Raw genomic sequence first — 119665 nt, 5'->3', positions numbered from 1 at the left:
CATCCAACAGCCGCCAACCAATGCTCCACCTCCTTTCAACGACTTCGGTCAAGAAGATCTGACCCTGCTGCCCACTGCATCCTTCTCCGCACCAAGCCGCAGCCAACCCCAGACCAAGAACACCAGACTGTCCCTTTAGCAAGAGGTCATCGTCGCCGCAACCCCAAGCCAGGTTGGCGTCTCAATTCGCGGCCGCCATCAACAGAAATCGAGATCCCACCCCAGGCCACCGATCGGAACTCCAGTCCGCAACCTGTCCACCACTGGCCACCAGATCGTCCTGCTTAGTCAACACCAAGTAACGAGACCCCAGAACCATCACCAATCCAGGTTGCCCAGGAACACATCGCGCGACCTAGGAGCACCATCGTTGTTGCCAAGGCACCTGACCCCGAACAAAAAATAAGAAACAAAATTTTGAGACGCCGACAACGAAAAGCCCCGTCGCCTTCAATCTCCCGATGACCATATGAGAGGGAAAAACCATCTCTTCCGGCCCAATTTGCAAAACCGCCGCCAGGAGGCCACGACCTCCACCTACCTCTTAGAGAGAGCATAGAGAGTAACCTAAGCATTTTTCTCTAAAAAAAATCTCATTTTAGAATTAAGACCCCATTAATTATGTATCAAACTTTAACTTCTTTTTTTTTTAAATAATCAAACTTTACTTTTCAGTACTGAATTGTTCATAAAAATTTAAAATATTTAATTTTCAATGTTTACGAGAAAATTGAAAATTACTTGAAGAAGTTCAAGTTTTATTGTGTGATTTTTATATTTTTTGAAGCAGTTTTTTTTTTTTTTCACTTACACTTTGTAATTAAGTAGCCCGTGCCGTGATGCGACTCAAACCAATTTTGAGTTTTTCATTTGCAACAACGTAGTTTAACTAACAACTAGAGTTTGTATTAAGGTTATTGTAATTAGGTCACAGATGATGTGACTCGAACTAGTTCGAATTTTACATTTGTGATAAATAGATTTAAGTGGTTTTTGCACCTAAAATTTGTGTCGAGGTTGTTGTAATCAAGTCACTCATGATGTGACTTGAACTAGTTTGAGTTTTCCACTTGCGACAATATGGTTTGAGAAATAACACAGATTGTCTTTATGTTGAATGAATATGATCAGAAAGTTTATAGTTGAGTGGAACTCATTCCATCTTCGCCAATTGGGTAGAGTTTTATTGAGAGTGCTTACTTTTATATTCTATTATGCACATCATTTTTCTTGGCCGAAGATTCAAATAATAGCTTTTTAACTATTGAAAGTTTTTGGTGTCAAGAAAAATTGCAAGAGAACATTTTGATGATAGTATCATAATAGACAACTCAACGTGAAGACAATGCATCCAAAGTTTTTCAAGGCCTAATTAATATAACCAATATTTGCATAAGCATAACAATAAAACTGACCACTATAAAAGAATGACATTAGAAACTTGGTTCGTAAAACGTTTATGAGCACTAAAAAAAGCTTTATATTTTCTCATTACGCTATCAATAAAAATCTTAGAATCATTTGATCAAAAAAAATAAAAAATCTTAGAATCACTTCCTCTGCACCCTCACAAGAGATCAATAAATGACTTCCAAACTCGTAACATAGGGTCATTACTAGGTCTTTATTGCTCAAAAGAATTACACAATTTACCAAAAATAAAATAAAATTTGTAGACTGAGTTTGTGGTTGATCGTGTTTGTGGGTTGATCATGTTATTTGAGCTCAAACGCAACAAATTGGGTAAGCAAATCTCAGAGTTCTATCCAAGTTCATAGCTATGGTTTGCTTGAACATGGTCCCGTTGAATACTTGAATGAGGGGCTCTAAACACAAGATCGTAAGAGATTGACAGCCCAGCTTCCCCGACTCACACTGCTCTGTGCCCAAACCCTCAAATTAAAACTGTAGTCACATTCTAAGGTATCAGCCAAAAATCTAAACGTCAGATTGGATGGTTTGTGGTCCATCGCTACAATAGCCTTGGCTTTACATTTCTGGAGAGGCCACCTGAGCAATTTGGATTAGTTGATAATGCCAGTCGGTAGTCTCATATCTAGCTAGGATAGTTTGGTTCTGTTCCATTGTTATTGACAATTAATATTATTTTCAAAACATTTCTATCGTCCATTTCATTTTTGTTCTTTTCAAAACGTGGAACACATTCGTAAGAATGATACACACACACACACACACACATATATATATATATATTTGAAGGGTCATAAGAATGATATTTAGAATTAACAAATTTGACACACATTTTTGACATCTTAACTTAGTGAATGAGTCTATTCAGAAAGAAAAAAAAAACTTAGTGAATTTTTTTTTGTCGAGAGGGGCTAGTGCAGTTGCCCTCAAGCCTTGATTAATGAAGCTGCAAAATACAAGGGGAGGAATGTAAAACCTGAACCCTAGATTACAATAAGCATAAAGAGAACATCCTGAAATAATACCAAGAGTCTCCACAAAATATATATATTCTAACAAACACCAATTAGCAAAGAGTGCATGAATGACTACTCTATTTGCTTTGACATAGCGGTGACATACCGAAAAGATAACTTTATCACGGAGAAGCATAATTACAAATAATACAGCTTTCCCATTTGAAATTTGAGAAATTAAGCTCAAAACTCATTTGAGATAAATCCGGCTGCACTTCGTTTCATCCTACCACTAGGAGGGTGCGTCCATTTAGCAAACAACTCGTTGCCTTACTAGGCCAGACAAGGCACACAGAGTGTGCATACCGGGATAACACCCACGTTGCCCTACCATTATCTTATTACCGGCAAGAAGCCACAAATTACTACAAGTAAAAATAATAAAGCATAAAATAAAAGTAAAAGCAACATGGGCCCAAAGCCAAACCTCAGGCCCAAACACCATCAAGCCCAAGCCCAAGTTGTAGACTGCATAGGCCACGAAACCACCGTCCCGATTGCACCTTGCTCGCCGTCCCACCACAGCAGACATCTGCTATGAGCTGGGCGATCACAGGTCAGTCGTGCCTGCCCTCCATGCCTTTAACATCTCCAGCACGAGAGTAAGACGCTCCTCCCCATCCCAGATTAGATCGACTAAACCAGATTGGAATCTTCCGATCCGATCCGGTCACACCAAATTTCGTCCTCGCCTTCGGCCCACCAGGTTGGCGCTCCAATCTAGGCCAGCGCGACAGCAGCCCCGCCCCACAGCCTTCCCCGACGCAACCTCCAAGCAATCTAGACAATGAAGCCGTCTCCACACAACCCTAACTCTGACCGAGCTTACTCCGGGACCACTTCTCACTAGACACGAGGTCCTCTCTGGCCCGTCCGACGATGACGCTGCGAGGGCGTGTCGTCAGACAGGGTATAATTCTCACTGTATAGCCTATGCGAGTGCGCGGCGCGTTCTTTTTGACTTGTATGTTTATTCTCAAAGTTTTTTAATCTTTTAAAGTCTTTTCCGTCAAATTTAAAACTTAGCGAATTAGTCCTACTAACTTGCTCAAAGAAAACCCGATCCAAATTGGCTTGAATCCAATAAAGCCTGCATCCAAAGCCGAAACTTAATTAGTTAATTGGGGGAGGCATTGGACTTCTAAAACAATTGATAACCTAACCAAATCCAATCAAGCCATGAGCTCAAAACCCAAAACTAAGTCTCGATCTTAGATTTCATTAATTTAAGTCGAAAGTGTAAATAAAAGGTTGGAAACACCGTTATTTCAAATGAGTTTTGAGCTTAATTGATCAAATTTCATTTCTTTTTATAAAATGAATGAGGTTTTTAGTTACAGTATTTGGTGATTGGGCTAGCCCATCCAAACCCGGCCCATTTACATCTCACTTGAAAAGGTCTTTCCTTCATTCCATTTTGATTTGGCCCCCACCACATGAAATATTATCCTAGTTTATTTTTGAGGTACATAGATCGTGTAGTTATTATTGGTCTAATTTTTATAATTTGCTTTTGATCATGTAATGGCGACCAAGTTGGCAAACCCACACACACCAAATTACGGTATCAGCGATCTATACCTCAACTTTTCTCTGACCCCAAAAAATATAGGTATAAAAGATTCAGGCGCCAGCGAATTGTAAGCGCAAATCAGATTGTCATGTCGTAAAACGTAATTCTATATTTTTGTCGGAAATCATATTTAATTACTTTTCAAATTTTCACCTTTATTGTTTCATAGAATTACAAGGTTACCCCTAAAGGAAGGGCGAATTTAATTGGCTCGGATACGGTTCACGTACCCAAAATTCAAAATGGTAAACCCAAATTGGTTCCCAATCTTTTATGGATAGCAAAGATTTATATAAGGATAGCCATCTTAGATAAGATTAGGGTTGCAAAATTTTCCATCAAGGAGTTTTGGCAATTTGGTGTCTGAGTGTATCAATTTAATAGGATTGTGCATATTAGTTATGAAAAAAATAGACAGAATAGTGATTACAAGTCCCACCAACCACAAAACAAATGAAGTATGATGTTCGAACTTATCTGAATTAAAAAATACGAACTCTATAAACACGTGTCTTTCCAAAAGTATAAAAGAGAGATCATTTTTCTTTACGAGGTCATCTTCTTTATCAAGAAGAGTATATTATCATTCGACGCAAAATGTTTCTATTTTCTGGTACGGCACTGCACATGTCTGACGCTCCACAATCCTCAAATCGCCCACACATTGCCTGACCTAAGAAATCCCCTTCCATTCTTCTCTAAATCTCCTGACATACGACAAAAAATTTACATCCGAGGTCTAAAATCTTCAAACAAAAACTTACAAGGAGCTCAAATAACATACATTTTCAATCTGTCGTCCAGGATGCTTAAATGGAAAGTGGAGTCAAAAGGAGATGAAAAAGGCAGTCGAAAATGCAAGGGCGTTTCGGTAAATAAGGGGAACTACCTGGCCGAAATGCTTGGTATTTTTTTCATTTTCGCTGGGGCTTAAATACCTCACTCTCAACATTGTCGGATTTAGAGCCGAAAGCCACTGTTTGTGGAGGTCACGAAAGAGCCCTCCTCTCTCTCTCTCTCTCTCTTTTTCAAAAGGACCCCAGAGCTGACCAGAGCAGTAAAAAAGAAGCTGAAAACTATTTTCTAGAGAGAGAGACTCTCACACCAACTCAAGCAGCTAAAAAAAAAAATCAGCCAGAGAAGCCTGTTGCTTAGCTTTTTCCGTATATAAGCTTCCATACCTCAATTTCGTAGCAGAGAAAAATTCCAAAAGAAATTAAAAACTTGTTCGGTTGCTTTTATCGTCTTCTTCCTCCAGCTCGAAATTCAAATTTCGGTTTCTCCGGTGGAAGCTCCTCCGGAGCTCACCGGTCGGTTTGCTCTCCGATCTGACTCGGTCGCGTATCGGATGAGCTAGCGGAGGCGATCGCCGAGCAAAATCGATATGGTAAATTTGGAAGAGAGGTTTTTGTTTTAGATGCTTTCTTTGATTTATTTGATTGTATTAGTTTTGCTCGGATTTAGTTTTTGATTGCGAAAATTTGAAGAGATTAGGATGTTTGATATGTATGATTTTTTGGTTAATTTTAAGTCTCTAGCTATAATTATGTTGCAATGGTAATACATGAGGATTTTAGTTTCTTGTTTTTCAAATTTGGTTTGTATGCGGTATATTTGGTAGCGCTGAATTCAGTGAATATGAATAGGTAGGTATTACGGTGAGAAGAAGAACGAATGAACGGATTTAAGTATTGATTTAGATGCTAGTGCTGAAGCCTGAAGCATTGTACGTGGTGAAAACAATAAAGTTTTAATGGACGACTCACTAATTCGATTGCATTTACGGGGTTAGTTATGTGATTTGTTGGAGTAGATGTCACATACTGAATAATGTTCTTATCACAAATTATACCTAGGGTAGCAACATAAAGTCTGAAATTGATGAAGACTGTGGAGATTGTATTTTTGATAGGCTTTGTTAATTAAGAAGGATTTTTAATTTTGGTTGCTCATTGCCATGGCAATTTCTATGCATGATGTTGTTTGTTAGAATGTAGCCTTTGCCATGAGTGTGCATAGAACCCCACCGATATGTTTCTGTCTTTTGACAATTTTTATAGGCATATAGTACATTTAATCAATTCTACTTCTCAAGACGCTTGCTAAAATTTGCAATGAAATGCTTTGGATAGCTCTTTTCTAAACAATAGGCTGATTATGTACTAACTTATATCGGGTTGGCTCTTGATATTAATTCCTTTTCAGTTTTCATCCTCTTGTTTTAACTTCTTTTTTTTTTAAATTTTAAATATTGCATCTATGCTGTTCTATGAACTTTGCTTTAGTATGATAGAGACTGGTTGTTGCTAAATGCTTCATTCATTTTAGATAATCCAAATAATTTGGTGATCCTGTTAATTGATATTGCTTGCTTTTTATATTTGTATGCTAATGTGTGAATATTTGAATCTTGTGTTTCAGTAATTTGTGCATTGTGACAATTATATTTTCTTGTAGTTTGATTTAACTGTTTCCAATTTTGATGTGGTTGTGTTTTCAGGCTCCGCCAGTTAACATTATTGTAGGCTCTCACGTCTGGGTTGAAGATCCAAAGGAGGCATGGGTTGGTGGAGAAGTGTCCCGAATTAATGGTGAAGAAGTTCACGTCCAAACCAAAAATGGGAAAACAGTGAGTCATACGTAATGCAATATCTGTTTCAACTTTGTATTTAGTGATGGGAGAATAAAATTTTGTTGATTAGAAACTTCAGTTGCTCCAATGTAGAGCTTTTCATGTGATTAAGATATTATCTGCTTTGAACTTATATCAACATTCATTTAGTAATTTAAAGTGGAAACTTGATGTTTAACTGTTTAAGTAATCCTGAATTTCATTGTACATATGATCACTTTGAACTCTGAGGTCTTGTAACTTTTACTAACTGTAAATCTGATTGCAGGTTGTTACAAATATCTCAAAAGTTTTTCCTGAAGATACTGAAGCTCCTCCTGGTGGTGTAGATGACATGACAAAGCTCTCATATTTGCATGAGCCAGGAGTTCTGCATAATTTGGCTGCCAGATATGAACTTAATGAAATTTATGTAAGATACACACATTTCTCCTTTTTCCTGCGTTGAAGAAATTTTCTATAGTAGAAGTTTTTATTTGCTTATTCATTGTATATCTTTCCAGACATATACTGGCAATATATTGATTGCAGTAAACCCATTTCAAAGATTACCACATATGTATGACACACATATGATGGAACAATATAAAGGAGCTGGATTTGGGGAGTTAAGTCCTCATGTTTTTGCAATTGCGGACGTTGCATACAGGTACTTAAATATGTCTTGTTAAATGTGATATATATTTTCTCGATTCACCCACCACGCTTTCTCCTGGTCATCTTCTTACTACTTCAGTATTGTATAACAGAGCAATGATCAACGAGGGAAAGAGCAATTCAATTCTGGTCAGTGGGGAGAGTGGTGCTGGTAAGACAGAGACAACAAAGATGCTTATGCGATATCTTGCATACCTTGGAGGGCGATCTGGTGTAGAAGGACGGACAGTTGAACAGCAAGTTCTAGAAGTATGATGAAACTATATTCTTTCCTCGGCCTATAGTTAAAATTTAATATTCTTTCTCAATATATTTCTTTAAAATTTAGAATAGTTTACAGTCCAATTCAGTTTAAGATGTTTACCGTTACCTGAATGGTTTTTTCTGGTTGATTGTTTACAGTCCAATCCGGTTCTTGAAGCTTTTGGCAATGCCAAAACTGTCAGAAATAACAACTCTAGGTGAGTATTTGTTAACTCTGGGATTGTTGTGCAAATTTTTAAATGAATTATGGAATACATTCAATATGAAATGAAAGAAAGTAATAGGATACACGCTCAACAGTCTGGAAATGTTTGCTAATCCTAATAAAGAAAAGAGTTGAGGCTGCTTTTCTCTAGTTGTGGGAACTCTGGGTCTTCAGTACCCGCCATTATGATTTATTGTAATCTGTAGAAAATATCACGAACAGGAAGTTGGTGTACATTTTTCATTTCTCAATCTCTGTTCTGTTTATACAATGCAGTCGTTTTGGTAAATTTGTGGAGATCCAGTTCGACAAGAGTGGGAGGATCTCTGGGGCAGCTATACGAACTTATTTGCTTGAAAGGTCTCGTGTTTGCCAAATTTCAGATCCTGAAAGAAATTATCACTGCTTTTACCTTCTTTGTTCTGCACCACCTGAGGTATGTATAATCTGTTCTGCACCACCTGAATCATATGTTATGCTGCCTGTACCCACGATGGTAAGCTATAATATACTTTGATTCTTTTAACTTTTCAGGATAGAGAGAAATTTAAGTTGGGAAACCCTAAAGATTACCATTACTTGAATCAATCTAGTTGCTATGTGCTTGATGGAATAGATGATGGTGAAGAATATGCTGCAACGCGAAGGGCTATGGATGTAGTTGGGATCAGTGACGAAGAGCAGGTTGGTGTTTCCAGAAGTTCTACAATATAGTTTGTATGTGGTGTTACATTCAGTTCGATAATAAGAGTTTTTTTTTTTAAATTTATTAATTTATAATTATTCTTTTCAGGATGCGATTTTTATGGTGGTAGCTGCAATTCTGCATCTTGGAAATGTTGAATTTGCAAAAGGAGAGGATATTGATTCTTCTGTCATTAAGGATGAGAAGTCTAGATTCCATCTTAGTACGACAGCTGAGCTGCTTAAGTATGCTCTATTTGACCTTTACTGTGTTGGATGCATTTCCAATAATATGACTGTTAATGCCAAACTTCATTTGTGCTTTATTGTAGGTGTGATCCCAAGAGCTTGGAAGATGCTCTGATTAAACGTGTAATGGTGACACCAGAAGAGGTCATCACGAGGACTCTTGACCCGGTGTCTGCATTGGCTAGCAGAGATGCCTTGGCTAAAACTATTTATTCACGTTTGTTTGACTGGTAATGTGACTTCTTTACCACTGTCTGTATGTACTTGTGTCCATGCATATGCAGCCTATCCACATTACTATTGTAATATTATAGAATATAGTATAGACTTGAAGCCTATCCACATTTATTCCAACCAGTTCTAATATAGTTTTCCTTAATCTATACAGGCTTGTGGAGAAGATTAACTTCTCAATTGGTCAAGATCCAAACTCAAAATCATTAATTGGAGTTCTTGATATTTATGGGTTTGAGAGCTTTAAGTTCAATAGGTAAAATGTCAGCTTTAGATATTCTCTTTTGCATTGTAAGATGTGGGCTTGTAGTTGACATGGTTTCTTTTGAATAGTTTTGAGCAGTTTTGTATCAACTTTACAAATGAGAAGCTGCAACAACATTTCAATCAGGTTGGTAACTTTTGGCACAGGTCTCTCTTACTCTTTAATACAAATACTTGGTCAGTTGTAATCAAACTCTTTTGCAATTGCATCCTGCAGCATGTCTTTAAGATGGAACAGGAAGAATACACGAAAGAAGAAATCAATTGGAGCTACATTGAGTTTGTTGATAACCAAGATGTGCTGGATTTGATTGAAAAGGTGATATATTGTTGGTTGCTGTAACCTTTTTCTAACTATCCAACATGGCTAAGATGTTCTACATGATTACAAACTCATAATGTTTATTTTCTTTAAATGACAGAAAACACAATTTCTAGTTATTTCCTATTTATATTAACTGGAGTAGTTTTAATTTTTCAGAAACCTGGAGGAGTAATTTCCCTCTTGGATGAAGCCTGGTATGTGGCTAATATTTTACTCCTGCATTTTCTACCCCCTAATATGTTTGATGTCTTTGCAAGATATTACTCGCTTTAGCTTTGGATGTATACTGCTATCCTCTATTTTACAATGCGTTGTTCGCGAACTCTTCTACTCATGCTTGCATATTTATATTCTTCCTTTTGGTTGGACTCATGTTGGTTCATTGCTTGGCACAGTATGTTTCCTAAATCCACACATGAGACGTTCGCTCAGAAGTTATACCAGACATTCAAAAACAACAAGCGGTTTATCAAACCTAAGCTTTCTCGAACTAGTTTTACCATCTCTCACTACGCAGGAGAGGTATAGATGTTTGGACCATTACACATGCCCTGTTACTCTGTAACATTCTTGTAATCTATAATTTTGTACTAACAGATCGCCATTTTATTTCAGGTGACTTATCTAGCTGATCAGTTCATTGATAAAAACAAAGATTATGTGGTGGCAGAACACCAGGATCTATTGACAGCCTCCAAATGCCCTTTTGTGGCAGGGCTATTTCCTCCACTTCCAGAGGAATCATCCAAGTCTTCAAAATTTTCATCCATTGGATCACGCTTCAAGGTGTCACTCAGATTTTTTTATGAGCTCTTTAAATTGGATTAAACATATGTAACTAACTTATTTTGCTGAGTTTTAGTCTCCATATGGTTGGTTCCATTTTTCAATATCAAGAAAAATAAAGTTATGGAACAACAGCTGAGTTTCTTTTTTCTCAAAAATGCAGTTACAACTTCAATCTTTGATGGAGACCTTGAACTCAACGGAACCTCACTATATCAGATGTGTGAAGCCAAACAATGTCCTCAAGCCTGCTATTTTTGAGAACTTCAACATAATACAACAATTACGTTGTGGTGTGAGTATGAGCTGCCCATACATTTATCTTGTGCTTCATTCATGCTGTATTATCTTCGAAAAATTATCATTTGGAATCCTGTTATGTGGGTAGCTTTATATAAGTCATTAATATATGTTACAGGGTGTTCTTGAGGCGATTAGGATCAGCTGTGCTGGATATCCTACCAGACGTACATTTTATGAGTTTCTTAACCGCTTTGGGGTTCTTGCTCCTGATGTTTTGGAAGGAAAGTAAGTATTTATTTTTGACTTCACTATTTCTTATGCTTTATAAAATATGGGCACTGATTCTTCTTGTGGGATAGTATGCATATATATATATATATATATATATCAGAAGAATTACTAACTGTTTTAAACTTTTTCTTAAACAGCTCTGACGACAAAGTTGCATGTCAAATGATCCTTGATAAGATGGGATTGACTGGTTATCAGGTGATTCAAATTGCCATGTATATATCATCTTGATGATGTTACTTATCTATGGCTGTTGGAATAGTGTGGCCCTTATATACCTTATGTTTTTTTATACATGAGCTTATCTGTTGTTTGTTAGCTCTTAAGGTGAGGCCATCAGTGCACCAACCCCAACTGTGGCTCTCTCATGAATTTTATCTAAACCTGACTGTCCATACCTATTGCTATCGCTAATAGCTATCTGTCATTTCTTTGTGTTTCCTTTTGCATACTGCTAAACCCTATTCTATAGATGCTGCTTAAGTTGTGTCGTTTGAAGTTTCCAAGTGTATTTTACTTGGACTGTCACAATTTGCCAAACATTTTTTCAATGTTGTTGTTTTCTAATTTTATTTTTTCAAACATGCCTTGGCAGATAGGCAAGACAAAGGTCTTCCTAAGAGCTGGTCAGATGGCCGAGTTGGATGCTAGAAGAGCAGAGGTACTTGGAAATGCAGCGAGAACCATACAGAGGCAAATTCGTACCCATATGGCACGCAAGGAGTTCATTGCAATACGTAAAGCTGCTATTCAATTGCAATCCTATGTGCGAGGTATCTTCTTAAATTCCACTTAAATAGTGCTTCCTTGATACCTTTTGCTTTTAATTGAATGGCATTTATTTTGCTGTGGAACAAAGCCAATTATTAGTCGACATTGTGAGGATGTTGAACTTTAAATCATGAAACTCTAATATTTATTAATGGGAATGATCATTGGGATATGATAATGAGTAAAATGGGGTATAATAATTTAAAAGTATCATAAAGCTATTATTTCATACCAAATGAAACTTTCTCAATCACACTGAATTCCGGAAAGTAGATGAGATATCCCTTGCGCTGGAATGTATGCTATTCTATTAATTGATTCTTATGTCCTCCAGATTATAACTGTATTCTTGGTATGTAGGTATTTCTTCACGTGAAATATTTGAGCAGCTGCGGCAAGAAGCAGCAGCTGTCAAGATACAGAAAGGTTTGCGGAGATACATTGCGAGGAAATCCTACTTGACAGTTCGGTCGTCTGCAATCACATTACAGACAGGGTTGAGAGCAATGACTGCTCGAAATGAGTTCAGATTCAGAAAGCAAACTAAGGCTGCAATTCTTGTCCAGGTCCTATTTTCATTCAACTCCTGATTGAGTTGTCTTAAAATTTAGAAAAGAAAGTTTGGGAACTTTTAGATGAATGTTGCTAATTTAGTTTGCATGGTGACAGCAAGATCAATAATGCTTCTTTTCATGTAAGTTGTTCAAGAGAAATAATGTCAAGCGTTCATTTTGTTGGTTGCTTGCAGGCTCATTTGCGTTGCCACATAGCATATTCATATTATAGGAGTCTCCAGAAGGCTGCAATAGTTACGCAGTGTGGGTGGAGGTGTAGGGTTGCCCGGAGAGAGCTCCGAAATCTCAAAATGGTTTGGAATCAGACTCCTTGATGTAATTTTGTTTTTGTAGGAAGATATAATAGTTTTGTAATTCCACTAACTATTTAAATTGATTTAGGCTGCAAGAGAAACAGGGGCCCTGAAGGAAGCTAAAGACAAATTAGAAAAGCGTGTGGAAGAACTTACATATCGTGTGCAACTTGAGAAGCGATTAAGGGTAATTCTATTTTTAAACTTAATACAGTGTGTCCTAGGAGGGAAAGTGAAAACAATCTTAGTTGCACTGTAAATTAATTTATGTTGAGTTGAAATGCAGACTGATTTGGAAGAGGAAAAAGCCCAAGAAGCTGCTAAGTTGCAAGAAGCTTTGCATGCAATGCGAATACAACTGGAAGAAGCAAATGCAAGAGCAATTAGAGAACGAGAAGCAGCTCAGAAGGCAATTGAAGATGCTCCTCCTGTCGTTCAGGAGACTCCTGTATTAATTCAAGACACTGAAAAGATTGATTCATTATCAGCTGAGGTGGAGAATTTGAAGGTGTGCACTATAACTTGGATTTGCTCGTTCTCTGTCAATGAAATATCTTCTTCTCTGAGTTCTACCAGTTTGTCATAGTAGCACTTGTAAAGTTTTAACAAGAATACTAATGCATTTTTCAACTAAGCCAGATAAATAATGATAGATCTCAGTGATTTCTCTATTTAGTAGAGGTCATGTCTCTAATGCTGACATAAGAGACAACTAGATTTACCCAATTGGTTGTGCGGGTTTTGGGTTAGGAGTTATGACCCAAATGTCAGGTGGGTGAGCTCAGGCTCAACTATTTCGTACTGAGCTGGGAATGTTCCCAGCCTTAGCACTGATCAACAGTCTTAGTTGGGGTTGGTCGTAGCCTTAAAATTGCTATCAATGTTTGTATGACCTGTGGAGCACATAATTGATGATTTACCTTAAAACTGAGCTCATGGGTATGCTGACTTGATGGGGCGTTCCAAATGTACAGACCATGCTACTGTCAGAAGGACAGGCAGCCGAAGAGGCCAGGAAGGCTTATAATGATGCTGAAGCTAAAAGTGCAGAGTTGGCCAGACAACTTGACGATGCTGGCAGAAAAGTTGATCAACTTCAGGAATCTGTACAGAGGTTCGTCAACACTTTCTATGGAAGCCAGAGGCAGTTAGCTCATGCCTGACTGACTCGAGATTTACTTTCTCTCTCACTCTCAGTCTCTTTTTTGCTGTGCAAGTCATGTTCACTCAGTTGATTGTTTTCCATAATTCAGGCTAGAGGAGAAACTTTCCAGCACAGAGGCGGAGAATCAAGTACTTCGTCAACAAGCACTGACCATGTCACCGAAAGCTGTGTCTTCAAGACCAAAGACGGTGATTATTCAGGTATCTATTGTATTCAGGATCCTCACTCATTGTTCTTTCATTTGCATTGTCATGTAAGCTCATGGATGGGTGTTTCTTGAACTTTGCAGAGAACACCAGAGAATGGGAATATTCTAAATGGAGAGTCCAAGGTCACATCCGTAAGTGAATGCCTTTGCTTCTATAAATGAAAACAAACTTTTAGGGGATGGTTGATTTTCTTTTTACTTGTATTGCTTATTGTTTGATATATGCTTCAGGATATGACTCTTTCCGTATCAAATGCACGTGAGGCTGAGTCAGAGGAAAAACCGCAAAAATCTCTCAATGAAAAGCAGCAGGTAAGGGGCTATTTCGTGCTCTCTTATCTTAGTTTTCACTTCCCCTTTCTAATATGTTAGCACATATCTACTTTCTATTTTCAGGAGAACCAGGAGTTGCTGATCAAGTGCATATCACAAGATTTGGGTTTTTTCGGGGGCAGACCAATTGCTGCTTGTGTCATATACAAATGTCTTCTTCACTGGAGGTCATTTGAAGTGGAAAGGACTGGCATTTTTGACCGTGTAATTCAAACAATAGCTTCAGCTATAGAGGTAAGTAGCTTTAGTGGTTTTAAGAGATCCAAGCCTGATACTTGGCCACAGTTTCTTAATCTCATCAGTTAGAACACATGTTGAATACTCTTTACAAATAATTGTGCTTGTAAAATTTCCTCATTACAGGTTCAGGACAATAATGACACATTAGCCTATTGGTTATCTAATACCTCAACTTTATTGTTGCTACTCCAACACACACTTAAAGCAAGTGGAGCAGCTAGCTTGACACCACAACGGCGGAGAACATCATCAGCCTCTCTTTTTGGAAGGATGTCTCAGGTTCGAGGCAGTTAAACATTTGTGCACCTTTAATATTCTGTTGGATCATATCATTTCTTATCCTACTTTTCACCCCACTATTCATTGTTACCCTCAATCTTAGGGTTTACGGGCCTCTCCACAAAGTGCGGGACTCTCATTTCTTAATGGTCGAGGAGGACTTGGTAGGCTGGATGACTTACGGCAAGTTGAGGCCAAGTACCCTGCGTTATTGTTTAAGCAGCAGCTGACTGCTTTCCTTGAGAAGATATATGGAATGATGAGAGACAACTTAAAGAAAGAGATCTCACCATTACTCGGATTATGTATCCAGGTGGGTTAGCTTAATATTTTGTGGAACTGCTACAGTTGGCTTTAATGTAAATAAAAAGAGAAAGAAGCCATCATATCTTATAAGTTTCTAACAAGAAATTCTAAATATCCCTTTGTGGTAATCTATAGCATCCATATCTATAAAATTGTAAATTTAAGAAACTGTGTTTACAATAAACCGAAAGAAGTCTTGCTAACAATAAAGAAATTGACAACTCTGTCCTTGCCCTGAAATAGTTTGTAATTCTTACACGCACATCATGTGTGGCACACACATAAAGACTTTGGATAACCAGTGTGTCAGAGTTGTGGATAGATCCTCATTATGAACTTGGACAGCAAGAAATTTACCTTTGTTTCTTTTTTCATACAATGCAGGCACCGCGGACATCACGGGCTAGTTTAGTGAAAGGACGGGCCCAAGCTAATGCCGTTGCTCAGCAAGCTTTAATTGCTCACTGGCAAAGCATTGTGAAAAGCTTAGACAATTACTTGAAGATAATGAAAGCAAATTATGTGAGTTTTATAGTTCCCGTAGATGTTGAAATTAGTGATTAGTAAAGTACTCTCTTATATTATTTGGCTTTTATGCAGGTGCCTCCCTTCTTGGTCCGCAAGGTGTTCACTCAGATATTCTCCTTCATCAATGTTCAGTTATTCAATAGGTAGATCCAATCAGTCCTCTCTCTGTCGCTCTCTGTCTCTCTCTAAGATATATATATATATATATATATATATATATATATATCATCCTTCTGTCGTGCTTTTAATCAGTTTTCTGTAACAGTGGTCACTTTCTCTATATCTTACATGGCTTCTATTCAATTATGTTTTGCAGTCTTCTTTTGCGGCGGGAGTGTTGTTCATTCAGTAATGGGGAGTTTGTAAAAGCCGGATTAGCTGAGTTGGAACAGTGGTGCTATGGGGCAAGTGAGGAAGTAAGAGCCATGCAGCATTCCTATGAATGACTTTTTGTGCTGCATTCTTATATCTTGGGCTCTAAGCTTCAATTATATTCAGCATTCTTGTGTCTTAGACTCTTACCTGAAATATTTTGTCTACAGTATGCAGGCTCAGCTTGGGATGAGTTGAAGCATATCAGGCAGGCCGTTGGATTCCTGGTAAAATTCATGGCCATAATCTTTTAATTGCAATAACTGGTTATTATTAGTATTGCAGAATTAGCTGACTTGTTACGTTTCTTCACCATTCAGGTCATACATCAAAAGCCGAAGAAGACCTTGAACGAAATAACCAAAGAACTCTGTCCTGTGCTTAGCATACAGCAGTTGTACAGGATCAGTACGATGTACTGGGATGACAAATATGGCACACATAGTGTGTCTTCAGATGTAAGTTCAAAAGGCGCTAGATTTAATAATCTATGCTATCCATTATATAGTGTTTAGTTTGTTACCTTTGTCCTTGGATTTTGGTTTTCCAGACCCTGTTTCTCTTCTTAAAAACATTTTAAATAAACTCTTCTGGATTATACAGGTTATATCAAGCATGAGAGTCATGATGACCGAGGATTCCAACAATGCTGTAAGCAGCTCTTTCCTACTAGACGACGACTCAAGGTAATAATCCATGTTTCTGAATCACAGTGGGATTGATAGCTCAATTTTTTTTCCCCTTCTGTTGCTTATGTTTTATGAATTTTAAATCCAGCATACCATTCTCGGTGGACGATATCTCTAAGACAATGCAACAAGTAGATATAACCGACATTGAACCTCCACCGTTGATCCGTGAACACTCAGGATTTGGGTTCTTACTTCCCCGCTCAGAGTGATGTTGATGGTCATAGTCTCTGATGTTCAAATCAGTCCTCATCGTTATATCCGAGATGCAGAAGTACATCAATTGATGTGCTGAAACCTGTGCATACAGTCTCATCGTTTGTACTCATCCATGTGAATAGTGCTTGTTTTATCAGCTCATGGCTTCTATCTTGGTTTGATGGATGGCCGGGCGAGTTCATTCTTTTCCCTCAAGTTTTATCAACAGGAGGGCATTTGTTAGTTAGTCATATCACAATTTATGTGATGTTGGTGCCCAGTAGCTTCTTGTTTTTCGGGTTTAAGGGAAGGTCGTCTACTGGTTTTTGAGTGAAAGCATTTTGTTAGGGGTCGTTATTTTGTGGTTGTGGGAACAATTTGTAATTAAGTGGTGTAATATTCTTTTTTTCTTTATTCTAAAAGTAGATGGAACCTCATGTATAACAACAATACAGGTTATATATTTATTGGACTTTGTTTTATATGTTTTCTCTTGCATCAACTTGGGCTTCCCATTTCGGGCTTAGTTGATAAAGGTTTTGGATTGAGCTCGTTGAGATCTGATCTCACTTTTCGTTTGCAATGTTATATAGAACCTACTGTGAACTTTACCCCCCCCCGGTGGGACTGTCTAATCCATTGTCCTTAATATTGGCAAGAGTTGTTCTTCCTGGATGTAATAAGACTTTACCCCTATGAACTCGAAAGATTTAGGTCAATCTGAATCTGATTGACAAGAGATTTAAAAAAGAAAAAAAATAGAGGATCATGTGATATTAGTATTTTAATAACAGTTAATTTGACATTACACTTATCACCGAACCTGAAGAAATTGGTGCCATCACAACAGAGAATCCACCGCATGTCCCTTGATTTGTCATAAATTTGCCCAAAATTTATTTCCTCTACCCTATCCAAAGGGTTAAAAACTAGGGATTTAGGCTGGCATTGAAACTGTCCCATTTGTACTCCAGCCTATGTACCGAATTTATGCCACCGGCCATGCACAACAACTTTGGACCCCCTTGAGCAAAAACTACTCTGTCCATTCGCTTTGTATTCAAGTGCTTGATTGGTGCAGCAATGGGGCCTGCTAGGCTTACTTAAATTGCCAAAAAGGATGCTTATGGTAGCTGGATTTGATGTGCTTCTCTTTTTGTTCCTAAATGCACTTTGGGGGTAAAACCACATTTCAAAAACTTTAGTTGATTCAATGCTAGTATCAATTAGCTTGATCAGTACCGGAGATGGTTAAGGCTCGTCCCGAAAGATATCTCCTTAACTTGTTGAGTACTCTACACTCCTTAAATTGCCTAATAGGGCTCATACCATTCTTGAATTTTAGTTGTTGCAATCATTTCTTTTGTTGGTCTGAGTTGCAATCATTTCCTGTACTGGATTCTGTTTCATCAGTGACTTCTCTTTTACTTTAAACCACCCCAGTTCCCCACCTAGCTTGCCCCATTTTCTTTAAATTTGACATAAAGCAAATGATCCCATCCTCACAGCTCATTTGGTCTCATAGAGCAAATGCAAACAAGAACAGGTAAAATTAAAGCACCATGAGATTTCAGAGACCTACTCTGCTCATACATGCTTCTCTAATCAAATAGGTCAATTTCATAACTCAAGAACATACCTTGTACAATACCAGCATCAACAATACATGCGAAATCTGAAATCCAAACTCCATATTTCGACAATGACCTCCGAGACGTGAGGAAAAAAAATAAGATCACACCCGGAAACCCATTGCCCCAAAGTAATATGATTATACACACTCATTACTCATATCCATATCATCAGACCAAGAATCCAAACGGTGGTGCTCCAAAAGATGAACAAAAAAACACAATCAGAGCCCTAGTTTGCTTGCCTTCCCATGTTTAATGTTTTCTTTAATTACCACCATACTCTCTGTACCATACTGTAATGTGTTAACTTGACTGTAAATCTGTGTATGCAACCCAGTAAAAAAGGGTAAAAATTAATCAGTACTGCGGTAATTTCGATCATTTCATCGTCTTTTCCCTGAGTGAGTTCATCTTCTCGAGCCTCCACTCATCTCTAAGCCTCGCAATGAAGTTGTCAGCTTTCGCGTTAACATCAGGGCTGGGGCAGAACACCGACGGCGACCCGCGACCAGCTCCATCTCCACCGTCGGCTATCTTCACTGTCGATGACTGTGACTCTCCCTTGCCACCTGGCATTGCATCATCTTCCTCCTCCGGTTCAGGGGACCCACACCGTGAGCTCTGGGAGCTCCGTATCTTAACAAAGTCTCCCTTCACGAAAAACTTCAGCTCCGGCATTTTGAACGGCGGCGGCGGCGGAATCGGAATCAGCGGGCTCTGGCAGCCGCTGTTCACATTGTCCTCGTAGGAGGTGCTTGGTTTTGTCGGCAATGGTGGCCGGCGCCGGGAGTGTGCTGCGGGTGGTGGACGCGGCGGGGTTGTCGGTGCCGGTGGCGGATTAGAGCTCCGGGTTCGATGTTTTCGTGCTGAAACTGTCGGCGGCGGCGGCGGCGGAGGTGGTGGTGGTGCTGTGGTTGAGACCGAATGTACCTTTTTAGTTTTGCTTCCCTTCTTGAATAAATTATGAAAAACAGAAGAAGGCGGTGGCGGAGGCGGAGGCGGCGGCGGTTGCTGTTGTTCCGGCGGAGGTTCCGGAGTGGCAGTATCGTAAATGTTGTTTCTTGTAGTCTTCTGCCTCCTCTTTCTCTTTCTCTGATTGGACAGAACTGAATTCCATACCATCGCTATCTCCTTCTTCACGTTACTCTTCCTCCGTTCAAGCCTCCCGTGCTTCTGGTCCGATCTAACCCGCATTGGCGACGGCGGAGCTACTGGCCGCGGAGGCGGTGGAGGCGGAGGTGTCGGTGGTGGCGTAGATCGAACTTCCTCGACTTTCACATCTTCCACTTTACGTCGGCCAACAGTCTCATACGTCCTTTGTTTCTCATGACGCGGCGGAGGAGGAGGAGGTGGTGGGGGCGATGGTGCCGGAGGCTTTGGAGCAGGTGAAGAAGATTGAAGTACGAAAGTATCCACCGGAATCTCCTTAACATCATCGGAGCTGCTCTCTCTGTGGTGTCGGTGAGTTCTATAATTGCTTATTTCGAAGTCATCAAAGAAACGAAACTGACACTTACTTTGATCATCATCTACAGTTTGCCACAGAGACTCAGCTTGCCTCAGATCCGGGTACGAGCTTCTCCTCCTCAACCGGCCCCCGCCGACGTTTTCCGGGGTCCTAACCGGAGTGTCATACATCTTGGACGTTCTCTCCGAGTATCCAAACCATTGCTGCTGCGGAATAAGAAGTGCTGGTTCTGGTTGTGGAGATGAGGTGGTTCTGTTAATGGCCGAACCAAGTAAAGGGTCGGAAGCATTGTGAATATGGACGTGATCGTCGTCGGGATCAGGCAAGCCGTCGTCGTTTTTTCTAGCGAAAACGCCGCAGAGAATAGCGAAGATGACGAGGAAGACGTTGAGGGAGTCCCAGCTTCTCTTGACGGAGACGGTGGGCTGGAGGAGTTGGGAGGTGAGGGATAGAAGTGGAGGGATGGTGTAGATGAGGAAGAGTAAGATGATGGTGGGGAGGAGGATGATGAGAACCGGCAGAGAGAGGAGCGGAGAGGATGATTGGTGACGGCGAGGCATGGTGGTTGTGGTGGGTCTATCAGTGGTGGTGTGGTTGCATTTGTATAAAGGTTTTGAGTTGGGTAGGGTTTTGCTTGTGGAGAAAGAGTATAAGAAAAAACTTAGCCGGGAAAGGAGTTGGCTTTTTAGGAAGACAGAGATACTGTGCAAGACTTGAAATGAAATAATATTAGGGTCTGGCTTATACGTTTGTTGTTTCTTGTTATTAAATTTCGTAACCTCTCTCTAGCAACAAAGCTTGTAACATCGATCACAAGTTAATGTCATTACAACTTGATCTGTGATTTCATTTAAGTACTCAATTTCTCAAATATTTGGTCATCTTTCACTGGGGTTTGCATATTACATTGAAAAACACGAAAACAGTTTCGTTACGACTTAAACTTGATATATACTTCGGTTTCAGTATAGTTTTGAGTTTTTTGAAAGACTCACGATATAATCGACTAATTCTCTTCTTCTTCGTAAACTAGCCAGTTGGGCGAGTGTAGTGGCTAGCTAGATGCACCTTGCACCCAATCATCGTTATCTTCTTTCGTCATCATTAAATGCTAGCTTGATTCTAAATATTAAATTAGCGATCAATCAATTATCATTAAAGATGTCGGTCGTAATTTCTCAATTCTTCTAATCGAGCAAGTCATTTTGATAGGCAATTCCAGCCAAAACACCGACTTATTCACACCAATCAGATATTCAAGATAAATCTATCTTACAAGAAACTGTTGAAAAAATACAATTTCAATTGGGGTGTGAATCATGTGGTTATGTCATTTACTTAAGAATGAAACATATGGATATTATAATCAAAACTCAATCATGCACTATGCATTAATACAAATAAAAGGGTTTGGTTTTATTATATAGTTGATTGTTGAGTGTAATCTCTCACCAAAGTGTTTCCTAATAAACAATAATGCAATGCCAAAATAGAAACTCTTTTGAAAACCTTCAAGTATATACGAGTCTTTTATCCAAATAATGATCCCCAAAAGATACGTACATATATATATATATATATGTATGTATGTATATGAACTCGTTTTAAAGTTTTTTTTAAGGCAAGCAACTCATATTGCTTATTGCACGTGTAGTCCTATACGCCAGAGAAGCCCTCAACCATTTCATCTTCTTCTCCTTCTCCATTATTTGAATGATTGGACTTTGGAGCGTGGTTGCAATCATTGATTTCTATATTCTTTACCATAAAACACCAACAATGTGCCTTCTTTATCATATATATTATTGCTTTACTGTGTCACACTCTGTCAAAACCGGCATGTTTAAAAAGACCCCAAACCCCTTCTTTATCATATATATTATTGCTTTACTATGTATTGTTAGTATCCAATGGGTTTACTGTTGATAATGCAGCTCCTTTTCTTTCTTTACACAAAGATAAATCCAAGTTCGTGTTTTCAGCTTAAATTTTTTAGGTTAGTAGTTGTTTAACATTTGAAGTGTGTTGATTATCCGTCTCTAGAGTTGAGGGGAACATTTGTTGCAAATATTTCTGAAACTGTTGGGTTCAGATTGCAAAGGGGGCTTTGAACGGCATGTTCAAAGAGTAACTTTTGAAATGTGATGAATGCCAGCCCAGAACCATTAATGTTTGGTCTGTGGAAATAAAACTTGGAAAAGCTCCAATCGTGACAACTAATAATAGTACTTAATAAATATCACAGAGGGAGAAGCACCAAGCCATGTCTGTGGGAAAAGCTATAATTTGAATCCTAGTGCTTTTAGCTTATCCAAGTCCCACGCTTGTCCTTAAGGCTACAAATTCAAATAGTGATACTGCTGTAGATGAAAGAGATCGAGAGAGGTCCCATGGCTGCAAGTAGCAGCAGCACTCTCTGTGTAGTGATAGATAGGTGGTTCCAAGATGCACGTCCGACCCACTAATGAAACGTAAGATTTTTTTGACCCAACAGCACATCCGACCTACACAATACTATTCCATGTCGATGGTTAGAGACTGAACTTTTAGTCTGTCATTGGTTTCAACATTGTGTGTGATTGAAATTTTCCGGTGTAGGGACTCTGGCTTTTTGTCGCAGACAGGTTGAGAAAGATAGGACATCCCACAAAGACCAAGTGTCGTACAAAGGGTAGCGTCCAATTTAGCAGACCCTTCTCTTTCACTTTTTCTTTTGTATTTGTCAATTAACACATGAATTGCATTGTTAATTTGTTGCAAAGTGCAACAATTGCAAGATTTTAAGTAGTTAGTAACCAATCCTTTACTTGCTGCCTTGCTGGGATGGCCATCGAATAAATTGAAGATTCATGGCAAATCCTTTCCTTGCTGCCTTGCTGGGATTAATTGCGAGACATTTTTTTTGTTAATCATCTTTTAACCTATCTACCTATTTACGTATTTTACCTAAAAGAAAAATATTAAAATAAATTTTCTTTTTAGATATATTATAATTAAACAATTGAAAAAGGAATATTGACTAAAAGACCGTTCATTACCATTTCCTAATAGGAAAGGGGTAAACCAAAGAATTAGGAAGAGGTAACCAATAGGACTTAAATTCAAGTAGGAGATAGGAAATTCCTAATCCGTGTTGGAGGAGGATTCTGTAACCAGGTGGGAATAGGAACGCAAAACAAAACCCTTTATATACATCACCTATCGCCACCATCACTTCCATCCCAATTTCAACACCAAATTTGGCATCTGCTCTCACCTCAACCTTTTGAATTCTCAAAGGGTCATTCGAAAATGGGCAGGATGATGAGAGGTAACTACAACCGTTCTTCTTCTGGCCCTTCAAACTGCGTCAGGAGAACAAGTTCTGCTTCTTCGAACTTCAAGGCATCTAGACAAAAGGTTGCTCCACCAAGAAAAAGAGACGTTCTCTCCGCTCCCATGCAAGATATTCACAGGATCGACACTCAAACACTTAGAAAAAAGCTCCAGGACACAGAAACACCAGGGTCAATAAAGCGCGAGATTAAACGCGAAATAGAAACTAGACAACATGATCAAGATGATGCTGCGACTGCTGTGATTGTGGAAAACACACCTCAAGTAGCAGCTCAACCTGCAAAAGCCTCTCCTTGGTTAATTGACAAGTTGTATGACAAACGTGGACCGGTGCGAGCCAAGGCGTTGGCCGGAGTAATTGCACTGCTAAACCAAGAGTTGGATCATGAAGACTTGAAAAAGAATTATGTTGTAGAGCTTCTCTACCGATGCTTGTGCGGTGTAAAGAAGGGTTCCACCAAAGAGGTTCAGTATTCATTGAAAGTTATCGGCTTGCTCTCAATCATCGTCGATTGTCAAGACAAGATGTCTGAAATTTACAGGGAGTTTCTTGCTGTATCTTCCACCAGTGCTTGTCTAAAGAAGGCTGGAACCAACACAACAAAGATGTTGGAATGTTTGGGAGTTGTTACCTTTTTCGGTGGAATTAATGCAGAGGAGACTCAAGCTGGAATGAAGGTTATTTGGGACTTCATGATGAATTTCAAATCGGAATCCGGTAGTGATGATGTAAATAACCGAAAGAAGCATTCTTCGGAGATCCTAGTTGCTGCAATATATTCTTGGCTGTTTCTTCTTACTAGCATGGAAAAAGGGGGATTGAACTATTGGACAGGGGCAATTTCCTTCTTCATGAACCTGTTGGACAACAATGATGACATAGTTCATGCGGCAGCATGTGAAGCACTAGCATTGATTTTCGAGATTGATAGCCTTGACAAATTCTGGAATGGAGCAAATGATTCAAGCTTGCCATATTCGCAGTTGAGAAAAACACTCAGGGAGATGATTTTGAAGAAATTGAGCAGTCTAAACATGAACTCACATGTTGTGAAGTATTTCAAGACTCTTCATTTCCCGGGAAAACGTATACCTCTTTGTGAAAAAGAACTGGTATTACCGTCATGGTATCGGCTGATTCAATTCAATTATTTGAGGAGTCTGCTAGGGAATGAGTTTGAAAACTACATGGCCAAGGAAAACAAACTCCAGAACTTTTTTGAGTTCGACCCTTATAGAAACAACAATGTGGGTGAAGAACAACTATATGAGTCTACGATCGTAAAGAATCAAAAGAACACGGCAAAAAATTCCATGCCAGAAGGAAGAGATCCACAAACACTGACAGCAAAACAAAGGAAGGAAGAGAAAGTTCGGAGAACTTCTTTGCGGAACAAAGAACAGACAAAACTAAGGAACAAAGACAGGGAAATGTCGGAGGAATTGAAGTGGTTGGATGGAGACAAAATTAATTTTTCTCTTTTGTTCACCGAAATTTAGTTCCATCCTTTGTTTACTGTGTCTGTACATTAATGAATCCATGGTAATTGATGATATCTTTCTCCTATATATCCTTTAACTTCATGCTTTCCTTTTTTCGTGTAAGAACATTTGAATCTATAGCTAGCCAATATGGCTTTTACTGTATGCAAGTTAGTTAATATTGCAAAAAGACCATAGTAGAAGACTTTCCTTAATTGATATTGTAAACCGTTAGGCTTTTACTGTATGCAAGTTAGTTAATATTGCAAAAAGACCATAGTAGAAGACTTTCCTTAATTGATATTGTAAACCGTTACAACAAATTAGATTTTAGGCCATGCAGTTTGGGTTCGAGCTAGAATGGAATAGTGATGAACTATATAGCAAGAACCCTCTGATTTAGAAATTAGAATGATCTGATATATACTTCGAGAAATTCACTCACCCACAATTTTTTTAACATAAGATATCAAAACAAGCCAACAAAATATAAGGGATAAGAGTTTGTTCTTTGTAAAAATGGCTGCTAACAAGACTCTTTAAATCCAACTATAATTTGATTGTAACCGGTCTGAAAAACAAAATCTCCTCAATATGAATTAAGAATCCACGTAGAACTGAATGTTTTCAACAATATTTCGTACATTCTATTAATCAATAAGAAAATATTTTTGAAGATGAAAAAAAATCATGATCTTATATATATATATTTTTTTGTTCCCTTATTCCTCTCTTCTCAGCTGTTTCTTTTTCTTTTTCTTTTGCTTTACTTCTTGAGTTCTTCTCGTTTGCAAGGTGGGCGACAACTCATTCAATTTTACTCACTTTTTTATATAAATTTTACTTATATATACTAAGTTATATAATATAGTTTTAAATCTATAGATTAGTAATTTTGGATCCGGCTCCTCTAAAGTGAGGAGGTCGTGAATTTATATCAATTTCATAAAATCTTGACCCTCTGTCTAATCTAAAGGTCCTGACAATTGACACATCACTATTCCACCAAGTTTTAATTTTTCATCTAAACCCTAGTTAACTTGCTGTTAACTCTAGAAAAAAAAAAGAATTGGGATTTCTCGTCAACGTTTCTCTCTGCGTCAAGTTCTTCTTTGTGCTTCCTTTTCTATTTCTCTTTTGCTACCATGGTTGTGCATTAACCATGGAACTGTTCTCGCACTTCTGTTAATTAATAAATTCATAAAGAAATAATCCTATGCTATTTATTCTGTTTTCATAATCACAAATCTGATGATGTACGTTGTACAAAGGATTAGGGCTTTTGAAAATGTTGATTTGAAGTGGAATTCCATTAATACAGACATCTAAAGATACCTAAACCATGATCGAAGACCAAAATGCACACTGAACTTGCTTTTGTTGTTTTTTGTGTTGGAAGAGAAGGGACTTTTTTTTCCTGATGGAGTTAATATATCCCAATTTAGTATTGCATCGATCTTGATGAATTTTAAGAACTCTTGAACTCAATTCCATGATTAATTTTTTTGAACTCACATAGCAGATTCTTAATTGCGATGTTGAAGATGAGTTCATTAATATTGATGATGCATGATCAAGCTGATCAACAATTTTCTAATTCTCAGGTCCATGAAAGATGAGCATAGGATTATGAAAATAGAATCTGGTAATCCGATTTCTCTATTACCCAAACCATAAACAATCTGATAATTTGATTCGTAATTATGAAAATAGAATGAATAACATAGGATTGATTCTTGATGAATTTATTAATTAACACAAGTGCAAAGAAGTCATTCCATGGTTAGTACGCAACCATGTAAGTAAATGGAAATATGAAAGGAAGAACGAAGAGAGAACTTGATGAGAAATCCCAATTTTTTTTTCTAGAGTTACCAGCAAGTTAACTGAGGTTTAGATGAAAAATAAAAAATTAGTGGAATAGTGATGTGTCAATTATTAGGACCCTTAGATTAGATAGAAAGTCAAGATTTTATGAAATTGACTTAAATTTACAACCTCCTCACTTTAGAGGAGCCAGATCCAGTAATTTTAGTGTGTTTTTTTTTTTTTTTTTTAAAGTTTTGATCCTCATAGATAAAAATTTTGGCTATGCTACTGAGTGAGTGTTCAAGTCTATGGTTTGGAATGGAAAGACCTAAACCAAAAGGACATATGCTTTTGCACTTCAATTGTATCCTGCGATAGAATGTGCGAAAACATGCTTACTAGTTCGTTGCAAGTTTCGGTAGTGTTGTTATCCTTTTGTTTTTGTTTATATTTTAGGTATTTGGGAAATTGACAGAAAATATCGATAGATATCAACAACTCTTCGCAAGGAAATTCAGGTGGAATTAGCAAGCTCTTTTGAATGTGTTTGTTTAACCAAGGATCAAATAAATATGCAGTTAATCGAATTGATAAGTTGTCAATTTGATAAATCTTCGTTACTGTACAATATTTATAAGACGAAATTATGCTTACTACCCTGTATTTTCAAGGGTTTATCAGTTCAGTCTCTGCACTTATAATTTAATCAGAAAAGTCCTTGCACTCTCTAATTTCATTAAATATATCCAATCCATCACCACTCCGTCGATTTTTGGGGAAAATTTCCAAACTACTCATCTACATTCACAACACTGACGCGTCGGCAGATTGTCTAGCAATAGCTAGTTTGGGAATTTTCTATGTGAGAAGGTCTCACGTCAGCATTTTAACAGCGAAAATTGTCGGTAGGTACATGCACCTTTTGCATACATGTTGTATTAACTGTGGAAAAAGAAAAGGAGTTTAGCTGACCCTTGAGAGCTCTAGTTTATTGCAATTCACTGTATCTTCTGGTTTCCTTAATGCAATCTTCCCTTCTTAATTTTGGGGACCAATTTGCAATTTGCTCTTGATTTGTTGAACTTTTACGTACTTGACTCTTATAATCTAATCAGTATGATGAAACCAAATTATATGGCATGTGCCCAAATTTTAGGTTAATATGCATGTTAGTTGTTGCCTCTGGTAAAGAGAGCAGGAAGTGCATGCTGCTGATGCAGTAGTACAACACAGTCACACACCATGGGTGTAGCTAGCAACAAACCATGTACTAGCAAGCAACTCACACTAAGAACATGTGATTCATCTATTTATTCGTAATCTTGAACCCTTCTACATAAGACCATTTAGAGTAGCCTAATTCCATCTCAATCATCATTCATTCACACTCTCATCTCTCTAGTTTAATGAGCAGGTAAGTTCTGAAGTTTCTCTTCTTTCCCCATGTAGTTCTCAAGCCATGTAGTTTCCATCTTGAGAACTACATGGGAAAAGAAGAGAAAATGAGATCTTTTTTCAGTTTAATCCTACGGTAATGTACTTATCTACCACCAATATATCAGTTTTTGTATCTTTATGCTTGAAGGAAGAGATCCATATAGAAGTCCTCCAAACTCTTTCTTTCTTTCTTTCTCCACAAGGAAGAAAAACAACAAAAGAAAGAAAGAGAGAGTTTGGACGAGATCTATTTTGGACAAGGCTAAGACTTAAGACTCAGCCAAGTGCATTGGCTGTTGTTCGAGGAATTGAACTGTGTTCAAGGCTCAATGTTGATCAATCATAGCACTCAATTTCTCTGGCAACATCAGATGCATTTGTCCCGACTCATGTTTCACTTTTCTTATGGTATTATAAGGCTATTAGTCACTGATAAGCACTCACCATGAATGGGAAAAGGTTAGTATTTACAGTATGGCCGGAAAAGGGACTTTTAGTAGGGCAGGGTAGTTTGAACATCCTAACTTTTGGCTTCAGAACATCACCTCAGTTAGTCTCTGGTCCTCTTTGTTCATTAACATCATATTGACTCTCTGGAGTTCCAGCTATAGTGAAGCCATAGTGTACTGTATAACCTAGCTAGTTAACATTGCCAAAAAAAAACCATACATATTGCACATTACAACACATACAAGAAGGCTTTCCTTCTTCGTTACTTCTTTTGCTACAATTAAAGAAACTAATCAATGTCATATGATGCAACTATAGCTGTTTGACTTAGGCTGGCCTGCGAGTATGAGGCATCTCCTAGATTCCCCAGGTCTTTAAATCCATAATGTTCTTATTCAGGTAAGCTAAGTTCTTCTCAGTGAGTCTGCATATCCTCCAGCAGCCTAAAATGAAGAATGTTGTCTAAAGTTACCTTCCCCCACCCACAGCTCACCCAACTAACTCGAGGAGGTGGTTATTCCGCCTCATGAAGTGGAATATGAAATTCAAAGAAAATAACCATCATATACTACACCATATGCACCTCATGAAGTGGAATATGAAATTCAAAGAAAATAACCATCATATACTACACCATATGCTATGAACTGCATTTGACTCTATGCTTAAACTTGACCATAATTTTATTACCCATGTGAACCACATGCCTAACCATATTAGCCTTCTTTGTTCATTAAGATCAAACTGAACTCTCTGGAGTTCCAGCTACAGTCGATATGGCTTATACCATATACAAGTTAGTTAATATTGCACATCACAACACATAGTAGAAACTTTCCTTTTAAATACTTGAATTACCTCATGGAACAAAAAGGATGAATGCCACACATTGCTGATGAATCAGAGTCATGATAGAATCAGATTATGAACAAAAAGAAGATAAAGGAAATAAATGAAAGAAAAGAAACGTGCAATTTGACTAATATTGATATTGTAAATCGTCGCAACATTTCCTCATACTATATTCATAGCTGTCCTTGACAATGAAATATCATATTCCTAGCTGTTTCATCACTATGGAATTACGAGTCTATGCCTCTCCCTCAATATGGCTCCACAATCCAACTTCAATTATACCCAAAAGGTTGCTAGCTACTTAGCTAGAGCTACCAAGTACTACTATAAGAATATACTAGTTCATATATAGACTGCAATTAGCCAAATCAGAGCTGAGCTAACTACCCAAATCTATTAGTCTTTACGAGCTAAGAGCCTGAGAGTAATACCGTTATGCACTTTCAGCCTCCACATTGCGAGCAAAATCCATGGCGTCAGCTAGGGTTTTGGGCCGAAACGACTCCACCTTCCGCCGTATCTCCTCCTTCAATCCACCAACAAAATGCCTCGTCAACTCCTCATCGCTCCACTCCGGCGACGGATCCCCACCTCCGGCAGCCAGCCTCAGAAACTCCACCTCATACTCCTTCACCGACCTCTTCTGCTCCAAATTACACACGGCGGCGATGAGCGTCTCCGGCCAGAAAAACCTCAGAAACTCGTGCCGGAAAATCGACCACGGCGCACTCGCCGGGTACCGAGACTCGTACCAGCACATCCAGGGGCTCGCGTCGCAGCGCAAGCGAGTCGAGGCGATCTTGACTCGGTCGGCGGCGGGGATGTCGAGGTAGGCGAAGTGGCGCTCGGTGGCGGTGAGCCAGTCGACGGCGTTCTCGTTGCCGGCGCGGCCGTGGAAGACAGGGAGGTTTTCGAGGGCGATGAGCTTGTGGAGATGAGACTGTGAGGTCTGGAGCTCGGTTTGCTTGGTGGAGATGGAGAGTGTAGAGATCTGAAGCTCATGGATCTGAGATTCCAATTGCTCTATGGAGCTCTTCGATTTTGCTTCACCGGAATTGGAATTGGAATTGGAATTGGAATTGGAATTTGAAATGGAATTGGAATTGGAATCCAGGCAGCTCTTCACTTCTGGTATGGTGGAAATGGAGGGAGTCTTCTTTCTTCTTCCCATTTTGACGACGGAGCCCTAGGATTTAAGGGACAGTGAGATTTGGGGGTGGTTTTATAGGGGCAGTTTTCCCGCAATTTTGAGAAATTTCTGGGAAGAGTCCTTTATTTTGAATGGTTTTCTTTTTAGTCCCCTAACTTTTTGGTTTTTATTCTGGCGTCGCTGCCAAAAAGTTAGGAAGAACTTTTTAGTTTAACTTTCTGGGTTTTTTTTTCCGATGGTTTGAGCTTCAAATGATGAAAGTGTTTTATTGTGTCATTGTATTTGTATGAAGTGAGTACATGGGGAATAGTTGATCCACGTCAACCTTTAAATAATGGGCTTGTTTTAGAAAGCTATCTCTAGCTTAACTTAAACTAGAATGAGTAATGTATTCAACTAAATGAAATAACTCGGCCTAATTTCAGTCTTAAACAAAAAACTCTTGTTCATGTAAATGTTTAAACGTTGAACTCATACCTAGTTCTAAAAATCATGTTCTAAGAATGATAAGCTTATGGTAAAAGAAAAAAAAGTAATAAATAATAATTAAAAAAAAAACCTCTAATACTCTAGTTTTGCCTAAAATGTGAACTATAGCACACGATTTTTGGTCAAAATCGCATATTCTTATTTTCATACCAAAATTTTTTCACTCTCAATTACTTATTTTAAAAACATGTCTCAAACTGACAGAACTACAAAATTATTTTTTCTGATTTTTCAAAGTCAAAAAAGAATAAAATTCATATAAAAAAGTAGTAGTTCGAGGTTTTGGTGTTCCGTCAATTGTAACACATTCTAAAAATCATTCTCTACAACCAATATCATAGTTAGTAAAAAACGGGATGTGTATAGTACTTGAAAAATACGTACGTGTATTATTCAGACATTTTATCAAATAGTTCGTTGAAAAATTAGGGAAAATATTTTTAATTAATTAAATAATTAAAAATATTCATTTATATTCATTTTTGTTGAATAATATGTGTAAAATACAGAAAAAATGTAAAAATCATATATAGTACTTGTATAATACTTTTGGCTTCAAAAGTATGAGAAATTTAACGAGTCCCTTTTAAAAATACAAAGTACGGAAGTATTTTTGAAAAAAACGTAAGTACGTGTTTTATTCAAGTATAATATGAAATTAACGTGTGAGGTTAGAGTTTAGAGTCACTTTTCGGTCTTATATCCATATCTCGACCGTTCAGTTTTTGGTTATTAATGTATAGATCATCTTTACAAAGTTTCAGCTAAATTGATGATCTTTAAGATATCTAACTTACTTAAACAAATGGACGAACTGAATTTGTCCACCATGAACCCTACTAGCTTTAAGGCATTGACGACCATCAATTTGTCTAAAATTTTGCAAAGATGATCTATACACTAGTACCTAAAAGCTGAACGGTTGAGATGTGGATATGAGACTGAAAAGTAACCATAAACTCCAACCTCACACGTTAATTTCAAAGTGAGGCCTCACTATAGATAGGAGATATATATATATATATATATATATATATATATATATGCATGACCTGGAGCACTTATGGTAAAATATAAAAAATAAAAAAATCCGCAAAAATCCTTTTATGGTAAAAACTTACAAAGCTTGGGCTTTGGTTTGGATGTTTAGAGAACTATCCTGGACTTCTATTGGGCCGAAATGGGTCATTTATTCAGCTAAAAATGAAATGGCGCGGCCTACTTTGGTTCCCTTTTTAAATCCGAAACAAAAAAACCCTAGTTTCCTGTAAATGCCTTTCAGCCTTAAACCCCAGACAGATCACCTCCCTGGTCGTCGTTGAGCTTCTCTCTCTCTCTCTCTCTCTCTATTTCTGGGTCTGTAAATTTACACACGCAGAACCAGAAATGGTGTGGTTTCAATGCGAGGACTGTGGAGACAATCTCAAGAAACCCAAGTTGCCTCACCACTTCAACACCTGCTCTGCTCGCAAGGTCTCACTAAATTTTGATCTTTCAACTTTTCGTTCTGATTCTTACGCATTCATATTGGGTTAGTAAGTAACTCTGTTCGTTTTGATTTTTACAGCTTTCGTGTATCGATTGTGGTGAGATGTTTGGGAGAGAAACTGTTCAGGGTCACACACAGTGTATTACTGAAGCGGTGAGTCTCTTATGCTCTGCCTATGTTTTTAAGTTTTTATTGGTTGATTTTGGATTTGGTGATCATTTTTATGAATTGGGTTACTGAAAAGCCTGGTATTACTTGATGAATTGGGTTCCCTATTTACCAAGTACAATGCTACTAAGGTTATGCAATGGCATTGGAACAGTAAGTATTGGGTACCGTTGTTGTTCCAATTGTCGTTTTATATTGATTATATGGTTTGGTTTATAGCATTTATTTTGGTGTTGGTTTCAGGAAAAATATGGTCCGAAGGGACAAGCCAAAGCTGTGAATGGTGGGGGAGCCAAGGCCAACAAGGATTCTAAGCAGCAAGCCGATTTTGATATAACTGTTGGGTTATCTGAGCGCCCGCCGTGGTTTTGTAGGTATATTCACTCTCTGGTTTCATTGGTAATTTTTCGTATGCATGCTTGTTTAGGCGTAGAATCTCTTGGTTAATTTTTGGTTGCATTCATGGTGATGTTGCCCATTGTGAGCAATGGTGCAAACTGCTAAATTAGTTTGTTTTGAATAAATGCCATCATCTGTATGGAAGAGTGGCCAAATTATGTTATACTAATATAGGATAATGAACGATATATAATTTCGCTGGTTCTGCTTGGAGTTTTTCATGATTGGGATCTGATCTGTGTTTTGCAGTCTTTGCAATACGAATGCGACCAGTAGGCAGACACTGATGCTCCATGCTGAAGGAAAGAAGCACAGGGGAAAGGCTCGAGCTATTCATGCTGCCAAGCAAAAGGCTATGCAGCCACAAGAATCTGCTCCAGATACAAAACCCCAACCTGAGGAAACTCCAAAAGGAATAGAAGAATCTAGATTGCAAGATGCATCAGGAGTTGATACTGTCCATAAAATTTCTGAAGCAGAGAATGGAAATTTGCTGTCAAAAAAAAAGAGAAAACTAGAAGAGTCCAAGAATGATGAATCAAGAAAAAAGACTAAGGATACTACATCAGGGGAAGTAGGCAATGAGAAAGTGATTCAGAATGGGAAAGCAGAAGCAAATGGAAAAGAGACCAAGTTGAAGAAAGATACAGAAGACTCCGAGAAAAAAATTAAGTGGAAGAAGTTGATTACATCAACATTAAAATCGGTTAGTATTCTGATAATATAAATCTCACTAATTGTTGCAATGCTTTGTTGGCACACATTTCAAGAACATAGAGAAAAAGAAAATAATACGGCACCATTTAGGATATGAACTTCGTTGGCATGAGAAATTTTTTCATTCTGCAGGATGGAAACCATGATAAAAGAATACAGCTGTTTTGTTTTTATATAATGACTTCCCATCTGTATTATATGATTGCCAGTTTTTAAGTGTATACTTAATTGACATTTTACATTGAATGGTGCAGAAAGATGGAGTTCTGAAGATGAGAAAACTGAAGAAACTTGTTCTGAATGCTATTGCGGAATCTGGCATAACAGAAGATGAAGGAAAACTGAGTACCACCTTTGAGGATAAGGTTAGGCAACTAATCTCTGTTCATTTTATTGACTTCACCTTTAAAGTATTTTTTATGATACTTTTTTTGTTTGGTAACAGATCAATTCAAGCTCCAGATTTAGAGTTGAGAACAAGTATGTTCACTTGGTGGCCAAGGATTAAACTACAGTTGGTAGCAGAGTAACTGAGAGTTCTAGCATGATGTTGCATTGCTCACCTTCATCTATCACCATTCAAATTCAAAATTAAATCCAGATGGTCGGCTGGTCCTCTTGTTGTATGCAGAGTTAGGGAGTCTAGGATTTGGAGGAGCTTATTTTATCCGGGACATTTTTATCTGTTCTAGTGTTCAACACGTTTTCAGAAGAAATGTCTCGTGTCATTTTTGTATTTTCTCAGATTCAGACATTGTGACGATTGTCTCATAACAGAAGTTACAGAATATCCATTCTTAACTGCCCCTTTTTGGTTGTATTTTCTCTTAGGTAATGAAGGTTTCTTGTTAAACTTCATTTTTGGTTAGGCCTCTGAAAATGTTTATTTTAAAGATTAAGTTGCTGTCTGCTAATGACTTGAAACTAGTTTAAGATGCTGGTTGCGGCCGGGTGGCACTGGGTTACTTGCAAGGTAGAATTGCATCAACAGCAATATGATCATATTCCAACAGCATCATGAAGTTAGGTTTATCATCAGCCTTGATGCAAGGCATAGTATAAACATGAGATGTGCTCATCATCGTAACCTAACATACATAAAAAACTTTCGACAGATTTTGGTTGGTAATATGTGGTGTGGCCCTGCTTTTGGTACTGATAACAGCTACCATATGAACTATAGTTTTGTCGGATTATGAGTCTTCTTGGTCGATAGGACCATTTTCTTGTCTCATGGTGTACCGGAGATTTGGTAGCTCCATTAGGAAGTTATGTTCAGGCCTTTTGGTTTGACTCTTGTTATAAGTGACCTATTAGTGGCTCCAGATTGTATCGTTCATACCACTTGTAACATCTTCCGTATGAATGCACTCATTTGATCAAAAAATGGCTGCAAGCCCAGAGGCCAGAAGTATCGGTATGCATAACAACAGTGCGCTGTAAAATGAAGCATTGGAAATGAGTTTAAGGATGGTACATATTCAGCAGAACCAACTCAATTCATCGATAAACACACAGTTAACAAAAGGCCAGGTCTCAACATTCCACAGCTCTGTATTACAACTATAAAACTATGTGTTAATTACAATGTTTATAAACATAAATTTTCTCTTCATCCACTTGATAAAACAAAAACAAATATGAATAGGGTTGATCCTTTAAGCTTGTAGGACGTCTGAACAATTGCCAAGTATCAGACTGTACTTTTCACCTGTTTCTTTCCTTCCTTTCTACTGCAAATGTTTTAGCCTCCATGTCTATACACTCCTTTCCGATCCAACAATGCTTTCTTCATGCTTGCAAAGAAGTCAGAAGACACTTTGAATTGGATTACCCAAGGCTAGATTATCAGAAACAGTACTATGACCACCAACACAACAGAACAAACCAGTGCCTGCAAACAAATTGCATAGTTATGATAATTATGTCAAGGGTTAAAATGTAAATATCTACATATAGAAAGAGGGAGAGAGAGAGAGAATTACACAAATTGCAGAGGCTGCTAGTCCAGCTCGCTCCCTAGGATCTTTGCGATAGTAGTTTCCAAAGTAGAGAACTGTGGCATAGTACCACATCAATGGGAAGACAAAGCCTAAAAGAAATCTGCAACGCAAATAAGAATGAGAAAGGGAGAAAAAAAAAATATATAAAAAAAAAAGAGAGGGAAAAGGAATTAAAGATACTCACGAAAACCATCCTATCCCACAGCCAAAGCATGGAAGCTGTTTCTCATATATTCCTGATGGAAAGTCCTCTGCATCTTTAATAAGCGTATATCTTCCTTTTTCAGGATCCGCATCTGTTGCTTGCCCTACCATGACCATAATACCTCTCACTTGTCTGGATAAACACTTGATAATAAAAGATCCAGTTTCTATAAAGATGTTGTGTGTGTGTGTGTATTTGAAATCAAATCAGATTCTTGAGCATTGTTTAGTTCCAACTGGCTGCATGTCTAATAATTGGGATAGCACAAACATCAATTATAGCATGCCAACAATTACATTGAAATCCAAACATAGACATCTGTATCCCTCTATTAGTGTGAACAACTTAATTATGCTCTTAACATGTACAAGGATACAATATAAAACTAAAATGTCCTTTCTTGGTAGTCGCAATTTGTCAAGACTCAAGAGATAGAGAGAGATAAACACCAAAGTCCAAATTCCAGTCGTAACTGATTTTTGTCATTTGCCCCTAAAAGACTCCATACAAGATCTATAGATATACCTTTAAATACTGAATAATGTCGAGCTGATGGTCTCAAAAGCTGCTTTTCAGAGGATGATTTCACTAACTCAACGTCATTTCTCAAATCTTCTGACGAACCCTCTGCAACACCAATAAATTCTGTATCAGAGTTAGTTCACAGATGAACCTATGAGACTCATTATGTTAATTTAAATATTATATAGTGATGTGTAAGCCCAAGTAATGAAAAGAAGTTTGAGTACTTTGATCCATATCTGCTAGAGCAGATGAACTTGAAGAGTCAAAAGTCCCGACTTTTGTTGCCACACCTCAATATACCTGTTCCACAAAAATTATATTCAGAAACCCTTTTGCTCATGATATATGAGAAAACATTCATCTTTACCAAACTTGCAAATCTACCAGAAACAACAAACGAAAATTTTCAAGCTTAAACTATCAATTTGCAATTCTTTACGGCTCAACAAGCCCTCCACTTACTATGTCAGAAACTACTCAGAATCAAATTCATTCACAACAAATTAAAGCATACTGCAGAGAAACCCCGTAGCATTGCTATGCTCCAGCCGAGGAAGAAATTAACACGAAAAGCCAATCTTAGTTCTTGGTTCCTCAAAAAGTTGATTAATCCATATATCAAAAAATTAAAAAAAGATCAATCCAATTAATTCTTAGGTCCTCAAAAAGTTTCATTCTTTAAGTTCTACACCACAATTCCAAATCAAACCACAACTCACAGCATTTTCAGCACAATCCCAATTGAGTTCATAAATCATTCAAAAGTATAACATGCAAAACCACAGCAAGACAAATTCTTGAATACCCATCAAGAATCAACAAAAACCTTTCCAAAAGCACCAATCTTTATTCACATTCCACGAATCCCAGAACATAAAAACCAGATATCCAAACAAAGAAATCAAGAACACTAACGATCACAGCCAAAACAAATGGAAGAGAAGGAGGAGCTTTACCTGTGATTTGAAAATTGTAATGGGTTTTCTACACAGATCAAAGTAGATGACACAAAGGAAGAATCTTTGGGTATATGAAAGGGTCTTGTACATGTCAAGCAAGGCTTCCTTCAACATTAAACCACTGAGAGCTGAAGCAAATTGACTCCCTCCTTTGTCTCTGTCCCTTATTTTATGAGAAAAAGAAATTAAAGGAAATAAATAAATATATATGAATTTATGACATGTTTATCTTGGTATTTTTGTATTAACTTTGCTTTAATTATTGGGTAGGTGTTAAAATTATTTGCAGAAATGGTAGGTGGAGGAATCATCGAATATGATTGGTTGATGGATCGAAAAGACAACTAAGCCCTTGCTTTGACTCTGGTTTTTCTGCCGAGCTGTGGATTCTTATTGGTGAGGGACTCAGCCGCCTTGTGCCGGCAATGACTGGGTAGAATTCGGTAGATCCATTTTTTTTTAAGGTGTTTGTACTTTTTTTTTTAGAACAAGGTGTTTGTACTTTTGGGAATTATAATCAATATATAAAATTATATCCGTAACCTTCATCATGCGGAAAACAATCCTAAATAGATAGTTTTTTAAAGACCGCGTTAGTAGTAAGTGATTTTGACGTAATATTTTAGTTTGACACTAAACCAACTTTTATTGCTGTATTTCAGATTATCTCAAAATTGACTAAATGCATATGGATAGCTACAGCCTTTGGTATATAAATATTCAAACAGATACATATCAACAAATCCGTTGTAGTCTAGTTGGTCAGGATATTCGGCTCTCACCCGAAAGACCCGGGTTCAAGTCCCGGCAACGGAAACTTTTTTCATTTTTGTTAAAGAATTTTGGCATTTTTCTTTTTCTGTTTGGATTGAAGATTTTGGGTAAATTAATTTGAATAAAATGATTGAAGAGTCTTATCAGTATCAGGGATCCACCTATGAATCCATGATTGAATAAATGTTGGTTTTCATTGGATTAATTTGTTTCTAAGTTATGAATAACAACTCTTTTTCTCTCTTTTCTTTTTCTTATTTTATTCTTATGGTAATAGCTGTTTTTAAGACATTTCAACCACTCTATATATGCTTTATCCCTACCACTTAACATATATAAAATAAGAATGCATTACTGCATTAGTAGTAAACTTGAATCAATGGGAAAAGTAGGGTGCCAATTTGGGTAACAGTGGTTGGCATGGCCTGGTTTTGGTTTTGGTTTTGGTTTTGGTTGGTGTTGCATGTAATTGACTCCTCTTAACCTTTACCTGACTTTTTGATTGATCAACAAATTCATGCAATTTCCTTAAAGCTCTTAACTGCAAAACTTTCTCATCTTAAAGCAAGGCTTGTTTAATCCTCCAAGTTACTTTACTTGCAAGGTAGCTTAAGCTTTTCCTAGTCATCTCCTCTTCATATTTGAAGCTTGCAACTTGATTGTCGGGGATCTAGTCTAGAGGATCAAGTTGTGTAAACATAGCACTTTAAAGTCAACTAAGATATAGATGATATGTAAGGGTAAACTTGATTGTTCACCAAAATTGTAATTATTGTGTCCATGCAGATTTTACAGTTAGAGGTATTCATAATGTAGAACATCATTTCTAATTCATCAATGTAAAGTAAAAAATATGAATAATGCAGATCTTCATTATTATTAAAACAATCTGGTTATTTGATAAAGTTAAATGATTAAATGATATCAATTCCGGCTCACCTAAATATCAGTTTTCAGTAATTACGAAAGATAAATAAACATCAACCGTTAAATTCACTTGTCTCTTAAAATTCCTCAAAATCTATCTCTAAAATCAGAGTAGACCAGCATGAACCTAATTACTGTCCATAGGTTTTAATCTAGAATTCTGCAGTGGGGCACTGAAAATCTACATCGGGCCAAGTACGATTGTAGAGCAAGCAAATGAGGCCCATATATATTTGCTGGTCATCTTGCTCACGACTCCATAACCAGGTCTCTCTAGAACGCCACGTTCAAGACTAAATCTTACTACTTTGTTCCAGACACAGTCGGTCAATCACAGACAAACACACACCCACTGCGACACAGAGCCACGTATCCCAATCCCACCTATATATATTCCAACTACGTTGTCTTTTCCCTTTTATATATTCTCTGCCCGATCTTTTTGTCTCTCTGGTGTGGTCTTTCTCAGGTGAGTTTGGGAGCTTCACGAAACTTTGAAGATGGGGGAAGAAGGGGGTTCTGTACGCGTGTCAGACAGTAACGTTGTTGATCATACTCACAACGATGATCTGAGCCGTCAACTGGACATATACCCTCTCAGTTGCTACTACTTTGGATCCAAGGAAGCCATTCCTTTCAAGGATGAGACTTTAGCTGATCGTGTTCAGAGATTGAACTCCAAGTAACTTATTTTCTTTCTTTTTTTCTCAATTGGGTTCCTTCTATTTTCACTTACTTTTACCTGTTTTGCTTCTAAATGTTAACTTTTTCTGTTCTTGTGTGATTGTTTATATGGTAGCTATGCTGCTTATGGATTGAGGACTTGTGTAGAAGCAGTTATTTTGGTTGGTTCTCTGTCATCATTCAATCTTTCTTTTTTATTTTATTTATTTATTGCTAACTTTTCTATTACGAGGAACGAATTCATTCAATCTTGTGTAGATATTCTAATGGGATTAGACACCACCAACTTGTGTTTGGATTTCCATGAATAGTAATTTCTTGAATGGTAGGTACTTGTTTATGAAACTGTCTTTTAACTCAGGTCGAGTTATTCAAACATCCTCATATACTACTCTTGCAAGTAAGAAATTGCATCTTTAAGCTTCCTGGAGGTCGCTTAAGACCTGGTGAATTAGGTACAGTCATCTGCTTGTAGAACTTGGCGAAGTTACTTTCAAAATGGCTTCTTTTATAAATCGGGATTTCTTTTAACTCTCAGAGATTGATGGCTTGAAAAGAAAACTGTCGAGGAAGCTTTGTGTCAATGCTGATGCTGATGGGATTGCTTGGGAGGTACAGTACAATGTGTTGAAAATTAGGTTAATGATCATGTGAAATTCCATTGAAAGGTTGTTAATTATTACGAATTGCTTCAATGTTTAGGTGGGGGAATGCCTTGATGTATGGTGGAGGCCTGAATTCGAAACATTGCCTTGTCGAGACTTGCCGTCTACAGATAAAAACCCAAAGGTAGCTAATCTGGTCTTTGTGTCAGTAATGCGAAAGAAATCATACAATATTCATTCACCTTAGATTCTTTAGGTGTTAGGGTAATAGGTACACTTCCAACTGCTATAAGCTAATATGGTAAAAAAAAATGTGATTACTCTGCCCCAACTGGGTTTCCAAGAAGCATAAATCCTTATTTTTGTGCAATTGTGCAGGAGTGCACGAAACTCTTTCTTGTAAAGTTGCCAGAAAGTCGCAAGTTCATTGTACCCAAAAACCTAAAATTGCTGGCTATTCCGTTGTGCCAGATCAACAAAAATCGTGAGGTAATTCATGAACTTCATAATTGTGCGGTATTTGTTTATGAGTGATGTAGTAATGAAGATTGAATCAGTCTAGTGGTAACTGTTTGTGATTGTTTCATGCTTGTAGACGTATGGACCTATTATCTCTGGTGTTCCAGAGCTGCTATCAGATTTCACCTTCAACATTATAGAAGCTTGAGATCATATCGATTACTATTACAGAGTGTGCAGTGTGGTTTGTAGCAATAACAGGGCATCTAATTCTCTGGGAATTTTGACGTTGGTTTGCATAATGTATATATTTTAGGCTTTTTCGTTTACAGAACAGTGATGTAAACAACAATGTGACTGTAGTTTTGAAGACAGCAATATACATTATGCTTCTTCTGTTTGGGGTGAATTTTCCTGGTCGCTGTATTGCAGCAACCCTTTCTCTCTCCAACTAAAAGTATTTTTGAATCTTGTTAAACAACTCGAATAGATTATTCTCAAAATCATTAAAAGAAAAGCTGTAGTATGAAGTTAATCCAATAACAAAATGAGGCCATGTTCTTCTGTAGAGATCAAACATGTTTCAAAGCAACTCAGCAGTACAACTGTGCAACACTGCAACCTAAACTTCCTCATACAAGCCACTACAATCGGTTCTCTTGAAGGATTGGAAGAGAAGAACAGGGCATCCCCTATAACCATTCTGAATTTTCAAAATGGAAATAGAAGAACATGACCTGGGATTCAGGCTTGCTTAAGTCGATAGCTCTGCTTTTCCTCATCATAAACACCCTTTCCAATGGCACTCTGTCCGGGTGCTTTTGTGATGCAGTTTTCCTTCATCAAGTCCCTGACTTTCTCAACTTCATCCCACCGGCCTTCTTCTGCGTAAATATTGGATAACAACACGTAATTCCCAGAATTCCACGGTTCAACATCAATAAGCTCTTTAGCTGCAAGTTCCGCAAGCTTTACTTCACCGTGAGTAGAGCAAGCACCAAGCAGTGCACCCCATAAGGCAGCATTTGGTTTCATAGGCATGCTCTTGATCAAGTCATGAGCCTCCTTCAGACATCCACTTCTGCCAAGAACATCAACCATGCATCCATAATGCTCTAGTTTAGGCTCAATTCGGTGAGTTTCAGTCATTGAAGCAAACAAATCCCTTCCCTTTTCAACCAAGCCAGCATGCGCACAGCATGTTAATGCCCCAACAAACGTGGCATCGTTTGGTTTCTCATCTGTGTTCATCATCTCCTCGAACAAGTTGATCCCAATTTCACCTCTCCCATTAAAAGCATACCCCGAAATCAAAGAGTTCCAGGAAACAACATTCTTCTGCGCCATTCGGTCAAAAACACTAGACGCAGCATCCAAATCTCCACATTTACAGTAAAAACTCACAAGCGAGTTCCCCACAGATACAACTTCTTGCAGAAGTCCTTTAGAATCTGCATAAGAGTGTATCCATTTCCCAACATCAACATCCCCTAACCGAGCGCAGGCAGGCAAAACCGACACCACAGTAGCCTCGTCCGGTTCAAAACTCTGCTCCCTCATCTCATTAAAAACCCCCAAAGCTTCACTGTCCCTCCCACACTGCGCTAAGCACGAAATTATCGAGTTCCAAGAAACAACATTCCTCTCACCCATCTGCCTAAACAAACACAACCCAGTATCGACATTACCACTCTTGCAAAACCCACGAATCATCAAATTCCAAAAAATCACATCTCTCTGAGACATTTCATCGAACACGTGCTGTGCATCCCTCATCCTCCCACAAGTCACATACAGCTCAATAATCCCAACCCGAATCGAACCAAACCACTCAAACCCCGTTCTCAAAACCTCTCCATGCACACACCGGCCCAAACTAGAATGACAAATGTTGGAGCAGGACTTGAGCAGAGGCGCAAAGGTGTACTCGTCGGGCCAAACGCCGCGTCGTTTCATATCGGAGAAAATGTGGAGGGATTTTTCGAAGGGGTGGCAGAGGGAGAAGCCCTTGATCATGGCGTTGAAGAGGAGGATGTTGGGGCTGTGGGTGTGTTGAAAGATGAGATTGGCGTAGTGCATTTTGTTGAGGGAGTAGCAGACGGAGACGAAGTGGGAGATGAGCTGGTTGAGTTGGTCGAGGCCGTGGCGGAGGAGGTGGGCGTGGATTTGGCGGAGTTGGGTTCGGGTTTTGGGGCCGTGGAGGAGCCGGAGCACCCTCCGTTCGGCCTCACGGCAAGGGTTGATCATATGGTGGTTAAAAATTTGAAACCAGAAAATGGAGCGTTGGCGGGAATAGGTTGGGTTATGAACATTATCATATTTCTTTTGGTTTGCAGCCTATGACATAGGGGCTAATGTGTTCCATGAAATGTCATGTAAAAGTGTAATTGTTTCGTTTCTGTTGGACAGTATTATCAATACATATTTTATGATTATTTTTTAGCGTTAATAAAACTAAGAAATACTTTTAGGCTTAAAGTTTGGAACAACATTGGGGACCAAAAACTCATCCAGCAATCCGCCAAAGTTTTTTTTTTAAAAGAGGATCAAAGGATTTCACTCCTACTCTGATAGTGACTCGAACCTATCACTTCGTCATTAGGTAGTGGGTGCTCTAACCACTGAGCTAACACCACTTCATCGGCCAAAGTGTTATACATTGGGCATACGACTTATGTGTCTCTAAAATGTGTTATAATTGAGAACACCATTACTGACAAATTCATCGATAAATGTGTCATTATAAATTATAACTACTTTTGATGACAACTTATTCATCAGTGAAAGAGATATTATATATTTGTTTGGCTCCAATTTTGTTGTAGCTGGTCAACAGTCTCTTTTCGGTGCGGGCGTGCCAGCACCGTTCGGGTGCGGTCGTTGGGGGTGTCCCTTGACCTGACTTCTTACCAACCTTGTCGTGGGGGTGAGGACTTTATCTTGTGTTGCGAAATCACCAGGAAGTAGAGAGAACTTGCCAAAGCGTGACTTTAGCTTAGCTGGTTTGCGAGGGCGTTACCCTTGCTTGGCTGGTTCCGTAACCGTTGTGGTCGCGGTATTACAGTCGGCTCCCGAGGAGACTAGGACCGAAGAACATTGACAGAAGGTTTGGTGGTACTGACAGTTGGCTCTTGAGAAGACTAGGACTGGAGTGTGATCACCGGTAAGAGAAGGAGAGGAGTTGCTCTTAGAGAGGGGGTTGCTTTAGAGAGGCTTGGATAATCTTAGAGATTGTTGTTGAATTGTGTTCTGAATTGTTACTTGTTGTAGCCTCTATATATAGGCTACCAAGCCATAGTGATTGGCCTTAAACAAATCATGATGGGTTAGGTTTGAGCACTTAAACACCAATGGAATTGTTAGGTTTAAGCACTCAAACACTAATGGAATTTGTTAGGTTTGAGTCACTTTTTGCTCCTTTATTCCTTCAGTTATATCTCTACCAAGAAATCAGAATATGCCTTCGACTTCTTCATATCAAATGATCCATAATGAGTGCAGATCATTGTGGTGAAATTTCAGAGCTTAATTCCACGTGGTTGGGCCGGAAACGCTGCTGGACTCCTTACAGGTCCAGTTTTCCAGTTTTGCTTCTGCAGAAATTGGACTGATTGTTTGAAGGCTTTCCACTCAAAACTAGCTCTGGCACTCTTCATAAGAAATTATCCTTAGGATGTGTAAAATTAATATGGAGAGTTTTAGCTCATTTAGATTTCGTTTGGTTAGTCTGCCACCCTTCCTTCTTTGTTTAGCTCGGTTTCTCCTAGCCGAAGTAGGAAAATGTGCTAAAGTTGACTTTTCATTTCCATGCTTCCATCATTTCATTTTCTTGCAGCTCGCATAATCTTCCATAATTCTGCAAGTAGGCTTTATTTAGCCTCTAAATAATATATTTTAAACTTGTCGACAATATATATAGCTTCAGCCACTGATATTAGCTCAATTTCTCCAAGACATGCCTTGTCAGGCCAAAATGCTCATTTTTGGTTCAAACATTGCCCCCCAGACCTCGAAGTCGAAGTTAAAGGTCTTCGTCTTGACTGAAGAGGTCTTGAATCAGCACTACTCTTATAATGTTGTTGCTCCAAAGCCACTTTTATTGGCTTGACTGAAATTACTTGACTGATTCCATATAGGCCTCTAAATAGGCCATAAAGCTTGAATGACAGAATCTGAATTGCCTGTGTCATGAAATGACGCTTTCTTTGCCAACTTTATTGCCCCCCCCCCCCCATGTATTTGATATCTGGTATACAATGAATTGGCGAAACTTGGGCAGGTTATAGGAGATCAAAACTTTAGCGTGCTCCCCATGCGAAGGAGACTGCTTGTGATCGCGAATGAGGATCCTTATCTTCCTTGGTGGTAGTTTCGCCATGTGTATAGCAGCAAGTATCTGCCTTGTTCGCTAGCTCTCTGTTGAGAATGTGACTGCTGTAGAAGAAGCCCAACTCGATCTTTGGCTTTGTCTGAAGAAATGGGCAGCAAACTGGCCCGTATCAGAGAACGGGCCACTTAGGCCGAAGCTGGTGCCATTGCGGTGAAACTCCGCGTGGAGGAACTTTGCTTGAAATTGAGCTTCATGGGCCAATCTCTGTAGGCCTCCTCGAAAACCGTTCAGTCTCCTCACGTGCTACTAATCCTCTAATAATAGCTACCTCCTCAAAAACCGCTCTGTCTCCTCACATGCTACTAGTCCCTTTTTCCTGTGATTTGGAATCACTAATCTCAATTTACGTACATCAGTTTGACTCTTTAACCATCCATCCAAGGGTGGGGATTTCCCTGAAGTCCCTATAAATAGTTGTATTTTGGGCAGGGAATGCTCACAACAAATCTTCTGAAACATTCAAGAAATGGCCTTTCAATCCTTGCTTCTCTTTCTCCTTCTTCACAAATCTTCCCCTCATGAAATGACCCTTAGCCTCTAAATTTTAGGCATTATGGCGTAATCTCAAGCCTAGGTTAGGCCTTATGGCGTAATCTCAGGCAACCCCTAGTTTCGGCTTTCTGGAAATCTGGATGAAAAATGCCAGGCTTCAGATTGGTTTAGAAACGCGAGGGGGCTCCGAGTGTGGGATCCACGATCATGCGAGATCATCTTTGTTAGAATCCCACACGCGGAGCGAAAGGGGAAAGGGAGGAAGGCCACTTTGTGGTTTGTCTTTCCTTCTCTGTTTCCTTCCTTCAGGACCCGGCCCTTGTTGTGCCCTCCAGATGGAAGGGGCTTTGGTTCTCACCTCCTTCTCCCCCTTTCTCTTCTTGATAGAAACCCTGGAGGGATGAGAAGGGATGGACTCTTTGAAGGAATGGGTTCAAGCTATAGAATGGTTGTTCCTATACTTCACATCTAACTAATGGTGGTTACCAAGGCTAAAGGGGGTGCAGAGACTCAAGCCGATATTCGGTTTCTTCACTCTCTGCCCCTCCCCGAGATAATGGCGTGGCTCAACCCGACGTTGGGTTTCTTAGCAGCTTCCTTGTAAAGGGGGCGCAGGGGCTCCGTTACTCATCTTTTTCCTTCCTTGAAGTCTGCCCCTCCTTGAGATAATGGCGCGGCTCAACCCGACGTTGGATTCCAAAGCTACTTCCAAGTGAAGAAAGATTCAGAAGATATCCGAAGATTCCTTTTTTGTATTTTAGCCACTTTTGGCTTTGTAATGTATGTACTGCTTTTGGCCACAAAGCCACTTTATGAATACAATAATATTTTCTTATCCTGATATTCAAATATCTGTGAGGAGCCAATAATTGTGTCTTGCAATGCCCCAAATATAGGCCCCCATAGTTGTATATTGAAAATAATATGAACTTTTAAAATATGCTCCGCGTCAAAAAGAGCCTCGCGGTGAGGGTTTTTGAGAAAATATTTATTTTTTGGATCCACTTGCTGGCTCCAACTCAAAACTCTTGGTTTTATCTTCTTAATGAGTCTTTAACTTCGTATTAACTAGCTGTTGAAAACTCCACCGTGAGAAGATAATATTGAAAATGGAACAGTTACCTCCTTGAAAACCGTTCGGTTCCCCCACGCGCCAATAATCCCTTCTTTTTCGAGATTTAGGGCATTAATCACTCGTTGAAAAACAACGGTCGTGAAAAAATAATCTCGTGAATAGAATAGTTACCTCCTCGAAAACCGTTCGGTTCCCCCACGCGCTAATAATCCCTTTTTAATTACTCAATATCACCACTCTTCAATTCTCGCATTCTCTCAACCCATCACCAATGGAACCACAAACCCAGCAACCAATTGAGGATGGAGGAAGCAACAAAGCAACCGGGAGTAGTGCTAACAGGCTTTGCAGGCAGAGCAGTACCAAGTGGACTCCCGCTACAGATCAGATAAGAATCCTCAAGGAGCTTTACTACAACAAGGGAGTTAGGTCCCCGAATGCAGAGCAGGTTCAGAGGATCTGTCTCCAGCTGAAATGGTACAGAAAGATAGAGGGCAAGAACGCCTTTTACTGGTTCGTGAACCACAGGGCTTGGGAGAAGCAGACTCACTTCAGATGTTCATGTGCCCATGCAAAGATCAGGGCTTGTTGGTAATGGTAATGGTACCAATTGGAAACCTGCGGATCAGTATATTAACTTCGAATCTTCTGCATCTGCTTCTGCTTCTTCAGCTTGTGTGATGATTGGTTTTAACGGGCAGATAGGGGACTATGGTGGTTATGGATCTATGAACATGGAGATTGAAACCCTTCCTCTGTTCCCCATGCACGGTGAGGACATCTTTAGTAACATGAAGACTACTTCTGAGGGAGGTGGCGGCTACAGCTACTACTCCGGTGGATGGGGCGCTACAACGGTGGCTCTCACATTTCCCTTGAGATCAGCCTCAACTCCTATGGCTCGACCCTATTTTCCCACAAAAGTGTTTTCTCTGCGAGAGAATAGACAAAGCTATAAAAAAATTTCCGGAGCCGCTGGCTCGGCTTAGTATAGTGTAGTGTTGCCCCCCTAGCGTTGCTAGGCGTAGCAAAGAAACGATTATGGGCCTAAAAAACAGGCCTTCATGAATGGGCTTCGCAAGTGTAGAAACACTAGACTTTCCCCCATGTCTGATGCGAAGAAACTGGCTAATAAATTAATCCCTCAGTGTTTAGACTTCTCAGTAATTTTGGGACCGCAATATTTAAAAAAATAATAATAATAAGTAGCTGAATTCAATAAGACAATGTGAATGAAGGTTTAGACATGCGGCCCAAGTATAGTCGCCTAGACACAAATTTTCTTTCAAATCCTTTGGGCAACCTTACTGAAATGGCCAGGTGGGGGAGGGCGAACAAGGAGGCAGAATCCATTTTGGCATGAGCTACTCCCACATAGTGGTTTAGGCCCGTTTGTATGCACTTCTGGATTCAAGAACCTGTCATGAACGTTGTCCCCTTTCTAGACACTATTTCACATAGGCTATACTTACTAAGATGAGAAAGGTCATAAGTGTGAAAACAGTTCAACAAGTGTTAATAAAAGCCGCCCTTAACCTTAAGGGACCTGAACTAGGCACCAATAAGGAGTTTAGGCCGATATTAACAAAAGAGACTTCACCTATTCCGTTATGATTCACAACCCCTTACCAACCTCAACTTCTTCATAGTGGTGTGATTTACATGGAGATTTTTCAATCCCCGGGAACGGCGCCAGAAATAAATAATTGTTTCCACCATTCGCCTCCTCTATAAGATCACGGGGGAGGCCATCTATGCTTCACTCCAAGCTCCGATGTATCAAAATTTGTAGGGTAAAAATCCCTCCTGTGAGAGCTTGTAGGAAAAGAACAAAGATACTTCGCGTTGAAGAATTAGGAGGAATTTGGCTCATCTTCAATTGCAATTTTGGCAATGAAGATGAGCAAAGATTGGCTTTGTCACCAACTACCATGTCATGGAACATGGCGTCTTCAGAATTAGCCACGAATTGGCTATTACATTTGACCACTTGTTGGTTAGAATTCTCATGATCAAGAGTCTCAAAGAACTTGAGCTCCTGTATACGATTTTGGAACCAATAATCAAATTGTAATTATCATCATATTCAGCATATATGGGCTCTGCATCGAGATCATATTTAGAGTCACCAAAGAGTGGTGAATTGATCTCTTCTTCAAAGATAGGCATATCAAATATTGTTTCTCGATCAGACGAGAGTGTTTGAGAAATTTGATTGCCTCTATCCACTCTCCAGGCATCATATTGAGACGCCTCTATGGATTGTATAGTATCATCATAGAAAAATTCTCTTAGCAAGAAATTTGAAGCTGGACAATTGTAAATAAGAGTTAATTTGTACTAGTGATACCCAAACTTACATTCGCGAAGGACAAATTGGTCACTAAAATATTTGTTCTGGCCATTCTTGTAAAATGGGTTGTAGATGTGTCCCCCACATATATCAAAGCCACCGCTTGGCCTTGAAGCACTGATGAAGAAATTCAAGTTAAATTGTCTAATAAAGCCACAGATTGACTTTCCAAGACCACAAATTAATTCATAATTAAGTTGGCCATGATTTTGATTAACTCCAAAATGACGTCCAGTACCATGGCCAAGATAATTAAGTCGACCATGCCTTAATTGGTCCTCTGCATCATCATGATCACGTCCAGCAGTCAGATTCCATCTTGGTTGATTATTTTGACCAAGCTTTTGATCAATATCTTGACCAAGGTGGTGTCCAGTAGCATCATGATTATCATCTGCTTGAATGAAACCACGTGGTGGTTCATCTTTCTTGTAGATAATCAACTGATCTGCTAGACCCTGTTTAATCACCTCTCGGCCCTCGTATATTTTCGTTGAGTCGCGAAGCCGCTTCGGATGATCAGGGGAGTAAACATGGGCTGTATCTTGCCCCCCATGCATCTTACCAGTATCCACATATATGGCTTGATCAGTAGAGAAGTTAAATATTTGTTCAGAGACAATTTCATTGTCAGAAGAACAATCTTGTTGATGATCTTCTCCATGTACAACCTCTATGTAAGGCTGTGATTTTCCAGTGAGGTCCTTAGATTGATCGCCACCTATAGGTAATTTAATCTCAGAAACAACCTCTTCGCATGCAACTGCTTGACTTTTCAAGAAGTCTTCATGATCTTTGCCAACTTCAGACTTAACTTCTTGGTCGATTTCTGATTCCGCAGCTTGGCAATTCAGAGCATCTTCTGATGTCGCACACTTGGTTGGGAGGGCATACTTGGCTGGGAGGACAAAAACCGTGTCACCGATCCACTTGATTTGGCCGGGGCTCTCAATAACCACCTCATTAAGCGAGGAATCTTCATAGGCATCATGTTGAGATACCTCTAATGTTTGCTCAGTTTCACCATAGCCAAATTTCCAGGAGTTTTTGAACTCCATGAGTTGGGCATTCTAGGACTTTCCTCGGACAAGGATTTCTCTCCGGCTTCCCAATGATGGACCCAAAAAGACTCTAGTAGATCCCACTGGGCGTGCCAAAATATTTGGCTCCAATTTTGCTGTAGCTGGTCAACAGTCTATTTTCTGCGCGGGCGTGCCAGCACCGTTCGGGTGCAGTCGTTGGGGGTGTCCCTTGACCTGACTTTTTTTGAGCAACTGTAGACGAGGAGAGAACCAACCTCATCGTGGGGGTCTTCTGTGGCTCGTGGTGAGGACTTTATCTTGTGTTACCAAGTTGATACTCAATGTTGTAGGTTAAGCAGAGCAAAATCACCGGAAAGTAGAGAGAACTTGCCAAAACGTGACTTTAGCTTAGCTGGTTTGTGAGGGCGTTACCCTTGCTTGGCTGGTTCCGTAACCGTTGTGGTCGAGGTACTACAGTCGGCTCCCGAGGAGACTAGGACTGAAGTACATTGACAGAGGGTTTGGTGGCACTGACAGTTGGCTCTTGAGAAGACTAGGACTGGAGTGTGATCACCGGTAAGAGAAGGAGATGAGTTGCTCTTAGAGAGGGGTTGCTCTAGAGAGGCTTGGATAATCTTAGAGATTGTTGTTGAATTGTGTTCTGAATTGTTACTTGTTGTAGCCTCTATATATAGGCTACCAAGCCATAGTGGTTGTCCTTAAACAAATCATGATGGGTTAGGTTTGAGCACTTAAACACTAATGAAATTGTTAGGTTTAAGCACTTAAACACTAATGGAATTTGTTAGGTTTGAGTGCTCAAACACTAATGGAATTTGTTAGGTTTGAGTCACTTTCTGCTCCTTTATTCCTTCAGTTATATCTCCACCAAGAAATCAGAATAGGCCTTCGACTTCTGCATATTAAATGATCCATAATGAGTGTAGATCATTTTGGTGAAATTTCAGAGCTTAATTCCATGTGGTTGGGCCGGAAACGCTGCTGGACTCCTTACAGGTCCAGTTTTCCAATTTTGCTTTTGCAGAAAATTGGACTGATTGTTTGAAGGCTTTCCACTCAAAACTAGCTCTGGTACTCTCATAATAAATGATCATTGGGATGTCTAAAATTAATCTGGAGAGTTTTAGCTCATTTGGATTTCGTTTGGTTAGTCTGCCGCCCTTCCTTCTTTGATTAGCTCGGTTTCTCCTAGCTGAAGTAGGAAAATGTGCTAAAGTTGACTTTTCATTTCCATGCTTCCATCATTTCATTTTCTTGCAACTCGCATAATCTTCCATAATTCTGCAAGTAGGCTTTATTTAGTCTCTAAATAATATATTTCGAACTTGTCGACAATATATATAGCTTGAGCCACTGATATTGGCTCAATTTCTCCAAGACACGCCTTGTCAGACCAAAATGCTCATTTTTCGTTCAAACAATATTGACAGCACCATTAGTAATGAAATTTCATATGTAAAAGTGTCGTTTATATTGAATTTTCAATATTAACGGATGAAATTTCCTCAGCGGGAAATTTTAACATGGTCCCAGAACACAATTGGAAACAGCTAGCTTATCTTTTTGACTATTAACATCAACTTCTCTTAATATTATTTGGACAATAACATGCACTTGTTTGACACTTCTTCAGGAAATTTCTGACTAACATCAACTTCTCTTAATATTATTTGGACAATAACATGCACTTATTTGACACTTCTTCAGGAAATTTTAAGTTGATTTGATGATCCAAAAGAAGACAACATATGTCGAGTAGATCACTGTTTTTACTGAAACAGATATATATATATATATATATATATATATATATATATATAGAACCATTCTCAGGTGCGGACGCCCTTTTTCCGGTCACGCATTTAGATCTTAACCGTTCAGTTTTTAGGTCCTAATGTATAGATCATCTCTGCAAAATTTCAGCCAAATTGGTGATCATTAAGGCATTCAAACCTGCAATTTATAACAATGAATACGAACGGTTCCGAATCTGTCGAACCGGAACCGTTCGTATTCATTGTTGTAAATTGCAGTTTTGAATGCCTTAACGATCTCTAATTTCGCTGAAATTTTCCAGAGATGATCTATACATTAGGACCTAAAAACTGAACGGTTAAGATCTAAATGTGTGATCAGAAAGGAGGGGAAAATGGAAATCCGTACCTAAGGATTAGGTACAGACGTCCGCAACCAAGAACGACTATATATATATGTGTGTGTGTCGGAGCAATACGTATAACGTTCTATCATTAATTCTTGTCACCTTCATATCTGCCAACAAAGAAACGGTTAACGATATCTGGATGGCTTGGATCTCACTATCATGGTTACCAGAAGTCGAGGCCATTAAAACAATGTCTGGAAGTGGGGTTACGGCAGCCATGGTAATAGTTTCGAATTACAACAGCCGCTTTCTTTCTCTTCCACTCAATTATTTGCCGAAATTAGTAATGAAGAAACAAGACAAGAAGTGAAGAAACAATAAGTCCATATATACTCTGGCACTCTCGCTTTCCTTGCTGTGAAGGCGTTAGATTTTTCTCTTTAATTCTCGTTTAGGAATTGAAAAGCAGTATATACTCAAAAATTACGTTATGTTTTGAACAATGAAACGTACTAAAATTTTGATTAGTTCAATTAGCTGTGATATTCGATTTAGTTGAAAATTTTGACATAAAAATTTGCAGATGGTGCCACTAACTTGTGTCATTTAATTAGTTTGCATAATATTCACAGCAGCTCTCCTTCATCAACTTGAACTAAATGACCAGCAAGTGTGAAAGAGCATCTGCCACCTTCTATTGCAAACAGTCCAAGTGTGAATATGATATGAAATAGTGTCCTCCGTTTTCTCACGTGCTTTGATTTTTCTGGACTTTTGTTCTACAAATATTACGGATATTGCCAAATGCCAAATGGGATGTAAATATATTCCTGTTTGAACGGCTAGGTTAGCTACGTAGCTATATAGACATGTCTCTTTTCTGGGTAAATCACCAACGTGATTAGAAAAATGGAGTAGTAGCTGCAGGAAAAAATAAAGAAAAAAAGAATTATATCTAAATTTTGGTCAAGAACCGGAAAAAAAGAAAGTATATGTATTTGTAGGAAGAAGATGTGAGATGGGGGTTATATAAGTGAAATGTCAACGGTGCCATCTTCTTCCTCCTGATTTCTGAGAAGGTTGAGTAGTCGTCTTCTTTAAAGTTTTCTCCAACCAATTCCCATCAAACACTAGTACTAGTCCAACTGGTCAGGTCCCACCTCTAATTACTATTATTTAATCAATCAAACTGGGTTAAATCCCAAAGACTTCGTTCCTTTGCGACTATGGACCAAAAGCAATAGCAAGACCATAAAGGAAGAGCTCCTGCCTACAAACAAGTGAACAACTCTGAAGGGCCGTTTGAGCAAAGAGAGCAACACCCAAGAATCATCATGAACAAGGGAAGCTTAGGCTCTAAGCTCAAGCTTAGTCTTCCTCCTCCTGATGAAGATTCTATCAAGAAGTTCCTGTAAGTTTCTCTCGTTCTATGTTTTCTATCTACTTTATGTGCTTGTGTTTGTGTCTGTGTTGTGTTTCTAATTGAGTTTGGTGATGGGTTTTTTGTAGGACTCAAAGTGGCACCTTTATGGATGGGGATCTGCTGGTGAATAGGGAAGGGGTTCGGATCGTCTCTCATAGAGAAGTTGAAGTTGTAAGAGTTTCAAAGTTCAAAGCCTTTTATTTTTCCAGCAAATCCCATTTAGAATTGAATTGGTTCAGCATTATTGAGATTAGGATAATGGGTTTTACTTATAAGTCAAGCTCATGCACTGTGAGTCTCTGACTCGTAAACTGTCAGATTTTCGAAGTTGAATTCTTTTTCTCTTTCCAGCAAATTTAGTTTCATTTTTTTTTGTCTCAAATTGAATTTTGGAAGTGAACTAGACTCAGTGTTTCCAATAGAATATGAATTGTTACTCAAGCTCATACATTGCGAGTCTTTAAATCTTAAGCTTCATGTCAAAAGAAGGGGTTTTGAAGTGTTTCTGTTTTTGTTGTAAATGGAAATGAAATGTTCAGCCAGCCCCTATTCAAGCAGCAGACAATCAGATGATTTTAGCAGATCTCTACGTGGTTAAAGTCATTGGTAAAGGAAATGGTGGGGTTGTGCAATTGGTTCAGCACAAATGGACTGGCCAGTTTTTTGCATTGAAGGTATCATACGTGTCCCTTCTCTTCAAATAATTTGCCCTTCATTTGTTCTAGTCAAATAGCTTATGGTGTAGTTCCTTGAGAAGCTTGCATGCCCTTATCGACTTCTCGTAGTCCTCTTATGAGCAATATCTTCTTCTTCCTTCACTCAAATTCTTATAGATTTTCAAAACTTACATTATAAGTTGCAATTCAAGTGGTTGAGGTGAGTTTAGTTACGGTCTTGTTAAGAGCTATCTAAGTTGTTACCATGCTCAAAGTTAATAGAGTTCACTTGCATTTTCTTTGATTCAATACTACATGTTTTAAATCTAAACTATTAACAGGTATTTAGTTTTCTGGTTGGACTTGTTTGTCTAGAGCTCTTTGACAGTATGCTGTTGTTGAATATCTTGCATAATCTATCGTTTACTCCTTGTTCCCGTTGCTTTAGCAGTGACTTCTTATGCATTTTTCCACATTCAGGTAATCCAAATGAATATTCAGGAGTCTATTCGCAAGCAGATTGCACAAGAATTGAAAATTAATCAATCATCACAATGTCCCTATATTGTTGTATGTTACCAGTCCTTCTATGATAATGGTTGCATTTCAATTATCCTAGAGTACATGGATGGTGGATCTTTAGCAGATCTTCTGAAAAAAGTCAGATCAATTCCAGAGCCATATATTTCTGCTATGTGTAAGCAGGTAAGTTACCTAACAAGGCTAACATTAATGCATACCACCTTCACACCAAAAATTAATGTGTAAATTAACCTTGAAACTGTTGTTCATTGCGATAAATATTGATTAAAACATGTTATTGATGCAGGTGCTGCGCGGTTTGTTGTATCTTCATCATGAAAAACACATAATTCACAGGGACTTCAAACCCTCGAACTTGTTAATAAATCATAGAGGAGAAATTAAGATAACTGACTTTGGTGTCAGTGCAATAAAGGCGAACACCTCTGAACAGGCAAATACTTTTGTTGGCACATACAACTATATGTCGGTGAGTAACTTAATTATGTTGCTTCAATAAACATCTTGTGCTCTCCTGTTCATGGCTATTGGGTTGTAAGCATTTTCTTCCCTCACAGGGAACTAACAGTATGTTAAATTTGTTTTGTAGCCAGAGAGAATACAAGGTAACAGCTATAGCTACAAAAGTGACATTTGGAGCTTGGGCTTAGTACTACTGGAGTGTGCAACAGGTAAATTCCCATATACACCACCAGATCAAAGTGAAGGATGGGAAAACTTTTTTGAGCTTATGAGTGCTGTTGTTGACTTCCCACCACCTTCTGCACCTTCCGATCAGTTTTCTCCAGAGTTCTGCTCATTTATTTCTGCATGGTAAGGATTAACCTTTCTGCTTCAATACTAAGTTATTGATCTTCTGAAATGTGAACTGCTTGGTGCAACAATTAAAATTTCGAATAGATTTAAGTGACTCCAGTTAGTGATGCTTTGCTTTTCGTCTGTATCTGTCTGTGAGGTTGTTCTTGACTTTTAATTTCATTTATACTTGTGAGTCCTCATCTTCTGTTTAAAAACACATAGTAGTGCGTTGCATTGCCTGTGGTTTTATTGATATTGAAATAGAACTTTATCTTAATCCAATGTGTTTTATTGGTCATTTCTATTCCAAAGTGATTGGAATTGATAAAAAGAACTGAGTTTCCTTTAATTCAATCTATCTCTGCCTCTGGTTGATATTATATGTTCTTGTATTCTCTGTTGATGAGGTGGCTAATTTTTCTTTGTCCACATAAGAGAGTAGTCTCTTCCTATCTCGAGTGTTTATTCACGTTTTATTAATGCTTGAGGTTACTAATTCTAGTTTGGGGAATTTTTCTTTTTCTCAGTGTACAGAAAGATCCTAAAAAGAGATTGTCAGCACATGATCTCCTAGTAAGACCCATGACATCCTTTTTCATTTTGAGCGTTTATTGTAAAAGTTAGCAGGATGTCGTGGATATTTTCATTCTTGATGTGGTTTTCTTACTGTTTCTTTCTCTTTTTGTGTGACTTCAGGTGCATCCTTTTATCAGCATGTACGACGACTTGAATATCGACCTTTCGTCTTACTTCGCTGAAGCAGGATCTCCACTTGCAACCTTTTAAACCTATCTGGTATGTTCAATTGTTGAGCTAACTTCAATTCCTGGACTAAATATGAACTTGGAATACAAAAATTACCGGCTTTTCCATATTAAGCTCATATAAGGGCAACTGCTTTCAGTGTATATCATCAAGTAAATCTGCTTTCAGGATACATCAATCTCTAAATTCTTCTATTTCCTTGCAAATTCAGGGAATAATTGGATCATGATAGGAGTCATCTGCTCTCTTGCTGCTTATTCCAGGATGGGGACTGCCTAGGTGTTGGGGACGAGAAGGTAATGCCGGAAAATCAAACGCGCTGCCGAAGGCTGTTGATCACTTCTTTTCATTGTTAGTTCCCTTTGGTAGCGAGAGGGAATCCCGTAATGGACAAATTATTGTTAATGCTTGGAATGTTGGATTTTTCACTACTTGCTAACTGTTACATTTGCAGCTGATTCTAGATGACAGCTGAGCTACTATGCCAGTTTGGAGTAATAGTTTTTTACAAATACTACAATACAAAGCAATTCTCTTCATTGATCATTCATCGGAAAAAAAAAATGCAATTCTTTTTCACATTTTGCAAAGAAACCCCAATAGGCCAATGCTAATAACAATTGAGGCTAAAAATATTTATGTAAGTGATAAAAAATAAAAAAATTTGCAATTCTTTTCACATATTGCAAAGAAACCCCGATAGGCCAATGATGCTAATAACAATTGAGGTTAAAAATATTTATGTAAGTGAGGCTAAGAGCAAGTTCGCCGGTTGAGGTTACTGGATCAGATACTATTCACTATTTTTTGTTTTTGTTTTTTTTTTTTTTTCACCATCTAGGTCACTGAGTCAGATATTGTTCACAAAAGGTTACCGAATATCAATTTGCAGGTCACGAAATTGACCCATAGTGACCTTCTGTGAATAGTATCTGACCCATTGACCCAGTTGGTGGAAAAGAAAGGCAAAAAACAGTGAATAGTATTGACTCAGTGACCTCAACGGGTGATCTTGCTGTAACGGTTATGATATCTATGGCCAGTGAGGTTACAATACCCTAGCTTTTGCAGTCATGCCCATGCAAAATCGGGCAAATGGTCCCATGCTCACTAACATTTATATGCAAGCAGGGATAAGGATGCCCCTATGCACGCTCATGCAAGCGAGACTAACGGTGACATGCAAGCAAGACTAATCATATCGAAATATGTTGTATGTTTTTCTAATCTATTACTAATCCACCCCGGAGATTTCGTGGAGTTAATTATTTTGATTTCCGTCAGTTATAGAATTGCTTAAAATTTAAGAATTAGAAGTTTTTGGTGAAAAAAATAAAACATTCGATTTTGGTCAAAAAAATGTATGTTATATAGTCCACGGTTTTGGGTGAAAATCATAATTTTGCAAAGTTTTTCTTTTCTTTTGGTAGAAAGTTCCCAAATTGGTTGCAACTGAGTTGGAACATCATTCTGGGATGTCATCGCATTTTCCATGTGCTTGGCCTCACTTATTTGGACACCGTTAGTAGCATGCGCCTCACTTGTGGACTATAGATAAATGAAGAAGCTAACAACGGCTGATAACTCTGTTAAAAGGTGCGGTACCCTGTTTCGTATTCTTTAATTACCAATCAGTTTCGTTCTTCTTAAAAAGGACAAGTAGCATATAAGATTAGCAGCTACCAGAAGTCCAGAAAACCACCGGATGACTCATTGTGACTTAAAAGCAAAAGAAATCTCTGTTTATAGTATGTTGTTATGCCAAGCTTAGAATCTCTAAGTGGGATTATACATCAGAATTTGGGGTGACAGATGATAATCAAAGGAGAAGAACTACAAAAGGAGCAGAGTATCCATCATTTGTGAAATTCATAGAGCTTCTCTGATTTATGCACAAATTAATATATTGTATAAACAAAAGGTGAACCAAAATCTTAAGAAGGCTATACTTTCTTTATGCAGAAAGAGTATTAATGAAACACACTAAACCCATGTGAAAAACTAATGGGATGAGTGAGTCAAATTAGTGTTTATAATCATCTTATGATGTAATAATATACTAGTATATCTCTGTAAATTCCACTCTTTAATTTGAGTTTAAATTTTTTTTCTTAAACTTCCTTGAAGCTTTCAGGTCTACCACTACAACAGTTATGTTGTCTTTGCTCCCCTTTTGGATTGCAAGCCTTGAGAGGTACACCGCTGCAGCTTCGGCTGCAGGATCAGCTCCCTCGCCCCGTTCTACTGTATCACCATACTTCTTATGCCATACAAGGATCCGCCTCCGCGCAATGTCACAGGCCTCCTCATTTGTTATTACATCCCACAAGCCGTCACTGGCTAGGATTAGGCACTCGTCTTCCTTCTCTCGAGAAACAAACATGATTTCTGGATCCGGTATGATTGATGGTTTCAAGTATCTGTCACCTGAGAAATAGATTGAATATATTCATGAGCATGAGTACATCAAAAGTTTTGGATATGAAACCAAATACACAACTATATATTGCAAAAGTGAGAGTGGAGCTCATACCTATGGACCGTGACATGGCGAGAACACCAAATACACGAGAACCATCCCACTGTATGACCTTGCCTCCAGCAGCCTCAATCCTTTCATATTCATCTTCTCTATCTGGCTAAAACACCACAACAAAGCCAATCAGTTATGAGCTTAAAAAGAGAAATAAAGATTTAATGGAAAGATAGACATATTGTGAGGCCCTACTTTGTGATCTACTGACAATGGCATCGCCACTCTTCCGCGGTACAATACTGCTCTCGAATCACCACAGTTTGCTACTATAATATGGGTTGGACAAACAACGACGACTACAGCAGTAGAACCAACAGTTTCAGGAGCAATAGGTTTAAGAGAATCCTCAGAAGCACTAGTGTTGCTTGAATGTGTGCCTTTGGGAGCTCCTCCAACCTCAGCATCAACTTTTATGAAGCAATTGGTGAAGGCCTCCTTCCACTGCTCCTGCAAAGACTCACCAGTGCTTTCATTCAAGCCTGCTTTAGCAATTTCAATCTCTTCAACCAAAGCTGAATGCACTCGTTCACGACAGTAATTAGCAACCTATTAGAGTAATAGTATTAGTACTTTGAGTAGAAAGTACCCAACTTGAAAAACTCATCAATACACAAGAGAAATTATAAGCAAAGTACCTGACAACCCCCATGTCCATCATAAACTCCAAAGAAATGGGCAGTTAATTGACTTGGGTTTTGGCTCATGTCAGAATCATCCACTAACATTTGAATAGGAATCTGCAAAAGTCTAGGAATAACTGCAACATCATCTTCCATCTCTGGTCTCCCTCCACGGATTGAGGTGTATCCCCAAAAGGGTGCACGATCCAAATCGAAAACCTTCCCATTGGAGCTTGTCCTACAAATTTTCTTTGCCCGATTCACCAAAGTGGTGGATGCATCACAAGTGTTAGATCCATTGCAAATCTCACCCTCATCATGAGCCAAAGATTTGAAGCATGAACTACCTAGAACCCGATTGCATAAAGGCATGAACTTGCACTCCTTACTTCCCCAATTAATGGTTTCACCAGAAATCAGATCTCTATTTTGGTCCTGTGGATTTTTGCTTCTGTAACTTTGATTTCCACAAGAAATGGACTCACATGGTAGACTTGGTTTTGAAGAAGTATTGGATAACAAGGTTGATGTATTTGATATTAGCTTGAGACCAGTGATTTCCATTTGGGTTTTCACTGCTGATTCCTCATGAATCAAATTACCTAGCCTATATGGAACTGCAACTGCTTGAGCTACGTCTTCCATGGATTTCCTAAACCTTCCAAACCCTCTTAAAACTAATAGTCTTCAATTAACTTCTCCCTCCCTAATATATATTAGTCTAGAGAGAATCAAAGACAATGAAAAAGAACAAGTTCTTTCTTCGGTAAGAAAACAATGTCCTATTATCTGAGACACATATAGGAAGCACTAAGATGCCTATAAGTACTAATTGAATGGAAATGGGAGGTTGAATCTGATGCTTTAGTGGTAAATCAGAGAATATGCTGAAACTAAATGCTATAAGTAGAAAGCTCCAGATCACTCTCAACCTCTACAACTTTCTATCACCCACAGAAACAGAATAGGATAAGAACCAAAATCTTCTTTATGTGATCTCTCTACCTTTTCACCAACCCAGTGATTCATAGGAAAGAGAAAAGCAGAGAAACCAACACATGAAATGAACCAAACACAAACAAATGCAGAAAAACCAGAAAGGAAAGTCACTGAAACCTGAGTTCCCTAGATCAGAGGCAACTCATTTCCGCCTCAAGAAATCTTGGGATTCTCTCGTTCTCTACAACTTTCCTGTTTCAACTAAACCGACCTCAACCAACTAATCAAAAGCAGAGGAAAAGCAAAACTGAGTCACCACCAACTACTTTAGCTTTCCTTATCTCTCTCAGCTTCCCCAAATATTATGCTCAAAACTTTGACAGGAAACAAGAATGGCAGAAACAAAAAACAAGGTGTTTTGAGTTGCTCAAACTTCAAGGTACTTGAGCTGCATGCAACCATGCAAGTTCTTAGAAGAAGGAGAAGAGGCCAAGAAAGAAGGAAGCTTATATAGAAATGAAAATGATACACCACGTGTTGAAGATTTATTGGCAAGACAATTAACCAAAGCGAGGCATCTACACGTTATCAGCTTAATAATTTAGAAAAGTCGGATAAAAATATCCTAACATATAAGAATCATATCTTCCAAAAAGTTATTCGTAACACTCTTTACTTAGATAAGCATAAACAAAGAAAAACAATAAATAAATAATATACAGACTATTCCGAGGAATTCTTTTGAAGCATACATGTATACTATTTTACTTTTTAATATCGTACATTCATGATACAAGTAATCAATTAGTTAATCATACATGTATACTATTTTACTTTTTAATATCGTACACTCATGCTACAAGTAATCAATTAGTTAATCATACATGTTTCTTGACTTATAACTCAATCATTTTTAGGTCTTTTGTCTTAAGAAAATAATGGGTTTTAGACTCCTAGAAATGATGGGGTCGTTTTCAAAAAAAAGATCCGCTACCGCATTATATTTCGGGGAAAATGTCACAAACAGTATCTCAACTTAAAGTCATTCTACACTTTGGTACCTCATTTTCTAAATATATCACTTTGGTACCTCAACTTATTATTTATGTATAAGATTCATACACGCCGTTAATAACACCATTAACTCAAGTGTCATATAGCTTTCTGTTATTGGTATTTTCGTCAATTTATATTTTCCCACCAAAAATTTCATAGTATTTGTCATTTAACAAAAACTCACTCCGTTAATTCATATTTATTTTTATTAAAAAATAAAAACACTTACTACATCTTTCTTCACTGCCAATCAAACCAAATGACCATGGATCTATATTTAAAGAGTAAGCAAATAATATACTACAACTAGGGTTTTCAAAGAACGCGCCTCACGCGCCTAGGTAAAAGAGAAAACCCGACAGAGACGTGTGTTCTCTCCCGGCCGAACACGGCCGGCGGTCTCGCCGCTACATTCCGGCCCGGGAGAGGATTGATGGTGCGGAGATGGAGTGGGCTTTTAGGATGGTGGTATGGTCCAGAGAGGGTGGCTGGTTCTCCGAGTTCGGGTGGCACAGATCGAACTCGATCTGTCTTTCTCAGATCTGCGGCGGAGGCAGGGGTGCAGCAGCGACGGACTTCGGCTTTCCAGTGGTGGTTTCTGGCGTCATCGATCCTGCGTGGGTGGTGGCTATGGCGATTCAGATCGGATCGAGGCTAGGGAGATCTCGAATAGGATCTGCCTATGCTTTGGTCTGGGATCGCTTTGTGGCCGTTTGCCTGGTGCAGGGGCTGGCTACGGTGTGAAAAGGCAGTGACGCAGCGAAGGGTTTCGGCGCAACAGCGTATTGCTGCGGGGCGGCGGCATGATGGCGACGGGGCTCACTGGCGGCGGGAATGGTTGCAAGCTGCGATTGGTTTGGGCTGTGGGAGGTGGTGTTTGGGCTGGGTCGTTATTCTTAGGTCTCTCTGGTGGTCTTTGATTTCTGGTTGCTTAGGTTTTCTTTGTTTGGTTTTAGTTGTTGTCTTGGTGAAAATAAGTCCTTCCTCTTGTAAGCGAGGGTTTGGGGGTGGTTGTTTCTGTGTCGTGTCGGTGCCTTGTTTTGGTGTCATGGTTGGTCTGCTGTGTCTTGGTCTGGTCTTTTGTCGGTACTTTCTGGTTATCAATGTGATGGTGAATCACCCTTACACGTGTTCTGGCTATTTTGGGATGCGGTGTCCGAACGGGTGAAAACAGTTCATTGTAATGTTGGTGGCTGGGTGGTATCGGTACAGGTTTGGTTGGTACTCATTGTAGCTCGTAGGTATGGGCGTAGAATTTGATTAGGGGTTGGGCCTCTTTGGCTCATGGAGGTCACTTATGGTGACGGTCCCGTAACTATGGATCCAATTGCTTTGTAATATTTTGGTTATTAATGGAATTTTCATCTTCTCAAAAAAAAAAAAAAAAAAAAAAAAAAAAAAAGAGTAAGCAAATAACTACAACAACCATAAATACTAAAAGTTTCAAGCAATTTATACAACTCTCTACTAGAGACTATCTGCTATGATTGCTATTGAAATTGATTATGCATAATGAATTGAACAAACATTTTTCCTTCTTTGTCTGAAGAGTTCTTCAATTAAAAGGGGAAAGACTAAAACCCTAAACTTGAAAGAAAACTAGTATCTACCCAACAAATTACATTTGTAGAGCTAAAATAAGATGATATAATAAAATCAACAATTCATAAAGCTAACAGACAATCTGATCTTATCCAGATCACTCTCTATTTGTGAATTAGCGGGCTAAAAACGATAAATCTCTCACCTCTTCTCATTTTAATTATTATGTTTCCTGGGATCATAACAATAAGTCAAAATTTCCAGTACAATAACTTAAATTGATCTTCCATAAACCCAAATATAATATTTGCCTTGATGGCATGTTTATTTTCAGCAAAAAGAAAGGAATTTTAGATCCTCTCCCATGAAATTTTTGGTGGGAAAGCATAAATTAACAAAAATACCCACAGCAAAAAGCTACATAACACTTGAGTTAACGGTGTTATTAACAGTGTGTATGAATCTTATGCATACATAAATAATAAGTTAAGGTACCAAAGTGATATATTTAGAATATGAGGAACCAAAGTGTAGAATGACTTTAAATTATGGTACTGTTTGTGACTTTTTCCCTTATTTCTCGTACAAATTACGCTTGTCTCACTTGATTTTCGTAATTAACTCAAAATAACACATCTTATAATATTTCGTATGAAATAAAAACATAGCTCATCATAATCTTTGCATCTGATGCTTATGTTTTCTATTTCCTTATTAGATGCAGTAACAGTCGCAAAATTAATAAAATTTTAAACAGATGACTGACAATCATTCAACACGGATATAACTTAATATTATACAATTTTGTTTAAACTTTCATCGTAAAATTATAATTCAATATAATATGATCGTCTTTAGTCGTAAAATTAGTAAAATTTCAACCGAACAATTGATAATCATCCGACATCATAAATTCAACATAGTACGACCGCCTTTAGTCGTAATTTGGTGTAATTTGCAGACCCAAAACTTTGAACACAGTATTCAAATGGGGAGGTTGACAACGATGATAAACACAGTTGTAAACCAACCAACCGTCCACGACTGTAAACCTGTCATGTTATCACGAGTCTGAAAATATTGTTAGAGGGGGTGTGACGTGGTAGGGTTAGAGTGGAGTGTCGGGGAAGATGTACCACTTTTTAGATAAACAACCTAAAACAGATGGGGACTCAAATGGTTGAATTGGATCGGATACGTTCATGCACTGGAGTCTTGGAAACTGTGACGCACAAACAAACTTTGAAGAAAATACAGTGTACCAATCTTGTGGGATTCTTTCTCTTTGTTTTTTTTTTCCATTGTGCCATGATTTTCGTGCTTGACACCACCGCCCTCTAATTTGCCGACAGGTGTTGCCAGTCTTGGGTTAGGTTTTTTCCAACTCCCACACGCAAACCCAGCATTATCTCAAAGCCTAGAACTGGAAACTCTGGCCGGACTAGGATCCAGATCTGATTTCGTATAAAGAAAGAACTCCGGAAGTCGATGAAGTAGTTCATTCGGAGAATTCTATTATTTTCAAGAACGTTTAATGCAGGTAGAATGCATGAAAGCACTATTATGCTCTGCAATGTCACATGATTCGGATTTTCCAACCATCGGATTCGATGGAACTGACTCATAATTAAGAGAAAATGTTCGGTAATGTGCTTAATGTATGTTTTTTAACAATCAGTCATTATCTTTTCTACATTAGGCTAATCATTTTTAATGAATAGAATTGCTAGTGTAGACAATTACCTTACGATTTTAATTCTCTAAAACAAAGATATTAACCCGTCACTCATCGAATTTGTTTATCAAATGCTGTACTATAAAACAGGTTGTCTGCAACAAATGAGATCCAACACCAACTGGTTTAGCAAATTTGGTAACTGGCTAAACAATACATGCTAGGAAAAATGGCTCCAGAATTTATTTACTTTTTTGGTTCCGTTATAGATAGAAGGAAATAAGTGAAGAAAACACCTTTTTTTAATTTTCAGGCTGTTTACAGAGATAATTTGGCACATAAAAAATTCTAACTTTGGAAAAGAAAGAAGGAAAAAAAAAAATAGACCCGCATAGACCCGACATGAATCTTGTCCAAATAGGAAATCTATTTTCTGTATCCCACTCCTCCTTGTGCCTTAAATCCTTAAGTGACACATGACTCAACTCATGAACCTAAGGCGACACGCTGCAAACCTAGCTTCTAATCCGATAGAAATAACAAACAACAGAAGTCCACAACTGTATCTCAGGCCTCCAACCAGAAGCTTGATTCAAGATTGCTGAACCCGAAACCAAAAGAAGACAGAAACCAACCGAAGAGGCCAGCACAATGGCAGTCTTATCTAGTTTTATTTCTTATTTATTTCAAAAAAAAAAAAATGCCAAATAAACCTGAGGAATTTGAAGCTATGGTAATTAGTATAGCAAATGGTTAATAAGATGAGAGAAATAGATTAGAATGGCAGATTCAAATATAAAAAAATAAAAATAAAAAGATGACTAGAATGGGAGATCCATAAGTAATTCACTTCAAAAACACTGTTTGTGATTGGTTTGAAAGGGAAAGGACGAAAGCAATTGTGGGTACGGGTTCGCCTGAAAAATGAAATTTTAAAAAAGGATTTTTTAGCGCAATGTGCACACAATTGTTTGAGCTTTCTTTAATTGAAAACCTGGCTATATATATATATATATATAGACACACACACACAGTCCGTCTCCGCTACGGACGTCCGTAGGATTTCCCATTTTCCCCCACTTTCCGGCCACACTTTCACATCTTAACCGTTCAGTTTTTAGGTCATAATGTATAGATCACCTCTGCAAAATTTCAGCCAATTTGGTGATCGTTAAGACATCCAAAACTGCAATTTACCATTGTAAATACGAACGGTTCCGGTTCGACAGATTCGGTCCGTTTGTGTAAATTGCAATTTTGGATGGCTTAACGATCACCAAATTGGCTGAAAATTTGCAGAGGTGATCTATACATTAGGACCTAAAAACTGAACGGTTAAGATGTAAAAATGTGGCCGGAAAGTGGTGGAAAACAGGAAATCCGTACCGAAATTTCGGTACGGACGTCCGCACCTGAGAAATATCCTATATATATATATATATATATATATATATATCACAAGTAAAACTTATGGGATAGAAAAGAAACAGTTCATGAAAGTGATGAAACTACTAGAGAATAATGTTTATCAGGTTGTGAGCAAAGGACGGTCATTCAGTAATTTGAAAAAGATTACAAACTAGGGGACGCCAACAAAAAATTAGTCACTAAAAGGACTTCCCCTTATTGGAGGTCTATACAAGAGGATGCACATATGCAAGGATAATACAGCTGCAACACAAACACATGAACAGTTAAGATCAATACAACATATAAATCACCATGTAGGTGGAAACCAAGGTAACTGGTACATGTATCTCAAGAAACAGCATCAATGAACCCCCAGAAATGATTAGGGCATCAAACTTGAGAGAAAAAAATAAAGAAGAAACCTCAAAAGTACTCAAAAGCTCCTGCCGCCAGTAACAAAAAATGTTACTACTTCATACATATTCAAAAGGGTAAATTACAATGGCTTAGTTGAAAGACCAAAATTAGAGTCTAGGGGAGGGGCAGGAATATTCCTATTCGAACACAGTAGTAACTAGTAAAAAAATGGAAAACAAAAACATGATTGGAATAAGGGGCAGTGGGAGACAATTAATCACAAGCTTGAGAGGCAAATCCCTGATATTTACTAATAAAATGGTTTTAAAATTTCATACGCAATTTCCGTAATCAATGTCTTATAGAAAGTGAACTAAGAAAAAAAAGAAGTTTCAAGTGTCATACCCTGTGAAGAAACTGGAAGCAAGTAAGGCACACGATGGCAAACTTGGGAGTAGCTAAATATCAAATTCGGGGTTACGATGCAAATAAACCTCAAACAACCTGAGCACCAACACCATCTAAAAGCATAGAAACAAGGTTATAATTGCACACTCAGGTAAGGAATCAAAGCAAATTCCAAATGGTCAGTAGTTATGGACTTGGGAATAAACACTTACCTCAGTATTTAAAATCAACGTCCACAGAAGCACATCCAAGACATTGGAGCTATTAAACCCAGGAAAAGTATATCCTCTCAAATGATGTATCTATATCAAAATCTGCAGCAAACTGTTTGATTAGAAGCAGAATAAAGATGGACAAGCATCAAAAGTTATATTAAAAAAGAAGCACCCACAAAAAATAAAATAGGCTGCTAGCTGACTTGGAGAGACCTATACCTCATGCGGCCGCATGTCTGTATATGGTACCAACTTTAAAATCCACCTCTCCAGTATTATCAGTTGACCAAAAGATCTGTAGAAGAATCATAAACCAATACAGATAGGGAAGGCAAAACCTCTAACTTTGCATCTTCCAGCTAAAGAAGAATAAACTGAAGTAAGAGCTGATTTTATTAGGAATATAAAATGTATGTACAAGAGGCCGTTGTTCTCTGATTTGTAAAAGCTACAGACAGGATACATTGTTTTCTAAGATATAATCACTAAGACATACTGACTAGTGCCTTGAACAAAAAGATCTTTACAGTCAAAGTCACCAACTTAATACAGGAGCAAAATCCAAAACATCCGAAAGGTTCACTCAAAATTCAACTTGCGTAGGAGCCTACAAAAGAATCTATATAACCTAATTGTGGACCGGTAGCCAAATGACTAAGCTTGTAACTGCAACTGGATAGTCAAATGACTTCTTATAACTGGTCATTCTTGAAACAGCAATTTTGTTTCATTTGTCAATAGTATAATGAACAAGACTATACAGAGAAGCAACTTCAAACCATCATATTTAAGTCTGAAAGGTCATCCATTGGAATTTCAAGACCCATGAAATCATGATCTTGTAAACCATCATCATCGATATTCAACCATGAACCTAAATCCTGTGCTTGACCATCCATATCATCAGCACCTAACACATCCATTCCTGGTAATTGCAGGTGAGACAAGTCGATAGGGTCTTCCATTGCATCTAATGGAAACTGATCCTTTTGCTTGGGATTCCGACTGGTAGTCATTTCGCCAGACTTTGGTACAGAAGGCAATGCTGGTTTGGGTTGTTCTGATATCTTACCAACAGGGCCATTTACTGAAACAGATAGCTGAGTCGTTTTCTGCTTGGGCTTCGTTTTTGATTTTCTTTCACCCTTAACATTGGACACTGCTGGCCGACCAATTTTAGCAGTTCCATTTCTAGATAAGACCTCCCTGTTATGCCCTTTGCCATCTCTATCCCTCTCACTCCTCTTTCCTTTTGCACTGCTAGATAGAGAATTTCCAATACCTGATGGGGAATTTGAAGTTCCAATAGTACTACCAACATCATCAAGGGACAATTCCCTCTTCTTCACCCTGTTTGTCCATGTTTCTTCTCTACCAGTAGTTTGTTCAGGCAAGTGATTTAAAGGTGGAAGCACATCTGAAGAAGTAACATTATTATCCATATTCTGACTAAACTGTGAATGGTGTTGTTTGGAGCCTACAGAAGCTGCACAAGAGACCAGATACAAGAAAAGTAACCTTTAGAAAAAGGAATGTACCACACAGAAAATGTCAAAAAGGAACAAAAACTCAGAAACTGCGAAGTCCCTCCATGTCTCTATACGAAGGAGACCATAATAGTAAAAGAAAATGCATCAGAAGACTAGCATATATAGAGCACATAATCTGTTCAGGAGACCCCAAAGTAAATACCTGAAACACTACCTTCCAAACAGCGAGTGGAGGCATATGATTTGGTGGATTCACCGTCTGCAATAGCCTCTGCTTTTCGTGCGCCATTAACATCGGAAGCCACAGAAAGAAGTATATCCCTATATATCAGTTCACTGAAGCAGCTTGTTCCGGTCTCTTCATATTTATGGCATCGGTCCAGTGTCCGTTTGACAAATGCTAAGGCAGCTTGCTTGGCCATTTTATTACTGGAACTCTTTCCCCCAGTGGCATTTGGGCCGCAACAAGCCTATCAAAATGATTAAAATAAATGAACTCAGCCACCATCTATGCAAGTCAGTTGTCAAGAGCTAACTCCAGAAGTATATGACATATTAAACCAATAGTGACAACAGGTTCAACTCTTCTAAGATATTTTGCAGATCTAACTTAAATAACAAGAAAAGGAAGACACTGTTAACATGTGTGTTTTATACTCAAGAAAGAAAAGAAATGATGCGACCACATAAATAGGTATGTGCGCACATAAAAATCTCGTGTGTGTGTCTGTGAGAGAGAGAGAGAGTCATCATTCAAGTACCAACAAGATTAACCAGACAACATGCAAGCAAGGCTAACAGTGCCCATGCCCATGCATGCAAGCAAGGTTAAGCACACAGAAAGGTGTGCCACACTAGAAAGATGTCCCAACCGCAAGAACTGACCCCGGAACTTGACCCCAAACAAAAAATTGAAGATGTCCAAGCCCGACAACTTCTCACCCAAAACTGTGGACATAGCACACAATTTTAATAACAAATCTGGAACAACAGTACACTCCCATCTTGAAATACCTCAATCATCCAGTCACTAATATATTGGTCCATATGCCGAATAATAGTCACATTTATTTGAAGTAAAACAGCAAGCATAACCTTTGACCAGAACCAAGGGCCTTCCTAGGAAGCATTAGTCTTTTTTACGAAGCCACTACAGATCACTTAAAAACTCTAAAATCTGGTTGTTAAATTGATATTTGCAAGCTGAACAGGTGGATAAAGACCAATGGAAAACAAGAGATGTATCAAAGGTGAAAGAAATTACCAAATACTTCTCATAAGCCATTCCAACGAGTTTATCAAGGGCGCGCTGTTCTAGATCCCTGCATAAAGGAAGATTCAATCGTTACAACATATATAAAATCCCGCAAAGAAATACTATTGCACAGGGTCAAGGTCTAATTACTTTGCTTGGCGTTCTTTCTTTTCTGAGGCAGACCTAAACAGTCCATCTAGCAGCCCTTTCTTGTTGGAGACCTTTTACAGCAATAAATACTAAAGTTATATGGAAACCTTAAGAACAAGGTTCATTAAAAAAATGAAAAGACAATAACTATATTGTAGCAATATATTCAAAATGATAGACGAAGGTATATATAACTCATATAATGCTCTAATACAGCAGTAAGAAGAGGTAAACTTTTCAATAACAGTAAATAGAAACAAAGATACCTGTTCATGATACTTCTCCTCTAATTTCCTAATTTCCCCACTGATTTCGTCATCCCCCGTCTGTGTCATGTCAGGCTTAACAAGAACATGCAAATATACACATTTAATTAATCACAGAACATATTACAAACGAAGCAAATACACCGTTTCAAATCATTCAAGAAGGGGGAAAATAAAAGGAGCTCTGCCCTCCAAACCTCAGCAGCAGAAGAAAATAAAAAGAATGAGAAAAAAAGCTTCAAATGAGTACATCAACTGAAACCACACTTTAAGAAGCTAAGCATAGAAATCACCCGCTGACTTTGTAGTGTGTGTGCACATGTAAAACCACTCCACCTCCGGATACAGCAGGCAAATTGAGAGAAATAATAGTTCAGACGAGAAAAAAAATAGAGCGAAATAATAGTTCAGACGAGAAAAAAAATAGTAAAAGAGTTCTTTTAGAGGTAATTTACCAGTAGCTCTGGGTAAATCCCAATACTCTGAATCTCCAGTAGAAGTTTTTCATTTATGTGCATGTTACCATACTGGAATTCTGAACAGGCGAAACCAGAAAAAAATGCTTGATCCGGAAGTAAACCATTTTGCGAATGACCAAAGTTTGAACTAATTGTTCTGTTTGGGATGTGGATTCCACCTTCAAGCTCATCATGTTCCGGCCTCCCAGTAATCCTATAACCATTTGAAGCAGATTTCCCAGCAAACTGAAAGTTAACTTGAGATTGATAATTCAGACCATTTGATTCTACCTCTGCATCCAGATCAGATTCAACTCCATATGCATCAAACACAGGATCTTCATTTCCACTAATGGAATCCTCTTCTGAAATTAATGCTGCTATGAGTCTCTGACAGAGAGGAATTTCAGAATCCCCAGTGCCTGGCATTAATTGTTCGGAATGGAACTCTTCACTCTTTGGTTCAAATTCTCTTGACCCAAGTCCATAATGGCCAGTAAGGTTACCATCTAAACTACATGGGACTTCGGCTGGAGTCGTCACACTGGCTTCGATGTTTCCCTGTAGATTAATAGAAAATTTAGAATACCTTACTACCACAGCAGAGACAAACAGACTGGTTGCCTTCTGTACATATGTACCAAGAAAAACAATTTGGTTGTATAGAGCAGCTTGTAAGACAATACTATCACATGTTGCGGATATTGTTTTTGCACATATATCCCAGGTGAAACAATTTGGCGGCATGTTTATGTTAATGAACATCGTTTGAATAATATCTGATCCAATTAATCCCGTAATTAAAAAAGGCCATTACCTTTAGGTAATCTATGTCTGCATCAGATAAAAAACCAAAAAATGGCTCCATCTGCTTCCAAAATGAGCTGGAGAAGGAACGAGCTGTGGAAATAATAATTTCACTAATTAACCAATGACATTTAGATAGGAATAAGATGAGATAAATTTCAGTAAGAAAGGTACCAGAATCAATGACAGCTTTCGCAGCAGTCATTAGCTCTTCATGTCCATCATCTGACCCAACTTAGAGAATTGAAACAAGAGTCAATAGAGAATAACAAAAAAAAAAAAAAAAACACTTACTAAACAGAGGAAGTCAAGTTAACAAATTATTCCTCAAGAAATTTGAAAGAATAACTACCGAGAAAATCTGGTGCTGTATTAATTGCTGTATGCTTTTGACGTGTATAGGCCTTTCGATCAGAAAGTCTCCTAGTTGGTGGACGGCCTGCCTTGCTGCATAAGAAATTACATTAAACAATGAGATTCAATCTAAGTAGCAATGTTTTAGACCAGAAAATATGTTACTTGTGTCCTATTTTTGACAGAAAACTATACACAGGTAGACAATGGTATACCTTTCACTCTTATCTACACCAAGTCTGGAACTTCTCAGCTGTTTAGCAGTACCAACATTTCCCATCTTCTCAACAGACATTGGGACAAGAGACCTTGTCGAAGCAAAACCTCGTCCTGTTCTCCCCTGCCTCCGAACACCATCTCCAAGGTCTTCCCCGGGAGCCGACTTATGTTTTCTTGATGGCAAGACCAGACTAGGCACCTTTTGAATTTGAATATTCTGTCCAGGTTTCTCATCTATCTCATCGGATTTTTTGCCTTTGTCTCTGGATTTGACCTCAGCAACTCCCGACTCCTCACTCTCTGATAGTGCAGCTGAAGACAAAGGTTCACTTTTTAACTTAACTTGCTGAGGAGAACTTCCGGGTAAGCGTCTGGCGAATCCTTGCCCGATGTCACTACCAGTGACGTCCGATGCACTATCAATAGCAGGGTTTTCCTCATTACCTGAAACAATTGGATTGAAATTTGATCGTCTAGCAGTGCGGGACATCTTCTGTGGTCTCTGGCCAGCCCATTGAGCAACAGGTGGGGATGAAGATCGTGCTGATGTCATACGTTTGCGATTGTTAGCTCCAACAACAGCCGGTGGCTTGTTTGTACATTGAGATATCTCCCAATCATTAGGAACAGTTGCTCGATGAACAACTGGGGACAACTTGGGTGCAACAGCTGAGCCTGATCGCGGAGCCCGAACAGATGCATTCATCTTTGTACTAGAGGTGGGACTAGCAGAATTAAAATCATCACGAGCATTTGATCTGCAACAGACACAGTACAAAAGGAGTAGTGTTAAGGCATACTGGTAAAAACAAATAAGTACATGGACAAAGGGTTATACAAGCTAATCATAGCATACAGAAGCAGGCAATGGAAAGTTGTTGACAGCTCTATGGTTCATGCTAAGAGATAATAACTCAAGAAAACACAAGGGATTTATGCATACTTATTAACAGCTCTCTGGTTCACCCTTTCCTTATCTGAACCAATAGGACGATCTCTCTTATCATTGATAAGGGAAGGGTTGTCTGGTTCAGTCTTAGGGATGGATGAACGGAAGGCTGGGCCAGTTGGTTGTGTGATTCCGTCCGACTTTCCAACTCCAACTGCTCCATTAGTGACTCCAGGCCTGTAATGATACAAGACGTGAATATGAGATTTAAAAGTGCTTCCGAAAATTTATTTTATAAGAAACACATTTTATTCTGAAAAACTAAAGGAAATCTCAGAAAGAAATGAACAAGCAGGCCATCGGCCACCTAAAACAACCACCAAAATCAAAACTGATTAACCATTCAGTAACACCAAATGGAATATTTTTGAAATTTTTAACAAAGATGCCCAAGTGAGCAATTACAGAACTTCAATGAAATAACATGTCAACAGGAAGAAGAGTGAATCTTCTATCACCCATCATCAGAAAGTTTTGCTATGATGAAAACCTTTCGCTCTCTTTGCTATGCTGTGGAAGCGTAAGAGAGAAGCCCATCTCCTGTTCACTATGTCCAATCATGGTTTTATTCTAATCAAATTAAACCAATCACTGCTTGTTGGAGGACTCCAATCATGCCTATGGATATCCTTTATCAGCATGGAGTGCTTTGCCTTTTATTCAACCAGTGAACAAAGTACAATGAACATAGTCTTGGTTGATAGTTATTTTCAAGAGGAATTGTTTATTGCTATAATTTGTAAATTTCTTCTTATGCTTAAGGTTTTTATGATATTCTCAACTAAAAAGGAAGTTGTTATTAACACTCCAATCATGCAAATCTACACTACAAATTAATACTTTATTACTACAAAAGGAGTGTAGATTGACATTGTGGGAGTGTTAATAGCAACAGGTTGCAAAATCCACCAGCATTAATCACACCACTCAATAATGACCAACTAAAAGTGTTTCAAAATCACATTTATTTTTTATTCTTTTTAAATAATGGGATGATAAAACACCATTTGCAAACAAAGAGAAAATAATATACTCATATATCTACAAGAAAAACCAACTTAACAATATCAGTAGGTATCATTCTTTGTCAGTCTAACTCTTACAACTTTTGAAGGTATGTGAAGTTGATGTTTCTACAATTTTTCCCTCATCATCAATATCCACATAAAGATAAAATCATAAATCTGCACAAACACCAGCCTCAGATGCATAAAATACAATTGGTCCTTTCAAAACTCCAAAGAATATTGATCATTTTTATATGGAAACTGAAGATAATACTTTCTTTTTATATAAACAGAGAACTTGTTGATGTAGATGAGTAGTCCATCAAACACTACACAATCCAAACACTAAATCCCAGTGACCCTGGGATGGAGAGCAAACTAAATAGTTCATTTTCTAAACAAAACTGAGGATAAATCCACTCTTTATATCAAATATTTATATTTTAACACAAACTTTACTGAGAAAATACAAGTATAGTGGATCAGTAGTCCATGAAACACTAAACATCAGCCACACAGAGAAACCCACTAGCCCTCCTAACAAAGACAACCCAGAACAAGATACCAAAATTAATAGTACAGTTTCGTATAGAAACTAAAGATAAACAGTATTTTATAACAAACAGAAGCTATACTAAGAAAATACAAGTGAAGTGGACAAGTAGTCCATCAAACGCTAAACAACACACACATGAGATCGAGAATTATTGCGCTAAAAACTGAAGATAAATCCTGATGAACAGCAACTTAGAATCTTTAAATGACACCCCACATCCCTTATGGATACTGAGTGAAATTATATAAAATAACCATAAGCTGTTCCAGATTGTACACTTCACTGAGATTTATCCCGAAGAGGGTTTGTGTCGGTCAAAAATAACCTACTAACAATCAAGTTTTTTTTTTTTTTTTTTTTTTTTTCAAATTGATGGTAGTCGACCTAAACCATGAATGGATGCATTTGCGAAGATCTTACATAGTATCGATTCAAAGATTATTTTCAGTGAAGTGAAGAAAAAAAGATGCATGTGAGTTAAATTTTAAAAGTAATACCTGAACCCATGGGAGTCATTATTCAACCTTGAACGGACATCATTAACAGGCCTTTGCTGCATCCCCTGTTTAGTTTCACGGTAGCCATCAATTGGTTTACTGGTCACCATTGGAGAAACATCTGGCTTTATCCCAGAACGCTTTTTCTTCATTTTTGATTTTTCCCAACCATCAACACTGATAGATAGATTACGTTCCTCTCCCTGAACCGCACCACTACTTGCAAGCCTCATCATTTCCCTTTCTCTTTCTACAGCCCCCGATGGTCGTACAAGAGTATTACTTCGCACATCCATCTGTATTTATAAGAGTTTTAGTCAGTCTTCATTTAAATGAGTAATATGCAGTATATACCCCTGGTGTCAACCTGAAGGTAATTAGAAACATGATCAATTATTTACATGATATAGACAGACTATTGCATGGATAGTCGGCTATTATGCACAGGATCAAAGGTAAAAAAAAGACAAATGCTGTAGCCTACCAAATCAAAAAAATCAATACAGAGTATAAAAGAGATATATATATATATATATATTTGTTTTCAAAATTATATGCAGCTAAGTATGCATTATAACAAAAGAAGAAAAAGGTATAAAGGCGCCAGTTAAAACACAACAAAATAAAAACCACCAGCAAGAACCATATTCATCATCCAAGTGAGAAAAGCAAACATTCATATTCATGCCATTTGAAAAGATATATTCAAGTGCATGTGTAAAAGCCCTATAGGAAAATAGATATATATGTACACACAAACAAACACACACATATAGAGAGAGAGAGAGAGAGAGAATAAAAGAATATGGTGATTTTTAAAAGAAGCTACAGATAAAATATGGTGTTACCACAAATAAAAATAAAACAATTCCTAAAACCTAATTCCAAACTAGATATTCACATACAGCACTTGAGAGGGATCATGATATAAAAAATATCCGTAAAGAAAGCAAATATAGCAGATAAATTATCCAGATACTGACCCTCACATCCACCAAAGAAGTACGAGTGCGTTTGTTCGGGACAGAATTTTTTGTCCTTTCTTCTGACTTTTGCTGCTCAAGTTCAAAACCACCTGCCACAGCATGACTCTGCAAACCAATCTTACCCATGCTTGGCACCATCATTGACCGATCAGTTGGTAACACCACACCAGACCGTTCATTAGAAAAACTTTCAGTTCTTGATCTCTTCTTTGATGGTACACTGGGAAAAACCTTGTTGAATACAGATAATGCTTCATTGAAAATCTTTATGCGTTCCCTGTAAAAGATTAGAAGTTATGGACTAGTTACAACTTACAAGCCACAACTTCAAACAAAGATGCAAAATTTACAGAGAACTACCTGGCTTTAACAATGCTTTCACGGAGACCAGCCTTCACTCGTTTTACATCCTCCGGTAGTGGGGCTGGTAGCAACTTACCTTTCACAGAACTAGACGGAGATTCATCAGGTGAAATGCTAAGAGCAACATTCACAAGTCTTTTCAAGTCCCCTTGTCGGTTGGACTTGTGCTCTGCGGCCACCTGTTTTGGGTCGAAGCGCAAGCATTGTAAGAAGTTTGTCACATCTCCTTGGGCTATTGCAGACGTGCTTCTTGACATGTTTGGAAGTGAAGACAAAATTGGATTTTCCATGCTCTCGCGAAAGCTACCAGGTCTTTCGAGCGAAGCAGCCATGTGGGACCCACGCTGCCCACTGGTATATAATGGTCTATCTGGGCTACCAGAAGAGAGATCAAACTTGCTAGAAGTTGCCATTGCATCAGTTTCCACACATTATCCGTGTCACAAAGCCAGTAAATACAGAGGTGCATGACAAAGATGGGAAACTACAGCACATAAAGCCCAACTCTTAAGAACAATGACTGGAAAGTGCACCTGAAATAAATAAAAGTCATTAGAAGAAAAAATTACCCCAACCCATGTTCCTTTTGAACAATAATAATAATCAATAAATCTTCACTACATTACTGTTTGAGATCCTCAATTGTCACCAGAGAGAATGCAAACCGATCGAAAAACCATGTTCCTTTTGAACAATAATAATAAACAATAAATCTTCACTACATTACTGTTTGAGATCCTCAATTGTCACCAGAGAGAGTGAAAACTGATCGAAAAACTATGCAAATTAGCCAAATGCAAAAAATATACAAGCAAGGATTAACTAAGAAGCATAAACCATGCAGCAATAAAGATGTATTCATTACTTTAAAGGCAATGAAACTCAAATATTTTAGATTAGGGTGAGGGAACATTTAGGTTCCACAGGATTGCTGATCCAAAATAATCAAACTATCTCACAAACTTTCCTGTTGGGCAGGAAGGAGGACGAGAAAAAAAGAAATTAACCTTCTAAATAGAGTTCTATCTTGTTATATCCTAAAGGGATGGGTGAAACACCCATCGATGAGATTATCAACATCCTCCCCCAGTATATAAATAATGCAGCACTGAAACTTCACGGATAATGTAACCATCATAGATCAGAGACACTGACGGCAAAAATCAAAGCAATGATGCCCATGGTATGTGAAATCATGCACACAAACAGAGATAAAAGACAGTGTAGTTGCATCTCTATTACTGCCAATTATTTCATTCCTCAGATGAAATTTAATTAATCAAGGACAAAAAAGACTAGCAATTGCATATATAACAAAGATAATTGCGACTACCCAGAACTAACAATACACAATCACATTGAACAGAGTATATTAGCAAATCACATTAGCTAACAATATATCCATTGTTGTCACCACTCAAGTATGAACTTCTGATGTTGTCCGACTCCACAGTAACCAAATATCTTATAAATTGATGAAAAGTAACACTTGCTATTACCGAACCCCATACAGGGACCCAACTAACATCACCACAAACATATAATTCAATAACAACTCACAATTCAATTCTAACTTATAACAAGATCTACAGATAATTAAATGATCAACCACTATCCCGAAGTTCACTTTCGCAAAACGACTACTTTTTCCGTTTCGCTTAAAATTACTGCTCAATTTTTTTCCTTCTTTAGAAATAAAACTCATTCCTTGTACTCTCTTTTCTCCTGGGTCCAGCTGTTCCAGCTAATTAAGCTTCCTCCAGTTCAATGTGTTCTAAAATCTTACTTAATGAGCCCCATTATTCGATTGTGCTCACAATTCTCCATTATAATCAACAAAATCCATGCCTACTAAAACAGATGCTCAGTCACATAAATTTTGGTTAACTCTAAGCTGCGTTTACTCTCTTAATTTCAATTTTCTTTTTCCAATTTCAGCTAATTTAAAAAATATATATATATATATATATATATATATATTAATTTTACGACACATAATAATCGGAAACCCTAGAAGTTGAATCTGCAAAAAAAAACTAGAAAAAACTGAAGCATTATGAACCCTAAATCATACCCCCAAAAAAAAGGAAACAAAAATAAAAACACCCAAAAAATTGAAAAAAAAAAAATTGAAGCTCGAAACTTTGAATCTGCAATACCTCGGGACAATGATGTCACAGCGGCGGTGGCGCGGCGGCGATTCCGTGATTCGCAGATTCAACGATACGGTGGGGAATCGAATATTCCGATGGGCTTCTAATAATTATTTATTCTGACTTATTCGGAGCTCGAAATCGAAGGTTCGTACAAAGCCATGGGAGGGACGAAGAAGAAGAGCCTCTGTGTTTTGATCGGCAATTGAAATGGCGCTGGAGGAAATTACTGGTGTGCCCATGCGTCTGTTTTATGGGGCAATTAAAATAGGGGGCAGGGGCGGGGGTGGTTTGGGGAGATATTTGTTGAGCCGGCTCAAATTACAGGCTTAAACAGCTAGCAGGAGTGTTTTCAATAAATGTATGTGTGTATTATGGTGCATGTACAAATGCACATGGGGGATGGATTTTGGAGGTGAAAGTATTACTGAAAAGTAATGGAGGCAAAATATTTATACATGGAGGGTGAATTTTGGAGGTGAAAATATTTATTTTTTTTTCCTTGTGAAGCAAAGGAAATATCTGTAGTTTTTGAAACAAGATTGAAGGTATGTGAGTTGCGATAATTATTTATTATTTCACGTGAACGATAGTGGATTCCAGTTCAATTTATAACGTCAACTTATTTGGTTAGTTACTTGGTTGGACATCCAAGTGTAGTGAAGTTTCTTTTTTGTCTCGTACCTACTTTTGCAAGTTCAATAGAATCTATGAAGCTATATTACAGTGTTTAGCTCTTTTTTTTTATCATGTATGAGCATAATATTTACTTTTGGATCGAAAATGGATGTGCATAGTTTGTGGAGTATATTGAAATTGAAAGTTGAAATCTCGAATTTACATTCAAAGTTTCAGAATCTTAAATATCAAAATATCAACAAAGATCTAATTTGAATGGTAATTGAAATCAATTTTGTTTTTGTCCTCAAGGACACCCTAGAGACGGACTAAATATTTCTATCCAAAAAAGAATAAAATTTGGATTCCAACCATCTTACGGTCTGTGCATCTTGAATTGGAAAATCACATTATTGTTAATACACTGAATTGAACCAGTGACCTCTAGCTTGTTGGTCATTGGGAATGATATTTTAAAGTTTATAGGTTCAAATTCAGTGGCATTCATTATAAGTGGGATGGGGAAAACTTCTCGTTCTTTTCGAATGTCATACTTGCAGGAGTTCGAGTAAATGCAAAGCTATACCCATTTGATTATAACTTGAAAGATACCCATTGGATTATTATTATATATTTTTTTAAATTAACATTCAAGAATACTCAAATCAAAATGACACATTACATACAATTCAACTGCTAAATCAATAGTAGAGCAGATAAGAAATATAGTCGTATGTAAGACACTTATTCAAGCAAGCCTACAAACTGTGAAAGTCCCACAGCAAGTAGACAAGGTTCAAAGAAACAAAAACTTGTTACATTTTCTCCTTGCCCTTAGTATTAGGGCGAGGAGGAGACTTGGCCTGACTGATAATTTGATAAGCCTGACTGAGTGGTTAATACGGCACTCGGCTGCATCGAACAGACTAGTGTATGTTATACGTAATAGACATTTACAGATTTACTGAATATAATTCACCATAAAACTTCAAAATCAAAGCCAAAGGCAATGATACAATTCCAGTTATCTGGGCGGTCATTGTTTAAAATAGCCAGAGTTTCCTAGAAAATCGAGGAAAGGAAGAAAGACCAGAAACCGCCACAAGTGAAGGCATGTTCTTTATCTGCCAACCTGGGTAGTCAGGACCTTGATACAACCTCAACTAACTGGATACATATTAAAGCTTTTGAAATCTACTGCTATTCCTACAAAACAAACCCATCAATGGGATCATCTTGAAGTGTCTTCAACATTACTGTACACTTAAGAGTTCTGGAAGATGTAGCAGTCGACTGTGTTGATTAGGGCAAAACCTGACGGGAAAAAACAAGCAGGAATGCCCTACATATTGATAGAAGGGCCTTGTCCGCCTGTTACACTAGGCGCTATGCGTCACTCTGACATGACGTCCCCTGAATCAGCAAGCACCTGAGCTTCCATGTCATCTACCGAATACCTTTTGGAGTAGTCCAGTACAGAATCACCTAAGAGGAACAGCATTGATTAGGCATAGTTCACTCAATATCACACCTAAAAACTTAAGTTGAGGAAACCAGTTCGGATTAAGATCTATTACTGTTTGCAGAGTCAATGGAGGACCGATTTAGTGATGCACTCCTCTTTAAACCTGTAAATGAATCAAAATAAAGAGTGAGATGATACAGGAATAGTAAATGAAAAATGAAAAGGGAAGCTTGACAAATGACAATAATGGTGCTCATCATATGAAAACCTAGGAGTGTATTCCATCAAGACAATCAAAGGGAAAAAAGAAGTCGAGAAAATTATACTTCGGTAGAATGACATCTCATACCTTTGACAGCCTCAAAATTTTTGTATGTATAGCCAACAAAACTGAGATCTTTAGGAGTCAACAACATCTGCAAAGAAAGTTATGATTAAATCAAAACTCCATGAGGTTACGAGCATAGCACTGTTGTAGTATAAAAGGGATTCACTTTTTCCCACACTTGTCCTTTCTGAGGAAAAGGAAGGGTTCTTTATGAGGAAAGGAAGTGTTCAATAATAACAAATGATTTATTAATGAACAAGAAAATAAGCACATGAGGACTTAACAGGAACTGTGCCATGACCTTAGATAAGTTCAAGGCCAAAACAATCTAAAAGCAGAAAAGAATAACATAATGACAACATAAAAGCATAATTATATTATTCTAAGAAGGCCTCTAGTCTATAGAAATTAAATACGCCTTACAGACTACAGAGTATGAAGCTTACAGCATCAAATTTGAAATATAACAAACCAGCATCTCGAGTGTACCCTGTTAGGCGTTTTTTATGACAAAATCCAGCACAAGGTAGATAGAATTGAAATCATCCACTTTAGTGTTTGAATTATTTAGGCTATGAAACCATACCTTTCTCATTAGTCCAGATCCAGTTCTTCCAGGCGCTGGTGCATCTACCTATAGCACAATAAGAATTTATTTAATATTAAGTACTGTATATCAGAGGAAACATATATATATATATATATATATATATATATAGGAATTTTCTCAGGTGCGGACGTCCTGTTTTCGACCACTTTCCGGCCACATTTTTACATCTTAACCGTTCAGTTTTTAGGTCCTAGTGTATAGATCACCTCTACAAAATTTCAGCCAATTTGGTGATCGTTAAGGCATCCAAAACTGCATTTTACACGAATGGACCGAATCTGTCGAACCGGAACCGTTCATATTTATAATGGTAAATTGCAGTTTTGGATGCCTTAACGATCACCAAATTGGCTGAAATTTTGCAGAGGTGATCTATACACTAGGACCTAAAAACTGAACGGTTAAGATGTAAAAATGTGGCCGGAAAGTGGTCGAAAACAGGAAATCCGTACCATCCGCTCGGTACGGACGTCCGCACCTGAGACAGACTGTATATATATATATATATATATATATATATATATATTATATCAAAGATGTTAAATAGAGGAAACGATATCTGCTAAAATCCATTTGAAGGGGAGGGGGAAAAACAGCATAGAGCTCACAGAGCAATGTGGAAGCACAAAATTCAAGGATGAATTCCTCGTCACATTAGCAAATTTCTAAGGTTCTCGAGATCATTTCCCACAGGTTATAAATTATGAACCGGTGAACAAACCAACATGCTTTTCACCCATAATGTTCTTATATCAAGTGGCATTAAAATGTGAAAAAACAAATGCATTCACCTGACTTTCAGACACAAGGGCACAGAGCAATACTCACTATCAATATCAAAGGAAGACATCAGCATACAAGACCTCACCTCATCATATTTCATAAAATTTTGAGTATCGAGTTCCCCATTGACCTCTGGTTTAAATGCTGCCTCCATTTCATAAAGTCTGCCCCACTGGACATCTCTGAACCAAGGATGCGCCTGATCAAAATTTGAAATGAAAATATTGATCAAGAAACTCATGCAACACTTTGAAGGTAACAGAAATAAGAACGAGGGAGACAAAATACCTTGATTTGGTCTGCTGTACGAAGCCTATGTTCAACATCACAGAGAAACCTACTAATCAGATCCTTTGCTTCAGGCGTCAACCTTGCCTCCACGGGAAATTTCAAGTGATTTTTCCAATGCACTATCTATAGATCAAATACGTTAAGTTGAACATAAGAATTTATATTTAAATTTACAATAAATCTTTAGTAAGACATAATTTATAGCAATGGCCTAAGCAGATCATAAAAGAATTGTTAGGTTCTGCAAACTTTACTCTTTCAAAATAAGGTTTACTTACCATGAGAAAACCAACATGGAAGAAGATGAACCAAAAGCCAATTGAATATTCTATAACCCAATTAAAAATTTAACCGAAACATAAACTCGTTGCAAACTAACCTTTCTGCATGTTGTTACTGGATCATCAGAGTAAAATGGGGGATAACCAACAAGCATCTCATACATTATCGCACCCAGTGACCACCTACCATCAGGTACGTAAGCAAACAGAATGCATAATTAATCTTATCGTACACTATTTATTTTAGCTACTACAACAAATCTAATAAGAATCCAAAGATCTTCACTTAAAAACACAATTAGAAACCTCAATGTTCTATTTTCCCATTTGAGTAAGAAAGCCAAATAAGGAACAGATAATCTAATTGTTTGAAGTTACCAATCACACTCCATGCCATATCCTTTCTTCAATAATACTTCTGGAGCAATGTAATCTGGTGTGCCAACTGTTGAATATGCCTATCATAAAAAATAAAGTAGTATGAGTAGGATGGGAAAACAAAATTTCTAACGTCACATATCTCTGAAATTGTCAAAATACACTATAATAAGAACTCTGATGTACTGATAAGATTAAGATCATCATCCAGGAATTTGACTGATCATATAATGCGAAAAAAAAACTTCTGTGTTTTTGATAGTTGGTACAGAATATGGTCTTCCCCAGACACAATGATGCATTTGTTTTTGGGGTCAAGCATGATACAAATTTAATGATTTAGTGGAATTAATGAATTCAAGCTTGTTTCAGAAATATATCATTTCTTGTATGCTCCTCTGATCTTGATCAACTAACACTATTATTACCACTCAAGCGACCCTACCCATTGCAATCTCAAAACCTTCGTAAGCATATGGTTTATTCTATCCAAGGACACCTTTTTTGGTCAAAGCTTTTGTAGACATAAGGAGATGATTAATTACATATGAAATTCCTTTTCAGACTATCAATTCTCTCTTTAAAACTATGCCATATTACTTCATATAGAAATATCAAACATCGGTTGGTTGCACTTTAACAGTAATAAAGAAGAATCATTTCCCTACCAGTGTTCTCCTGTTTATCTGCCAATGCTGAAGCTGCTCAAGCGGGCTTTTCCAGGGCCTCCCATTTTTGGTCTCTAGGGAGGATTCATCAATATCCATTGTCTCATGCAAGTTATCATCATCGAGCACTTCATTTTCATTTATGGAAGATAAATTTGAGCAATCAAGAGGCTTGCAAAGACCAAAATCAGAGAGCTTCATGTGACCATTTTGGTCTAATAAAAGATTGTCTGGTTTTATATCTCTGAAAACAGATAGAACAAATTTAAGAATTACATTATGTTACGTTGATGCATGACCTACGAAGATAGTGCAGCAGTAGAGAATCCTTGTCCTCATATATTGAAAAGTATGTAAACAACAGGAGAAACCAACCTGTGAATATAGTTATGTTTATGAATAGATTCTATTGCCAGAACACTTTGAGCAATATAAAATCTAGCAACAGTTTCAGTCAAAGTCTCTTCTCTTATAAGCAAAGTCATCATGTCTCCACCAGGTAGATACTCCATAATTAGATACAAGTATTCAGCGTCTTGAAATGAATAGTAGAGTTTCACAATGCAGTGACTGGCAACTTCTGCAAGCAAATTCCTTTCAGCTCTAACATGTTCAACCTACACGGTAGATAGGAGACGAATGAGTGCATCTATTTCCACAAAGAGAACATCAATGAAATATTATCCTAATAAATGACATGGACATTTGAGAAGGACCGAAGGGATCATCATTGTTGCTAGTTCAGCTAATATGGAAGTTGACATAGTTTCAGAAAATAATATTTATTCATCTTCACCATTTAAAAAGCAGAAAAAGAAAACTGGAGCTGCCAAGTAAAAACTAACCTCATAAACACTGAAAGTTCTTTGACAAAACACGTATCACACAGTAATTAATAGATCAAACTATAATAAATCCGTTTCTTTATCAAGTCAACCATTTGTATTAAGCAAAGAGGCAAATCCTAAGTATTTGTGCTGAATAATTCACGTAGACTAAATGAATATCATGTATTTATTCTTTAACAAAGGAGAGAACACTTTACTAGCAGTCATTATATATTTCACGAGAGTTCATCCAACTATTTGAGACATTGAAAGAAAAAAAAGAAGAAGAAAAAAAAAAAATATATATATATATATATAATATGCCTACAATGGAAAAGGAACAAAACAGAAGTGCACCATAGACCAGGTTGTTTGGTGATCCTAGACATCATGCAATACAGATGATCAGACAGGTCAACCATCTACATAAATGGTTGTGAGAAAAGTTTTGCATGGTGCCCATTATTAACAGGCATTAAATGGTCAGCTGTATAAATAATCATGAAAAGTATCGAGTAAGTGGAATACAGAACCTATAACATCCATCAAATGATTTTAGCATTTAAAGAAGGAAATAAGTCAATTGTTCTCGCTGAACTTATGTGAAAAGCCACTTAATAGAACTGTAACAGGATGGAAATTCAAGTAACTGCAATAGAAGTTCGTAACTTTTTAGCTTAAAAGGTATCAGAAGCTAAAGTTTAAATAGGTATTTAGTTGCCTTATATTATTACCTGTCCCCTGCTGAGCATTTCTGACTTCTTCAACTTTTTCATGGCAAAAATGGTGCCTGATATCTTCTCGCGACACAATCTAACCTGTAATAAAATTAGAGTAATATTCTTAATGAAGTTCCAAACATAAGCTAAAGGAATATACTGAACAACAACATAGAAAAATGAAAAACTGACCATCATATCCTTTTCTTGGCATTAATCAACACTTATAACAATAAACAACACATAGTGAGCTGAAATATGCTTATGCTGACTCTCTCTACATATTAAATTTCTTAAAAGGGATGCAACCAAAAAAGAAATTTGTTTACAACAGAAAAGAGAAAAAATTTAACCAAGCATCTATGCATGTTGCAAAAACATAACTCTAACCTCTCCAAAGGCTCCTCTGCCAATTATGGTGAGAAGGTCGAAATCCTCAACACAAATCTTGTGCCTTTTAAGTCGCATATATTCAGTCTCTTTGCGTTCCAAATCCTTCAACAGATTGACCTGTTCCTCCTGTGGTACATGTTCAGAGGCCAGCTTCTTTTCCAGCACTGAGCGTCTGAATATAATAAAATCATGAGAGGGAGATATCAAGATCAAACACTGAATAGGAACTTTATCGTCTAATAATTGCCGATATCACTTCAGCAATGTGTAAGAGAATGTGACACAGGTGTAGCTTTTTTACAAGAAACAGACTTTTTTACTTTCTTCCTCTAGAATGAAATAGACAGAACCTAGTGGCAGGAATGAGAACAGGTTTATATTAGCAGGCGAGCCCTAGATAACAGGTTTAAAAGAAGACATGTTTTTTATTGCAAAAGTGAAGCAGCAAAGGGACTCAAACCGCACGGTTTAATAACTTTCTCAATTTGTTTGAAGCTGCAGCTCATTAATTACTTCTAAGTTGATTTTGCAATAAATGTTTTAAAGGCTGGGCAGTTGTTCAGTAATTTGCAAATCTTACGCAGTATCCAATGTTTGGTATTCCTTATTAAATTCCTATGTTTTGTTCACTAGGTCAAACAATACGCTCATTGCAACATGTACACAGACAATCCAAATGATACTTTCAGTCCATGCAGGCATACACACGAACAAAACACCAAAAACAAAAGAAAAAAAGGAGGAAAGAAATTGCCTCCCCACATTAACAAACTACGGATAATGCACTTCTTCTACCTCACAAAACCAAGAACACACTGATATAACCAACCCCATTTTCCATACACCAAATGAATTCCAAAACTCTTTATCCCAAACACCCTCATTTCGAAACAAAACCAACCAAGCCGCCGAAACCGCATTGTACAATCAGAAACAAATCAAAGCAAACCTAATTCAATCATTCAACATCATGCAATAGCAAATACACCTCCGGAGATTGCAGTGACCAACAACACCACAGTGAACATAAAGGAAAAAAGAAAATAATAGATCATTTCAAACAGTAAAAAACAAAAAGGTAAAAAAAAAATGGCTTGGTTGTGATTGATTTTTTAACCTCTGCTTACGATCCTGGATGTGCTTCATCTGAGCCTTGTAGTGGCTCTCTATAAACTGCTTGGCCGCAGCCACCCTCTCCAGCGTCAAGCTCGACCCGACCTGACCGTCCTCCGCCCCGGCCCCGCCCGTGGGTCCCACCTGCTCCTCCTCCTCCTCCATTCCCTCCTCCGCCTCCGACTTGTTCTGCCTCCTCTCCATCTCTCTCTCTCTCTCTCTCTCCCTCTAAATTTTTGGTGATTGTGACGAGTGACAACTCCCCCTCCAAAAAAAATGCTCTCTTTTTTATTTTTATGTTTTTTACTCTTCAACGTTCTATTTTTTTCTACCCGACGCGTGGCGCTGTGTGATTGACTTGTGCTGTGCTTCCAAAAATTGGGCTTTGCTGGGGAGCATGTCTCAAGAACAGAGGTAAAAGTAATATTTTGTTTAAAAAGGTAAAAATTTATGGGTTTGGAAATTATTATTGATTTTTTGTCTATTATTGTGAGAAACAAAGAAGCGGTCTATGGGGGATGTATGCAAATTTGAAAATGCGAATTAATATTCGGTGATTGGGTAAAGTGAATGACCGTCGTTTAATTATTTAAACTGTGAAGCTATAAAATCAAGCTAAAATGATAATTATGACAACCGAGAACTCGAGAATAAAATTATTCGTATCATTATTTCAAACTAAATATGATAAGGTGGACAGCTGTAAATTTGAAAATACAGAAATTCAATCATTCTCAATTATTTTGTAATATAATCTAATAATAAATAATGATTTTCAATCATTCAAATTGTGCATGAAAGTATTTTATATAATATTACACTAATATGACAAACGATAACTGAATGATTTATGATTTGATCTGTTTTGTAATAATTATCTTCAATAATAGGCTCTAAATTTTTTGTAATTGAATTCGACGACGATTATGATAATAATGTCTGCTTTATTCCGTTTTATTGCAAAAAAATATAAAACAAAATCAATAAACATTAAATATTTTTGTTCATATAACTTTTCCCATCTTGTTACCTGCTCTCAATCTTCACCCTTTCTTCTCTAGATCATGCTAGAGCATCTTTTTGGACGGTCTTATTTTTCATTTGAATATTTCTTAATCTTTCTGAACTCAAATAAAATTGTAAGAACAATCTTTTTTGGAGAAGCCTATTTGAAATTCAAAGAATTAGGAGCTAATTTTCAAAAAGGACAAAAATCCAGGTGTACGGACAAGGACTTGCTGGACCCGAAACAACAACTTGGCCCGTTTTGGTTGGAGACAATGTCTGGAAATTGACTGATGGGAACTGTGTATGACTGTATGGTGTACTTGTATGAAACTATGCACCATCGTCACCGGTGACACCATCTGACCAAACTGAATACAAAAACTAAATCGGAGTTCGGAGATTAGATGAAATAGTATTAAGCAAATACTATTTCTTTTGGACTTTTACACGATGAGGAGTTTGTTAATTTATGAAAATCTCGAGAGTCTCAAAATATGTTGAAACTCTGAAAATATAGAACAAAGTATTAAAATTAGAGAATTATATGACAATGTTAACCAAAAAGTATTACTAGAAAATTTTAAAAGATAACTAAATGCAACAAGGTGTACAAGTGATTCAAAGAACAAAGAACAGTTTCCCAATTGGAAAGACCGGATCTTCACAGGTGGTAAAATTTGTTGTTGCACTTGCTGGCAATGGCACTTTAGTGCCAAAGCTTATCACGCAATTAATGTCAACTTTATTTTGAAACTTTACTTTGAAAATTGAAATTCTAACGAGCTGTCTTCATTAATTAAATACTGACATAGTTGTATATAGTAGTGAGATAGAAAGAAGAGTTATTTTTCACATGATCAAAAAGATAGACACATAGTTATATACAGTCGGTGATATAAAAGAAAAAGAGACAATTATCTAGAACCGGTGGTATTGAACAACAAAGGTACATAACTAAATACAACCGATGGTATTGAAGAAAAATTCGGTAGAAAGGAAGCCTGATTTATGCTTGGTATGATTATGCACCTAATTCCTTTTGTTTCAATAAGCAGCTTCAAATGAAACTCATAATACCAAGAACCATATATCACTGTCAAACTCAACATATGTCATGAGAACTCCGTCTCTACGTTGTTCATAGATGCCAAAAAAGGGTTTGTTGAGGTCAATGACCAGAGGGGGACTGGTTTGCCAATCTGAAGCAAACAATTCAAAGGTCAGAGGAAGGTGGGGGCAGAGCCAAATCGTAATGATGGTGGTGCCAAAGAGATAAGGCGAAACGCGTTTAAAATTAGAAAGAAAAGTTTGACAAATTGTGATAATGAACTCCCTTGTCTGGAATGTTGAAAATTGGGGCTCTGATGTTGCCAACACAAATTCTGTCAAACCTGGTACCGTGGGTCTCTATACTTCAATTTTATTGCCCTAAAGAAAGATTCGCTCGCTCCGAAGTTAAAAGAGCCGTTCGTTCGATTAGTTATTGTTTACAGTTTCACTAGCCATTACAAACCCGGATAGTTATGGCTGACAATGATATCAGAAGCTGAAATTCTCAAATCTCAACCAGTTATAGTCAATCATAGTCAGATACCAAAAATAAAAAATGAACTATTATATCGATCACAGGCACTAGAAAATTCACTGTTGATTCTACACAAAATTAATCATCCAAGCCAAACTATACCAATCTTCTATACCATCCCAGGTAATTCTAGACGACTAAAGCTGATACAAAATTTAACAGTACTGAAAATGGCTAATGAAATCCAGTGCCTGCAAGGCCATGGTGAAGCAAGTTATGAGCAATGTGATCCCTAGCTTGAACTGCACCAGCAGACCTCAGACCATTTTCAGAAACCATCTCATCATCAAAGAGATCGTATTTGAGCTCGGGATCAAGCTCATCGTTCCTCATGGTGCAAATGTTGTGGAGAACACAGCAAGCCCCAAGCACCACAGGCAGGTCCTGGAGCTTGACCTCAGTCCTCTTCTGTAAACAAGACCACCTCCCTTTGAGCTTAGCAAATGCATCTTTAGCAACTCCTTGAATGTCCCCAATCTTTTCATTGAAGGCGTGTTGTGTCCATGTCAAATTCTGGTGGGTGTAGGGAACCAAAACCCAATCCATCAAAGGGTGACCTTTGTTTCCGACCACCCAAACGTCCTTCAATTGGCCGGAGCTGCCTCTTTTGTACAGAGCAGAATTTTCCAACACCTTGTCGTCCGGCATAGAACCAGGCCAGCCGACGCAAATGTCCGTAAACAAGCCTCTAGGATCAACCACACCTTGAACTGTGATGGAGTAAGAAGTCTTCTGGTTACGTTCGGTGTGGCGCTTGTTGAAATAGGCTGCTACACTCGCTTTGGGTGCTATGATCGGAACATGAGTCGTGTACATAGAACCGGAGACATTGGGAATGCCGGAAATGGATTCGAACTGGGCTTTGATTGCTTGCAATGTGTGCTCATCGGGCCAGTGGAGATACTTCTCCATTAGAACAGTCTTGATAGCCACGCAGACTTCAAGCACAAGCTTGTGGCAGGTGGAGATGCCGAGACCGAAACGTTTCGAAACGAGACGGAGCGGCTCGCCGGTAGCCAGCCTCCATATGCAGACGGCCACCCGCTGCCGCACCGGAATCGCATCCCTCAGCATTGTGTTCTTCTTGGTCACGGCGGAGTCCAGCTCCTCGCAAATCATGTCGAATGTGCCCTTGCTCATCCGAAACGCCTTCCGAAACTCGTCCTCAGAAACGTTGGGGCTGTTGTAGAGGTCCCACCAGTCCTTGGACCTGTCCTTAACCCACAGCCTCCGGTGCGGCACTGCCGCAGAGGAGCTCTCCGCGGTGGCCGCCGCGGGTAGAACAGCAGCAGTAGTCTCGGCGGCGGCAACCGCGGTAGCAGCCGCGGCAAAAGCAGCGCCGCGGCTCCTTTTGCCGCGGGATTGCTCCAAGCTGTTCAATTCAGAACCGCTCTGCTGGAAATCAGAATAATACTGATTCATCACTTCGGATTTCTTCCTGTAATTCGCGTCAAGAGTCTCCTTTTGTAGGTGGGATTGCGCAAAGTAGTGTTGCTGCTCCTGCTTCTCTTCCTCGTCCAATATCATCAACGATGTGAGAATGTCAGTGAAGGGAATCTTCTTCTTCATTTCTTCCTCGGCGCCATTGGTATCGTCCTCATCGACCTTCCTCCGCTTCTTCAACCCAATAGCACTAGTAGTATCATTCATCCCGAAGTCTTGCATCTCGGGATATAAGCTGAAGAAGTTCAAGTCCTCTTCTTGATTAAGAAATGTGAAAGGGGTGACTTCCATGAGCGAATCAGAGAAACTGGGTTTGTTGGGTGTGAAAGTGTTTGAGGAAATGAACGGGGTGTGAATTAGAAAATGGTGAGTGTGTGAAGATGGAAGGTGGACTCGGGTCTGTATATATATGGGTCGCTGGAGAAGCGTGTGCGCAGTGTGAACGCGGTGAGATTGGCTTTTGACGGTGACTTGACTTTTTTTGGATTACTATGGGATGGTCGAGAGAGAAGGGAGCTTTTACGCGGTTGGGTATGGGGATCTGGTTTTTTTTGTTGGTCGATGGTTTTGTTGAAAACGTTGGGAAAAAGGAGGAAAGGGGGTGAGAAGTTTCGTTTTTGGGGAGGAAGGAAAGGAGGAAAGACCCAAAAGGAGGGGATTCTGTCAATTAATAGGCCTTTGCTTCTTCTCAAATTATGCCTAAACCCACTTTTGTTTCGCTAAGAATATCTGACAAACTCCCCCAAAAGGATTTCACTATTTACTATTTAGTATTTACACTTGAACATGAGATGGTAAATTTTTGAGAAAAATTTATGATCGAGACGCTAAATATGTGGGAGATGCAATTATTTATACCCCACTCGTACTATAGTTAAGTTATTCTTTCTAAAAACGATAACAGTTCATGATCGAGGCGTTAAAATATATGTCGGAACATAGGTGCAATCATTTGCACTCGACACGTATCGGTATTATTTAGTTTAGTAACTTTACTCATCCATGGTTGTTTTGTCGTTTACTCTATAGGGTAATTGTTCTTTTTGATGACGACAAGATGGTCATGTCTGTAGTAGATATCTTTAAAAACGACAATCATTTACAATCCATAATCGAATATTTAAACGCTTTACGCATTTACATATATGATCATTAAAACTTTAAATATTTCAAATTTTATTTATTTCATATTTACCATATCTAGTTATGAGATGTTTCATTTTTACTTTTAATGTGTAACTAGTTAGTAAAACTTGTTGACAATACAAATTAACTGTGCACATTATACCACTGCATTATCTCTGTGTGTGCACATTGTATTCAAGATGTAATCCAAAGTCAGTTAATTGACTTGGGAAAAGAAAAGGAGAAAGAGAGAGTTGACATGATGAGCCAGGATAAAAAATAAAGTTAAAAGAGAAAGTTACTAACATTTATCGTGAGGGCATCTAAAGCGTCAGAAAAAACGTTACAAAAACATAAATTTTGATCCTTTCTAAGTAATTTTTTTCATAAAGTTTGATCCTCTATATCTCTAAAATATCACGAAAAAGGATATTGATTGTTCCTAAGTTAACAATTTGGATTCTTCTTAAGTTAACATTTAAAAAGAAGGAATTTGATTAATTTCTAAGTTAACAACTTTTACCTTAAAATTTACCATCAATGCATGACGCCCAAAAGTATTTCTTGACGTACGTGGAACGAATACTTGTTAATTGCACCTCTCAAAGAAGGGAGACATTCCCATTTTTATCATCCGCGTGATTATGGGCAGCATAAATTAGTATATCACAAGTATTACATTAATTAATACCCATAATTGTTGATGATCAAGACTAGCTGTAGTACAGTATCTGTTTAGTGTGAAAATTGAATAAAAATTAGGAAAGAATTACCTAAATAGTCATCTCCTTTCAAGTTTTCAGTCGTCTTTAATATCAACTCAGACATGTCAACTAACTTTTACAAATCTTTGTTTTTCTTTTGACTTATTTACTAATATTGTTTTTTCTTAAACGTGACAAATAATTAAAGTAATATATTTGAGAGAGATATATAAGACATGTAATTGAAGTCAATGGTACAATAATTTAACTTGTTAACATGTATAATTTTGCATATTAGTACTTTTAATGCATCTTTAGTGTAACCTATAGCTATTAGATTCAAATTCAACACTTGATATATTTCTGGCTAAATTTAACGAAAATGTACACTAGATCACACATATTTGGACTTCTAACACTGTAAAACCTTTTATGTTGTTTTTCTTTTGAGATAAAACCTCGAATATGTATATAGCGCTTGAAGGCCGCCCTAATATATATTAGGGCATGTTTACTTACTTGGAATGGAATGGAATGTAATGGAATGATTAAGGAGTAAAAACACCCTTGTGTTTACTAACACATAAAGGAATCGGAATGATTCCAGGTAAAAGAATTCCTGTGTTTACTAACACATGAAGGAATCTGAATTGGTGTAGGTCCCACCTATTTATCAAGAATCGATTCCTGAATACTCAGGAATTCGATTAAGAAGGGGGGAGATGGGTTTAGGAATCATTCCTCCGAAATCAATACCGATTCATTTCTTCTCCCATTCCATTTGTCTCCGATTCATGATTATTTTCCATTCCAAGTAAGTAAACGTGTCATATATATGTACGACACCCCAATCACAACCCCTAGGTTATAATGTGATCATCAAATTAGTCATATTATCTCTACTTAGTGTGAAAATTCAATAAAAATTAGAAAAAATGACTCAAATGGTCATCCCCTCGATCTCGTATTGTTTTAATATCAACTCAAGCATGTCAACGGATTTTTACAAATTCATGTTTTTCTCGTGACTTATTTACTAATATTTTTAGTTGAGAGAGATAAGACATATAGTACAAGTCAATGGTTTCTATAGTTTAACTCGTTAAAACATATAATTCAGCTTATTATTATGTCTATGCAACTAGCTTATATATTTACGTAACCTCTGAAATTTTAATTTAACACGTGATTCCGTCCAAACAACTGAAAATTAAACCTCAATCACACAACTTGGATTTCTAACATAGTACCATTGTGGATTATTGTAAACCTTGATCATATATATATTCTAGATAGAAAATTGATTAGTGTTAAGCATTAGTAATCTTCTCAAAATCAAAACAAAAAAGCCTTAGTAATCTTGTTTCGTTTTTGGGGAGGAAGGAAAGAAGGAAAGAAGGAAAGAGTCAAAAGGAGGAGATTCTGTTAATTATGGCCTTTGCTTCTTCTCGAATGCCTAAACTACTTCTGTTTCGCTAAGAATATCTGATAAGCTCCACCAAAAGGATTTCACTATTTACTATTTACATTTGAACATATATGAGATGGCAAATATGTTAGGAGATGCAATCAATATAAACCACACGTACTATAGTTAAATAATTCTTCTCAAGAACGACCAAAATTTATTGATCGAGACGTTAAAATATGTGTTGGAACATAACTGCAATAATTTGCACTCAACATGTATCAGAATTGTTTAGTTTAGTAAGTAGTAACGATGGTCACTCACGATTGTTTTGTCATTTACTGTATAGAGTAATTGTTTTTTTTTATGACGACAAGATGGTCATGCCAGTAATAGTCTAGTAGATATCTTTAAAGACGATAATCATCTACAATCTATAATCGAATATTCGAACACTTTATGTATATGATCACTAAAACTTACAATATCTCGAATTTTGTTAATTTCATATTCACGATACCTAGTTATGAGATCTTTACATTTTACTTTTAATGCGTAACTATTTAGTAAAACTTTCTGAAAATACAAAATTTGTACGTGTAATATTCCACTACCACTGCATCATATGTGTACTTCTAGCACATTGTATTCAAGATGTAATTCAAAGGGTTTAGTTGATTGACTTGGGAAAAGAAGAAGAGAAAGAGAGAGTTGACATATGAGCTAGGATAAAAAATAAAAAATAATAATAAAGCGAAAAGAGAAAGTCAATAATAATAATAAAAAAATTAAAGCTAAAAGAGAAAGTCACTAACATTTCTCGTGAGTACGCCACAAAGTTAGATTATTCATATCTAAAGTGTCAGAAAAAACGTTACCAAAAAAAAAAAATTATCCTTCCTAAGTGATCTTGCCATAAAGTTTGATCTCTATATCTAAAGTATCACAGAAAAGAATTTTGATTTTTTTTTAACAAACCCAAATAGGGTGACTATCATTCATCGAAAGCCAGAAAGGGCTATTACATATCCTCCCTCTATCATCAAGGAGTAGATAAAGAGTTTGTGATAGTAGCACAGTGATACATAGATTAGGTCCAATCATTTGACGGTTCCATACTCCGAAATGAAGCCTATAGACTATTAACTACTACATAGCAAATAAGCCAATTAAACTAGACTCAATGACGCTCACTAAAAACTAGAAGCATAGCTCCCTAACAAAGTAGGGAATTATTTTAATCAAAATGACTAAACTAAAATAGAGGGCCTAGAGCAAAACCCAGCCCAAAACTAGCAGCCCACACAGCCTAAGAGAAGGCCCGACTCAGGCCCAACAAGAAAGCATGACCCGAGCCCAAATTCAATCTCCAACCACACTGTTCGTCGACCGCCGCTAACCAGCGCCAAACTTCGCCGCTGCAAAACAACACCAGACTTCGCCGCCTCAAATCCAGTGCCGGACCTCACCATCGATCCAGAGCCAGACCTCACCGCCTCAATTCCACGCCGGACTCACCACCGCGCCCACGTCGAAGCTCGACGGAGCCAAGCTGCTTCGAACCAGCCTCCTAAGATGCAGCCGATCCTAGAGGTGCCCCGACGAAGTCGACCCACGCCATGCCGCGGCCCACCGCACTCGAGATTTTGTCTGATGCTCATCGTCAGACCATCAAGCCAGACCTCAAGCCAAACCACATCCCACAAGACTCAGGCAAATAGTGATCAAACACCCGTCCGACAGCAACCCATTAACGACGTGGCAGACCGACGCCGACCATGAGTGCCACCGGACGACGAGGACGTCGCAAAGCCTAAACCAAGCCGGCCAGAAAAGAATTTTGATTGTTCGTAAGTTAACAAATTTTATCATAAAAGAAAGGAATTTGGATCCTTTATAGGTTAACATTAAAAAAGAAAGAATTTGAAAAATTTATATGTTAATAACTTTTATCTTAAAATTAAGCATCAATGGATTCCAGCATAAGTATTTCTCGATATGCAATGAATACACGTTACTCGCCTTTGCCATAGAAAATTAGAACTTTTGTATCATCCGCGTTGAACAACTGATTATTGTCAACAAATATGACAAGTATTACATTAATAACATAATATGACAAGTTACATTAACATATTCTACTAGCTGTAGACACATACACCGTTTGACAATTCATGTTATGTTAATAGCGCGATCACAACCTTATGTAATTGACTAATTGATCATCATACCAGTCATATATTGTATCTGCTTAGTGTGAAAACTCAATGAAAATTTTAAAAGAATGACTCAAATGGTCATCCCTTTGACCTTTTTAGTCATCCCGTATTGTTATGTAATATGAACTCGTGCATGTCAACAAACTTTTGCAAACCCTCATTTTCATTTTTTTTTCTTATGACTTATTTACGAGTATTGGATTTTTTTTCGAGGTGTCAAAATTAAAGTAATATCTTTGTCTCTTTACTTGAAGTCAATGGTCTCTAACTCTCCATAGTTTAGCTCGTTAACAACTATAACTCAGCTTATCGGTATGTTAATACAACTCATAGTTGGTACTTGGTACTCCTACTAAATTTTAATTCAACACTTTTTTTTTTTTTTGAGAGAAAAAGAACATTCATTCAATCACCAAAACCATACATTTTTTTTGGGAGGGGGGACATCAAGAGAAGACAGTTACAGGTACCATGAGCCGATAGGGGCAACTATAACCGCAATACGCCAATTTCCCAGGCTACTTAGACCAAATTTACCCGAGTTTCTTAATAAACTCTTATAATCAACAGCATAAGAGACTACGTCCTCTTCGACACCGTGTCTCAAAAAAGCCAAGACCACGTGCAAGGATCGCATGTCAGAATATTGACACCAAGAGTAAACCGACCATAAACCTAATCGTCCCCGGGTATGACACCATAACCATGGCACCACAAAATAACCCTAACCAAAAAACACAAAACCTAAAACCCTAATCAAGAATAAGAACCAGCCACAGCCCTCTCCCTCCTTTCCCCAAAGCTCCGACACCAGCCTAAGAGCAATCATCAGAAAACTAAGAATTGCCCAGCTGATCTTCTCATCTCCAGGCCACCACCCCCCTCCACTCACCCAGCCATCAGCCCTATGCCATAGGGCTTGACGACCACCAACTTACCACTGTCCCCATCCATGGTCAACTGACCATCGACACTGATCACCGCTCCACCAGCCATAGCCACCACGCATCAAAATCAGAGAAGCCCAGCCTTTGAATCCTTTGTCTCCCCATCCACCATCGTGCTCCATGAACCGCCGCCGTCACCGTGTGGAAGCAAAAGAGATGCCGCACGACACCATGCCCAAAGCAACGACATCCCCGCCCGACTGCAGCCACCATACTCCGACTAGGCAGAGCCTTCATCGGCGATGGGGCGCCGCCGGACGAGGGAAACCACCGCACGAAAAAAAACCCTAGTTTCGACTCCGACTTTTTTGGAGCAAAACCTAAACACATAATATTTTGGGTGAGTAAGATGGATTTGGAGATTGAAGAAACGAACCTTAATAAAACGCCATAAAAATCCCAATATATACGTTGTTCATGTAGTTTTCTCTGAATTGAAAGACTAGCCTTTTTTCAACACTTAAACCATAATCACACAACTCGGACTTCTAACATCCGGGATTATTGTAAAGTGTAAACATTGATCATATATTCTAGATAGAAATTTGATTAGTGATAAGCATTAGTAATCTTATCTCAAAAACACAACTGGCAACCCCAAAGCATTAGAAATATCACAATAAACAAATATTACAGAATATATACATATCTTTGTCACATCTTTTGGCATTTTACAGAATCACTCCGAAAATTACAAAAGGTCTCATTTTTGGTCAACCAAAGAATAGGACGCGAATGGCTCAAGATTATCTTTTATTTCGTTAATTTCTTCTGGTAATTGAGTGGTGCGTGGTGAACCAAATAGACCAGAACCCAAGATGAGCAGCAGCTCTTCCATGGCTTCCCTTCTCACCCCAACCCCAACCCCAACCCCAACCATTACACTCCAACACAAGGTGACTCTTCTAACAATAAAGATCACAACTTTATTTCCTTCTCTTCTTTTGGAGTTGACTGTTAGTTCTAACATGTTCTACCACTTTGATTTTATTTGGTGGCAGAAAGATCATTTCAGGCTCAACATAAACCCACCATCCAGAATTTCCAAGAGAAATTTTGGGCGCCATGGGCTTTGTTTTGTGACAAGAGCTAAGGTTGGAGGAGATGTACTTGAGAAACAATCAGTTAGTGCTGAAGACAAGAAGGGTCATTCTTCTCATTCTTTATCACTTAGTTTGATTACTACATAATGTTATTTCTAATCTGGATCTTGGAATTTTGTTCTGCCTGATTTTTTAATCACAGCAAAAGATAAATGTTGTACTGGTTGTTTTTGGTTCAATTGGATTGTAACTCGTAGTTAGTCAAAAGGAGCATGACATTGTTCGCGAAAAACTGGTTTTGATACTTGCTTCAATCTTCATTTGGGGAATATAATTGTTCTCTTTTCAGTTGCATGAACTCTTACAAGCTCATTTGGTGATACTGATCCAGATTATGGCCTGGTTAGTCTCCACCATGTTGGAATCTTGTGTGAAAACTTGGAGAGGTCGCTCGACTTTTATCAGAACATCCTTGGTATGTTATGGTTTTTCCCCTTAGCTCCTTTTGTGCACATCATGTATTTTGTTATTAACTTGGTTCATGAAAAAATGGAACCATCCACAATAGGTCTTGAAATTAATGAGGCTAGGCCAGATGACAAACTCCCCTATAGGGGGGCTTGGTTATGGGTGGGTTCTGAGATGATTCACCTTATGGAGCTTCCAAACCCCGACCCTCTAACCGGAAGACCGGAGCATGGAGGCCGTGATAGGCACACTTGTGTTGAGATTCGGGATGTGTCTAAGCTGAAAGCAATCCTTGATGAAGCTGGCAAGCTTTTATTTTCTCATCTGAAGTTCTTTTCATATGTGAATGATTTTGGAAGGAATGCTGATTGGTTTACTTTGCAATTATCTATACTGCAGGTATTCCATACACGCTTAGTAAGTCTGGGAGGCCAGCAATCTTTTTTCGAGATCCAGATGAAAATGCTCTGGAATTTGCACAGTTCTGATGGTTGACATGTTGCAGCACCCGTAGTGTTACATTGTGATATTGATAATGCCTTCAGGGGTTCCATTATGTTCAGGCAATGATAGAGATTATAGAATTTGTACAGATAATTAAGCATTTGAATGACGACTATAATATAGGCTAATGATGTACTCAGCTATACTAAGCGAGTAAATAATGTGCACCAATGGGGGCTCATAGACTTCCCAGACGGTCGGTTGAGAATGACGATCGGAATATAGTGCATACATGGTAAAGTCACAATTCTTGAATAGGCATTATACATTGCTGCATTATGTGGAAACATTGTTCTATGGAGCAGTTCCTTCCTCTCTGTGTTTACAATAATTACATCCGAGAATTGTTCGTAAGCTGAACCCTGATTCTAATATATACTTCTTTTAATCTGTGATGAATACAAACTTTGAATGCTCATTTTCATCTGAGCATCCAAGTTAAAAATATAAGACAACTATACTCCTGATATGTAGTTTCTGCTTTGGAGAGCTTGCAAGAACTGGTGCAATCAACTCGTCTATCCACTAAGGCAGTAGAGTATGTCACGCTTGACCTCCATTCTTGTATAGCTGAACGCAATGTATGGTTAGGAGTTAACTCTGAATGCTGAAGTCTAAGCCTTGTCAATGGGGATACATTGTGTTTGTCAAGCCATGCTTTGATTGCTCTGTACTCATAAGTAAAGCCATCGGCAGAAATGTGTGGGTCGTCCATGATTTCCTGCATTAACCACAAGATGCATCAAGACAAGCAAGAAATGATATGCATGCTAAAATTCAAAGAGAACGAAAATCTAGAATCCTTCGGTATTTTTGTTTTACTACTCACAATACTTTACCTGAAGTATTGGACAATAGTAGTGGCTTGGTGCATCAATATGGTTTCTCTCAATCTTAGAACTAGGATCTGCAATATCAAGGAGTCTTTTGAGAACTGGCAGAACTTCAGTTTCAAGGTCCGATCTATCCCTGCATCTAAGCTTTGAACACCTTAATGCAAGTTGAGCCAACTCCTCTGTTTCTTCTAGTGGCCAATCTGTGACTGACTCATCTAAAAAGTCGGCAAAAGAACCATTTGCAAGTGCATTTTCCACAATGTATATAAGCCTATTTGGATGCCGTGCTGTCAATACTTGGAGGATAATGACCCCAAATGAGTATAAATCCGATTTGGGTCTAATTGTGCCAGTTCTCTGATACTCTGGATCCATGTAAAAGAGTGTACCAGCAATAATTGATTCTCTGTACTCCGTTATGTTGTCAGGCACGATGTCTGTAATGAGTTTAGCCAGCCCAACGTCCCCAATTTTGCTCGAGTAGTTTCTGTCCAGTAAGACATTACCTGGTTTTAGATCTCGATGCACAATAGGGTCTGTCTTTGAGTTGTGTAAGAATGCAAGCCCACACGCTGTTTCAAAAATTATCCCGTTTCCAAGTTCCCATTTTCCAGGTATTCATAGACCAGGCAACCGATCTCTGGACAGGCTCCAAGAAGCAAAACTATGTTAGGATGATGTAGCTGACTAAGAATTTCAACCTGCAGAAATTGGCAGAGAACATAAGAGACCGTTTACATGTCGAAAACAGCAACTTGATTCATCTCAGCATATACTTGGCATCAACTATTCACTGTTTATATTAAATGCCATAATAATTTCCAACATTACTAATGGACTAGCATTATTAGTAAAGGAATTAAAGACTTTGAGAACTAAAATGAATTTTCATAACAATTTCTGCAGATAAATCAAATATCAAGAACAAATTAACGGGCAACAAAAAACAGGGCCATAATAGTAAAGCAGTAAACCAGTGCAATAAAATGGTTTCAGTATTCCTAATTTAGTTTAAATAATATATAGGGTTAATTACAGTTTACTCTCCTGAGATTTGGAGGTGTCATCATTTCACTTCCTCTACTTTTAGTTTTGACTTTTTACCTCCTAAACTTTCTAATTTCAATCAGCCGTGTCCAATTTCTTCTATTCCGTCTAAATTGGACGTTAAGTCTGACCCTTGAGGGCTAAAATGATCATTTCAACATAAAAAATAAAAATAAATAAATTTTTTTTTTTTAAAGAGTAATTTTTTTTTTTGGGTCTTCAACCTATACACCACAAATTATAATAGGTTTATAAAAACAAAAAAAATACTCTAGGTGGTTAAAAGCCGCTCGCTGGTCTACGATATTTGTGATATATCTCTGTTGGAGGTAAACTTATCCTGAAAAGTGACAGCGGGAGCTGCCCCTGACGGGATTCTATTTTTGTCACTTTGGGCTTGTATTCCATCACTCCCAGTCCTTAGTGACAGAAATAGAATCCTGTCAGGGGCAGCTCCTGCCATCACTTTTTAAGGATAAGTTTTTCGACACCAACAATTGGCGTCGTCTGTGGGAAACACTTATCCTTAAAAAGTGATGGCGGGAGCTGCCCCTGACGGGATTCTATTTCTGTCACTAAGGACTGGGAGTGATGGAATATAAGCCCGAAATGACAAAAGTTTGGGTAACATAGACTAGCGTTCTTTCACATTATGGGAATGGTCAAATTTTGCTGGGCCAGCAATTAAGGCGATTAACTCCGTAGTTAGTATGACGTTAAATTTCAGTCATGAATGCGGCGATTATTACGACAATAACTACGCACAATGATTATGATTATAAGTTCGCAATGAATGACTATGATAAATACGCAATGAATGACGGTCGTAAGTACGCAATGATTAACTGCTATTAGTGCAGCAATAATTATCATTATAAGTGTGTAAATAAATGCAGCCATCAAAGCAGAAATAATGGCGGCTTGTTCCCGAAGTAAGTCATCGCCTATATAAAGAAGGCTCGACGTCTAGGTAATCCATCGAATTCCAATTATCTCTACTCCACAATTAAGAAACGTACTGACTTAGGTATCAGAGAGTTTTCTGCAGGTACCCCCCCTTCTCCTCGAGCCGACGGTCAAATTCCAGGTCAACGAGGGAAGCTACTCGATTGTTCCCGGTCAGCTCCCGCTCCAGTCCGCATTAATTGGTGAGTCAAACTCCTCAACGGAATTTTTCGACACTAACAATCTCCGATAAAGTGAAGAATTTTAGGATATATCTCCAATAAAGTGAAAAAATATTTGTAAAAAATAATTTTACACTTTATCTGTAAATAAATATCTGTATATCCCTAATAAAGTGAAGAAATATCTGTGTAAAATCATTTTTGGTCTACATATTTGTGATGTATTTCCAATAAATTGAAGAATTTTAGGATATATCCCCAATAAAGTGAAGAAATATTTGTACATCCCCAATAAAGTGAAGAAATATCTGTGTAAAATCATTTTTTACAGATATTTATTTACAGATAAAGTGTAAAAATTTTTTTTACAGATATTTCTTCACTTTATTAGGGATATATTCCAAATTCTTCACTTTATCGGAGATATATTACAAATATCATAGACCAGCTAACGGCTTTCAACCACCTAGAGTATTTTTGTTTTGTTTTTATAAACCTATTATAACTTGTGGTGTATAGGTTGAAGACCAAAAAAAAAAAAATACTCTTTAAAAAAAAAAAAAAAACAGAAAGAATTTTTTTATTTTATTTTATTTTTTATTAGTTTTTTATGTTGAAATGACCATTTTAGCCCTCAAGGGTCAGACTTAACGTCTAATTTGGATGGAATAAGAGAAATTGGACACGGCTGATTGAAATTAGAAAGTTTATGGGGGTAAAAAGTCAAAATTAAAAGTAAAAGGGGTGAAATGATGACACCCCCAAACCTCAGGGAGGATAAACTGTAATTAACCCTAATATCTACCTCTTTCAGAAACTCCTCCTTCTCAACTGCATCAGGTCCAAGAACCTTAACAACTACCGGGGTTTGATCAAGACTGCACTTGTAAACTTTCCCATATCCTCCTTCACCAATCACATTAGTCTCTAAGAAGAAGTTTGTTGCTATCTCTATTCCCTTCCTACAGTATCTCCTGTACCTATTGTCACATGAGAAGAGTGCATCAACAAATTCCTTTTTCCCTGTCGACTTTTTCAGGGCATTTAATTCAGCAACTTGCCTCTCATAAGCCTCTTTAGCAAGCAGAACTTTTGCCTCCTCAATCTCTTTCCTGGCCTTCAAATGCTTTGCTGCCTCTTCAGCAGCAATTTTTCTCAAAGTTTCCTCACTCTCAAGAGCAGCATTCACTCTTCTTGCTTCTTCAAGGAATTCGGAAGAAAGTAGTTGGACCTGCAAAGTTGACCATCAACACTGATATAAATCAATAAAAATAGTCTCCACTGTGCTTGATCTGTGATTTTCCACTGTGCTTGGTCTGCCCCAGATCATATTGGTTTCCATATATTGTAGGCATGTTAAAAAAGAAGAAGAGGTTAAACTTATCTTTTTCAAATTTAACAGGAATGTAGTACAACCCCATTACTAGTGCTGTTGTGCAGTGTTCATTGTTATTTTTTTGGTGACAGGTGCTGATCATGTTGGAAATATCTAATAATAGTTGATCTCTCACCTTGCTTTGGGCATGTACCAGCTCTTCACAAGCTCGTTTGTACATGCCAAGAGTATTTTGCAATTCTGCACTCAACTTTTCCACTTCAATCTGCACATATGACTGCAGAATTTATAGTTTCATATTATAAATCATCAAACCACCACCTCAGGATGATAGATGTATCTGCTAAATACTAAAAGTGTAAGATCAAATATGGACATAACACATATCATCATAAAGTAATTGATGATTAGCTTAATATCAATCCTAGTTTAACATGGATACAAACAGTAAATCAATACTTGTAACTTAATGAAGCAGTGTATCTTTCATTAAGGTAAGTAATCCTATTCTTAGTCTGCAAGAAAGACTACAATGAAGTGTTACATTAAGAATCTAACTAGGAAACCTAAACCGATATGGATAGCTTTAATGGGAAGCTTCTTGAGGGTTAAGTCTCCTATATATACAGATGAATTGGTCCCTGATTACTACCGACGTTTTGCATATTGTTCTGTCAATTGAGAAGCAAGTTGGTAAGTAACAGAAGGCCATATTCAGTGTTCGTGTTTGTAGCATAAGATGGAATCCATGCCAGTGATTGCTGAAGGTAAGCCTTAATCCCTTTTATGATTGTGTGCATATGTTGTGAGCATGTATATGGTTTTTAACAATTGGTATCAGAGCATAGGCTCACATATATCAAAATCGTTTTAGGGTTTTGCAAAACAAACATAAAAAAAAAAGAAAAAAAAAAGGTTTTTGCTTTACGGGTCAAGTAACTGACCAAGTCACTGACCATGTAACTGATCAAAGTAAGTTACTTAAGTCGATTGCTGCATCTGGTTAATTATCAAATTCACGCTTCCGCTGTGATTTTTAGCAGCAAATTGGGGAAAAAGCAAATACAAGTTTTTCTGTGAAATTGATTTCGATTCATAGCATGATAATTGAGTTTTTGATTGTGCTCAAGAACAGTAGTAGCATTCCCGGCGTGCGTTAGGTTAGAGTAGATGGTGACCGGATGAAATTTACAATTTCTTGATTGTTCTGTGGTTTCTTGGAATCGAAACAATTTTGATTGTGCTTGAATATGCATGTTGAATTGATTGATGATATGGTATTGTATCTGTGATTGTGTAAAAATTGCATGAAGAACAAAAATCTCCCAGAATTTTTTACACATTATTAAAATTGACAGATATGAGAGCTTAATTTTCTTACAAGGATGAATCTAGGTAGAATATAAAGTTAAAAGCTCATGGGTTTTGTGGTTTTCTGTTGGCATAAGTGATTATGATGCACAAAGCATTCTTCATTGATGTTGGCAGAAAACAATGATCAGGTAACTGACCAACTAGTCAGGTCACTGACCATGTAACTGGTCGGGTCACTGACCAAGTAACTGGTCGGGTCACTGACCAAGTAACTGGTCGGGTCACTGACCAAGTAACTGGTCAGGTCACTGACCATGTAACTGGTCAGGTCACTGACCATGTAACTGGCCAGGTCACTGACCATGTAACTGGCCAGGTCACTGACCATGTAACTGGCCAGGTCACTGACCATGTAACTGGCCAGGTCACTGACCAAGTAACTGGTCAGGTAACTAATCAAGTAACTGATCGAATAACAAAACTGAAATTGTGTTTTGTGTTTTAAAACTATGCTTCAGTTTTATCTTCCAAAGAAGTGGTCAAGTATGGTTTTAGAATACAAAACAGCAATATGCGTGCTTGATGAAAATAAATACGGATACTTAGAAATTTTTCTTCTGTCTAAAGATGTGGATAAATTTCTTTGGATAACTTGTTTTCATTGAACATGGTATATTGATAAAGAACTCCAGGATGTTATGCTTCTGCTCAAAAGTGTTGCTTAACATTATTTTTGGTTATGGACTGATATGAATGCAAGTATGGATTGTTTAGGTTTTCTGTATGTTCTTGTTTTGGTTGCTTAAAGCTAAATAAAACACAGAAAACTTAAAGTTATTTTCTTTACAAATTGAGAACTCACACGAATTTTTGTTTTGCTCCTTAGGTAACTCTTACATGAACTTGAACAGTGTCTTGATGCTAACTGGAACCAACTATAGAGCTTGGCTAGATTCTGTAGAGAACTATATGGGAATGCATGAGAACATAGACTATTGCTTTACTAAGGATAAGCCTATAGAGTTGAATGAAAAGAGCACCAAGAAAGAAACAGACCTTTACAAGAAGTGGCATAGATCCAATAGAATGGCTAAGAACCTCATTCGTACCTCTATGTCCAAGACTGTCAGAGGAAGTATAGAAGAGCCTGAGCTAGCATCAGATTTTCTAGAACTCATAGGTGCTAAGTTTAAAGAAAGTGAAAAGGCAGAAGCAGCTAGACTAACCAAGGAGTTTCATGATTTGAAGTACATGGGTTCAGGGGGAGTTAGAGAACATATTATGAAGATGATCAATATAAATGGCAAACTCAGGGAGCTCTTGATGGGGGTTAGGGATGAGCAGGTAGTGCATTATGCACTACATTCCTTGCCTAACAGTTTTAGTCATCTTAGGACCAGTTACAACTCTCAAAAGGGAAACTGGACTCTAGATGAACTTATATCCATCTGTGTGGATGAAGAATCTAGGATCAAGGAAGAAAAGGAACCTGCTACAACCATCAACCTCATTGAGAAGCCTAAAAGGAAAAAGCCCCAAAATAAGCTCAAGCCTATTAAAGCCATAACTAAGAGTTCAACAGCTGTAGTGGCCAAGGAAAATAGGCCATTTAGGTTCAAGTGCTACTTTTGCAAAAGAGTAGGACACATGAAAAAGGACTGCACTGGCTATAAAAATTGGTTAGCCAAAAAGGGTAAGATTTTTTCTAATACAGTTTTTTCTTTAGAAATTAATCTTATAAATGTTGAACCACAGTCTTGGTGGATAGATTCAGGCTCACCTATTCATATTACTAATTCTTTGCAGGGATTCATAAGGAGGAGAATCCCAAAAAGTGATGAAGTGAACCTGTGTGTAGGCAATGGCATGAGAGTGGCAGTCAAGGCTATTGGAACCTTAAAGCTCGATTTAGGATTAGGAAAATTGTTAGTTTTGGACAATGTTTTTTATGTACCTTCCATGAGAAGGAATTTGGTTTCGGTTTCTCTTTTAGTAAAATCTGGTTGTAGACTTGTTATGGATAGTAATGGAATTCTTATTTCTAAAAATTCTGTTCAAATTGGTTCTGGTGTTATTATGAATGATTATTTACAGTTAAATTGTTCAATGGCTCAACAAGAAATTTTACTTGTTGAAAATAACACAAACAGTACTAACACTTTAACAGGTGTTAAAAGAACCAAACTAAATGAAAAGTCTGCATTTTTATGGCATAGAAGACTCGGCCATGTTTCAAAAGAGAGATTGAAAATTTTGGTGAAAAACAACATCCTAAATGAACTTGATTTTTCTGATCTAACAGATTGTGTTGAATGCTTTAAGGGAAAAATAACTAATACTAGAAAGAAGACTGCATATAGAAGCCAAAATTTATTAGAACTCATACACACTGATATATGTGGACCATTTAGGCATCAAACTATCTGTGGGAATGTGTATTTTATCACATTCATTGATGACTATAAATTATATTCTGCTCATCATTCACCTAGAATTTTTGAAACACATCAAGTAAAGTTTCTAAGTGAAAAAGTTCACAATACAAACCTTGAGGATTTAACCTCAGATTTTGAGGAAATTGTGTCAGATGAGAATATAAGTGTAGCATTGCCTTTAGAACAAGATGTAACTGATCATGTCACTGGTCACGTAACTGACCATGTCACTGACCAAGTAACTATACCTGGTCGAGTAACTGGCCAAGTAACTGACCATGTCACTGACCAAGTCACTGACCATGTCACTGACCAAGTCACTGACCATGTCACTGACCAAGTCACTGACCATGTCACTGACCATGTAACTGACCAAGTAACTGTGCCTGGTCAAGTCATTGCTCATGTCACTGACCAAGTAACTGTGCTTGGTCAAGTCACTGCCCATGTCACTGACCATGTAACTGACCAAGTAACTGTCCCTGGTCAAGTAACTGACCACGTAACTGGTCAAGTAACTGAACCTCACCATCCTCCAGTGGCTCAGCCTAGAAGATCACAGAGAGCAAGAAAACCAACTTATGGGGGGAAGAGAGTGACTACATTGTTTATCTGCAAGAAGCAGAAATTGAAATGGACTGTGCAGAGGACAATGATCCAACTACATTTAATCAGGCCATTGAAAGTAGTGAATCTCATCAATGGCAGCAAGCAATGGAAGCAGAAATTAATTCCATGAGTCAAAATGCAGTTTGGGAATTAGTTGAACCTGACCCCAACCAGAAGCCTATAGGTTGTAAATGTTTTTTTTTCAAAACCAAAAGAGATGCAAATGGCAACGTAGAGAGACATAAAGCAAGATTAGTTTCCAAAGGTTTTACACAGAAGGAGGGCATTGATTTTACTGAGACTTTTTCTCCAGTTTCTACAAAAGACTCGTTTAGGATAATCATGGCTTTGGTGGCTCATTTTGATATGGAGCTGCACCAGATGGATGTTAAAACAGCTTTCTTGAATGGTGAACTAGATGAAGTGATTTATATGAGGCAGCCAGAAGGGTTTGTACAAGCTGGAAGTGAAAACTTAGTGTGTAAGTTAAGAAAATCAATTTATGGCCTAAAACAAGCTTCTAGACAGTGGTACAAGAAATTTGATTATGTGATTTCTACTTTTGAATTTACAGAAAATCTTGTTGATGAGTGTGTTTATTTGAAGACTGTTGGGAACAATTTTATTTTTCTGGTACTCTATGTGGATGATATACTTTTGGCTAGCAGTAACATTAAATTGCTTAAAGATACCAAGAGTTTTCTGTCAAGGAATTTTGACATGAAAGACTTAGGAGAAGCATCCTATGTTCTAGGTATTGAGATTAAAAGAGATAGGGCACAGAGACTACTTGGTTTGTCTCAACAGAATTATATTACCAAAGTTTTAAAGAGATTTGGTATGGAGAAGTGTGCAGCTGGAGAAGTTCCCATGTCCAAAGGAGATAAGCTAACTAAGAAGCAAAGTCCCAATAGTGATGTTGAAAAGGAAAATATGGAGTCAAAGCCTTATGCCAGACTTGTAGGAAGTCTCATGTATGCACAAGTCTGCACTAGGCCAGACTTGTCTTTTGCAGTAGGGATTTTATCAAGGTTCCAATCTAATCCAGGCCATGAACATTGGGTAGCTGGGAAGAAAGTGTTGAGATACCTGCAGAGAACTAAAAGTCACATGCTAGTTTATAGGCAAGTGGAGGATCTGAAACTCATTGGATTCTCAGACTCGGATTTTGCAGGGAATTATCCAGACTTCAAGAAGTCGACTTGTGGATATGTGTTCATGCTTGCAGGAGGTGCTATTGCTTGGAAAACCATGAAACAAACACTTGTTTCAACTTCTACTATGCAAGCTGAATTTATTGCAGTATATGAAACTGTGTGTGAAGGACTTTGGATTAGGAATTTTCTCATGCAGACCAAAGTATTGAGTCACATTGTGGCAGACACACTTGTGATTTATTGTGACAATGAGGCTGCAGTTTTCTTTAGCAAGAACAGTAAAAGGTCAAATAATTCCAAGCATATTGATCTAAAGTATTACAGTGTTAGAGAAAGAGTAAAGCATGGTGAAATAGCTGTTTTGAGTATTGACACAAATTCACAGCTAGCAGATCCTTTCACCAAGGCCTTGTCAGTAGCAGCATTCCAGAAGCATACAACAAGCATTGGAGTTTTAGCTAATCTAGATGCTTAGGTTCAGTAGAGAGTTAGAGCAGTTGGAGCAATTTAAAATTTTAAGGTTCTTGAGTTCTTGTATTTTCAGTTGTGATATTTTTGACTTTTGTTTATCACAACTTATTTGTAATGGCAGTTTGTTATTATCAATAAAATTTCGAGGTATTTCCAGTTATGATTTTGCTGCAGCTTTATTGTTTTGTTTTGGAAATTATCATCTTGTTTTGAATATCATACTTGCTATCAGATGGCTTAAATCATGTATAGCATGATGCTAAGGTTCAAGCAATAATTTTAAGCCATCAGTGTTCAGTAAATTTGCTTTAGTTTCTGGTTTTAGAAACATAAAGTAGGACCTAATATATGTTTACTTGTTGATACACATTAACATATATTGTATCACTTCTGGTTTGACATATGTGGATTGCAGGAGCTTATGTTTGTGGTTTTGAAACTCTGCATTTTTGTTAAAATGTATATTGTTTCTTGCTCTGCATAAGTAACTGTGATCTGACCATGTTGGAATGGATTTTCGATTTGAGTTTGTTATCTGGCGCGCACTTCAGTAAGTTAAGTAGGTTTTGATGTTCTTTGGTGCAAATCATCGAGCATGATATGTGTGAGTCCAAGGGGGAGATTGTAAGATCAAATATGGACATAACACATATCATCATAAAGTAATTGATGATTAGCTTAATATCAATCCTAGTTTAACATGGATACAAACAGTAAATCAATACTTGTAACTTAATGAAGCAGTGTATCTATTCATTAAGGTAAGTAATCCTATTCTTAGTCTGCAAGAAAGACTACAATGAAGTGTTACATTAAGAATCTAACTAGGAAACCTAAACCGATATGGATAGCTTTAATGGGAAGCTTCTTGAGGGTTAAGTCTCCTATATATACAGATGAATTGGTCCCTGATTACTACCGACGTTTTGCATATTGTTCTGTCCATTGAGAAGCAAGTTGGTAAGTAACAGAAGGCCATATTCAGTGTTCGTGTTTGTAGCATAAGATGGAATCCATGCCAGTGATTGCTGAAGGTAAGCCTTAATCCCTTTTATGATTGTGTGCATATGTTGTGAGCATGTATATGGTTTTTAACAAAAAGAACATCCAGCTCTTGGTACAGATGGTCAGCATTATTCACCTGCTCAATGTATGAAGAAATTGAGGAACTTCCACGCTGGAAAGAAATAATCTGAAGGTTCTCTTCCAAGTTCTGATGATTCCTTTCCTGATCCACACTAGCATTTGCAGGACACTGCATACGTGTAAATGCTTCAGAAGTTATATAACTAAGATCTGACATTGACGGTGCTCCATAACCTTCATTAACTGTGGATACTAGGTAGGAAGAACGACTTCCAGTTATCCCTTCATTCATATCTGAGGAAAACCCCCCATCTTCTCCTCGAGTAGACAGCCCGTTAGCAGTACTAGACTCTAAACATGACAAGAAAAATTAAGAACATTACAACTGCATCAACTATCAACTAAAAAAGAATCACTTGGTGTAACCTACCACAAGCAGATGAGGAACTAGCTGATTTTGTAATAACTCTTTGTTTCGAAACGACATGAATATCACAACTCTCGGGAGCACATTTCAGAACAACTGTCGGTACATCTGGTCCCTTCAGACAAGTCATGAACATAAACTTAGCCTCAAATCATCGAAAAGAATGTCACTTCACACAACAGTAAAAATGTCAAACCATACACATATAGTTAAAACTAGGGCTGCCACTTGGTTTGGTAATTACCAAACCGACCGAATACCAACCGATGTTTTAAGTTTGGTAAACCGACTTTTTGGTAACAGAGACCGATAAAACCGACATCGAAAATTACCGAAAAAGTTGGTTTGGTTTTGGTAAATACCGAATCTATCGATTATCTAAATATTAGCTTTATATACTATGGTTTTCAATACACATACATGTATATTAAGAAATAAACATAAAAATTTTCATAATAGTATGAACATTACTACATATACTACATTAATAGAACATGTATTTTAAGTAACCTAGTCAAAGATGGTTAAATAACCTAGTTTTATTGAAAATGACTCAAACTTGATGTCATATATACAAAAGAAATCTATAATTAGGAGATGAGTACTAAGTTTACGACTATAAAATTGAATAACCTAGTTTTGTTCGTTCTAATTTTAATTACAAAGAATTAGTTGTTCTAAAGTTGGTAATATCGAAAACTGAAATACCGAATTTGGTAGTTATGATTAAAAACCGAAAATTTTGGTTGGTAATTGGTAGCTCAATTTTGAAACCGAAAACTTTGATTTTGAAGTTGGTAATACCGATAACCAATTTGAACCGACCGAATGACAACCCTAGTTAAAACCTTCAAAATCATGACCCTCCTAAACACATTGCCCTATATGAGTTCATTGTTCTAGCAAAAGAACATCAAGATAACTACAAGAATGCCCAGCACTATAGAAATCAAAGAATTATATACCTGGTTATGTAATTAGAATTGCTAGAGCCCAAAACTAAACAATTGATATCAGACTGAGATAAAAAGCTTAGAATCCCAGTTGCAGGAACCTCATCCTCCTCCAATACCAATGTTTCAACCTACAAAAAGTTACTGATCATTATGATTACTATACACTACAGTAAATTTGAACAGAACCCATCTTCATATAGAAGATAAATTCACCTGCTTTGACTTGCATAGCTTTTTGAATGGAGTAAAAACCTCCTCTTACTTGTCCTTCATGTCCTTTACATACGTCGCCACCACACCCTCGTCTAGCTCCGTCACCGGGATGCGATCTCCTGCTGCACAATACCACAGTAACAGCACCAAAGCAACGAGAGCAGAGCATGAATTCAGTGAGGGAGAGATGGGAAATATTTTACATGGAGTTGGAATTGAAGTGATTCTGGGCATGACGTGGACCAATACGAAGCGATCGGCTGTGGGCATGAGATTCCCCACCGCCCACCTCACGGCGCATCGGCTTCCGTTTCCGTCGCCGCCGTTGACCGCCACCGCCACTGACGTCATCGTTCCCCAGAGCGTTTATGGTGGTCGTGGCTGGGTTTGCTTTTGTCTTTATTGAGAACTCTTTTTGAAGTTTGGAGCGTTGACTAGGACTTCGATCTGTCGTGGGTTTCATATGCTCTTTCACTCTTCAGCTCCGAACACTAAAACCCAGTATCACAGAGAGAGTTTGACTGAAGCGTTCTTCTGTTTTTTGGCTAAAGACTCAACCTTTTAGCTAAAACCATGGCTGTCTTACACAGCTGCGCGCCTTTTCTGCAAACTCCGAGCGTTTCCTTATCCTTATTTTCCCGCCAGAAACACTGCTTGCCGCTGTTTTGGGCCATCAGAGGTCCATTTCGGAGCTGTTATGGTCAGGCCCAAGACGAGTGTATTGGTTGCTAAAGCGGGTCGGGGTCAAAAGTTGAAGTCCCAGGAAAAGAGTGGAGGAGAAGATGGAGGCTTTGGTGAAGATGGGTTTTCGAGTGGGAGTGGGTTTGTGGGGAGAGGAGAAGGGAAGGAGTTCGATCGAGACCCTGAGTTTGCTGAAATAATGGGTGCTTGTCTTGATGACCCACAAAAGGCTAGGTCCAAGGTGAGCCCTTCCCCTGCAACATTGAGCTTTCTTGGTTGGGAATGATGGTTTTAGTTTGTCTTTTTTACAGTTTTGGTTTTAAGTTTTGAAGGGTTTTTATGTGTGAGTTTGAAAGGGTTTGACATGATTGCAGATGGAGGAGAGGTTGAGGAAGAAAAGGAACAAGATATTGCTTACAAAATCGGGGTCAGGGTAGCCCATGAGAGTGGTATTCAATGATTAAGTTCAGATGATGTAGGAGCAGAAAGCAATTCGTTCTTCTGAGTTTTAGTCCATTTTCTAGCTTGTACCTTCTCTGACTTTTAACATAAGCAAATGACATAATGGCTCTTCAGAATTTTGCGAGTTTCTTTTAAAATAATCAATATGAGCTTTCTCTTCTAGGAGAGAGAGTGTGTGTGTGTGTCACCTTATCTATTGCTATTCCTTTTGCGCAATACGTTATGATTTCAACAAGAACTCTTTGTTCTCATGCCTAGAACTAACCTCTACCAACTAATTTCGATTGGTCATGTATTGTTTTGTCAAGATATTAGTCTTGTGTGCTCAATCTCACAGCTATAACAATGAAGGTCACCAGTGCATCTCTTTTTAAAACTTTTTCTTGGCTCTTGGCTCCTGCTCTACCAGCTTTGGTTTCTCAAATTCATACATATGGTTCGAGTTCTACAACATTCCATTGGAACAAGATGCTTCCTTAATCTCGGATGTAAGAAACTCATCTTAACTTGATACTACATCCCTTAGTGAATGATATGAAGTAATTTCCTTTAAAAAAAATGATATGAAGTAATTTAGTTGATATGTGTTGTGTCCAGACTATTCGATCGTGGCACATTATTGGAAGCTTGGGTGGATGCAATGCAATTCCATGAATATGCAAGTAAGATTTCAATCCATCTTTTTAAGTAAAAATTTATTGTAGCTGGTAACCCATGCATATATCATTGATGACTTTATAGCAAGTTTCTTGCTTGGACAATAAAATGCGAGTTTTTGAGTTTGATCCCTATGGACTCACCCACTGAGCTGTTACTCATGCAGTTGTCACAATCCCCTTTGGATAAACGACCAAGTTATGATCCCATTCAGGGAGCAAATGTGACACGTACCAACTACATTTTACAATATTGGAGATCTTGAGACTCAAGTAAACTTGGGACGTGTTTGGTATGTAGCTCATCTTGAATTGTGGAACTGTTACAATCCTTTTCAGGCTTTATGTTGATAGTTAGTTATATGTTAATTCTCTTATACAATTGGAGACAGAAGCGTAGATGGTTCTTACTCACCTATTGGATATATTTGTTGATAGGGTGGATATCGGTACTAAAGAGCCACTGATACTGGATGTTCTGATAAATGCATTGACTCAGAGAAGCTCCGAGTTTTTTTTTTTTTTTGATTAAGTAGGAACAATGCATTAAAAGGCAACAGCCCATAAAGGGTACAAGGTCCATAAAGGACAAGCTCTCGAGGGTGTTACAAAAGCAGCCCTAAAACTAGGAAACGTAGAGTAACAAACCGAGGCCCAACACTTTGGCCCAGTCCATGTCCACCAAGTCGAATCAAGAACCAACCGCCGCCCAACTCTACCGACAGCAATGGAGCGAGGCAGCAACCAAAATCTGCAAGAATGATTCATTTGTCGAAATCGAGCCTCCGAAGATCTCTAGTAAGCAAATCTAGATCTCCATCTATGTACTCCCATAAACGTAAATCGACAGAAGGTCTCCCAGAAGGAGGTCGAACCGAGAAGCTCAACCTAAGTTCTCGTCGTCGAGGTTCCCGCCGAAGTGCTCCGTGAAAGAGAGTCGGAACGAGCTAGCAGCCAAGTATTCTTCCTTGTCCCAAAAGGAGGGAAGCTGCCAACGGAGAAGGAAAAGGAGAAAGTTTGCAGCCATTCACCAAGAGAAACGATCTCGCCAAGAAACCAAACAAAGAGGAAAAGAAAAACAAAGGTGAGGGAGGTATAGGGATGACCATGGAAGGAGAGCAGTAAGGATCAGTAACAAAACTCCGCCCAATTGGGGGACTGGGTAATGAAGGAAGTAATTCCACCGCCAACAAAACTCCGCCCAACTTGGGAAGGTCCATACAAAATTGTAGAAGTCGTTACACCCGGCACCTTCTACTTAATGGACAAGGCTGGCGTCACAACGACCCACCCTTGGAATACCGAACACCTTCGGTATTACTACAAATAGTCATGCCACTACCCAAGAGCATCTTGGCTTAGCTAAATTTTTGTTCAACATTTAGCTAAGAGAAGCTACCCAACGGGTACTACCCCGCTTTTGTAAAACACTGATCAGTCAGCTATCAATGAAACGAGGAATTATTCAAACCATTGTTACCAAGTCTGGCACTGAGAGCAACTGGCAACGCCAGCTAGGGTTGGGCAGAAACCGACTCAAACTTGGAAAACCGGCCGATCCGACCCGCAAAAACGGGTCGGATACCAAACCGAAATGAAAAAACAATTGAGGAAGAAGTAACCGACCCGCACCGTTTTACTTCGGATCGAAATCGGGTTTGCTATTTGCACCGACCGGATTGAAACCGATCCACCGAATTATTATTATTATATCTCCATTTTTGCTTTTGTAGTCAACTTGACCAGGTCAAGTAGTATACATTCTCTAACCCTAACTCTTTATTCCATTTCAGTTACTTTTTTCTCTCTCTGCAGCCGCACTCTCTCTCTCTCACCCTCTCATTCTCGCTTTCTCTCACCAACCCCCTCTAATCACAACAGCCTCACTCAATCTGTATTCGACAACAAGAATTCAATCTGGATTGTTTGTGCATGATTTATTGATCATCAATAAGAGTGTCAGGTTTCATACAAATCTATTGGTAAGTTTCTATTTTTTTTAGTATAAATTGGGTATAGATCTGGGTTTTGATTGAATGAATATGGTGTTTTCTTTCTAAGAATTTGGGTTTGATTTGTATGCTATTGACTGAATGAATTATGGACTTAGTGTTCTGATTCCGATATTGCATGTCTTCGATTTAGGCTTTGAATATTACGCTATTGCTTGTGTTTGATTAAGGATTTGATTATTAGGCTATTGAGATCATGATCTGAAATTTTATGTTCTCATACTTTTGTATCTTGATTTGTAAACTAGGATCGGTGGTTTTCAGAGGTATCTGCAGTCCTGTTCATCTACCGGAGCCAAGAGAAATGAAGCTGGGAATTGAAACACTATCATCGAGCATTTAATATTTTGTTGTTTTTGTTTTAATTAATTAACTATGGCACTTTGATTTATTTGATCTGTAATAAGTTCTTTAGTTCTTGTTAGTTTTCCCAGATTGGTTATTGTTCATATGAATTAGGTTGAAGAATTGGTGTTAATTGAATTCTACAACTATTAAATATGTCGCAACAATTGGGCTTAAATCTGTTAACTAAATATGGAACTGGGACTGGATTTGGACAATTGGTTAAAATAAAGTTATAAAAAAATATATAAATTAGGCCCATTAAAAAAAAAACCGAAACCGAACTGGACTGAACAGCATTTTTGGCCCAACCGAACATATCGGCCCATTTGAAAATGAATCGGGCCGCAGTTTGAGATTTGGGCCAACCGAAATGGACGGTTCGAAAACGGGTTGGGCCCAAAACCGAGTCGGCCGGAACCGTGCCCACCCCTAACGCCAGCAATAGTCAGCGGACCACGTCCGCTACATCGTGCACTTGGACCAATCTTAATTCCTTTAATGTTTCATTGATTGACAAAAGAAAACTCAAGTCAAAACTCTAGCGGTACAGGCATATCATGACAACAAAATTTCCAAATGTCACTTCATATACGTAGGGCTGGGACTCCCCACCCAAAAATATTCATTACATAAAAAAATTATTTTTACGCCTCAGCGGCTACAAAAAAAGGGGGAGCTCAACATTAATTTCAAAGGTTGGCACGACTGCCATCAACATCTTCACCTTCGACATGTGGTGGCGGATGTAGGCGGCTTGTTTGGTCAGACCCTCGAGCGGTGGGACTGGGAGTCTCTATAGTGCCATCCGCCAGGGTATGGGCAGCCAGAAATCCAGCACGGGACACCTCCGACTGAGTGGGAGGAGGGGTCCGCTGAGAACCATCCACCGGACGCGCGCCGCTTTCCCCACTACCCGAGCAAGCACCGTCAACTTGAGTAAGGGCCGCACCCTTCACCGGCGGACCATTCTTAGCTGGCGGCACTGCGGGCGTGGACACCTTCGCCCACTCAATGGCGCCCTTCTGCCTCAGCATCTCCACATTGGCAACGGCACCAGCCTTCGCTGCCTCAGTCAGCGCCTTCTTATATTCTGCCGACTGCTTGAATGCCTCCACAGCGGCGGCCGCAGCACGACTTCCCTCAGCTCCCAGGCAAGAGACTTCACCCTCCAACCTCTTCACCTCGGCCAGTCTGGCGGCAGACTCCCGCTGAAGGATCTCAACCTTCTTATCCTTGGCGGCCACCCGATCTTGCAACAGGGACACATCTTGCTCCAGCTTGGAGACATGATTATTCAGCTCCAGGTCCCGCTCAACGGCGACGGCCAACTTGCCACGGGTATCCGTTGCATCACAGTCAGCCTTGGTCAGACGCCGCTCCACGTCCGCCAGCCTGTCCTGGGCCTCCCCCAGCTCCCTCTGAAGACTCGTCACCTTCTCCCTGAGCTCCCGCTCGACCTGAGTCTGTTTCGAAGCCGCCAGGAACATCTCGTGCAGTCCAACAGAGAGATGCCCAAAGGCCGTGCTGAAAGGCGATTGGTCAACGGCGGTTGAGCATACAATCCCCTCCAGGAGTCCGAACCCAAGCCGCTCGCAGAGGTGGTAAAGAAACTCCCGCTCATCGTCATTCAAGAACTCTGCGTACGCGGCGAAAGAGTCCAGGTCGCTCGCGGGCACCTCTCTCTCCGCGTCCACGGGAGCCTTGGACGGAGCCTGTCGTGCCCTCTTCTGCTGACGGGCCCCAATGGTTTCCAGATCATCCTCCTCTTCCCCGCCAGAGTCATTTTGACGGCTCTTTCGCTGAAGGACCCGTGTGCTTCCAGTGGGAGCAGGCCTCGATCCCCTCAGCGGCGGCTCCAACCCCGCAATGGTGACGGTCTCCGCCGGCCGCACCATTTTCTCCTTATGTGCCCCACGCCGGGTGGCAGGCGCCCTCTCTTTCAGTGGCACAGCTCCACTAGCCATACCAGTCCCCGCCTGAACGACGGGCGTGCCGTCGCTATCAAGATGAGAGTGGTGCGGCATAGGTAGCACCACGGGAACCTCGGACTGACTTAGCGCCAGTGTTTTCGGATCAACAACCGTCTGCTGAGCCGCCAGCCTGGAGGAGTACATGCTCGCCAAAAAATCATCGATCTCAGCACGATCCATAGCTTTAGCAAAGGCGTCTCGGCTCGCTTTGTTACCCGGCGGAGTTTCTAAATTAAAAAAAAAAAAAAAAAAAAAAAAAAAACGACTTAGCCTGGGGCAAACTTAACTAAGGCATACTGTGGCGGAAACTCCTTACCAACGGCACGAGTCAATTGTTGATCAACCAACAACTCCCACCCAGTGAGAAGGCGAAGGTCCAGAAGATTGCGATTCTGCCAATAACTTCTGATACGTGCCACGCGACACTTTTCTTCACGAGTCAGGTTATAGCGTAGTCCCGCTACAAAAAAAAAGTGAAGTAACCGTTAGTACAAACTACAATGACTCACAATAAAAATCACCAACTTTGGTCAGCGGAGACCGACACAACCTCGGATAGGCTGAAACTCTGACTTAATCCTAAACGCTGGTTCCCCCTCACTGGATCCCGCTTGGTAATCCCACCCCGCCGTGGCAATATAGAAGGTACCCCGCCAATAGGACATAGAATCCTTCATGTTCTCAACAAGCTTGGGCGCCCCCTGGCGGCGACTCAAGTTCACCTGCCCTCGGCAACCTTGGCGCTTCACATACACTAGCTCGTAGAAGTGTAACACCTCCGCCACAGTTGGCCCCTTACAACTGGACAAGTGCCATAGCGAGTTCAGCGCCATCATCAACCGCCACATG

The 119665-nt window shown here is 38.3% G+C and overlaps 16 protein-coding genes, 1 non-coding gene and 1 pseudogene across 21 annotated transcripts; 8 read left to right on the top strand and 10 right to left on the bottom strand.

Annotated features, from left to right (window-relative positions):
• Positions 1–5101: 5101 nt before the first annotated feature.
• On the top strand, positions 5102–17295 carry LOC112186107 (myosin-17). Its single transcript, XM_024324466.2, has 38 exons — positions 5102–5407; positions 6521–6649; positions 6921–7064; positions 7156–7301; positions 7402–7558; positions 7712–7770; positions 8055–8214; positions 8313–8462; positions 8572–8708; positions 8795–8941; positions 9100–9201; positions 9279–9336; positions 9427–9528; positions 9691–9728; positions 9930–10056; positions 10150–10320; positions 10484–10615; positions 10739–10848; positions 10992–11052; positions 11450–11627; positions 11986–12191; positions 12374–12493; positions 12582–12680; positions 12780–13001; positions 13468–13607; positions 13747–13858; positions 13948–13998; positions 14098–14178; positions 14263–14433; positions 14563–14718; positions 14822–15031; positions 15409–15546; positions 15625–15695; positions 15869–15968; positions 16095–16151; positions 16245–16382; positions 16528–16610; positions 16702–17295. Exons 1-38 carry the CDS (start codon positions 5405–5407, stop codon positions 16823–16825), a joined length of 4590 nt encoding a protein of 1529 aa, XP_024180234.1. The 5' UTR covers positions 5102–5404; the 3' UTR covers positions 16826–17295.
• Positions 17296–18736: 1441 nt separating this feature from the next.
• On the bottom strand, positions 18737–20541 carry LOC112190826 (pollen-specific leucine-rich repeat extensin-like protein 1). 2 transcript variants are annotated; one of them, XM_024330316.2, is made up of 2 exons: positions 18984–20541; positions 18737–18953 (listed from the first exon to the last, which is right to left on the bottom strand). In XM_024330316.2, the coding sequence occupies exons 1-2, from the start codon at positions 20471–20473 to the stop codon at positions 18824–18826; spliced, it is 1620 nt and encodes a 539-aa protein (XP_024186084.1). In that variant the 5' UTR covers positions 20474–20541; the 3' UTR covers positions 18737–18823. The 2 variants fall into 2 exon arrangements, with proteins under 2 accessions (XP_024186084.1, XP_024186083.1); XM_024330315.2 differs by having other exon boundaries at positions 18737–20541.
• Positions 20542–23204: 2663 nt separating this feature from the next.
• LOC112183565 lies at positions 23205–24749 on the top strand. The gene has a single exon (XM_024321941.1). It carries the CDS (start codon positions 23205–23207, stop codon positions 24747–24749), a length of 1545 nt encoding a protein of 514 aa, XP_024177709.1.
• A 4618-nt stretch (positions 24750–29367) lies between these two features.
• Positions 29368–30461, bottom strand: LOC112188651. The gene is made up of 2 exons (XM_024327811.2): positions 30393–30461; positions 29368–30362 (listed from the first exon to the last, which is right to left on the bottom strand). The coding sequence occupies exons 1-2, from the start codon at positions 30451–30453 to the stop codon at positions 29716–29718; spliced, it is 708 nt and encodes a 235-aa protein (XP_024183579.1). The 5' UTR covers positions 30454–30461; the 3' UTR covers positions 29368–29715.
• Positions 30462–32184: 1723 nt separating this feature from the next.
• On the top strand, positions 32185–34552 carry LOC112189227 (UBP1-associated proteins 1C). 2 transcript variants are annotated; one of them, XM_024328520.2, is made up of 6 exons: positions 32185–32394; positions 32489–32563; positions 32822–32952; positions 33227–33683; positions 33949–34059; positions 34140–34552. In XM_024328520.2, exons 1-6 carry the CDS (start codon positions 32308–32310, stop codon positions 34200–34202), a joined length of 924 nt encoding a protein of 307 aa, XP_024184288.1. In that variant the 5' UTR covers positions 32185–32307; the 3' UTR covers positions 34203–34552. The 2 variants fall into 2 exon arrangements, with proteins under 2 accessions (XP_024184288.1, XP_040370798.1); XM_040514864.1 differs by lacking the exons at positions 32185–32394; positions 32489–32563 and adding an exon at positions 32585–32731.
• Positions 34553–35132: 580 nt separating this feature from the next.
• On the bottom strand, positions 35133–37550 carry LOC112189228. 2 transcript variants are annotated; one of them, XM_024328522.2, is made up of 6 exons: positions 37384–37550; positions 36652–36727; positions 36428–36547; positions 35882–36005; positions 35680–35797; positions 35133–35588 (listed from the first exon to the last, which is right to left on the bottom strand). In XM_024328522.2, exons 2-6 carry the CDS (start codon positions 36659–36661, stop codon positions 35535–35537), a joined length of 426 nt encoding a protein of 141 aa, XP_024184290.1. In that variant the 5' UTR covers positions 36662–36727; positions 37384–37550; the 3' UTR covers positions 35133–35534. The 2 variants fall into 2 exon arrangements, with proteins under 2 accessions (XP_024184290.1, XP_024184292.1); XM_024328524.2 differs by having other exon boundaries at positions 35140–35588; positions 36428–36529; positions 37384–37549.
• A 579-nt stretch (positions 37551–38129) lies between these two features.
• Positions 38130–38202, top strand: TRNAE-CUC. Its single transcript has one exon. It is a non-coding gene; the product is annotated as a tRNA-Glu (tRNA).
• A 1133-nt stretch (positions 38203–39335) lies between these two features.
• Positions 39336–41255, top strand: LOC112189762 (pre-mRNA cleavage factor Im 25 kDa subunit 1). Its single transcript, XM_024329111.2, has 7 exons — positions 39336–39769; positions 39887–39932; positions 40133–40226; positions 40310–40383; positions 40474–40560; positions 40755–40865; positions 40972–41255. The coding sequence occupies exons 1-7, from the start codon at positions 39588–39590 to the stop codon at positions 41041–41043; spliced, it is 666 nt and encodes a 221-aa protein (XP_024184879.1). The 5' UTR covers positions 39336–39587; the 3' UTR covers positions 41044–41255.
• Positions 41256–41323: 68 nt separating this feature from the next.
• Positions 41324–43211, bottom strand: LOC112189761 (pentatricopeptide repeat-containing protein At1g09190). The gene has a single exon (XM_024329110.2). The coding sequence runs from the start codon at positions 43080–43082 to the stop codon at positions 41580–41582; it is 1503 nt and encodes a 500-aa protein (XP_024184878.1). The 5' UTR covers positions 43083–43211; the 3' UTR covers positions 41324–41579.
• A 10099-nt stretch (positions 43212–53310) lies between these two features.
• LOC112185405 (mitogen-activated protein kinase kinase 2) lies at positions 53311–57023 on the top strand. The gene is made up of 9 exons (XM_024323646.2): positions 53311–53703; positions 53802–53886; positions 54255–54389; positions 54852–55076; positions 55201–55383; positions 55504–55727; positions 56240–56285; positions 56409–56507; positions 56689–57023. The coding sequence occupies exons 1-8, from the start codon at positions 53627–53629 to the stop codon at positions 56496–56498; spliced, it is 1065 nt and encodes a 354-aa protein (XP_024179414.1). The 5' UTR covers positions 53311–53626; the 3' UTR covers positions 56499–56507; positions 56689–57023.
• A 1332-nt stretch (positions 57024–58355) lies between these two features.
• On the bottom strand, positions 58356–61081 carry LOC112185404 (protein phosphatase 2C 77). The gene is made up of 4 exons (XM_024323645.2): positions 59649–61081; positions 59206–59559; positions 59011–59116; positions 58356–58904 (listed from the first exon to the last, which is right to left on the bottom strand). The coding sequence occupies exons 1-4, from the start codon at positions 60276–60278 to the stop codon at positions 58564–58566; spliced, it is 1431 nt and encodes a 476-aa protein (XP_024179413.1). The 5' UTR covers positions 60279–61081; the 3' UTR covers positions 58356–58563.
• Positions 61082–67605: 6524 nt separating this feature from the next.
• On the bottom strand, positions 67606–78988 carry LOC112183412. Of its 2 annotated transcripts, none has more exons than XM_024321787.2 (15): positions 78752–78988; positions 76590–77125; positions 76227–76506; positions 75244–75539; positions 73178–73360; positions 72231–72992; positions 72014–72108; positions 71836–71895; positions 71672–71754; positions 70852–71415; positions 70397–70471; positions 70131–70201; positions 69990–70047; positions 68940–69195; positions 67606–68721 (listed from the first exon to the last, which is right to left on the bottom strand). In XM_024321787.2, the coding sequence occupies exons 2-15, from the start codon at positions 77003–77005 to the stop codon at positions 68009–68011; spliced, it is 3912 nt and encodes a 1303-aa protein (XP_024177555.1). In that variant the 5' UTR covers positions 77006–77125; positions 78752–78988; the 3' UTR covers positions 67606–68008. The 2 variants fall into 2 exon arrangements, with proteins under 2 accessions (XP_024177555.1, XP_024177554.1); XM_024321786.2 differs by having other exon boundaries at positions 68928–69195; positions 78752–78987.
• Positions 78989–80321: 1333 nt separating this feature from the next.
• LOC112188474 (serine/threonine-protein kinase tricornered) lies at positions 80322–87464 on the bottom strand. Its single transcript, XM_024327593.2, has 13 exons — positions 87224–87464; positions 86104–86278; positions 85729–85812; positions 84543–84784; positions 84168–84411; positions 83500–83579; positions 83220–83304; positions 82838–82963; positions 82635–82748; positions 81743–81790; positions 81178–81244; positions 80941–80991; positions 80322–80848 (listed from the first exon to the last, which is right to left on the bottom strand). Exons 1-13 carry the CDS (start codon positions 87421–87423, stop codon positions 80757–80759), a joined length of 1608 nt encoding a protein of 535 aa, XP_024183361.1. The 5' UTR covers positions 87424–87464; the 3' UTR covers positions 80322–80756.
• Positions 87465–89816: 2352 nt separating this feature from the next.
• LOC112187012 (protein ALP1-like) lies at positions 89817–91647 on the bottom strand. Its single transcript, XM_024325617.2, has one exon. The coding sequence runs from the start codon at positions 91544–91546 to the stop codon at positions 89987–89989; it is 1560 nt and encodes a 519-aa protein (XP_024181385.1). The 5' UTR covers positions 91547–91647; the 3' UTR covers positions 89817–89986.
• Positions 91648–98394: 6747 nt separating this feature from the next.
• LOC112186355 lies at positions 98395–100004 on the top strand. The gene is made up of 5 exons (XM_024324742.2): positions 98395–98554; positions 98660–98804; positions 99093–99176; positions 99270–99473; positions 99569–100004. The coding sequence occupies exons 1-5, from the start codon at positions 98477–98479 to the stop codon at positions 99655–99657; spliced, it is 600 nt and encodes a 199-aa protein (XP_024180510.1). The 5' UTR covers positions 98395–98476; the 3' UTR covers positions 99658–100004.
• Positions 100005–100053: 49 nt separating this feature from the next.
• Positions 100054–111266, bottom strand: LOC112183564 (U-box domain-containing protein 34-like). Its single transcript, XM_040513211.1, has 6 exons — positions 111147–111266; positions 104195–104296; positions 103489–103914; positions 101144–101210; positions 100513–101081; positions 100054–100394 (listed from the first exon to the last, which is right to left on the bottom strand). Exons 1-6 carry the CDS (start codon positions 111264–111266, stop codon positions 100095–100097), a joined length of 1584 nt encoding a protein of 527 aa, XP_040369145.1. The 3' UTR covers positions 100054–100094.
• Positions 111267–112376: 1110 nt separating this feature from the next.
• On the bottom strand, positions 112377–113160 carry LOC112186362. The gene is made up of 3 exons (XM_040514056.1): positions 112891–113160; positions 112688–112806; positions 112377–112602 (listed from the first exon to the last, which is right to left on the bottom strand). The coding sequence occupies exons 1-3, from the start codon at positions 113148–113150 to the stop codon at positions 112598–112600; spliced, it is 384 nt and encodes a 127-aa protein (XP_040369990.1). The 5' UTR covers positions 113151–113160; the 3' UTR covers positions 112377–112597.
• On the top strand, positions 113127–116819 carry LOC112186364 (annotated as a pseudogene).
• The last annotated feature ends 2846 nt before the right edge of the window (positions 116820–119665 follow it).

The sequence above is a fragment of the Rosa chinensis genome, chromosome 2 (genome assembly GCF_002994745.2).
Source record: "Rosa chinensis cultivar Old Blush chromosome 2, RchiOBHm-V2, whole genome shotgun sequence".
Lineage (NCBI taxonomy): Eukaryota > Viridiplantae > Streptophyta > Magnoliopsida > Rosales > Rosaceae > Rosa > Rosa chinensis.
Note: the sequence above shows the minus strand (reverse complement) of the source record. Positions and strands in the feature narration are given on the sequence as shown.

Bases quoted from the DNA above. Each gene is read 5' to 3' on its own strand.
- LOC112189762 (XM_024329111.2), top strand. From the start codon at position 39,588: ATGGGGGAAGAAGGGGGTTCTGTACGCGTGTCAGACAGTAACGTTGTT. The intron at 39,770-39,886 runs GTAACTTATTTT...TTTATATGGTAG, and splicing joins GTTCAGAGATTGAACTCCAA to CTATGCTGCTTATGGATTGA. The intron at 40,866-40,971 runs GTAATTCATGAA...TCATGCTTGTAG, and splicing joins AGATCAACAAAAATCGTGAG to ACGTATGGACCTATTATCTC.
- LOC112188474 (XM_024327593.2), bottom strand. From the start codon at position 87,423: ATGGAGAGGAGGCAGAACAAGTCGGAGGCGGAGGAGGGAATGGAGGAG. The intron at 84,412-84,542 runs GTTGGTTTCTCC...ATCTGTTTTCAG, and splicing joins AAACATAACTATATTCACAG to AGATATAAAACCAGACAATC. The intron at 81,791-82,634 runs GTGAGGTCTTGT...ATTGTGCTATAG, and splicing joins ATTTTATGAAATATGATGAG to GTAGATGCACCAGCGCCTGG.
- LOC112185405 (XM_024323646.2), top strand. From the start codon at position 53,627: ATGAACAAGGGAAGCTTAGGCTCTAAGCTCAAGCTTAGTCTTCCTCCT. The intron at 55,384-55,503 runs GTGAGTAACTTA...TTTGTTTTGTAG, and splicing joins GCACATACAACTATATGTCG to CCAGAGAGAATACAAGGTAA. The intron at 55,728-56,239 runs GTAAGGATTAAC...TCTTTTTCTCAG, and splicing joins TGCTCATTTATTTCTGCATG to TGTACAGAAAGATCCTAAAA.
- LOC112189761 (XM_024329110.2), bottom strand. From the start codon at position 43,082: ATGATCAACCCTTGCCGTGAGGCCGAACGGAGGGTGCTCCGGCTCCTC.
- LOC112183564 (XM_040513211.1), bottom strand. From the start codon at position 111,266: ATGCAGTGTCCTGCAAATGCTAGTGTGGATCAGGAAAGGAATCATCAG. The intron at 104,297-111,146 runs GTGAATAATGCT...TAAATTCTGCAG, and splicing joins TTTCTTCATACATTGAGCAG to TCATATGTGCAGATTGAAGT. The intron at 101,082-101,143 runs GTTGCCTGGTCT...TTTTTGAAACAG, and splicing joins TGGAGCCTGTCCAGAGATCG to CGTGTGGGCTTGCATTCTTA.
- LOC112186107 (XM_024324466.2), top strand. The intron at 9,729-9,929 runs GTATGTGGCTAA...TGCTTGGCACAG, and splicing joins TCCCTCTTGGATGAAGCCTG to TATGTTTCCTAAATCCACAC. The intron at 13,608-13,746 runs GTTCGTCAACAC...TCCATAATTCAG, and splicing joins CTTCAGGAATCTGTACAGAG to GCTAGAGGAGAAACTTTCCA.
- LOC112189228 (XM_024328522.2), bottom strand. The intron at 35,798-35,881 runs GTGAGTATCTTT...TTTGCGTTGCAG, and splicing joins TGTGGGATAGGATGGTTTTC to ATTTCTTTTAGGCTTTGTCT. The intron at 35,589-35,679 runs GTAATTCTCTCT...ATTTGTTTGCAG, and splicing joins TAGCAGCCTCTGCAATTTGT to GCACTGGTTTGTTCTGTTGT.
- LOC112187012 (XM_024325617.2), bottom strand. From the start codon at position 91,546: ATGGAAGTCACCCCTTTCACATTTCTTAATCAAGAAGAGGACTTGAAC.
- LOC112185404 (XM_024323645.2), bottom strand. From the start codon at position 60,278: ATGGAAGACGTAGCTCAAGCAGTTGCAGTTCCATATAGGCTAGGTAAT. The intron at 59,560-59,648 runs GTACTTTGCTTA...TTACTCTAATAG, and splicing joins ATGGACATGGGGGTTGTCAG to GTTGCTAATTACTGTCGTGA. The intron at 58,905-59,010 runs GTATGAGCTCCA...TCTATTTCTCAG, and splicing joins CGCCATGTCACGGTCCATAG to GTGACAGATACTTGAAACCA.
- LOC112190826 (XM_024330315.2), bottom strand. From the start codon at position 20,473: ATGCCTCGCCGTCACCAATCATCCTCTCCGCTCCTCTCTCTGCCGGTT.
- LOC112186362 (XM_040514056.1), bottom strand. From the start codon at position 113,150: ATGAAACCCACGACAGATCGAAGTCCTAGTCAACGCTCCAAACTTCAA. The intron at 112,807-112,890 runs GTAAAATATTTC...ATTGTGCAGCAG, and splicing joins CACTTCAATTCCAACTCCAT to GAGATCGCATCCCGGTGACG.
- LOC112186355 (XM_024324742.2), top strand. From the start codon at position 98,477: ATGAGCAGCAGCTCTTCCATGGCTTCCCTTCTCACCCCAACCCCAACC. The intron at 98,805-99,092 runs GTCATTCTTCTC...ATACTGATCCAG, and splicing joins TAGTGCTGAAGACAAGAAGG to ATTATGGCCTGGTTAGTCTC. The intron at 99,177-99,269 runs GTATGTTATGGT...CATCCACAATAG, and splicing joins CTTTTATCAGAACATCCTTG to GTCTTGAAATTAATGAGGCT.
- LOC112188651 (XM_024327811.2), bottom strand. From the start codon at position 30,453: ATGGGAAGAAGAAAGAAGACTCCCTCCATTTCCACCATACCAGAAGTG. The intron at 30,363-30,392 runs ATTCCAATTCCA...TTTCAAATTCCA, and splicing joins AGAAGTGAAGAGCTGCCTGG to ATTCCAATTCCAATTCCAAT.
- LOC112183565 (XM_024321941.1), top strand. From the start codon at position 23,205: ATGGGCAGGATGATGAGAGGTAACTACAACCGTTCTTCTTCTGGCCCT.
- LOC112183412 (XM_024321786.2), bottom strand. From the start codon at position 77,005: ATGGCAACTTCTAGCAAGTTTGATCTCTCTTCTGGTAGCCCAGATAGA. The intron at 75,540-76,226 runs GTCAGTATCTGG...TTATAAATACAG, and splicing joins CTTCTTTGGTGGATGTGAGG to ATGGATGTGCGAAGTAATAC. The intron at 72,109-72,230 runs GTATACCATTGT...TTTCTTATGCAG, and splicing joins GGTGTAGATAAGAGTGAAAG to CAAGGCAGGCCGTCCACCAA.
- LOC112189227 (XM_024328520.2), top strand. From the start codon at position 32,308: ATGGTGTGGTTTCAATGCGAGGACTGTGGAGACAATCTCAAGAAACCC. The intron at 32,395-32,488 runs GTCTCACTAAAT...TGATTTTTACAG, and splicing joins ACACCTGCTCTGCTCGCAAG to CTTTCGTGTATCGATTGTGG. The intron at 32,564-32,821 runs GTGAGTCTCTTA...TGTTGGTTTCAG, and splicing joins CACAGTGTATTACTGAAGCG to GAAAAATATGGTCCGAAGGG.